The sequence below is a fragment of the Mirounga angustirostris genome, unplaced genomic scaffold (genome assembly GCF_029215605.1).
Source record: "Mirounga angustirostris isolate CCGP_5_RB_7025 unplaced genomic scaffold, mMirAng1.0.hap1 SCAF_9, whole genome shotgun sequence".
Lineage (NCBI taxonomy): Eukaryota > Metazoa > Chordata > Mammalia > Carnivora > Phocidae > Mirounga > Mirounga angustirostris.
The window spans coordinates 126892810-127036988 of record NW_026991717.1 but is presented as its reverse complement, the minus strand read 5'-3'; the positions used below and the strand labels follow the sequence as shown (position 1 = coordinate 127036988).

General features: G+C 39.5%; 1 protein-coding gene across 7 annotated transcripts; it reads right to left on the bottom strand.

The window, feature by feature from the left end:
- Positions 1 to 23675: 23675 nt before the first annotated feature.
- FLRT2 (fibronectin leucine rich transmembrane protein 2) lies at positions 23676 to 117838 on the bottom strand. 7 transcript variants are annotated; one of them, XM_064571446.1, is made up of 4 exons: positions 113843 to 114654; positions 74798 to 74958; positions 69772 to 69902; positions 23676 to 29946 (listed from the first exon to the last, which is right to left on the bottom strand). In XM_064571446.1, exon 4 carries the CDS (start codon positions 29538 to 29540, stop codon positions 27558 to 27560), a length of 1983 nt encoding a protein of 660 aa, XP_064427516.1. In that variant the 5' UTR covers positions 29541 to 29946; positions 69772 to 69902; positions 74798 to 74958; positions 113843 to 114654; the 3' UTR covers positions 23676 to 27557. The 7 variants fall into 7 exon arrangements, with proteins under 7 accessions (XP_064427516.1, XP_064427518.1, XP_045757309.1 ...); XM_064571448.1 differs by lacking the exon at positions 69772 to 69902; XM_045901353.3 differs by lacking the exons at positions 69772 to 69902; positions 74798 to 74958; positions 113843 to 114654 and adding an exon at positions 117355 to 117838.
- Positions 117839 to 144179: the final 26341 nt, after the last annotated feature.

Here is a 144179-nt window from a genome sequence, read left to right as displayed (position 1 = left end):
CCACCCAGGCGCCCTGTAACAGTGTGTTTTTTAAAGATTCTACAAATGATATATCAGCATGAATCATTAAAACATCTTCTGAGCTAATAAGGTCATTAAAAATACAATTTTAATTGACTTCAAATAAAATGTTTGTGAAAGAATCTTCAGCAACATCAAACATACTTCTAATAATACTTTATTTTGCTTCATGTTTAAGAAATATTTGATATTCTTGGTTCTTTGCTTTACTTATAAATAGTACATTTAAGGAGACTTATGCAGGTTATTTTCTTGGTATTGTTTTGAAGCCCCTATTTAATATAGAAGTCTTGGGGCGCCTGGGTGGCTCAGATGGTTGAGCGTCTGCCTTCGGCTCAGGTCATGATCTCAGGGTCCTGGGATCGAGTCCCGCATCAGGCTCCCTGCTCCGCGGGAAGCCTGCTTCTCCCTCTGCCTTTCTCTCTCGCTCTGTCTCTCATGAATTAAAAAAAAAAAAAAATAATAATAATAATAATATAGAAGTCTTTTTTCAGATGCATGCATACGTGAGCTCCCAGCCCTCGTGGGAAAGCATATATAAGTAGGCAGGTGATGAAGGACAGCAACATGTTTGAAATTCCTCTTATTATTCAGGAGAAATAAAGTATTGATTAATTTGGGCTTTAAGTCAAATAGGCATGCTGAGATTGTCAGGAAACCACTTAAAGGAAATAAAAATAGAACATGCATCTTCCAAATCAGCTGAGGGGAGAAAAAAAAACCCTCCTCATAAGAGACAGTTTAAGCATAAAGATATAGAACGTCTAAAAATAAGAGAAAAAAAAAATCCCACCACCACCAAGAAAACATTGGCCGAAATAAAGCTGGTGTAACTATACTGACAACAAAATAGTTTAAGGCAATAAAGTAAAATGTCCCTCTGAGAAATTAAGTGGGTCATATGTATTTATAAAAGGAAGAGCTTACTAAAAACACAGAACTATTCTAAAATCTACCCATTTAATAACAGAGTCAAAATATGACACAATTTCTGAAACTGACACATGCACAATCATTTAACACATCACCCAAATAATTGATTGAACAAGCAGGTAAAAATGAGGTAATCTTAGCTCAATCTAATGTAGTTACACAGAATTCTGCAAACAACAATTAGGGAAAAAAAAACTTGTTTCAAGCAATGACCAAATTTTACTAAACTATAAAACAAATCAGAACAAATACCAAGGAAAGGATATTTTCCAGGCCATATTCTTTGACTTAAAGATAGTGAGGAGTAAATAATTTTAAATATCTATCTATGAAACAAAAAAAAATTGGAGACATTCCAAATAATTTATGGATAAAAGATCAATTGAATCGGAAAAATTTAGAGCTGAATATTAAACTTATACACTAAAAATTGAGAGAGGTAGCTAAATTAGTACTTAGAAATTTATAGTCTTCTGGTTCCCTGGGTGGCTCAGTCGGTTAAGGGACCAACTCTTGGTTTAGGCTCAGGTCATGATCTCAAGGTCGTGTTTTCAGGGTCATGAGATCGAGCCCCACATTTGGCTCTGTGCTGAGGGCAGAGTCTGCTAAAATTTCTCTCTCCCTCTCCCTCTGCCTCTCCCCACCTCACACACTGTCTCTCTCTTAAATAAATAAGTAAATAAATCTTTTTTAAAAAAGAAATTTATATCTTATATTAAAGAACACAAAATGTAAAATTACTGCAGAAAATATAACAAGCTAACAATTACTAGTCATCATATATAGAGGGCTTGAACCAATGAGGAAAAAATGAACAAAATTTCCAGACTGATAAAAAAAAATAATGAAAAGAAGCTTAAATACAAGAGGAATCAGGGAAATGCAAATTCAAACCAGAATGACACTGTCTCCGTTCCTAAGATAGGCAAACATTTAAATGTTTTACGATAGGAAATAGCAAGGACATGGAGATGACAACTCTCATGTTTAACTGGTGATAATCAGAATTTGTACAAACACTTTGGAGAGCAATTTGGTAATATCTAGTAGAGCTACAAATGAAAATTGAGTCTTTAATCTAGTGATTCAAAACCTTATATATATGATCAAGGTATTCTAGTATATGATATAAGATGTTAAAAGAGTATTCAATGAAGAAGATTTTACAATCCCCAAAAATGTTAAACAACTTAAATGTTCATCAACATGCTAAAGTAAAATTTAAATTCTTATACATTTGTAAAATGATATATTTATATGATAGAATATCAAAGTGTATTGAAAATGAATGAATGAAAACAATGTAGAGACATTTCGCAAACATTACACTGAGTACAAAAAAGCAAGATGCAGAATGATTCATAGAATTTGAAACCATTTATATATAAATTTAAAACATGTAAAACAACACTATATACTGTTTATTGATTCATGTGAACATAGTAAATATTTGAGAAAAGAAAAGAGACTAGTGTGATAGGTAAGAGGTACAAAGGCTTCAACTATATTTGTAATTTTTTTTAATAAATAAAAGATCTGAAGCAAATGTACAATAATATTAAGATCAGACAAAGGTAGTCGATGGGTAAATATTCCTATTATCACTCTCTTTATTTTCCTGTGTAGTTAAATAACAATAATTTTCCAATAAAAATAAAATAATACATAAATAATGAAATAACAAAACAACAAATTGTACAATCAACTAGCACAAAAATTCTACATTCTTTCTCAGAATATGAGAAAGTATTCTATACGTGTATAGGGTGTATATTAAAAAAGGAACTCAAAGCCTTTGCCCAAAATGTGGCTTCTTCTCTGAAATTGTTGACAAAATTCAAATAAAGACAAGTGAAGAATTCAAAGATGACACAAAAATATCAATGATATAAAATTCATTGAATTTTATAGTAATTAAAAGTATAGATACTATCCAAAATTCCATTTTGAAAGAATTCATCGTAAAATCTTTTACCTAAAACTAGTATGATAGAAACAAAGTTTTGGTTTTGATCCCGAGCTTCTTGTCTGTTAGGATCAATCTGACACCATCCTTGCACATTATTCAAAAACTTAATCCAACATGTTTTGTGCCACTGATAACAAGTGTGGTTAAGCAGTTCATCTGACAAAACATTTTGTATAATTTTGAATTAAGTTCTACCTCGAGACATACATATCTATCTTGGTTCCTGATTATCCCCCTGTTTTTCAAATGATTAAAGCACATAAACCAAAAGACCAATGGATGCAAATAGGAGTTATAGCATCTGCAACAGATTTTGTTATCAGCTTCAGGCTAGTTCTTTCAATGAGCTATTAAATCATCAAAATTTGGGTCAAGTGATTTCTGCTCAAATAAATTGTTACCCAAAATAAATATGTTGGAGCCTTCTGGAGGAAACTGTAGAATAGAAAATTAATAATTAGTACATTTTCAGATTCTTAACATCATGCTTAAAATGAATGTATTTACAGTTATGATTCTGGAGCCAGACTTCAGGGCAATCTTATGTCCCATTGAGGTGCTGCGCATAATGACGGGGGCAGTACCAAAATTCCTCCAGAGATATGGAATTTCTGTCCACATTAGTTATGGAGCACTGTCTGTGGGCAAAATACTCTACATAGGTGTTATGAGCCCAAAGAACCTTGTCAGTTATAAAATAGAAATCCAAATTCTGGTGGGTAGGGGATGGATGAAATAGGTGATAAGAATTAAAGAGTACACTCATCATGATGAGCACAGGTAATGTATAGAATTGTTGAATCACCATATTATGCATCTGAAACTAATACAACACTGTATGTTAACTGTACTGGAATTAAAATAAAAAAATACTTAATAAAAAAAGAGAAAAATACAAATTCTGTACTGCTACACATGGCTTAAAATCTATGCATTCAGAAAGGTTTGTTTGTTTGTTTTATGTCCTAATGTGTGTGATGGTCTCTCTCCTTGACTCAACCTTAGAGAGTTTCCTCTGAGCCCTCCTTTCAATGAAGCCTCATCCTTGAGTCTTATCCTTGAGACTGCCTAGCCCCTTGTAGCAAGCATCCTGCTAAGTCATGTTAGTGAGAATCTTCCATACTTGATATGTGATGAACTCGGCCTGCCTACAGGAAGAATCCTAAATCTGTTTAATTAGAATCCCCCTGCCTTTGACATTTCCTCCTAGTAACTATCTTTGTACTCATATAGCAGCCAGTCTTTATACAAATAGAAATATTTGTACTGTAACTCTGTTTTTCCTTAATAATCAGGATCAATTGTGCCAGCCAATGCAGTTAACTTCTTCACCTATTGGTTAAGTGGCATGGAAAGACCAAATTACCCAGTGGTAATCTTAAAAGTTCACAGGAATCTCTGTGTGGCATCTTGGAAGGGAGGCTGGCTTCCTTTGAGTGCTAAGACCTATAAACCATCATAGCCCAAAGTCATGTGAATGGAAAGCTGATTATTGTGAGTAGTCTTTAGATGAAAGGTAAGTGTTTCCTCTCTTAGTTCCATCTCTTGGTTTCCAGACAATACTCTGTGTGAGTTACATACATCATATTATTAGACAGCATTCAATTCTGCTATGCAAAATGCAAAAACAAAACTTATAAGATGTGTTAGTAAGTTAGTAACCTATGAGCCATGTTAAACATAAAGTAAGTAAGTCTTGTGTGTGCTGAACATAGATATAAAAGGATGGGAAGACCAAGAGCCACCTAATATTCATAATATGCTAAATATACATGAGGTATCTGAGGCACCAAATATTCTTGGCACACTAAATGTACATAAAGCATATGAGGTACTCAAAATTTATGAGGCTGAGGATTAGCCACACATTGGTGAAACTCCTCCTGAACTCATGTGTCCTGTATCCCATAAATGAAAATAAAATCCATAGCTCTTAGTGCAGTAATTGGCTGGCTCCAGCTTTGGCCAGGTGTACATGGTTCTGTGCTTCTTGGATAGGGTATGTTGACCCCAGAAAACTTCTACCTATTAGAGACCTTTCCTTAAGCCTTAAGCCCACTTACACCTTATTTCAAGAATAGTCCTTCCCCTTACTTCCTATCATGTGTTTTAAATTGAATTAGCCATGTGAGATTTGGGCATCTTCATTTGGTCTGTGAGCCTCTCTGTATTCAATGACCTCTAGGATAGCTTAAGGTAATTACCACATGACAATTAAATATAAACAAAAAGTACCATGTATTGGTCAGTAATTCAGATCATATTTCTTATTCTGGAAGACAGTGCCCTATCCCCCAACAGTGTTTTCTCCCAAGTGGTGCCATAACTGAGCCTTCAATAGTACATTATACTGTTCTAAAAGGCCAGTTGCTTCAGGCAGCTTGGGGCACATGATAACACAAGTGAATCCAATTGACTTGAGTCCATTTTCTCAACCTTTGCATCATAAATGAATGCATTGTTCAAAAACAATGTTATATGGGTCACTCTGTTGCTGTCCCATTAAGTCAGTCAACAGATGCAGAGGCAGGGTCACAAAAAAGACAAATCCGTATGCAGAATAACTGTCTATTCCAATTTGGATAAATAATTGCCCTTTCCATAATGGAAGGAATCCAGTATCATTACCTGTCATCAGATAGATGACTGGCCCCCTAGTGGACGGCAAATTGTGAAAGGGTCAGCATTTGTCTCTGAGGTTGGCTGTGTAGGTACACAGCGTTGGCTGTATCAAATAATCCATGCTGTTGAATCCATGTTTCAACCTATCTTCTTGCTGTTATAAATTCTTTACTCATTAATCTATTGAGCAAGCAAGGGTAGGTGGCTATTGAAAGTAACTGCTTAATATTCATATAATGAGTCATTGTATTCAATTAATTATTGAGAGTTTCTTCAGCTAGGAACATCTTCTGAAGAGAAGTCATATGGGACATTAATATCCACAGAGAATCTAACAGTTCTGAAAGGTCCTTCCACATATCTCTTCCCTATATCTCCTTATTACCAATCCTACAAATCATATTCATGCTTCTGGCAACCTTCATTTCCACGCAAAGTGAAAAAACAGGTGTACCACTCAATGATCTGCTCACTTGGAAGATGTCTCTTCTCTATAGTTTTTCTGGGGAATAGGCATTGATGAAAGAAGTGGCAATGCAGCAACATAAAACCTATTGGTAGGGGAAACAATCGTTCAAGCAACAAATTTGAGCATTGAGCCAATCTTACATATACCATTTCTACTTTGTATAGGTCTTTTGTTACCCAAGCTTAAGTTTATGGTTAGTTCATAAAAAAATGATGATCATGGTTGCATGGCCACTTGGGGGTCCAATGGTCCAGTGTTTGGCCTCTCTTAGCAGCCATTAGCAAAATAGGATCTTTTTCTCAAAGGGATATTAATAATCAATCTCAGGCAAAAAGCCTGATTTTGTTTCAGTACTCTAAAATCTACATTATTAATCTCCTATCAGATTTGCAAGATTTTCCAAACTACAAGGCCATCTGCTTCAGACACTATAAACACCATGGAATTTGCTGAATCATTATGACCAAGTGGCAAAGAGAACAGCTGCACTATATCCTGGATATGCTGGAGAGTCTACTCTTATTCTGGAACAAACTGAAAATTCACAGATGTAGCAATTATTTGGTAAAAGTATTAAAACAGCACATCCAAAAATGGTATACGTTGCTTTCAAACATCCAGGAAGCCCACTAAGAACTGGTCTGATTCCTTTGGAAGGGATATTCAGACATGTCCCACTGAACTATCAGAAATATGAAAAAGATGGTAGGTCCTAAATTTTCATGGGCGGGGGGAGGGGGTTTCTCCTACCTTCTGCCATGTATGTAAATTACAAAGTTAGCTTAGATATCATGTATTCCCAGCTCTCCAATTTCAGTCATTTGATGTCATTAAATAGTAGACCTGTGTAATATCCTCTGGTATGGTGAGACAATCAAGGTCCCTGGAAGTAATTTATGATAGAGATGAGAAATGCTAATTAAAATGAAAGCAAACCACTCTAGTGTTTTTTGCTTATTGAGATAAAACAAGAAGATATTTTATAACCATTTCTAGATTAATAGCTGAATATAAGATGTCACAGCTGAGTTGATTTTTTCCAGTAGATACCATATCTTCTACAACAGTAGCCATTGAAGTCGCCACTTGATTAAATGTACACTGATCTGCTTTTCTCTAAAATATAGCCAACTTCTTCATGGGTGAAAGAAGCAAGTGTAATGGGGATAACATAGAAATCACTACACCTACAACTTAACTCTTGGAATTGTTAAGTGGCTTTGACACTCCATTGTGATTATTGAAGTCAGGCTGCCCTTTGTCACAGCTGGGTCATTTGTTCAGCTGTACAATTTAATATAAGTTAAGTTGGCTGGACATCTATTTTATTCATAAAGTTATGATGAGCAATTATCCACTCCTAGAGAATGGGTTAAACCATTTACCTACTACTATACTCTTGATGCCTATTACAGTCATGTCCCCCTATACCCAGTAATAAGTGTTGTCATTTGACCTCTCCCACTCCAGGATTCCATCATTCCCACTTAAACATGAAGCCCATTTCAAGGGCAGCATCTGCATCTTCATCTCTGTCCAATAGAGGACAGCTTCATAAATGTATTGTTAAAGGCCTTAGTGAAGGAAATACCCTTGGACTCTCTTAGAAGACAGAATTAGAAGTTAAAGGAAATCAGATGATAAATTGCTCCTCTGTTCATATCCCCACAGGCCTCAGATTCTACCATATACCAAGAAATCCCTTGCCTCACACCTTCATTTGGTGTGAGCCATCATCGAGTCCACGTTTCAGGCAACTAACACAGTAGGCAGTTATAATCACTCTGGGCCGCTTGGGCAAGAGCACATGATTAGATGTAGACTCTGGTGCCTGCACCCATATTGGGGAATTTCAACCAACGTGTTTATGATTTTTCCCACCTGGTGAAGCTCCTTTCAAATCTATTGCCACACATATTCCCCGGGTTCTTGCTGATAAAAATCAACAATCACTTGATATTTTTTCATATTTTAGCCTTTCTTTTGGCTCACACTTTGGCCTCTACTAACACCCTAGGACCTGATTCTAACTCTAGGTTTGAGGGCAGTAAGGTGGTAAGGACAAGCCATAAGGAGAAATGGCATTCCTTGTACATTAGTTACCTCAGGAAAGTTCGTTCCCCAAGAAAGGAAGAACCAACCTTCTACAACAGGGATAGGGCCTGCTACTGACAAGGAAGTTTCATTGGATTTGGACACTCAGTACAGTCACACTAATCTATATCCCCCTAGCATTTCCATCTGAGTTTTCTGCATTCTCCGTCTTTCCCAATCAAGGCCATAACTTTCACAGAGGAGATCTGGTGAGGCTGTGATTCAACCCACATTATAATTCAACAATAAACAAGATCGGACGTGGTGTACCCTTTTTTTGCCAACAGTTGCTTTGCAGCTACAAGATATAAAAGACTGTGGGAAGTAGTCATGGATGTTCCCTGGGCCTCTGACTTGCCTTGAGCAAAGTATTTAAAACCCTGAGCTGTTGTTTTCTTTCTCTGCATATTTCAGTCCAGTCAGAAAGAGCTAGCCTACCCCACAATTATTATATTTATATTCCTATCATAAAATTCTATTGAAGAAATCACACAGCTCACCAAAACTTTGGCTTAATGGGTATTTCATTCCAGTGACCTCGGGTAATAATTTCAGTAGCTGATTTTTTTTTTTCACTGCAAGCCAAGAATTGCCAATGTTCCATTACACACTAATAGAATTGTCTCCTCTTTTATAACAGGTTAGGTAACCTATACCAAATTTATATCCTTGAATAAATATACTTGCAGCCAGTTTGGGTACCAAATACTTCATCCAACAAGAATAAAATGCTAGAGATAGAAATGATTCCAGTTATTTTAAATGGGAGAGGATTTAATATAAATATTGGGTGTGCATAATATTTGGGCTGCTTATAGGTTATTTTATTTAATATCTTCACTTCCAGCTTTCATTGTAACAAAGCCATGATTTACCAACATTTAGAACAAACACTAACTCTTTTTAAATTACTTCTATGTCACCATTTAAAAATTCTTCCTTCCATTGCCTATTTAAAAGGTGAATTTAGGGGCACCTGGGTGGCTCAGTCAGTTAAGCGTCTGCCTTTGGCTCAGGTCATGATCCCGGAGTCCCAGGATCGAGCCTCACATCTGGCTCCCTGTTCAGTAGGGAGTATGCTTCTCCCTCTCCTTTTGCCCCTCCCCCTGATCCTTCTCTCTTTCGCTCACTCTCTCTCTCTCAAATAAATAAATAAAATCTTTTTAAAAAAGGTGATTTAACAACAACAACAAAAAATATATTTCTATAGAGGCTGACATTAGCTCCAGAAGAAGAGTAAGAAATGGCTAAGGGAAGAGAAATCTGGGACCACCCCTTAAACTGTTGTGTGCAATGCATTTTACTGTAGCCTTTATCCAGAAATCAGAGCTCTCCTGCTATTGCCTCTTGACCCCAGGGAAGTTAATGACCAGACATCGGGACACTGATTAGAGCTACCTTGGCTAGCTGCCTCTATACCTATGACCAAACATTAATAGGTAGCTAGTCCCCACTTCAAGGTTGTCTAGAAAACTTTGCACGTGTGCATATAATTGACAAAGTCATTATATATTACACACATACAGAATCCTACATGCAAAGATGTCCTATACATGTGCTAGATTTCTTCCAGGAAAAAATGAAAAAGTTTTATAGACAGAATTAGGAATGACAAATACCAATCCGTCATACCTAGGGCTTTGTCAAAAAAGTACACACTCTTACAGTGTGTACCCCAGCATTAAGTACTGCATTCCCTGCTTTTATCCTTGGAGGTTGTAATGCTTTGAAAAGCCCTATCATTAGTTTTCATTTTAGTTTTATTTAGTTTTAGCGAAAATGTGTTTTATTGGGATAGCAAGGCACTAAAATTAGTCATGGACCAAGTGCACCATGGGAGGGATTATAATATTGTTACCCACATTATGGAGAACTGGATGTAGTACGTGCTTTATATGCATTTAAACTCATTTAGTACTTACACCAAGTCTGTGAGGAAATTATGGCTACAGTTTAAGTAACTTGCCCAAGGTCACATGATGAGTAAAAAACCAGGTCAAGATTTCCACCCAGGCACTCAGCTATGCTGCAGAAAAGCGTAAGGTAGGATCTACACTTTAGGAACATTCACACTAATTCTCTCAGGCTGTTTGCCAGAGAATAGGAGGTGGCTTCTTCTTCTTCTTCTTCTTCTCCTTCTTTTTTAAGATTTTATTTATTTATTTGACAGAGAGAGACACAACGAGAGAGGGAACACAAGCAGGGGGACTGGTAGAGGGAGAGGCAGGCTTCCCGCGGAGCAGGGAGCCAGATGAGGGCTGGATCCCAGGACCCTGGGATCATGACCTGAGCCGAAGGCAGACGCTTAAGGACTGAGCCACCCAGGCGCCCCAGGAGGTGGCTTCTAATGTGTTTGCCAGGTTGCCTGAGTCCTTTGCTGTGTTCTAATCAAGGGGCTTAAAGCTCTTTGCAGAGATGCTAGACTCCAACAGAAAAGACAGAGCGAGACCAGTGAGGATCTAGGGCATGTATATAAATACAGTAATGTTCACAAGACACATTTATTAAAAAGTAGGAAATTTAGGCAGCAAATGGTAATATAACGGCAGAGGTCTTAATGAGAGAACTCAGTCATTATCTTAATTATAAAAATTATTAATGAACTCTACCTCTTCTAATTTGTTTCTATAGAGAAAGCTCTCAATGGCTTTCCCAAAGATGAAAGAAAATAACAAAATAATTCTCAAGTGTATCTAATATATTATCTATCTATCTATCTATCCATCCATCTATCTATATATGTATGTTGGTGATTAAATTTTATTTTTTACTTGACAAAGAAAACAGGGTCATGATCTGCATTAAAATCTAGTAATTCCATGATTCTAAATGTAGTCAGGAGGTTGGTCAGGCCATTAATCCACTGAGTACCTTGCTGTTCTGATAAAATATACAGTTTTGGGAATATACAGTGCTCAGACTGGTCATTTCCAGATCTCTTTGGCTTCATCTGCAGAATGGCCCACCACAGGCTCATAGCAGAGTCAGCATAGTTATGTAATTAGGTAATAACAATGACTGCAGGAAAACCTACTAGTAAAGCAGAGCAATGCAGTAAAGGGAAGCACCTGATTTGAAATCCTAAACCCTGTGTTTCAAAGCTTCAGAGCTCACTCTATCACTAATGGTCAGATCTTCGCCAATTCTTTCAGGGGGCTTCAGTTATCCCATCTCTGAGATAGATGATCCATTTAATTTAATTCAGCAGCTCTCCAACATGGTTGAGACAACTCATTCATTGCCATCATTCTTTGGGCATATTGTAAACTAAGTGGAAGAAAGTAGAATCAGAAGTCTTAGGATTTCTGGTGGAGTCCCAGAATTCTACTTGCATTATAAAAAGTAATTCAGAGCTGCTGAATTTTCCCTTTTGATTTTGGCTAGGATTAGAGTGCTTGTTAATAGAATTTATATTTATAGATTCTTTTGCTATCATTACATGGATCGAAAAATGAAGGGGGGGAAATCAGAGGGGAGTCGAACCATGAGAGACTATGGACTCTGAGAAACAAACTGAGGGTTCTCGAGGGGAGGGTGGTGTAGGGATGGGTTAGCCTGGTGATGGGTATTAAAGAGGGCATGTATTGCATGGAGCACTGGGTGTTATACACAAACAATGAATCATGGAACACTACATCAAAAACTAATGATGTAATGTATGGTGACTAACATAACATAATAAAAAATAATAAAATAATAAATAAATTTTTTTTAAAAAAGTAAATTTGGTGCCCTAAATACCTGACAGCCTTTCATTCTCATCCTCTCTTTGCCCATGTGAGGAACTGCTTTCAAGAAAAACTGCTTATTTTAAAGTCATAAACCACCCCAAAAAGAGAATTCAACTCTTACTCCTGTCAATATTTTGTCAATGTAACGAGAAGGTTGCCATCCAGTTAACTACATTTGTCAAGAAGTATTATGGCTGGAAGAAGGAAACCGGGCCACAGTGGGAGTCACCCATTTTCCCAGTGTTCAGCCAATGATTGAGAACATTTCGGGGATCTTGCAGGTATAGTTGAAATAATTGGATTATGAGAGAATGTTGTTACAGAGTAGAGGCTGCCTGCTCTAGAAATTCTTTCCTTTTTACTTTAGTTTATATCTATCCACAGAAAACACTTGTTCTAATGAAACCAGTAACCAAAGGGTCAATGGGACTAATCCCAGCTACAGACTTATTAGTGCAGCTACAACTTTTTACCCAGATCTTTCCCGTTTGTCTTTAAATTTCCCAACCTGTCCTCCTTCTGGGAGGTGGATTTGAGGCTTGCTCTCCTGTCTCTCCCTCTGGCTGCCTCTCCAATAAACCCTTTCCTCGCTATATATTCGATGGCTCCGTGATTGTCTTTGCTGTGCATCCAGCAGACAAACTTGGATTTGGTTACACTAAAGCACCAATCATTTTTATTGTCTTTTTCCTTTTTTTAAGATTTAATTAATTTATTTATTTGAGAGAGAGAGAGAGAGAGCACATGCAGGTGGATTTGCAGAGGGAGAGGGAGAAGCCGACTCCTCGTGGAGCAGGGAGCCAGATGCGGGGCTCGATCCAGGACCCTAGGATCATGACCTGAGCCGAAGGCAGATCCTTAAGTGACTGAGCCACCCAGGAGCCCCTGAGTCTTTTTCTTATACCTTTTTCCTTTCATATACAGTTGAGAAATGTTGGTTTCGCTTGATTTTAAAGAATTGAATGTTGGGACACCTGGGTAGCTCAGATGGATAAGATTCTGCCTTTGGCTCAGGTCATGATCTCTGGGTCCGGGGATGAGTCCCACATGGGGCTCCCTGCTCAGCGGGGAGTGTGCCTCTCCCTCTCTCTATACCCCACTCATGCGTATGTGTGTCTCTGTGTGTGTGTGTGCACACACACACGCGCTCTCTCTCTCTCTCTCAAATGAATAAAATCTTTAAAAAAGAATTGAATATTAACTATTTTTTGTTTTTCTGCTGCTGGTGTTTTTTTAATTTTTATTTTTAAGGTATATTTGGGTTATTTTCTCAGAAATTTGACAATCATCAGAGAAGGGTAAAAATTAAATATTGATTAACTAAACTAGGTTTGCCATAAACATGCAGCAAAATTTGGGCCTCATGTGTAGGTGTTCATGTGTCTCATTCAAATTCATAGAACTAAACAGTCAGAGGTTATGACATGAAGTTAATTTTATTTCATGTTGTTCAATAAGTAGGGAGCATCTTTGGGCTCAGTCTTACGCCTTCTTATAATTATAGTCCTACCTCTGGTGAAATTCAGCCTTGAGCAGAAGTGTGAGTCAGGCTGGGGCAGGTTGGTTTGTTAGGGAAGTGGACGTATACAGAGATTAGCATGCACTAGTAGAGAGGGCTCTTGCAATTGACAGCTGTGAAAGTGATGGGTGGGGAGGAAGGACAGGGTAGAGAGAGAAGTGAACCCATGATGAAATCTCAGGTGAAGCTAAAACTGAATCTGCAACCCATTTGTGAGCCGAGGTGCCTACCAGTCATCAGGTAAGGGTGGTGACCTGGGGAAGAAGCTAGAACCTTAGCGAATACTCTCTCTTCAGCCTCAGGCTTTCTACCAATAGGGCTAGAGCACTTCATGGAATACCAAACACACAGGCAAAGTTTGCTCTTCTTAGTGTTGTCCCCAAATTTGGGATCCCTTTCAGTGGCTGTCCATCCTTAATGGCCTGCGCTCCCAACTCTTCCATTTATCATACTCAATTGTCTTTTGTCCCATCCTCTACTGGTAGTTGCTGCATTTGGGTAAGACACTATTCCTAGCCTCCATCATAATGGCTAGTAAACACTCCACTTCTTGAAAATCTAGGTAACACATAGCCACTTGGGTGAGGATGCCTGGAATCAAAAGAATGAAAAAACTGGTGGGCATTTCAAGCAGAGTGGGGGATGACAGAGCAAGGAGTAAGAGCCACAGGGAATTTAAGTTTTTTTTAAATGACCCAGTTACACGGGTAGATATGATTAACTCTACTGTTACTACTGTGGGGAGATTACATCGTGAAAATTTTGCAGAAGTGTGTGCCCCACCAGGTCTCCCACAAACACCCACAGAAGCTCAAAAGGCAACTACTGTGCTTTAAAACTTCATTTAAATCAAACAATACATGAGCATGCCCAAAGTATGGCAGGATTGGTGGAACAATGCTCAAATCTATGTCACTCCTAGTCACATGAGATAGCATCTCTCTCTCTCTCTCTCTGACAATCTCATGAAAGAACAGACTGCGAGATGTCTGTACTCATTACAGGAGTACCAGAAAGTAATTTGTTCTGCCAGGGATTATAGAAAAGAAAAGAGAAAATGGCAGGAAGGAGTTGGATGGAGTTAACACAGCTAAGCAACCATTAGGTACTAGGTGTTGTGCTGGTAACTTTTTTTTAAGATTTTATTTATTTATTTATCTATCTATCTATCTATCTATCTATCTATCTATTTATTTATTTATTTATTTATGAGAGGGGGGGAGCATGAGTGGGGGAGGGGCAGAGGGAGAAGGAGAGAGACAAGCAGACTCCCTGCTGAGTGTGGAGACTGAGGGGTGGGGGTCCTTGATCCCAGGACCTTGAGATCATGACCTGAACTGAAATCAAGAGTCAGATGCTTCTTGGGGCACCTGGGTGGCTCAGTTGGTTAAGCGACTGCCTTCAGCTCAGGTCATGATCCTGGAGTCTAGGGATCCTAGTCCACATCAGGCTCCCTGCTCAGCAGGGTGTCTGTTTCTCCCTCTGACCCTCCCCACCTCCTGCTTTTTCTCTCTCAAATAAATAAATAAAATCTTAAAAAAAAAAAAAAAAAGTCAGCTGCTTCTTAATTGGCTGAGCCACCCAGGTGCCTCTGTGCTGGTAACTTTAAATGAATTCTCACACCAACACTATGGTAGGGGTTTTTATTATACCACTTTCAAGATAAGAAACCAAATATTAAAGAGGTTAGTTATTTGGCTAGGGACACAGCTGGTAAGTCAATGAACCAATATTTGAACTCCAAAGCCAATGCAATTTTCATCCTCTCATATGCCATGGATTCTTGAATAACTTTTAATAAAAGCAGTTCAAATTTCTAGTACTTCAATGGTTAATATTTCAAACTACTTGTTAATTCTTTTGATAACTTCTTGGTCTAGATATTTTTTATTATTATATTTTCTAAACTAAACCTGATTAACTTGTACCCATGCCATAAATGATTTGCACATTTAAGTATTTTTATTCATATCTCCACAAAACACGTTGCTTATTTTTCCCTAAAAAAGTATGTCACACCAGAATGTATTTGCCCATACTTGATCACTGTTAAGTAAAACATAATTTTAATGCATTTTTCATTTTGTTTTGGTTAGCTTTTTATTGTTGTTATTGTTGTTACTGCTCTTAAAATGTTGGTAATTTTATATAAACATTTTATGTACTTATTTATTTTTTTCCTTATGCTGGTTTGTTTGTTGTTTACTTTTCAGGTTGCACTGGCTTTTTAATACAGACTCACCTTATAGTAATTCTTTCATTAGTGAAAGCTACCTTTGTTAAAATAAATTATTTCAAAAACAAGCCTCTGAAGTTTTGAATTTCCTTCACTATGCAAAATTAGTTAAGATTAATAACAATGTGCTTTTCCCTCCAGATAACTTCATCTTTGATTTACTCAAAAGTTCCTAAACTGCCAGGTAGAATTTTAATGTTTTGGGAAAAAAAATACTATTAAATAATTTTGTAATATTTGCTTTGATAAATTCCTTTTAAAATGCTATTTTGGCCCTTTAGAGAGTAGCATAATCCTTAACTAACTTTTGAAAATAATTATTTTACTAACTAGGTTACATTTTATTCACTTCTCCTTATAGAATTTACAAACTTAAAAATTTCATAATAAGGACCTAATGAATGAATGAGATTATAAAAGAAGTGAATAGACAATGATACCTCGATTTGCATCCCAAGGATCACTTTCTAACTACACAGCTAAGAGCCATTCATTTAAAGTATCCATCACTAGACTGGAAAGTCTGAATTATACAAAAATCTTTAGTAAATTATTAAATTCAGATGTACGATGTAATTAGTTGAAGGTATTATGTACTGGTAGGGATTTTTAGGCAACCACTTTAAGGCCAAATATTAACATCCAGAGCTACCTGGTAAGCAGCGGTTTTATAAATGTATTGAATGTCCTGGAAAGAAGTATTTTCTGATTACTCTAAAAATTCATTCTTTATTTTTAAGATCGTAATTGTATACTTTTTTAAGGTTCAAAGATAAGAAGTGGCACAGTCAGTGTTAAAATCTGTTCTATTTCATCAAAAATAAAGCACATTATTAATTCAGCATTTTCCTGGGTATTCTCATAATTTCTTTTCTGTTGAATATTTAAAGTTTAATAGCTATTACATAAAAGGCTTACAAAGATAGAAGATGCACTCAATATTTTAAGAAACAATCTTGCTTTATATGAGTTTTATTGTAGGGAAATCTATCTTTAATTTTTATTGAAATAAAGTATTTTATAAATATGTCTACTTAGTAACATAGTTTGAACTTCCCTCTTTTGAGGGAAAGATAATTGAGTTAATAAGAATGAGTTTTGTTTCCACTTGCTTCTCTTTCTATTTGTTGAAAATTTTCAGCCACGATGAGTTTGAATGAATCCGTCACTGCACCAAACACTTGACATAAGTTATCTTGTTGACTCTTCACAAGTACTGTTAACCCATTTCACATATAAGGGCAGTGAGACTTAGAAACATTAAGTAATAACACACAGGTACAAAGTGGCAGTTCTTTGTGATCCGGCTCTTTTGATAATTGTGCATATTGCTTCCCAAGCATATTGAGTTTACTGTTGCTGTCACTAATGGGCGGCATGCTAGTCTTTGTAATAAAGTCAATGAAACTGAGTGTTTGCATGCTCCCTGTTTTCTATCATATACACATCTTCCTGAAATTTATAAAAATATATGACAAAAATTAGCCCAATTCACTACAGCTAAACTTCATGGAAGATTGACAAGGATGAAACAGATTTTAAGTCCAAAAGAACTTAAAAAATCAACCAAAGTCTTATGCTTTTGACTAGTAGAAACAAGCTGGAGAGATGAATGGTCTTACTCATGATCCAAGGGAGACCCAAGCCATGTAACCCAACTTTCTGGACATTAACTCCGTATATTTTCGGAAAGTACCTGGCATTGAGTATGTGTCAGGCCCTGTGCTGGATGATTGCTGCTGAGGTAAGTATTGTAATTACCCCATGGACAAAAAAGGAAACTGAAGCAGAAATATGCTCAAGGCCCAAGGTTAGTATGGACCGGAGCAAGGGTAACTCTAGCTCTGGACAGCTTTGAACTCAGACTCAGAAGGATTCCTCATGTTCAGTAATTTAGCCCCCATACAATAGTCTATATAGAAACTGCTGTTCTCTGTCAGAGGTGATTGGCTTTCATTGCAAAGCACTGGTTCCCGCTTATTCCAGATACACCAGTGGAATGCACTGTATTTCAACTAATGAGGCCAATATGTAAAATATTTAACAATAGAAAGAGCTGGGGGGCAATCTATCAAAACAACCCAAAGAGAAGAGAAGAGAAATTGGCTCTATATCACGGGAATGCCAGTATTGATTTATACCTGCCGAATAACTGCCCTGAAACCAATTAAACTCTCCACTCAAGAACTAAAAGAGAATGTATTTTCCCCCCTAGCATCTGAATATCTCATCTTCTTCACTTATTAAGTGAGGAATGGCAGGATAAAAAGGAAAATAATGCTAATATGGACCCCAGTGAGTGAGCTGCTTTGAGACTATTTTAACTATCATCGACAGAAAGTGAACAGGAGGAAAAAACATGACCTATCTGAAGAGGATGCATGCCTCGTAATTACAACTAGATTACAAAATTAAGAATGACATTGATTGCAAATCATTGATTACCTCATTGACAGCTGGTAAACAATCGCATCTGCATTGCAAAACCATTAGAATGCTCTTCCAGTTGGTGTCTACCAACCCCACTAGCTGCCAACCAAGTGCAGCTGTAGATGTTATGGTTGGTAATAGAGTAAAATGAAATAAGACTTTGCTATTTAACATTATAGATTCCTGAACAGAATGTTATTATCTTGACTTTTAATGTTTTAATTTCCCAGTGTTTTCTGAGCACTCCATCCTAGAGTGCATTTGATACTCCTGAATTAACTCTCAGCAATAATCCCATGTATATGTGTTCTGAAGATCAGAAAGGAAATGTGTTAGCTACACTACAAAGAAGTCTATTCTTTTTTCCATTCAACAGCGCTGCTCAGTGGTCCCATCCGTCATGAGATAGAAGACCTGGTAGGGTTCTGTGCTACCTGATGGCACCTCCTTTTCCCCAACTTTTCCAGAAAAAAAAAAAAAAAGAAAAGAAAGAAAAAAAGAAAAGAATAGGGAAAATGGAAAAACCCCTGTCGGACTTGTATTGAAAACGATTGTAAGCAGTTACGTGGAATTTGGGATGATAATTACTTTTGAATAGATAACTCTTACATATAATTCTGATCTTAATACTCACAAAGTTTGGTCTCTTCATATAAAGTTGGCAATACATCACCCTGTGCTCGCAAATGAGGTTTGTCTGGAAAAATACGTGGTGCTCAATGCCATGAACTCAACGCTTGCTCGAGTCTGAGACATTGCCAACTGCTCTCCATCCTCCATACGTGTCCGGCTTCACTACCTCTATTTCAGGTCAAAGAAACTGGTGACCATAAAGTATAAGTTATTAACAAGGCCAATGGGCAGAGATAGTTTTCCAAAATAAGTCAGCCTGTTTCAAGTCTGAGTTCTTATTAACTACCACCTCCCCTGCCTCCTTCTTTATGGGAATATCATTTCTAGAAGAGAACTACTTATTCTTGTAGCAAATAACTAAGATAATACGATGTGAACCTTTAAATGATGCATGCCATATTTTAGATATAAGATATGACACAGTGAATAATGGCTGTCCCGTTTGGTATTGCTGATGGAAACAAAAAAATAATAATCCACTTCTGCGTTTTACATGTGAAAAATTCATCCTGACTACTAGCAAACTGTCAAAATGTTTGACTTTGACTTTATGTCTACCCATACTTTGGGTACTTCTTGCGACGATGACATTTTGTTGTAAGACAATTCATCGAGGTATCTCTTTATATGCCTTTCTGCAAGTTGGTTCAGAGCTTTTAGGTTGTCTGTAAAATATAAAAAAGTATGTTCTTCAAATCATTTGGATAGTTCTCTCAGCCTTCCTTGTGGGTGTAGACATATCCTGATTTTGTAATAAAGCTTTCAAATCAGATAAATGTGTGGTCACCAAATAATCATGAAAATAACAATTTCTATAGAAATTGTCATGGGTAAACAAGAGGGTTTTTTTTCTTTTTTAGAAAATGTATGTTTTGTTTATTCTTATAAAGTGCATATTGTGGCATTTGAGCAAGGTTAATTCTACAAATCCAGAATTCCACAGAACATTCTGAGGCTTTTTAAAAAGGCACCTAGCCATAGAAGATTGACAAGGTAGCTATTATTCGAGCTGCTGCTGTTTGGGTAAGCCGACCCCACAGGGAGTCTGATATCACAGCAGGGTCCCATGCGTTCTATTCACAGTTTACCCAAAAGCAGGTACTAAAGACCTGCCAAAGTTGACGCTATACTCAACACTGGATGAGATACAACAATTGACAGAGTATATGTCCTCTGGCTCCAGGGCACTTGGAGCATAGGCATGAAACAGATCCATGAAAAACCACAACATACAGATGCCATAAATAAAAGTATTTTAAAGTTATACTAGCTGCACAGAGGGCTCAGATAATTGACAGATATGATTTGAGAAACTTCCCTTCTTGAGTTGAGGAAGGAACAGGTCACCAAGCAAAGGATAAAGTCAATGTCACAGAATAAAAGACCTTCAGCAAAACTACAGCAGTCTGAGGGAGTGGAGGTTCCTTGGAAATAGACTCTGTTCATATCAAATATGGATCTATTTCTAGAGCACATAATGAACAAGGAGGACATATTGGTAAGGAATGTCAGAGAGCAATGTATATATGACATATACATCATACAAAGAGTTTGAATTCTCTCTTAAAGTCATGGCAATGACACAAAGACAGTGTCACAATCAGGCATTCTTTACAGATCATTATCCTTTGTCCCACAGCGTATAGGAAAGGTGTAAGTGGACCAGAGACCACGGGAGGGTCTTAACCATGTCAGAGTTTGGAAACTGAGAGAAGAAAATACATTCATGAAATCTTACAAGTATTGGAAGTAGAAATGTTGCCAGGTTATTTAAACGTAAAAGTGTGAGCGCTTCAAGAAAGCAAAAAAGTGGGAAAAGCCCAACCCGTGTATTGAATGCCAGTAACTTCCAGGGAAAATTTTCAATGATGCAAAATTTACTGTCCTGGAAAACAATCTTATTCAGGAAAACTTACCAGACCTCAGCAAATATTTGTGGAATGAAAACAAAATGAAACTAACAAAGGCCCCTACTACCCAAATCAGGAAGTTTAGCAGACTCTTCAACCAGCGCAATTTTATATTTGCTTAAGGATAGATTGACCCGATATGGAAGTTGATTATGTCATTGAAGTGATCAGAATCTCCTTAAGGATGTAATACAATTTTCATTTAGTTTAGACTTCATACCAAGAAAATGGGCAAATGGGTTCATCAGTTGGTGTGTGTGCTAAAAAGGCATCTGTTTTAGAGTGTATTATTACAAATTCTTACCCTTAACTTTTGGTATAACTAATGAAAACAAAGCTCCTATAATATCCTCTAAAGCACACGTTTTCTATTTGTGCTATGAAAAAAAAAAAAAAAAAGGCGTAAATCCAGAAGCCAGTTTGCTAAGGCCCTAATAGATTCTGACATATGAGCATCTTCAGCTGGATCTACAAAATACTTCGAGCAACCTCTCAAGTATGAAACAAATTCATTACTAAAAATAACCTGACTCAAGTCCTTTTAATAGTTCTTTCAGCTCACCCTGTGGGTTTAAGTATATCTTGATTCCAACCAAAGCTTTCAAATCAGATAAATGTGCAGCCACCCAATACTAACAAACATAGAATTTCTATTAAAAAAAAAGGATGGGTAACCAAGGGATTTAAAAGACAGATATTTTCAGGTTTTTAGAATGATTCCTTGATTTGTCACGAACAATAATTAATATATACATCCACTGAGTGAAGTTGTGATATCTCCATCATCACAAATTTTAACCATTGACAAAGAAGTTGTCTCGAAGCCTAGTCAGTCTTAAAGCTAGTCAATTTATTAAGAGACAGGAAATCGTTAAGAGTCTAAGAGTCACGTTTAGGGTTAATTCCGACTCTTGTCATTTACAGGTTTTGTGATCATGGACCAATCACTATACTTCTCGGGAAGCTGAGTTTTACAATCTGAAAAATGATGATGAAGTACCTTACATGGTTAAAGACAAAATGTGACCACATGTATCAAAGCATTCTAAATATGTTCTTACATAGGTGCTCAATAATTGTAATGTGCCATTATTCTTGTTTTAGATTAATTTATATTCAGGTGCCCAATGGAAATTTAAGGTTGCAAGTCTAATTACCAAACACAATTCCTAAATGTTCAATCACGTAGTATATGTTAGAAAATTTAATTCAAATTCAATTCTAATTTTATCAGTGCACTACCACTTTGTGTTATCTATTAAACACCAAGATCATCTAATATATACAACAAATGCATCATCAAATTTACCAAGAAGTACATTTTTTTTTTTTTGTCGCCTTAGACACTCTGTTGAGTTTGAGAGAATGTAGTTATTACACAGTCTCTGAGACTCTGGTATGTGTTAGAAAATGAGCTTATTGCATGATCTATGAGCTCCTTAGCAGCAGAGTCATATTTTTTTCCGAATCCCCAGAAGAATCTAACATAGTACTCTGTAGAAAGTAGATGAGGAGTAAATACTTTGAATGGACAGATTTCTTTAGGAACACAGGGAAGTAGACGATATGATTGATTTGCCTAAGACTGTATTTTATCCTTCTATGAAACTTCCGAACTCAGCCAGGTACCTGGAACAAAGTAGAAGGATTTTAATAAACTTTCTTCTTTAATGAATTGTATTCCTTGACTAAGGGTCTGGTCTTCACAGAGTAACGTTTGTAATTCTTGGTAAAAGTAACTAAGAGTTGCCTGGACATTACTTGACATAAAATCTCCCAAGTGTAATATCAATCACTTGTTACCACTGTCTTTCATACTTAATTTTCCAATAGAGAGTCTACAAATAATTAACACTAGTTAACTGAAGTGTCATGATTTTATTTCCTGATTTAATCTTTGTCAAATACATTATTAGTGAAATGGCCAAGAAGAGTTAGAGAAAGGGCTATGGCAAACTGTGAGATTAATCTGAGTTGAACTGGAACATACGAATAGATACATTTTCATGAATGCTCATTGGAAGTATGGGTGGATGAGCTATAAAGAAATCTGCAGTAGAAATGTACCACGAGAATTCGTAAGGAAAATTGACATTTAAAACTGATAGCTTATGTTTTGAAATAGGGAAAAAGACGATTCTGATTGGGTAACTACATTGGTATTTATCTCTATCCCAACCAACACAGATTTCACAAATACAAAACAATATGCTTGATGTACGTGTGTATAATGAAAAGATATTCATAGAAACACAAAATCTAGTTGGGAAATAGAAAAGAACATGAAGATGTCATATAAACCCCTCACACAAAAAGGATCAAATGACCTTAAAAAACACAAGTTGTCTTCAAGGTAGGAGAAAAGGAAAAATCCTACTACTTTCTTCATCCCTGCATCATCAGGAAGCATCCCACATTTCTTTTTAACATTAACAACACAAGTATTGCCTGTAACCCAATGAACTTACTCAGATAAACGCAATGTGGTTTTCTTTTAAAATAAGCTTTTACTGAATATATCAACAAGGTACTGTATAGTGTAAAGTGAAGTTTGTAGTTAACAAAGTGTACGACATGGTAGGTCTCAGCGGATGTGTAATGCAGAATCTTCCAGGCCCTTGCAGTCCCTTGTCAGTGAGAACACACTAAACATAAACCAGAAGCAAATCAACATATGGTTCAAACAATAACAAATCATCGGGATTAACTTTCAGTGAATATATACTGGTCCTAGGAAGGACAGACAGTGGCGATACTTTCACCTTGCCTCAAAAAGATTATAAATCTTACATCCTATGGATATTTTTATAAATGCCTCGGTGTGTGTGTTTGTGTGTGTGTGTGCACGTGTGTGTGTGTTTCATGCTAGTTTAAAAATGCCTGTTGCAATGGCCTTGCTTTGTGCTCTTCTGGTGGATGTGCCACTAGAAAAAGAAAAATGAAAACTATAGCACAAGAATCTGATCCGTTGGTTATAACAACAGTATCATACATGTACAAATCTTTCTCCCCACAATCTGTGACAAGCATCCCTATTGCCAGCAATTGTCTTTTGACCCTGCTGAAGAAATCAGAGAAGGGTGTAAACTATAGCATTCTTCATTAGTATTTTGACTTAAAAAAAAAAAAAAAAGAATATCAGGCCAGTTTTGACAAAGATTAAGAACTAGGAGAGTGTTTTGTTTTGTGTTTGTATCTCTTTCCCTTTGGGGCACAATGAAACTGCTTAGCTTGCCCATGAAGCAGGAAAATCATGGGCAAAACCATTCTTCTCACGTTCTAAAGTAATGCCTCCTTGTTGTAGGTTCCCGAAAAATGCTATAAACAAAGATGTCAATGGCAATTAACCACTTCGTGGTCAAAAGTTACACTGAGCTCTCCAGCTGATGTTCCCCAAACTAACCCAGCAACTGTTCCCCGTAACTTATGTTTGGACTGGGTGTCCTGCTGGCTACATGCAGAGCTGGTTCTCCACAGAGGGGAAGTAAGCTGTGATCTTGTGAAATGACTAAGACCATCATGATCTGCACTGATAAGAAATGGAGCCTTAGAATTAGCTACTTCGTTAATAATTTTGCCAGACTAGTCACATCACAGGGTTTTTTGTTTTGTTTTGTTTTTTGTTTGTTTGTTTGTTTGTTTCTGTTTTTACCTCAGGAAATATATCTAATATATTTTCAATGAACATCCAGATAACTAGAAATTGCATTATTTCTCATGGGATAGAATGTTTTCCACTTCTCACACAGGGAAATTAGGCAGGGAAACACACTTTTGTCTCTGCCCGTGACTGTCTTTTGTGATGAGCTGTTAATGCATTTTTGAGGGAAGCCCAGAGCCTCTCTCTGTTCAAGCACATTTCCCCAAACAAATAGGTATTAATGACAACCCTAGGTATGAATAATCATCAATAACATCTGTGTGATCATGGCTATACCTTTTCCTTTTAGAATTGTTTCTGCACAGTGACAGTTCCCTAGCTCTGAAAGTGGCTGTGTATTATCTGATCACCTTGTTTGGTCAAATGGTATCAAGCTCTTTATAAGCCAGTAGCTTATGTATGGCTTTGTTCACAGACTTGGCCTGCACTTTCAACTGTGACTCTTGACTAATCTCAAAATACGAACCAATGACAGCAAGAGAGGCTAAAGTACAGAGTAGAACACATTCCTGTGACTGAAAATGCCAGTCAAAGCCTAATCCAACACTGATGATTGGTTATTCAGCAGTTTTCCTAAGACACATAAGACATTACAAATCCCGTGACGTGCTTTCTATCCTGCTGTAAGTGAGAGCCCCGGGTATGTTATGACAAATGGGAGATTGATCTTAGATTTAGCAATCTCTGCCACATTATGTGCAAGATCAAAGTGAAACCTATTAACTACATTCTATGTTTTCTGGAACATCTTCTAGCAAAGGAATCATTTCAAGTGACTAGGTCTTCATTGTACCAGTTAAGCCCCAAATAATTCTAGGAATCCCATAAGACATCATAGAAACCTCTCCAATATTGGTCTTCTTGGCCCAAAGCAAAACGTTTCAGCAGCCAAATATCACACCGGAGTTATACACGCAATAGAAATAAATGAGAATGATTATTTTGTGGATCAGAGAGAAAAAAACCCTCAGAAATCAAAGTACCATCATTTGAACACAGAGTTTTATCTACACAGCCAAGGGGAAGAGCACAGTGGAAGGGAATTATCCAGTTAAGTACACAAAATCCCATGTCATTGTCCTGAATGTTACATGGCTTACTGTTACACTGATCACCTTCACAGACTGTCTTGTCCCTTCGCTGTGTGGAATTAGCTTTAAAAAAGCAACAGCCAAAATTTGCTAGCTAATATACTAAAATGGAAACCTAAGTCACTTTAGAATTAATTCAAATTAATGCATAGCTAATTTCAGCTCAACTGCGGTTTCGATTCTTGCTTCTACAACATTATAACTTCAGTTATATTTTCTGCTTATTCTGAGAGACAAGGGAGATTAAAACATATAAGTTGGGGGTACATTATTAAAGAAAATAAAGCTCTTACTATAAAGAAAAAACTTGCATAGCATTTTATACCTAAACTCTTACAAAGAAGACACATCACAGTTCTATTTTGTTAAAAGTGAGTGAGAGAGAGAAAAGCAAAAATGATTGTGACATTAACTTCATAGGTCCCTAAAAAATGGCCAGTGGTAAAGGAAATATGCAACACGGTGAAATTTGACTTTAGAAGGAATTTTCCAAGGGTGTGTGTTTTTTAGATAATGTATGCAATCGATAGCCCTTCTACATCTAAGGGATGAAAAGGAGTAAATTATACATAGTTTGTGAAGATGGGCATTGCTTCCAAAATATCTAGAGTTAAGCACAGACATCCCTCCCTTCTCTATGCCCTCTGCTCTATGCCCCACTCTGCCAAGATTAGGGGAACAAGCCTATGTTCCCTGACTTGTTCATTTTTCATGTTATCCTGTTAATAAAAGATTGATTATCCCTCTATGATTCCCAAAGAAGAGGAACATCCAAGACTGAAAAGGAATAAATGAAATTTCAAAAATGGAACAGGATCAAAATCAGTCCAAGGTGGAAACTCAGTATTGCTTAAAAAACAAAACAAAACATTATTTCAGCCAGCTTTGATGTGTTCCCATAGAATTATTAACACTGAAAATTACTATACATTTTAAAGTGTATAAGTATATACGGATATTTTGTGCAACCAAGACTGGCATCCAAAATTTTCTTTTAAATTTTAAGCAGAGTGGGAGAAAACAAACAAACAAATGTAGCATAAACAGCTAATTACGAAAATATATGTGAGGTGATTGGAAGACAAATTTGCGAGGGGATAAAGATATTAATTCAAGCTATTTCAACATGATACTAACACAGTCATTTGATAAAGTAGAGCAGAACTGCTGATCACTTGTTTTTGTCTAAATGGTATCAATAGTTTTTAAATAACAAGTTTAGTATATTCCAAACACTAATCTCTTGTTGGTCTAAATATCATGTTGACATAGCTGCAGTGAATCTAACCCAAATAATTCTCATTATCAAAAATAATTCCATTCAATATAATTCTTCCCATTATTTTATTAGCCTCTTCTAAAAAAGTATTCTAGAATATATCTCTGTTGAATGTGATTCAACCTGACATATGATTTGAATAGTAACACTTTTAAAGGGAGTTTTCTTGCTGGAACATCCTACCTGTCCCTGAAGATGACCGAAATCAGACTCAAGTCTCTAACTCTGTTATCACATAGAATCAGGGAAGCATGAGGAGTGATTTTTAAGCTCCTGGTCAGAAAGCCAATGCCCGGGTTTGAAGTTCTTTTCCAAACATGTCACTTGCTGGATTCTGCCGGGTTGGGTTAACTTATCTTACAGGAACGGGCTTCCTCGTGATGCTTTTCTATATTTCCTGCTTTGGGTCAAACCAGGGTAACTACCTCCTTTCTGATATTTCGAGATTTTTAACTTCTCTTCCAGATCAGGAAGTGCAGAAATAGCATGAAGGTATCTGGGCCATTTCTTGTTTTACCCACATCACTTAGCCTACCCTGATGAGTTCACTCTAATCTGCCCTTTCATCTGACCACCGACTGTAAGAAAGGAATTTATTCTGACAGCTTCCACAGCAAAATGGTTAATGTGCATCATGAGGAAGAATCACTCCGTCTTTTGCCTTGGCGTTGGGTTCTCATTGTACAACCCTGTACAGTACTTCAGCGACTATTTTTTTTTTTTTTAAGATTTAAAAAGCAAGGAGTTACAAAACTGTTTGTAATTAACTTGAAATAGAAAAGATAGCACTTTTTTTTTTAAATCCATTATATAGTACACCGTATAAATTACAGAGTATTCAAATGCACAAATGCATCTGGGTAACATTTATCAAATGTAATCGCGTGTCTCTCTGTGTACACACGTGTGTGGTCGCCAGAGTCTCACTGTCCGCCTTCCTGACGCCGGGCCTCTGGCGGTCACGTGTGGCAGTGCTCCAGATCTGGAACATTGCTGTTGCAGTATCGCATGTTGTTGGGGATATGGCAGTCTGTGTAATTAATGCCCCCATTTGGGGTGTAAATGGGCTGCAGTCTGAAATCTCCTTTAAGGAGCTGATCGTTATTTAAGGAGACAATCTGAAAGCTGGTTTCGGTCATCTCCAGGATGGAATTGTCCTTCTTGGTGCCTGCCTCGCAATAGTCGTCTTTCCGCCGGCCCCGGTTGTATTTCCACTTCTGGGACGTGTAGCGCCCCTTTTTGTGCATGTGCCAGCAAAAGACACTGAGCAAGACCACGAGCACGAATATCACTGCGCCCCCGATCAGGCCCGCCAGCAGGAAAGGGGAGCCCATGCTGTGGGAAGTCGTCTGCTCATGGCTGGAAGCAGTATTGCTGCCATTGTTCAAATAGGAGGCATGGGTGGTGGCCTCAGAACAAATGGTATCTTCCACAGCTCGGTAGTTAAAAGCATCCAGGGGCACCAAACAAATCCGATAGGTGGATCGGGGCTCTAGGTTAACCAGGCTCAAGTGCTGCTTCTCACCACTGACTATGCGTTCCTGGACGATGCCCCCTACTAAACTGTGGCCCATTTTCACCCATGTGAGTTTGTACGCCATCACAGTAAAGAGAGAGAGCCAGCTGACTTGAATGGACGTGTCGTTCACAAAATGGATAGAGAGTTGGATCCGTTCAGAAATAGGCGGTGTCACTCTTTCTCTGCCGTCCCAGTCAGGAATTGTAGGCAGTCTGGCGGTGGTGGGAGTCAGGGGTGTATAGCTTCTGCTGGGGGTAGGGACAGAGAGGGTGGGGGGCTGAGTCGTTGGAGAGGCTGTACTTGGGGCCGGGGTAAAGACAGGCAGCCCAGGGGTCGTGGTGGGGCAGGACAAAAGATTCATATTCAGCTCCCTGACAGCCATCCCCCGGACTTGCTCGGGCCCTTGGCACATGAAACCTCGCACGTTGAGAGATGAAGGGATGTATTTGAGCCATTCCGTGACCCATTTAATGCTGCAGTCACAAAACCAGGGGTTATTCCGAGCAGTGAGCTGCTTCAGGTTGGAGAGATTATCAAAGACCCCTTGAGTCAACATGCGCAGTTGGTTGTTGGATATATCCAGCCGTTCTAGCTTGCGCAGACTTGAGAAGGCTGTCAAAGGGATGTGGTTGATCTGGTTGTCCTGCAGGTAGAGCCTGATCAGATGTGTACCTGGGAGATCAGGAGGGGGGTGGGAGAGTGAATTCCGAACAATTGAAAATTCCTTGAGCTTGGTGAGATGGCTGAAGGTGCCCTCGGCAATGCCCTTGTTGGTCAGGAGGTTGCCGTCCACAATCAGACGCTCCAAGCTCGTGAGGTTCTGAAAGGCCATGTCTGATATGACAGCAATTCGATTTTCATCCACTCTCAGCTCTTGCAAATCCACAGGAAGCCCCACAGGCACACTGCTCAGGTGATTCTTGGATAGAAACAACAGTTTGAGGCTAATAGCCTCCCGGAAGGCCCCGTCTTCCACCCCCACTGTGGATATCGAGTTGTCATCCAGGTGAAGCTCCTCGAGCTTCAAGAGCTGGGCCAGAGCAGCCCGTGAAATGGTCTGAATGTTGTTTTCCTGCAAATGGAGAACTTTGACGTTCTTGGGAAGGTTCATGGGGAATTCATCCAATTGGTTGCCATAAAGGTAGACCGTGTGCACGGACCGGACGTTGTGCAGTTCTGCAGGAAATCCGGCATTATTAATTTGGTTGTTGTGGAGGTAGAGTACGGTTACGCCCTCCGGGATCCCAAGAGGCACTGAGGTCAAGCTTCGCTCATTACAGTAGACAAAGTTCCTATCACAACGGCATACACTAGGGCACGCTAAGATTTTTGACACTTGTGAGTAGAGCCCCAGGGAGATGAGAAGCCAAGATTTCAGGAAAAAAGCCCCATGGCTGGGCCACTGTGTAGTCTGTAGGCCCATTTCTGAAGTACAGAAACAAAATACAAGGTGGTGGGGAAAGTAAAAAGAGGAAAAAAAAAAAATATATATATATATATATATATAACAAAACCAAAATGACTGGACAGGGTTCTGTTAAAGTCCAGAACTCCAACTAGAGGAAAAGTCTCAAAGGCCTGTGGTAAACGAATTCTCCTGTGGTCTCTGGTTTTATCAGCCTATGTTGTCTTCTTTGTTACTGTCCTCCATGTGAAAAAAAAAAAAAATCAATAGGGAGAATTTTCCACACAGGCAATGAGTGAAGCCAAGTTATCAGCGGTCATCAGGGACCCAACTGGGCAGGCAGAACTAGAACTCCCTTCTCGTGTTGTAGATCAGTTCAGCGTTGATTAGACTCTGAACTTCTTGGTTAAGCTCAATCTGCAATCTGTTGTAGGAAAGCAAAGAGAAAAAAGTCAGTTAAGGGTCCTAATGGATGAAGTGCTGATCTAACTCTTTGCCCTTCAAGAACAATGTGCCTGGGACCAAATGACCAGAGGCAGGAGTTGGCGTAAAGTGATGTTTTGAGTGACAATAATTTAGTTGAGAAGGTATTCAAGAAAGGAACATGATTCAATTATCTGATTTTCAAAGGAAAACCATACTGTTACCCTCACCCTCAGTGATCATACTATGAATTTTACATCCCAATCAGTACCTTCTCTTAAATATCCATTTGCATATCCAAATAGAAAAGTGCAAGGCACACTGTTGAATCCACTGAATCAATAATGATGATCACCTACAAATCCAACTGGTCATCTTGTTTCAAGATGACACAAGTGACTGAGTAACTAATACAATTTGAGGGCAAACACATGAAACCCTTTCTAGTTATAAATAAACAAATGCAAGATAGGGACTGATAAGGTCGTTTAAAAAGATGCGCCCTTTTGGTATGATGCTTAGAGAAATTAAGTCAGTCAGAGAAAGAGAAATACCGTATGATTTCACTCATATGCAGAATTTAAGAAACAAAATAGGTGAACACTGGGGAAGGGAAGGAAAAATAAAATAAGAGGAAAATTGAGAGGGAGGCAAAGCATAAGAGATGGTGAACTCTAGGACACAAACAAGGTTGCTGGAGGGGAGGTGGGTAGGGGGATGGGGTACTTGGGTGATGGGCATTAAGGAGGGCACTCGATGTGATGAGCACTGGGTGTTATATGCAACTGGTGAATCACTAAATTCTAGCTCTGAAACTAATTTAAAAAAATAAAATAAAAGATATGTCCTTTTCATCTGACACTGAGGGAGAGGACTAAAAGTAACACACAGAAGCATGCATGAAGGCAAAGAGATTTCTCTTTTCTTCCCCACTTTTTGCCTCTTCTTTTTTTTTTTTTTAAGATTTTTATTTATTTATTCATGAGAGACAGAGAGAGAAAGGCAGAGGGAGAAGCAGGCTTCCCACTGAGCAGGGAACCCCATGCGGGGCTCGATCCCAGGACCCCGGGATCATGACCTGAGCCGAAGGCAGACGCTTAACCATCTGAGCCACCCAGGCACCCTGCCTCTTCTTATCTTTGTCTTTCTCCAAAACAGCTTACGCATGAGTTACCAAGGAAAGCGACTGGACTCCTGTCCATGATACGTTTCTGTTTATTCCTTCTTTTGGGACCTCCGGGTACAGATGAGATACACCCTTCTGATCCCCTTAAGAGCTGCCAAGCTCATGACTGGGAATAAGTTATTTTTCAACACTACTACTTTCCTCACATCTGTGAGGGTTGGTTTTTTTTTTTTTTTTCCTACTTTTTAAGAAGGACCTTCAGCAGACTTTGACAGGATAGAAGTCCCAGTTGGGGAAGTAAAGGCAATCCACAGATAGTAATCATGCCTTCCTGCTCCACAACGTGTCCTGTCTGTTTTTAGATCAGAGAGGTAAAGCAGTTAATTGAAAGGTGCTAGATTTGATTTCCTTACAAAATAAGCTAACAAGACCGGACATGGCAAGCTATGAGTTTCTTAATTCTCACCAACAGACAGAAACTCAAAACAACTTGTATCTAGAAGCACACAGGAACTATTTGAAACTGTTCCCTTAGCTATCTTTAGAAAAGTAATTTAAAAAAGAAAAAAAAAAAACACACAACACTGTAAATGCTATCTAAGTGTCAAGGATATTGTAAATTTGTTCTACAACTTAAAAAAAAAAAAAAATTGTGAACCACCTAAAAAATGCCTCTGATGACCTGAAACAGTAAAATGCATGTTTTATTGTTCGAAAACCTTTAAAAGGAAAGGGGAGGAATAGGGAATCTTTGTCCAGGCAAAACAGACTGAGCTATGACTTTATTAAAAACCAAACATTATTTGGGGCGACTGGGTGGTTCAGTCGGTTGAGTCTGCCTTCGGCTTGGGTCATGATCCCAGGATCCTGGGACCTAGCCCGCATCAGGCTCCCTGCTCTGTGGGAAGCCTGCTTCTCCCTCTGCCACTCCGCCTGCTTGTGTTCCCTCTCTCACTGTGTCTCTCTCTGTCAAAAAAATAAATAAAATCTTTAGAAAAAATTATTTAATTTGTTAAAACTTACAAAAATACATTTCACCACTAGACAGGAGCCATCCCCCAACCCCCAGCAAAAATCTCCCTATCTGCTTAAAGAATAATTTATAATACAACTGGGATAGTTTAGGAAAAATGAGTTTAATGTCATCAGCCTGATGTCATCCTTAGCTCGGATTTCAAATTTTTAAGCCATCTCAGTGTTCCCTGATTTCTAACTACTCAAGGGTGATCCTGGTCCAGGAGTGTGATCTCAAGCTGGGAAGTTGTTGGAAAGGCGGAATCTGCATATTAGCAAGAACCTAGGGAGTTATGTTAACATTTGAGAGGCATTGCCCTAAACACAGTAACATCTTATTTAATCATTCAAATGTTTTACTTCCTTAAATATAAAACAAATGCAAGAGCATGTCAAATGACTCTTTAGGAAGAGTAAGCATAAGGCATACTGCTCACTTCTGTCCCCAGGAGATAGTCTCAGATTACATCTTATACATAAATGACAGCTTGCATGTGGAGTAGTGCAATGACTACACCATACCCTTGGCCTCCACAGACCCTTGAAAATGTACATCTGAGTGACAAGCACTAATGCCCAGTAGGAGCTTAAAAAGTTATTTGTAATCAGGGCAGCCCACTTGATAAAGCAGGATTTATTTAAGAACAAACATTTGTTTGGTGCTATTAACATTTACTCTTCATAAGAGGTAGGGAAGTGAGACCGAAAGACTAGAACCTAACACAGTTTCGAGTATTCCACAAGTGGCAGGGGGAGTACTCCTTCGAGTATTCGAGTAGCACACAATAAATAAAATTTCCAAGACAGAAAAACAGCTGCTCCAGTGTTCTAAGTTCCTAAGTAAAAAGAATAGATGTTTCTTAACTATGTTTACAAGCCAAGTTTTAAGGCCCTGGAAACAATGAGCTAATTCTTGAGGATGACAGAATTTGCTTAGAAAGTTCATCAACTAACAACCTCAAAGTAATAATCACTGGGAGATAACAAAATACTCAGATTTTGGACCTGGAAACTATCATGCTTCCAAATTATACATTTGCCATTTGCCTGCACTGTGTCTTATGGAAGGAGGGGAAAAGCCCCATCAGCCCATCCTTTGCCCCAGGCCTTGATCTCTTGCTGATGTACTCTACTTAAGAGTGCTTCTTTCGTAATTATGTAAGAAGAGGATGTGGTCCTGAAGAAATCCTCTAATAGGATTACTTCGGACAAACTGTCACTGTTTATCCACCTTAACAGAAGAAAAGTCCCATCGAGATCAGGATGTGTTGATCAGCTATGACAACTTCAATTCCGAATGAAAACAAGCTCTCAGGGTTTTCTTTGAACTTCTTGAGAATCCCAAAAAATTACAGAAAAGAGCAGATTTGTTGTGATCCTTGGATCAATGACAGCCTATATATGTCAGCCAATATACTGTATCTTTGTTCAAATTAGTGCAAGTGTAAAATTACAAACATAGGCAATAATGACTTTTTTTTTTCATTTAAGTAGGCTAAAATTTCCTCTATATTTTCAGTGCTAATTCCTACAGAATACTAAAAGCAGAAATGCTTTCAGACCTTAAGCTGGAGACTATTCATAAAGAAAGCAGTATAGTAGAATGGTCAAAAGCACAGCCCCCGAGTTCTCATCCCATCTCTGACACGGAATAGCCGCATCATCTTGACCTTTCATGCCTTCCTTTCCTCACCTGAAAAATGAGGATAATAACAGTTCCTAACTCATAGTTTTCTTGGGAGAATTAACTAGGATAGTATTTGCCAAAAGCTTTCATGATGCTGGACACAAGCAAGAACATAATAAATATAAACTGTTACTCTCCCTAATTATTATTATTTATGTTGTCCAAAGAGGTAAACTCTAATGTGTATTGCAAAATAAAATCACCTTAAACATACCAAGTTCTATGCCTTTCCATATACTCCAGAATTTCTCAACCTCAACACTATTGACATTTTGGCCTGGATAATTCTGTGTGGGGCTGCTGCCATGAGCATCCAAAAATGTTTCCAGACATGGTCTTACATATGTCTCCTGGGGTGACAAAATCACCCCCAGTTATGAACCACAGACCCACACCATCTTAGAAGTACCTTAAAGGTTAGCATTATTATTCTAATTTTATAGAAGAAATTGAGCATCGGGTTTCTAATAAATAGAACCTAAAAAAGCCTCTTGCCAAGGACACCAAGAAAACATGAAAATGTAACATGTCTGTCATTCACTTATTCAACCAGCATTTAATAGGGCACTAGAATGAGGATACAGTCTGAGGTGGAGCTAATGTGGATTTTGGCTTCACGAGTTTGACTAAAGTCAGTGAGGGGAGAGAGAAATGAATAAGCAGGGAATTATGGTACTATGTAAAGTGTTCTAATACTAGGGTATCAAAGAATTATGGTTGTGCTTAAAGAGCTCTAAACTAGTCCCCGGGGTATCAGGGAAAATGCTGCAGGACAAGGATTGTCTATGTGATGATCTGAAGGCTAAAAAGGTACAAGCAAGGGAAAAGATTCCAGAAGTGCTGCACATGGACCCAAGCTGGTTGAAATCTGGATCAAGAGGTGAAAGTCATGGGATGCCTGGGTGGCTCAGTCGGTTAAGCGTCTGCCTTCAGCTCAGGTCATGATCCCAGGGTCCTCAGATCAAGTCCCACATCGGGCTCCCCACTTGGCAGGGAGCCTGCTTCTCCCTCTGCCTGCCACTCCTCCTGCTTGTGCTCTCTCTCTCTCTCTGACAAAAAAATAAATAAAATCTTAAAAAAAAAAAAAAAAAAAAAAAGAAGTGAAACCCAGCCCAGTGGAGAGAAGAAATAAAACTTGGACAGCACAGCATGTTCTCCCAACTCTTCCTGCTTCTCACTCAGGGAGTCCTGTTTCCAGAAGATAATAAACAAACCCATGTTTCAAGGTCACTAGCCATTTCCATTTATAAGTCTCTAAATATTGGGAATAAAAGATTTTGCTTTACACTATGAGTTTCAAATATTGAGAGCAAAAGTTTTCTTCTCCCCCCCACCCCTTCCTATTTGAATACTGCACCGAATATGCTTCCTCTCCAGGAAACTAGAGATTGTGAAGAATGGTTTAATGGAAGGTGTTAAGGAAAAACAAGAATTTTCACTGAAAGTAGAAAACACAGTTTCCAAAGGCTGAGTATAAATCAACACGGAACAAATGCTCTTTGGAGACCCCAAGAACCTGGCCCTGCCAGTCTGTTAAAGCTGATTGTAATGGCACAGTTATTCTGGGCTACTTTACTCTAATTTAACTCTTTTCATAGGAACTGAGACTCAAAGCATATAAATCATGTAAAAGCTTTCAGCAAAGTGTTTCTCTCCCAGTGCTAAGAAGATTTTTTTTTTTTAATTAATTCCAGGAGCCTGTATTCCAGGAGCGCTTAATAAACTCAGACTCTAAAAATCATAGTTCAGAAAATAAGAATTGTCAACAAGCCCTGCCGATTGCATAATATAATGACACGAGGACAAACCCAATAAAATCTTAATGGTCTCAGCGTTGGCTGGATTGTCACAAGACAGTGCAGTGCATGGAATGCTATGAATGAGAAAGCTAACCTGAAGAGGGATTCTCTACAAAAGTTTCCCTGGGTACCTGGGACTTAGCACTTCTGGAGATAGATAATTTATGCTTAAAATCAGACACACAGGTGCAGAATCCATAGGCCTAACTACACTACAAATGTCTCTGTTACAATCTGGAAACACTAAAACAATTTATAGATCTTGTGCACATTTCCACATCCCTGAAGATAGGTTATAAATACTGTTCCTATAACAGTCAGGAGAGTTCTATGGTTAGCGGGCCAAGGTGTGGGGATTAGCAGAGGAATTTGGGGAAAAATAAAACAATAGCTACCCCCTAACTTAAAGCCATTTTTCCATCTCATTCACTGACCCTCAACCAAGCCCCTTGAAGTTTCTCATTAGACAGATATTTTTCTTTGCTAAAACAAAGAGAAAGAAAGAAGGGAAGAGGGAGAGAAGGAGGAAAAGAGGGAAGGAAGGAAAGGAAACACTTTATATAAACAGTTGACAATTCCCTGGCTCCAGTCAGTCTCGAATTGAAAATATTAAAATTGGACCAAAAAAAAAGAGCTATTCTCCTGGCAAGCATAAAATTCCCTAACACATTTGAAGAGTTGTTCCCCCATGGTTTCCAATGCAGTTGGTTCAAATAATAAGTTTAGAACAAGCAACCAATGTTAAAAACTCAAGTGCATAAACTTTGAGGACACATTCGTCATTGTCACTTGATGTTCTACATCCATTAGAAAGCCCCCACTCACCATTCCTCGGTTCCATTAAAAATCTGCATATCTGGATGCAAGACTGGGCCTTCATGGTGTTTAAACTCAGGGGTGAGCAGACACTAATAGAGAAGAATTTTACTGAGATAGCACCAATACAATTAAAGAAAATAAATAAGTATACAGTCCATAAAGGATGGACCCCCTAGAGCCCATATCTATATATTTGTCAATCCATTTCCAAAAAAGGTACTTAACTCAATTATCCATCCATCCATTCATTTGGTCAAACAAACATATACTGAGCACTTCATGTTTCAAGCAAGGAAAATAGCTGATTTCTTAGGCTCTTATCTCTGAGACGGACTTTTTCCCGTCATCTGATTCAGAGATTCTCCAACCCCAAGGGTCATCAAAAACACTAGGGGAAGATGATGGAAAAAGAGGGTTTCTAGGTACTACCCTGCAGATTTTTGGTTTGATAGGTCTTCAAAGAAGGCTCTGCATGTGCATTTTGTCAATATTCCCCAGATGGATCTGATGATCAACCACTTTAGGGCTCAACCACCCAGACACCCACTATAAGGACATGGAAGCAACTGGTTTTTCTCTTTTTTGGATCAAATTGACTTGTAAGAGGTGGAGCTGTAGATGTGGTGGCCTGGCAAGAGCAAAGGGTTTGGGGTAAGTTAAAGTTTGGGTTTGACCTGAGCTCAGCCACTCTTCAAAAGCATGACAACAGGCATTTGATTTAACCTCCTTCAGTCTCTTTGTTCATCTCAGGAGGGGATAATAAGCATTGCTCACAAAATTGTTGGGAAGACTAGAGGTAATGCATGTGAAGTAACTAAGAATACCAAGTAGGCACTTAATAAAGTGCGCTGGGCTCTGGCGACGGGTGACATGGATAGCTTTCTGACTTGCCAGTGGTGTTAACTTGGGCACATTGCTTCCCCTCCCTTGGCCCCAGTTAACTGATTTGTCAATTGGGGAAAATGGTAGTATTAATCTCTCACAGTTGTTGTGAGGCTGTAAATCATTTCAAGTGTTATTGAACATGTGGAAAACATCCACTCATTATGTGTTGGCCATTCCCATTTTAACTCTAAAAACCAGCAACAATAACAAAAAGCTTCCTGCACAGGGAGCTTTTGTCCTGAATTTAGTAGCGAGTTGGTTCTTTTGAATCCATCAAATTTTACTTTCCTCTTTCGTTCATTGATCATAGTTCTTTCTTTTGGAGATATACACATACATCTTCCCATCCATCAACACTGCGAATATGTGGAGACATTTACTGGGTCTCTCAGATCTTCTCCTTTCCTATGTAAATGTCCCATTTCTTTCATTTGCTTCAGAATCTTAGCAATGCTGATGCCTCTGTGTCTTGGTATGTGCTGCCCAGAATGGAAATGGTGCTGGTCACACCATGTGAGTCTTGTTTTCCATTTCCAAGACTCACATGGTGTGACCAGCACCGAGTACGGCCCAGCAAACACGTGGGGAGTGCCCACTCCCTGCCAGGCATAGACCCGGTTACTAGAACGATATCTATGGCACAGGCCCGTGTTTGAGTGTCAGTTGACGTCAGGTCAAATAACTCTTTGCATAAAGCTCTTTATAATTCTAAAAGCATTTTGATATGTTTCATCTCATGTAATCCCACAACAACCCATAGGAGATATGTCTACCAACCTCAACGAAGTCTACAGAGATGAAGTAATTTGCTTGAAGTCATATGGATGGTATGAGCAGAGGACGGTATTATAAATTTTCCCTAAGAAAATACTAGCTCCTGGTATGATTTTATAAATGGTCTTAGTTACGATGGTATTAAAACCAACATGCACTTCCCTGCAAAAACAAAAGTCTCTCCTTACTCATTAAACATACAAAACTATCAGTAGCCTGGCATCTGAAGTGAGTAAAACTCCCAAGATGGACTAGTGCATAAATAAAGGGTAATTATGCCAGGGAACCCACTGTCTCTTCTTCCCTGTGACTCCAGGGTTCAGCAGGAGTGGGAAACTAAGCTGCAGCTCAGCTGAGGGGCAGCAGCAAGGTGCCAAGGATTGGGGGAGTCTGAAGGACTTGAGGCTGTTGATAGGCTGCCAGCAAAACAGCAAAATTTCCTTGCCTACTTCATCTCAAAGAACCCCAAGTTGGCTGTCACCACATTCTACAGCTTGGGAAGGTCTTTATGTGGGGCCACTGCGGCAAAAGCTATTGAAGGAGTAAAGCTAGTCACCAATTGCCCAACACATGGCCACCTTCTGTATACTAATAGTTTGGGATGAGATGATGTAGGTATCAAGAATTCCTTGAATTCCAAGGGAAAAAAATCTGTAGAAAGTGAGATCAGTAATCTAACAAACAGTAATTTTAAGAAAGATCTTGCTAGATCATTTTTTTTTCATTCTGCAAAGGACCTTTTCTAAACAATCCCATAAGAACACCTGACTCCAGAAAGTCTGAAAGATTTCTTCTTCTATCATCTGTCCTGTGAACCAAAAATGCAGTGCTCACTCTGAATACTTGTGTCCCTTTCCATGCTGCCCCCTAGTCTGTCATGACCCCAAGCATTCACCTACAGTGGGGGAGAGGGGAATGAAAAGTCATCTTCTTTTCTTCCCTTCTTCCAACCTCCTTTTCTTTTCTTTTTCTTTTTTTCTTTTCTTTTCTTTTCTTTTTTCTTTTTTTTTTTTTTTTTTTGAGAGGCAAGCTATGTTGGGGCAGGACAAGAGATTTGAGCTTGCTATTTACACTGCCCTTAATAATTCAACAGAAGAAATAAGCAAATGACTACAATCACTTTATGCACCACTAAGCCTCTGGTACATTTCCAACTTGAGTTCAAATTCAGCTAAATATTCAAATACTGAGTGCAATACTCACAGAGCCATGAGAAATAAGTTATTATTATCCAGAATTTGCAAATCTGTGACTTACTCAAATTCAAATAGTAGCAAATCCTAGCCATAGAATCCCAGTTCAGTCTTTCTGATAAAAAAGAAAAGAGGGCACCTAGGTGGCTCAGTTGGTTAAGCGATGGCCTTCAGCTCAGGTCATGATCCCGGAGTCCAGGGATTGAATCCTGCATCAGGCTCCCTGCTCAGCGGGGAATCTGCTTCTCCTTCTGACCCTCTCCCATTTTATGATCTCTCTTACTCAAATAAATAAATGAAATCTTTAAAAGAAAAAAAAAAAGAAAACAATTTGGTGCTCTTCCCACCACATTCGCCTCCTATCTTATTGGGTGTACAATCTATTATTTCAAAAATTCTTCTGCCCATTATTCTTTCATTGCACCTTGAATCAAGCAAACAAATCCACCCAATCACAAACCCAATCTCCCCTGCGCTTTCCTGAGTTTCAGATTCTCACCAGAGAAAGTCACCTAATAGCACCCATGAGGTCTACCTTAAATAAGAAATCACTAACCTACAGTGAGGCCGCCCCCCCATCTAGCAACGCTGTTCTACTTCTCTGGAAACTTCTCCCTCATTCTCCTCAAAGATGGAGTCAATCTTCACTCTCCTTAAATTCCCTAACTTCTCCTCTCACTTTCAGTAGACAACCATGACTTTAATCTGAAGATGAGCAGAAGACATCAGACAGGATCTCTCATGTCTTTCTGTTGCCAAACATCTGAGTCCATCTGCGTCTGCATCCACTTTCTTTTCCTCAAAGGCTGAGCACTCCATCTCTCTTGTTGAGCCCTTGCCCCACAGGCCTCTCTAGAATATATCTCTCTATGTTCTCCTTCCCTGTGTATCAACCTCTCTGTCTCAAACTAGATCTATTTTTAAACATTGTCTAGGGGTGCCTGGGTGGTTCTGTCGGTTGGGTATCTGACTCTTGATTTTGGCTTAGGTCGTGATCTCAGGGTCATGGGATCAAGCCCCGAGTGCAACTCTGTGCTCAGCACAGAGTCTGCTTATCCCTCTCTCTCTGTCCCTCCCCTTCTAGCACTCTCTAAAATAAATAAATAAAAATCTTTAAAAAATAAACATTCTTTAGTATTTTCCACTTAAAAAAAATAATCACCCCCCTCCAGCTGTTGCCCCATTTCTCTTCTAAGATTTAGCCAAACTTCTAGTAAGATTGGTTCATAATCGAATCTCTGTTTTCTCACCTCCCACCCATTTCCCACCATCACTCTCCACACTGGTTCCTGTCTCTACTTTCACACTAGCATGTCTCACTGACATCAATTATCAGTCCTGGGTTGGTAAATCCAAAGGGCTCTTGCCTGTCTTCTTTTTTCTTTATCTTGCAGCATCATTTAGACCTGCTGTGCATGCCATTCCTGAACCATTCTCAATCTCCGGTAGCTATGACATCATAGTCTGTTGGTTTTCCTCCCATTCCTCCTATTTCCTATTTTGCAGTCTTCCTCTCCTCAATCTAGGCATTCAGTGTGAGTCCAATAAGCTTGGATCCAGGTGCTCTTCTTCTTCTCTTTCTATAGGACATGGCAACCAAGCCCTAAATTTAAATTGTCATCTGTATATGCAAATAAACTACAGTCTCCATCTTAGCTTCCCCTCTTAGCTCCAAACACCCACTTGACTTACTCATTTCAGTGTTTTAAAGGCATTTCCAACTTAGCATTTGCAGTTTCAGACACTTTTTTAAGAACCTTCCATACAATGACTCATAATAAAGCAATACATTTAATACTGTTACTACCCCCACAGAGAGAAGGAGCCCCAAGTTAGGTAGCTTCTCCAAAGCCGATCATGAGATAAGGGACAGGGAGGAACAGAATTTGAACTCAGGCATGAGCCGCAGAGCCTTGCTCCTAACCCCTTTCTTGCTTCCCTGTAAGCTCTACATGGGCAGAGGTTGGACTGCTTTTGCTCACTACTGTTTCCCCAGAGCCTACAAAGGCAGATGTCAGACATTCAAGAAGTGTTTATAGAATAAATAGATGAATCAAAAAGCAACCTTCAGATGATTACTTTGCTTGAAGAGGCAGTCTGTAAAAACTCTTTGACAACTTCAATCTGAGGTCTCATAAGGAAACACCAAGCTAATATTCTGGAAAAGGCTTCAAAGGCTTTAAGCAACCCTAACCTACCTGGAGAGACTGAGAGATAGGTAGAGAGATGGACGAATAGTCTTCAAATAAAAAGAAACTAGATGACCTTAGAAAAGGGCATAAAACATGCAACTAAAAATAATTGTAATTGCCATAGCACTATACTTGTTTTGCAAAATACATCAAATTCTGTGCTCTTATCGACTGAAATGGGGTCAGCCTGACCCATTATTATGAACTTGGTTTGATGAAAGGCACGTCTAATCACCCTAGATACCTAACTTTTCAGTTCTATGATGATTGTGACCCGAATTCAGATAAGTCCTTATGGTCTACTACAGAAACTCTGTGTTTCTAAAAAAAAAAAAAAAAAGAAGAAGAAGAAGAAAGAAAAAAAAGAAAAGAAAAGAACAACAACAACAAAAAAAAACCCCAAAACAACGACAACGAAAAACCCAAGTGTTCCTTCTCATATAATGCCAATAGCTTATAAATATTTACACAAATTTCAATGTGACAGTTCAACTGTGCTTTAATTGCACAACCCTTTACCATTCCGCATAGTTAGAATCCATACAAAATAGGTCGGGAACTTTAAGAGCTATAAAAAAGCTCATGAAAAAAATAAACTGAATCCAAAAATATAAACATGACCCATTTTCCCACCAAAATATTGCACCACATATGTAATATGCATAATGAAACAGAAAATCTTGTTGTCTCCTTCACAAGGAGAATATAGATTTCAGTCAGTGATATTGATCAGGCACATGAAATGAAATTGCATAGTGTGTATTTGCAGGTGAGTTACCTGGTTTTGAGTTTAAAAAATGAAAAATTCATTGCATAAGCCTATTTTAGTATCATAGGGATGGCTCTGAATGTAAATGGTATAAAATTTCCTCACTGAATAAACAGGTTTTACAGAGCGCCTCCTCGTCTTCTGAACACCTGTCACACTGAAGTGTCAGGCTATGTTCAGGGGACTATTTCTGGATTTGAGGCATGAGAGGGAAGAAGAAACAAAAGAAAGATGATGATTTCCTATCCTTGACCTTCTCCTTTTCTCAAGGGCATCTCGCCCAGCATGATCAGATATGGGATAAAATAAAATCAAGGGATTTCCCAGACTGAAAATTAAACCCCAGATGAGAGCCATTAGTATTGTCCAGTGTAAGCTTCACACTACACAAAAGGAATCATTCAAAGCAAAATATTAAAAATACACAGCAGATTTTAAAGCTATCTTTGGAAAATCGACTCTAACAGCTTTTCTCATCTGAATGAAGTGTTAAGTAAGATATGTTTCCCAAACAAAGGAGAATTTAAACATACGAACAGATCCTTTTACTGGTTTACACACAGTCAGAGCACTCCTTTCATTTATGAACATTGCGGGCTTCAAACTTTATCCCCAATGCAGAAAGTTTATATTTTCGTAATTATATGCTGTCAATCAATTTCAACCACTTAATTCTTTGTTTAAAGAAAAGATCTTCTCCCCCACCCCCGACAAACACACACACACACACACACACATCAGAACATGATGACCTTTTTTTTGTTTGTTTCTTTCTTTTTATTAAGAAAAGCAATCTACAGCCTTACTCAGTGCCACCCAGGTTCAAGTACACAAAGCCACCACCAGAGGGAGGCAACACCGCTGAAAGGTCGTCCCAGTAACGAACACACACAATCATGCAAGAAGACAGTTTAGACTGGTGTTTCATCTTTGTCTCAGCTACTTGATAAATGTCCAGAAAAGAGTTCCAATCTTCACTTCTAAATGAAATAAAAAACTCAAGTATTAGAGAGTAACATGATGTTTGGGATGATAAAGCAGATTAAAATACTGAGATCGATGAGGGCGGCATCATATGCATGACATGAGATCAGATTACTCATTGCTTCCTTAGCCACACTCTCACGCTTGACTAAAATACGGGGTCTCCATACCCTTGGGAGTATCATGATTGGTGTGACAAGGTTTATCTTCTAAAGGATTACATCTAAATGGCAGGTCTGTTCTCTGAGACAAAACATTCAAGAAATAGGTCAAGGAAAAATACACTTTGAATGGGCAGCCAATTAACATGATGTGGTTTCCTCAAAAAACCTTTCCTCACTAGGTCCCTGATTATAAAATTATAAAATTTTATAATTATAAACCAATTCCTTTGTATTAGAATGCTACTCTCTCTAGAAATCCAAACATTCTTGGCAGACATTCTAAATCAAGTGAAGAGTATCTGACCTTTGCCTAGAGCTAGTATTTCTCACTCATTAATTCATCAAATAATTATTGAGTGGCTACTTACTATGTATCTGGCACAGGATGGGATCCTTGTGATGCAAAGTTGAGAAAGATAAAGTAGTTATACTCAGGAAAGTAACATGTTTAGAAAGCAAGACAGAAAAGAAACTACACACATGAAACAAGAATGATAAAGTTGTGAGCAATGTCATGAAGGAAATAAAGAAGGGTGACAGAATATCACTGTGGGTGATAGGTGTGGGTTTAGATATGGCGGTCATGGATGACATCTTGGAGAATGGGATTCCCAAAGAATGAGGAGTTGTAATGAATGAGGGATCTGGGAGAAGAGAGGGCAGTGCATGGGAAGAAAGAGGCCAACACCATGTCTAGGCATAATAAGAGCAGATGCAAAGGTCCAAGGGAGGAAGAACCTAACCTCTTCCTGGAATGAAAAGACCAACGTGGCTGGCATTTATTTAGTGAGGAGTAGAGTGAACAGAGGGCCACTGATAGGCCTGTTTGCACAAAGTCTCATGGCTTTGGAGAGCCATTTGGATTTATTCTAAGGGTAATGGGAAGCCCAAGTTTAAATGGACTAGAACAGGGAAGGTATGGTGAGAGAAGGTAAGGATCAAAAGAGACAACTTGAATCTGTACAGCAAAGAGCTGAAAGAAATTTGGGGGGAAGGGATAAAGTAGAACAGAAAATGTTATAGAGAAGAGGAACCTGGCGGGGGGGCAAAGTAAGCTCCATACTCTGTCAGAATTTTCTTTCAATGTCCCATTTCAGGATAAATAACCCCCACATTTTTCAGCTGTCTCAAATTCTCTTTGGAAATAGATGAAGTATAAATAATAAATAAATAAAAGAAATACAGCTTTGACTAAACAAGAACTTTAAATACAAAGTGAGGTACCCATGCTGGGTAAAGACAGCCACATAATTAATTAGAATGGTCTCTCCCCTTCTATCCTGAGCACTGAAGCCAGCCACCCTGTTTAGCATAATGTCCCTTTCACTGGGAAAGGTACAGACCACCCGCTGTTCCCTAGCAAGTAAATTGCTCCCTACTATAAATTATTCTATGTGGTGAGGAAAAGCACTGACTTTATAATTTTTTTAATTTTTTATTTCTGAAGCTATGAGCACAGCCTGGAAAACAACCCTAGTTAATTTGAAAAAGCAGCTTTTAATGGCCCTACTGACAAGAAATTTGCCAGTGCTGTCCAGGGTTGGGCAGGACTGCATCATTCCAGAGAGGTTGTTCTGTCTCACTTGAGGGGGGTGGGCACTGCTGCCTGGCTCCCTGCAGTGAGGATGGGCCCCACTCAAGAGGGGCAAGAACCTGGGCACTGTCTGTTTCCTCCTGAAAGCTCATGTGCTTCTAGAAACAAGTCTTTTTAAAAAAAAAAAAAATTCAATTTGTATTTTTTTAGACCCAAGTCTTTTGCTTCATTTTTTTACAAGAGATGAGTTGGTCTTTTGAGGGACTTATGGGGTCAGAAACTGGAGACTTAGGGTCAGGACCTAATGGAGAGATTCTCAGGTGAAATAATCACCTCCATTAGCTTCCTTTGGTTGTTGCTAAGCCCTAACCCTAATGTTTCCTCAGAATGTTCTGTCCCCTGACTCTCTTGATCACTATTCAGGGAAGTCAGAGTATGGGAATAATCTCAAAATCAGTGAGAATTCCTCAAACTGTGACTGACCACAGTACCACCGTCAGACCTGTCTGTGACTTGCACCCTCACACCAGGTCAAGATGTGCAACGGGCCAAAGGCCATGACCATCCGAAGCCTATATGGCCCTTCCAGGCTATGCTCTTGAGATATGCTCTTGAAGGTTGCAGAAACCTTCTCCCAGGGCCTGGACTGGCTTCTCAGCGGCCAAAATAAATATCCATTCATTCATTCGTTCATTAGTTCACTATTGAATGTCCACACATGACAAGTAGTGGATTGTTATGGACGCAGTTGTGCCCTGCAAAACTCATGGGTTCAAGTCCTAACCTCTCGAACCTCAGAATGTGCCCATATTTGGAGACAGAGTCTTTAAAGAAGTAACTAAGTTAAAATTAGGTCATTAGTGTGGCCCTGATCCAATATTACCAGTGTCCTTCCAAGAAGAGGAGATCAGGACACAGTTACACAGAGAGGAACCATGTGAAGACACAGGAAGAAGATGGCCATCAACAAGCTGAGGAGAGAGGTCTCAGAATCCTGTGGATCTTGATTTCACCCTTCTTGCCTCCAGGATTGTGAGAAGATAAATTTCTGTGGTTTAAGCCACCCAGTCTGTGGGGCTTTACTACGGCAGCCCACGTAAACTGGTAGAGATACCTCACTTCGATAGTTCACAATGCAGTGGAAAAGAAAGATATGCCAGAGTCAATTGTAAAACGAGGTGATTGAAAAGCAGCTCACTTATGCCCCACTCCCACAGCAGGACTGCAAAGCAATTTGTTTGTACACCGCTGGAAAGTCTTCCTTCTGGACCTCCACTCTGAACCGGATTTCAGTTTCTAGGACTTCAGCATTCTCACTCTTGGAGCTGAAAATCTTCTTTTCTCAAGTACCATGGTCATATACCCCCAGCAGTTCCAAGAATCTATCCACCCCCTATTTTTCAGGCCAGCGAACAATGACTTCATACCTCTGATGACAGTCCATTAATAAAAAATGAAAACTGCTAAGAGGTTATTAAGAAAAGTATATTGTCTAACTCTAATTGCTCTCTCAGGCTCTAAAAATCATTGATGTGCTTTAACCCTTTGCCGGTTTCTCTGCATCAACAGCTCTCAAATCTAAGTGTCCATCTCAGGGTGGCGTTCATCTAGGGGGGAAGGGAGCAGGACTCCCAGGTCAACTTGCCCAGTCTCATAATGAGTCGGCCCCACTCTGACACAGTGCCCCACGGCCTTGGCTGGAGAGGAAGCGTAGTCATCTGACATACAATAAATCACTCATTCTCTACAAGGGTGATACCATCCCCAAGGTGGGTAAAAACTGGTTCTTGGGGGAAAGAGAAGAAAACCTTAGATATCATGATAGCTTGTGGCCTTTTAAGTGGCCACACGACACAAACAGACATACTATATATACACAATATTAAAATGTCACAAGGGAAAGGGAGCTTTAGGAAAAGAAAATATCTAGGCAACCTTCTTAGAGGAGCAACAACAAAAAAAAATTGAGAGATACTTGTATAGACTGGAAGTAAGAATACCAAGCATGGAAGTAAGAAGAATAGCTAACATGTGCTGAGTGCCATGTAAAACTGAAATGCACAGCATCGCATGCTTGAGCTTTGTCAACTCACTTAATTCTCGTGGCAACCCAAGAAGTAACTGTTATTATTATATTGACATTCTACTGATGTAGATATGGAGGCATTAAGTGTTTAATTTTGTGAAGGTTACACATCTTAGATCTATAGTGGCTGGGATATATGTAGCAGAAAGCTCCTTACCAATATGCCACTTAATCAATATACCTAAAAATAATATGCTCGCATACCCTCACTGACTGCACTGATTGCATATTGGATGCTGCTCGGATAGTCTTCCAGTACCTCCACACCTGCTCCTGACTTTTTTTTTTAAGATTTTTTTTATTTGGGGCGCCTGGGTGGCTCAGTTGGTTAAGCGACTGCCTTCGGCTCAGGTCATGATCCTGGAGTCCCGGGATCGAGTCCCGCATCAGGCTCCCTGCTCGACAGGGAGTCTGCTTCTCCCTCTGACCCTCCTCCCTCTCATGCTCTCTGTATCTCATTCTCTCTGTCTCAAATTAATAAATAAAATCTTAAAAAAAAAGATTTTATTTATTTATTTGAGAGAGAGAATGAGAAAGAGAGAGCATGAGGGGGGGAATCAGAAGGAGAAGCAGACTCCCCGCTGAGCAGGGAGCCCGATGCAGGACTCGATCCTGGGACTCCAGGATCATGACCTGAGCCGAAGGCAGTCGCTTAACCAACTGAGCCACCCAGGCGCCCCTGCTCCTGACTTTTGAGCTCTATGTCTACCAAGAGTTCCAAACCATGTTATGTTAGTTAGGCTTCTGTACTGTAATTATACAATTAGAATAAAGATTTTGTAAAGCAATAAAACAGAAGTACAAGAAGGGAGTTACTCACATGAAAACACGGTTGAATAGTTTAGAAAAACTAGGTATTTTTTTGTTTTGTCTTGTTTTTTTTTTTTTTTTTAATGGCAAATCAGTTAAAGTTGCCAGCACATTAGGGAAGACAAAAATGGAGAGAGCAGGATCTTAAAGATCTGTTTCAATTCTACACTCAGGTTACTCTCCTAGTGCCTAAATGTTTTAATTCCAATATAAGAAAGGAAACCGGAAATCAGAGTTGGTGCATTTGGGGAAGAAGACAGTATTAATCCAATCAGGTTCCATATGCAGATAGAACCCTGGGGCCTACATCAAAAGACTGGCAAATTAATGTCCTCTTAAATGGTTTTGTTTTATGTGTATATAAGTTATTATTTTTTTATGATTTCTTAATTAAAATGAAATAACCATCCCGATTGTGTCTGATATGGGTAACTTGTACACTATGGACATTTTCAAAAGCATATTGTCATTCTATCAGCCCTAAAACCTAGAAAAGCTGTAATTTATTATTGAGGCAAAAACTTAGGCAAAACTGATGAGCACCATCCAATGGAGGCACCTACCGTTGCCAAAATAAATAATGCTCTTTATTTCCAACTAAAGCTGTGAGTTCTTGAAAGGCAGAATGTAGCTCAAAGAAAACAAAACACTGGGCTCCCTAAATGACCTTTCTTTTTGTCCTAAATGACCTTTCTTGATGAAAAAAAAGGAAAGAGAGAAAGAGAGGGAGAAGGAGAAGGGAGGGAGAGAGGAAGGAAGTGAGGAAGGGAGGGAGGGAGGAAGGAAGGAATGAAGGAAGGAAGGAAGGAAAGGAAGATGAAAGAAAGGAAGAGAAAGAAAGAAAGAAAAGAAAGATAGAAAAGAAAGAAAAAAGAAAGAAAGACAGAAAGAAAGAGAAAGAAAGAAAGAAAGAAAGGAAGGAAGGAAGGAAGGAAGGAAGGAAGGAAGAAGAAAGAAAGAAAGAAAGAAAGAAAGAAAGAAAGAAAGAAAGAAAGAAAGAAAGAAAGAAAGAAAGGAAAAAAGACAATTGAAAGGAGGGTGTAAATTTAATTAAATCAGGTGGAAAGTCTGGGATGTTATTAAAGGAAAAAATGAAAAAGCACACTTAAAGTCTACCCTACCCAGGCACTTCTAACTACCTGAATTATTTATCAGGTGCACTGCAGTTAGGCTCCAAAAGGGCTATGAATTCTTAGCGGTGTTTTTTTGATCTGTGATGATTCTGAACCCTCCGTGTCATGTCAAAGCGCCCTGTCTTCACTAACTAGCACTGACAGCCAGACCAAGGCTGGGAGGGCCACTATGGTCTTCCCATTTTCTTTCCTAATCCCCCTGGTCCACCCCTCTGCACACACACACAGCAGGAAAGACTAATTTCTTTCCCATTTTCTAAACCCTCTTTGAAGGTATTTCTCTAGCACTGTTCTGAACTGCAGTGATTTAGAGCAATTTAGTTTATCTGCATCTTTTTATTTCATCTGCCATTAGTCCAATTTCAAAAACAGTAAGAACAAAAAGAAATCCTTCTCAGTTTTAAAAACAATCCTTAGGCTTATTCATCTTGTTTCTGATTTTTTTTTTTTCCCCTTTTGGTAGAGTTTTCCCACTCTCTCTCAATTTCTTTATCCACACCAATTTGTGCAAATAAATGCTGCCTACAGCCACCATTAATTCTTGAAGTGTGACCTACTGTGAATAACAATGTTCAAAAACTCAGGCTTGCTTGTGTAAGGTCAAAAGAAGTGAAAGATATGATCCAAGTCCTTGAAAATTTCACAACCTTGTTGGCTAAATAAATATGCACATTAGAGAAGATTACAGACAAGAGAGAAACAAGTGGAAAACACATGAAATAAGGTATAAGTAAAGGAAGACCTGGGTAAGATTTTGGAGATCCTGATTTTATTCCTGAATGTCCCATCAGGACGGGCATGTCTCTTAACTTTCCTAGGCATTGTGTCATACACAACTTTATGGAAGGAGCTGGACTCACTTCTCTTTAAGCTTCTTCCCAATGTTAAAATAAGTGACAATTTTTCAACGCATTTCATCCCCCAAAATCAACCACAAAAAAATGTTAAAAAAACAAAACAAAACAGCAAAACCCAGTGGTATTAATTTAGGTAAAGTAGCTTTTGAAGTTCTTGAGTTCATAGAAGTGATATTAATGAAAGCAATGATATGAGCTTGAAGAAAAGCAGTATGCTTGAACACAGCCAAAATGGTCCCATCAAAAACAGTGGAGGGGCTCTTTTTGTTATGCAGAAATCTGTACAATGTTATTCTCTGACCTTTTTTCCATTCTTAATCCAGATTCTCAATTACCTGCCAAGATCTGACAAAAAGACAAGAGAAGGAAAAATAAAGAGGGAATCCCTTCATCTTCTATCAGAAGTTATTTATCTGGCCATATCATGTCCTCAAGCAGAGGGCTTTACTCATCAATGAACAATAAGACAGGGTCATTCTTTATATGCTAGTTTTGAGCTTATCAGTTATTCAGTCAATGCCATTATTCTAGAAAGGATTTTTTTTTCTCCTCTTAATAATCGATGCCCAGAACCTCAACTTTCGTCTTCCCTACAGACACAAGCAAAGAGGCCTCTATCTACTGTTCTCTGGGGTTTACCTCATTGGAACAGCTGCAGCCTCTACCAAGTGAGCAAATGCTAAGTGGAAGGAATTACTAAATGCCTTCAGGGAATTCAGAAATAAATCAGTTCAAGTCCTTGCCTGCATGTTACTTAGGAGAGAAGAAGGCAAAGAAGATGGATAAATGAATAATTGAAGGCAGAAGGTCATAAATGCCATAAATAGAGGCATCAACAAAATTATATCCAGGCTGGTAAGAAAGAGGGATATTTGGGAATACCTGAAGGACTTGGAAAGAAAGTGGCATTTGAGACTAGCTTCATTTTCCAACTCCCCATCTAGTCATAAAGAAGAAAATCACCTCAAGACACCCCTCAAAATAAACCAAAGAACAGAGATGATCATTCATCTGGGGTTATGGCATATATATCTTCCAAATGGTTATTAGTTTCCTTTTCAAGAGGAATGAAGGATCTCTACACGGAATTCTCATACATCAAAGGATATGCCATCCATTTATGACACTGTAGCAACTCGTTTCCTAATAAATAAGTTGACAGATCCATTCCGCTACAGGGCAAATGAAGTCACTGATGTGAAGGTATGGTTCTTAAAGCAAAATTATGCTCACCCTTTCCATTTTACTTTTCATAATAATTGGAGCTTTTACCAAATCACAGCCTTCTGTACTGAATGTAGAGCCCCCTTAAGCTACTCTCACTTTGAAAACTCTAACTTGGCTTTGGACAAATCCTGATGAAGACGAAGAGAGCACAGAATGTAATCAATCCTGATTTCTCCAATTTGTTCTCTGAGCTCCAGGGTGCTTAAATGAAATCGGAAGTGCCATCTAGCCTTCTTCAGAGAAGAGCCGGGAGCATACCAGGAATGCTTCTGCAGCTGTAACTCCAAATCTGAGCACAGGGACTATTCCAAGGTTGTTATAGCAAGACGGTTACTTTGAGAAACTGGAATAAATGTATCATCGTTTCAAAAGACAGCTTTGTAAGCTAGAGCAAAGAAAATCAGGTAGGTATATGTATATTTTCGTGTAACAAACATGTAAAACTTTATATGCATTTACAGAGTATGTGTGTATATATATGCAAATATATTTATACCCACAAAATACACTTCTCTACCCTTTACTGATTATTTATTTAGTTATTCATTTATTTATTTATTTTTAAAGATTTATTTATTTTTAGAGAGAGAGAGAGAGAGAGAGAGCACAAGCAGGAGGGGCAGAGGGAGAGGGAGAAAGAGTCTCAAGCAGATTCCATGCTAAGCGCAGAGCCTGATGTGGGATTCAATCTCACAACCATGAGATCATGAACTGAGCTGAAATCAAGAGTCAGACACTTATCCAACTGCATCACCCAGGCACTCCTAAAAATAAGTATTTAATGATAAATTTTAGATATGGTTAAACAATTCAAATGTCTATTGTGAAAAAAGCCTTTCCTCCATATAGACCAAGAAGCACAATTTGTCACAGACACTAATGTCTTCTACTTGACTTCTAGGAACAACCTTTTGTATAGCCTCATATTCAGAACATTCTATGGTGGACTTAAGGACAAGTACATTTCTGAGATACAGGGTAATCATCCTGCTAGTACTGTCTCTTAGCTATCCACATCTCTGTGGCTTTACCAATAATAATGATACTTAAGGAAGAGATAATATTTGCATAGAATTTGCAATTTACAAAGTACTCCCCCATACATCTCATTTGATCTTCCCATCTCTAGAAGACAAGTATTCTGATTGGGTCATTTTATAAATGGCAAAACTGAGGCTCCAGCAGTTCCAGGGATTTGTTTAACCTTATTTAGGTAGTGGGTAGCAGAACTGGGATTTAAACCCAAGTGTTCTCATCCCAAGGTTATGCTCCTTCCTCTGGGGTGGAAAGATCTTTAGGGCTTTTCTCCCCAGGCCATCCATCCACTGTGGCTTGCCATTACCCAGCTGCTAAGGCAGCCTACTGTCTTCCATTATCCAGAGGCCTGCAGTCTCTCTAGGGAATTGGTGATCTTGAACATAATTTTAGTTCTGGCAGCCTGGCTGTGTTCCAGGACCTCTTTATTAGGATCATGCTGTGTCATTTAAAGTTCAAAGGGGCTTGTAAGCAATGCTGACAAAATGGCTCAACAATGGTCTATGAGTCCAGGGTGAGTTCAACCCGGCCCTGATGGGTTGAGACTGTCAGAGTGCTGCCCGCCCTGGGCCACATTCTGTCAGGTGGTCTCTTTCATGTTTTGCTTCCTTTAAATCTCATTGCGTGCTCCCTTCGGCACATCAGCCTCTCTCCCTGTCTCTTCACTGCCTTCCTGAGCTGTTGCTACCCCCTAAACTCTCCCTTCCATCAGTTTCTCTGATACCCTCTTAGTCTTCTTCTTACTTTTCTGACCACATCTGTTTTTCTCCCAACCCCCAAAATGTGGACAGTCCTTATAGATCTACCCTCATGATCCTTCTCTTTAATACATGATTAAATGTATAAAGCTGGATTCCAAATCTTCAACCCAGTTCAACATTGATACATCTGAACTGATTTCCAAACCCACAGACATTAGCATCCATACATCCATCTGGAACTTCAATCTCTCAAGCTCTTCTTCTGACTACTCCATTTCAACCAACAACATGGACATCTCCTCAGTTACGCACAGTAGTGGCACCCACTCTTTCTACTTCCTCCTAACTTACCACCCACGTGAGTCACTAGTGAGGTCAATTCTTCCTTTATAACTCCCTCTTCATATATTGGCTGATAACCCCATAAAGAGCTAAACTACACTTGCCTCATACCTCCTTGTCCCCAGTCTCTCCTTTCTAACCACTCTCTACTTACATGAATATCCTGAGAGTATCATTGTATTGCCCCACTCAAAATTTTATTTCCACTGCTTGTGAAGATACTGTCATTTAAACTTTTTCATAGCTGGATGCAGCGTATCTTTTGTGTTTGGGTCTTGGATTGAAATCCCAGATTTGCCACTTTCTGGCTGTGTGATCTTGGGGGAGTTACTTAATCTTGCCGTGACCTGATTTCCTCACGTGTAAAATACACAGGCTTTCGTTAACTCACTGATGAGAGAAAGAAAACATAGATGAATGATGGTTAAACTGAATGTCCAAGAGGCAATTTAAGAAGGAGGAATTAATTTTGCTGTGAGTAGCATTGTTAGACGTACTTGATAATTCTTCAGCATTAATTAACTTTAATTTTGTTAGGCCAACGTGGTATAGAGGGAAACATGTAAGCTTTATAGTTAGAGAAACCAGCGTTCAACTCCTGGATATTCTCATGAGTAGCTATATGACATTGTAAAAATCATTTAACTAAGCTGAGTCATGTTTTTTTCCGTAAACAGGGATAATGATATCTACCTTACAGAGTTACTTTAAAAATTAGCAATAGCAACATGGTTTATCTATGGTAGTCACCAGCTTTATGGTGGTTATTAATACTATTCTTGAGCATGGTCTAGGGATGAAACAACCAGAACATGGCCATCTCTGACACTGGAAAATATTTTTAGCCGACTGAGTCAAGAGTGTTTCATGGGGCCAAAAGCCGTTTGCATTTGCCATCTGAATTTAAAACAAACAAAAAACCACTTCCCCTATTTCACCCTGATGTATAGCTGCATGAAATATGTTGTATATGATTAAATCTATTACTCGACAATACTTTTTAAAGGAAGGCTGTCTGAATAGTAGAAAGAGGTAAAGCCATGGATTCCAGAGACTTGGGTCTTTGTCTTAGTGTTGTCACTAACTAGATGTGTGGCCTTGAGGGGAGTCATTTAATTTCTCTTCGTGAGTATTAAAACCATAATAGGAAGAAGATTGTTACAATGCCTAAGGTCTCTTTCAGCTTGAAAATCCCATGAGTCCCAGGGATGGAGTGCCACCTGTTGGGTCCAACTGAGAATTAGCTTTGAGATTTAAAGGAATTTCTCACAGCATCTGAATGTTACCATCAGAAGCCAAGCCCCACAATACATACAGCGAATCTAATGTGTTGATGAGGAAGGATGACAGAGAAGACTTGGTTTCCTGAATCTGCTTCTAGTACCTGGGTTCTGATAAGTATGACTTGTACTCTGCAATCTAAAATCACTTGAAAATCTAAGGAAGTTTAGAATTCCAGTAGAATGACTTTACTCAATTAAGAAATGTGTTTAATTCAAGGATGAATAAATAGAGTCAGACAGACTTGTATGTTCAGACACCTTCTCTGTCATTAATGAGCGGCAGGCAAACATTCAGCAAATCATTTAATTCCTCTAATCCAAAAATTCCTTACAACGTGGGTATAAAGATTAAAAGAGGGGATCTATACAAAGTGTTTACTTAGTAAATGGCCTGAATGGACTGAGTGCACAATAAATGATAATCATTACTTTCATCACTGGATGTAAGCTGTTCTACATGAAGTAACTAGAGTAAAAGAGTTTCAAAGGCAATAACTACATTTAAATAGTAACAAGGATAGAGCTACCAACCTGAGTCTAAAACAGAGGAGATCTTTCCCAACTGCAGAAATTTTATTTATGAGTGTAAATAAATCAATTTTGTTGATGTAAAAAATGCCACCAGAGCATATCCTCTCTGCAATCCCATTCAGCTGTAACATCCTATCAGTATATAATTTTAAGCCACACATCTGACTGTAAAATTCGCCAATATCTTTAGATTTCTGCAGAAGTAGAAGTGAGTGAGTGAACTGTAGAGAAGCGTGGTGCCTCTGTGAATCTGTGAACAGACGGGACTTCTCGCGAGTTGTTTAAGCCCTGAAATCTCTCAAAGACCGACTGCATTTTATTTCCAGGATTAAATTTAAACTATGAAAATAGGAGAGTTTAAGAAAAAAAAAATAACTTCACAGATTTTTGTTATTTAACTGGGAACGGCAGTCAGTAAAATCTAGTAGAACAAATGAAGAAAACAAACTCAGGAATGATACCCCCATGATGTATTTCCTCATGAGGAAAGCAAATATCTCCAAGTGGCTCATCTCATTTACTCACATAGTTCTCCCAGTTAATCAGAGAATATATACTGAGTGCTATACACATAAATGTAGTTCATGCCTAAATAGCTAATATTTCTCTTCATCTTTCTTTCACGGTCTGAATACATTTTCTCTCATTTTCCAGCTCCTTGAACTACAGTTTTCCTTATTATATTTTAATTGACTTTTCATATTAAATTTTGCTTGAAAGGATGATTTGAGTTCAAAAGTACCAAAGGAGTCATACCTTTTGAACAAAGCCTTATGTCATATTTAATTTGATCCAAACTTCGATAGCAAATTTTGGTTTTCCTCTTTATTTTTTTTCATATTAACACAATAAAATATAACAAAGGCACAGCTGAAAATAATAGAAAGGGAAGAAATAGTTTGTCATTCAAACACTCAGATTTCACCTTGACTTTCACTATCATGAAACGCTATCATTTTTAAAGGTTTGCTTGCTTTCTTAGAACCAAATTGTTAAAGCCATATGCTATCTCCCAGCTCAGCATTCTCATTACCATTTAAAGTGTGCTTAAAATCAATTGAAAGTCGACACATCACATAACAAGCAAGGCACCGCTAGCATGTTCTGATCTGTGCAGTTGCAAGGTAACTGCTTGCCTATGAAATATCCAGATTCTCCCAGGTACCATGGTGATAGGCAGAAAGAGTTTAAACAGTGAAAATGCTAAAAAAAAAAAAAAAAAAAAAAAAGTCTTTCAAAAGATAATGGGTTCATTTACTTTAAAATTTTTCAGTCTGAAATTCTATTTATTTGTGCATTGGAAAAATTCAAAAAATAAATTCACATTGAAGTCCTTTTTCTACATTACAAAAAGGAAAGAAAAGGAAGAAGAAGAGGTTACTTCAAAAAAAGCCTGTCTTGTGTTTGTGTCTAATCTCATTTGATCCCTGACTCTACAAGACAGAGGCAGGACAAATAGCAAATGTGCTAGAGCATCTCAAAAAGAAGAAAACAAAAACAAAAACAAAAACAAACTACATGAAAAAGGTGTGTACAACTGTTTTAATATTTACAGAAATGCTTGATTCATTGTAACTTTCTTGTGAAGATGAAGGCTGATCATTCCCACCTCAATCCCTGCGGACGGGTTCTGGGTCATTCTCCAGATCTGGAAGAGTAGATAGCACGTGAAAACAAACCACTTCTGGACTTCAGAGGAGCCGTTTCCTGGCCCCTGGGGAGATGCCACCTCCCTGACCTGTGCAGTATTTTAAAAGGTCCTTCCTGAACAGTCAAAAAATGAACTAAAATTTCCTGAGAGATGCAGGCCTAAAGCTTGTCTGAAGATGAATGAAAATGAGCCCAATCCGAACTGCAGAATTCTCAAAGGCCCTCAAGCCCACCCTTAGGGGATTTGTGGAAGTTGACTCTAAGCTCCAGACCAAGCAAGGAACACACTCACCTCTTGCCAGTCAACTGAAACCCTCTCAACCTTCTTCCTGGCACCAAGAGAATGTATATGTAAAAACAGGAAAATATAGCGAACCAGAAATGGCCTAGTTTTCCCGCCGGGCCTGTTACTTGATATTAAGAAGTTATCCCCCTATAGAAATAGCTATGGGTTTCATTTCCAGGCCCTTCTGTATTAGGACTTCAAAGAAAATTCTGAATATTAATCCTATTGATGCTCTTTGAACATGGTAGGCACTTATAGCTTGGATAAAAGAGGGACATTAATTCCTAAGCTCTTTTCATATAGACTTCAAAGGATTCTTTCTTCTGTATCTTTGAAATCCATGATTTCTCAGAGCTATGTGCATATACACAAACATAAAATAAATAAGCATACATATATATATTCAAAATGTGTGCCTACCAACTACTGAGCACGTTCTTAATGCCAAGCCCACCTTCTCATTTTTTTACATCCTACCACTAATCTTCACAAATCACTTGTAGGTCATTATGACTAACCCAGTTTTTAGATTTAAAAAAAAAACAAAACAAAACATTAAATTTAAGATAAGTGAAACAATGTGCTCAAATTCACACAGATTATAACCATCAGTCTTCAGCTCTTGAATCTAGGCTTATGCAACTCCCAAAACCCAGGGTTGTTCTGACATATCACACACATCTCCTACTAATTTAGTGTGGGTGTGTATGGAACTATAAAGAAAACTTTAGTTTTTTCAGAATTATATGAAATGTAAATAGGAGAGGGGCTTAGAATCAAAAGTACTAAAACATAAAAGCCTCATGTATATTCCTCAAATGGAAATGACAGAGACTGGGGCAACTATAAAGGCTGAACTTCTTTCAGAGCTCAGGGAAAAAAATCCCCAACTGTTTATTGAGCACCAACTACAGTAAGAGGGATTTAGGGTGTGTGATGAAGGGCTGAGTGGGTGCATTTTATTTATTTATTTTTTTAAGATTCATTTATTTATTTAGGAGATAGTGTACACATGAAAGCTGGGGCAGGGTTGGGTGGGAGGGGATGGTGGTGCAGAGGGAGAGGGGGAGAGAGAATCCTCAAGCCGACTCCCCGATGAGCGCGGAGCCCAACATGGGCCCCCATCCCAGGACCCTGAGATCATGACCTGAGCCAAAACCAAGAGTCAGAGTTGGACACTTAACCAACTGAGCCACCCAGGCACTCTGGAGTGTGTGCATTTTCAACAGGACATCTGAGCTGAGACTTGCAGGCAGGAGGGAACTGGGCACAGGGATACCAGGGGAAGCAGTCCAACGAAGCTCTACTTAGGCACACATCATACTCAAAAGACACACATGCACATACATTCCACATACAAGACAAGAGCCATGTAAATAATGCTAAATAACCAAAAGAAATAGTTAAAGGTGGGCAATGGTGTAAAGAGCCCTAAATCTATAAAACATTATTAATTAGTTCCCAGGTAGACTATATTCAACAATATCCCTTCAATATTTCCAATCCCCAGAAATACATGACATATTTAAAATTCTGCTGGCACCTACTGTTTTTGACTCAACATGTTTCAATCTTATCAAATCAATAGGGTTCCAATTGTATTTAAAAAATCATATGAAAGGTTTGGTAAACATTAAATTAACCTACAGGCCATGCAGCTAGGAGATGAGGTACAGAAACAGAGTTTGAATATCATGAGGAAGAGGCAGCTGTTAGCTTCATGGAATTTCAAAAGCAACACAGAGTAGAGTACACAGGCATGACAAAAACAAACAAACAAACAAAAAAACGTAGAAGTTTCAAGAAAAGTCTAAAAACTCATTAGTTAACCATTTGAAAGCTATGCTCCAATAAATGAAAACTTAATCTAGATATCTTATATAGACATCTAATCAAATCATCTTTTCCTCCTTTCTTCTGAAGTTAACGTCAACTTAACAAATCAGAGTATAAGCCAGTGGCAACTATATAGCCTAAAAGGAAAGAAAATGTTACCTGTATCCAGATGTGAATTGGCCTGTAGTACATATAGTAGATGAAGACATATTTTGTGTATTTTCCATCCACTGATTTGAAAATATTATGCGAAATATTTATGTAATTTTAAAATACTGTGGATTGACTGTGAAGAAAGCCCTGAGCTCATGGAACTGGCTAAGCAGCATATTCTCCACGTCTAGATCCCTCAGGGCATTCTGCGTGGCATCCTGCGTGAACAGGTGCAAAATTCATGTGGTTAGTTTTTGACTGAGCAAGTAAGCTAATACTTCTTTGCACATACCAGACCCCACTTATTCTGAGTTGATGCACTTTTATCATCAAAGGTGAAAGGGTGTACCAATTCTTCTTACCTGTTAAAGATGGAAAGAAGGGAGGAGGTCATTATACGCTGTGTGTCCCACAACATGCAGCCTAACTGCTACCGGATGGGGAGAGAAAGCGGGGATGTGGCCCCTGGGATGAAGTAAAAGGCAGAATAAAGGAGAAACTGCCTCCTTCCTTTTCTAGAGCTATTTCCTTATTCTATTTTCTCTTCTGTCGTCACAGAATGTATTGATTAACATTAAAAAATAAGAAAGCCATCTATCCTATCACGTGTTTTCTTTAAAAAAATCTTATAGAAGATTTTTGTTTTCTTCCTGTCCCATCTATTTTAATGACCCATTTCAGGCAGGGTGAAATTAACTACTATGTAGACAGATATTTAATTTGACACTTAAAAAATCAATTTGCAATTTACTCTGTTATTTCAATTTAGTGGAGTGAGTCATTCATTTCTTGACTGTTATATGTGTTTAAAACAACAAGATAAATGTATATTAAATTTATATAGCATTCTATGTAAGCATAATGCCCCTTTATTTCTCACATCCATAAGAGTCAGGACTTAGCTCAAGAAATATTTATTAAGCAATAAAAATGCTATATACTTAGTAGACAAAACTGAATCTCATTTATAAATTAAGTACTCATGTACACCTGCCACTCAGTAAATCAAAAGCAATAAGGAGAACCATTTAGTCGCCTACTAACCTAGGTATATAAAGGTTTGTTTTATTCTCAGCTATCTGATATGTTAATTGACAAGAACAATTTGAGGGTTATTTTGCAGGCTGAAGGTGATGGGATTTCTGATCACCTAAGTATTCACCTAAGTTACGCTTCAAGTGCTAATAAGAACCTGTTCCGTAACCTACCAAGCAACAGGCAGGGCTGTGGTCCTTCCCCTGCCTGTGCATCTTCAGATTCTCAGAGTTCAGACTCTTTTTCACAGCAAACTTTCTGTGGAGAATGAATTCCCACAGGACAATGCACTTCAAACACACTTACGCTGGAAGAGGGCAAGATATGTCCTCAGCTTCTGTCAAATGAACAGATGACACCAACATCAAGGCACCACTGATGTGTGTTTTCATTCCATTTTTTCAAAATGATATTTGTCCAAGTCCTCAGTGACTATAAAGCCTGAAAAAGTGTTTAATCCTGAGAAAACTGAAACCAAGCTGAGGATAGCTTGGGAGAGCTTTGTGTCACTACCTCCTGGCTTTCTTCAACTTTATATATCAATGGTGGACAAATGCACCATTTCATCTTGAAAATCAATTCCACTGAATAATGATTTGTCTTTCAAAAATTACATTTAGTTTTCAATAAATTGGATGCCTCAGAATTCTTTTCAAAGTGTTTTGCTGTGAACATTGCACCACTCTCCAAAATCAAAAGTAAGAGGCATTATGATAGAAGAATGGTTCTCATTTCATCAAAACAACAACAAAAAAAGAGGAAACATGGACGACTCAGTGACTTGCTCAAGGCCAGTCAGCAATTCGCAGGCAACAGTGATTCGAAGTCCACTCCATGAACACATGACTACTACATAACCCAAGCATATACTCAGCAAGGCAAGTGAGATGAGCAATTTAAAAAATGCTCACTGTATGTTTCTTCATGCATGCTGCTCTGCGTGTGCTATTGTCTTCAGGATGTGTAGACTCCTACCCCTTTTTTAACTGACTACACCCACAAAGAGAATAGGAAGGTGTTTATCACCGCACTTAGCCCATTATTGAGATGAACAAGCAGACATAGTGACCACTTACTAAGGGCAAAAACTCTAAGTTCAGAAAAAAAGAAAGGGCAGGGGAGAGAAAGAGGCAAGAAGAGCTGAGAGCTGTAGCTATGTGCTATATGAACAGAGAGAAGCAGTACAATGGAGGAGCTAAGAGGAAGGGAATTAACCTAAGACATTCCCAAGCTCCACCACGTAACCAGTGCAGTAGGTCTCAACAGGGGCCATTTTGCCCCCCTCCCTTGGAAGATATTTGGCAACGTTGGAGACATTTTCAAGTCATGACTGGGAGTACTACAGGTATTTGGTGGGTAGGGTCCGTGGATGCTGCTCAACCTCCTGCAGGAAGCAGCAGTGCACCCCACAACAAAGAGCTTTTCAGTTCAAACTGTCGATTGCACTGTTGTGAAGAAACCCTGAACTAGTCATAGAACACTAAACAAGTTAGTGACCTTCTGGAAGCCCAGGTCTCCTGATCTGCATAAAGGTAATAAATAGTAATGTAACAGAACCTATCTTGAAAGGTGGATGAAGATAATGTACGACATCATCCAAGCAAAGCACTTCATCCAATTCCTGGAAGCCTGATTGGATTGGAAGTATTTTTTTATTAATTTGTATTAATAACAGTGCTGTGTCATTCTTTTAACAATGCATGAAGACAGAAAACATAAAAGGCCACAACAGGAATCACTCATTTCAAGTTGTAACAGTACTACAAAATAAAATTCAGGACTCAAATAGTCAAATGTGGTTCATTCCAGAATATTTTAATCTAATCCCATCACCAAAAATAAAAAAAAAGGAAACTAAAATAAAAGCATGTTTAGAACGTTTCCTCATCATTCACCACACAGGCGTTCCAGAGATCTCTCTAAAAGGATGATGAAAACAATATAGCCTTATGGGTAGTGTTTAATCAGGAAAAATTTATGCTAAAAAGGGATATTAAAATTATTACATTTTAATATCATCTTTGAAATATGAGCTCTTCTTCCAAGGATGAGTTTTGATTTCAGGTCTTAAAGTGTTTTGATTTTGTTCTTTTGAACTGTCAACTGTGACCACATCTAAAGAGACAGATGGCATTTGTCTGCTGACCCTGTGGTAGGGTTTGAGTAATAGCAAAGTGTTCACTTAAAAAAAAAAAAAAAAAAGAATTCCAGTCAAGTCCTTTAATTTGTTGAAATAGTTAGGACTTGGAGAGCAAGTTCCAATTAAAATGACCTAAGAATCCGATATGTTTTTCTGCTTTAGATGGAGAAGGGGACCAGAAACCACAAGATTATACATCAAATGAGCAAACAAAACACATAAGAAAAATCTCGGACAGCAGAAGTAGCTCGTCCACAAGAATTCTTTGGAGTGGTTGGCACACTGCTGTCTGCTGTCGGAGTCAATTAGTGTGACCAAGATGAACTCTGCTTTTTTTTCTCATTCCTTAGCCATCTACAAACTGGATGACCAAGCAGTTTCAAGCTTAACATCTATTTCTGCCTATTTTCTGAAACCCTGGAAGTATGTAAATGTGTTTTTTTTTAAAGATTTTATTATTTTTATTTATTTATTTGAGACAGAGAGAATGAGAGACAGAGAGCATGAGAGGGAGGAGGGTCAGAGGGAGAAGAAGCAGACTCCCTGCCGAGCAGGGAGCCCGATGTGGGACTCGATCCCGGGACTCCGGGATCATGACCTGAGCCGAAGGCAGTCGCTTAACCGACTGAGCCACCCAGGCGCCCCTGTAAATGTGTTTTTTTAATATCATTTTGAAAACAGTATAAACTGAGCTTCCTCATTTGATGATAAAACCGGAAATTATAACACCTTACCTAAGATGTAACCAAAGGCCAAATATCAAGTGAGATTGGTTATATACAATAGTGAGATTCCCCTAGAGCCAAACTAGAGAACACTGATTTATAAAGGAAAGCCAACTCCAATAATTAAAAAAGAAAAAAAAAAATATCTGCTATTGTTAACATTTACATGCTACCTGGGAATTACTTTGATGCACCTAAATTCCATGAGAACCAGCTTACCTTCCTGTGTTGACCTTTTGGATGTGAACTTCTTCCTTCTGATTTTGAGAAATACCATGGCCCCATTGTACAAATGACAAGATCATTACTGAATTGATTCCACATCTACCATGCCCAGGGGAATTTACCTGACTCGTGTTCTAACTTCAACTGTTTAAAAAAAATTAAACAAAGACCCCATTTTATCTTTTACTTTTTACTTTGAAATAAATAGAACAAAACATCATATTTTCAATTCCTAAACTGTGGAAGAATTGGCATATAAGTAGAGATGAGTTTTATCAGGTTTATGAAACACCTATTTCAGGCATTGTTTCTTTTCTTTTCTTTTTAATTTCATTTTATTGCAATAAGAACAATGAATAAGACCTCTCTTAACAAAATTTTAAGTGTATCGTACTCTATTATTAACTATCACACAAAGTTACATAGCACAAAGTTACATAGCAGATCTCTGGAACTTATTCATCTTGCAGAATGGAAACTTTATACCCACTGACTGAGCATTATTTCTGACATCAGCATTGTCAATGAGGTCAGTGGAGTTGATAAAAGTTCAAGTTGCACAGCACCCTGTGATTGAAGCCTGGCTCACTCTTCACTGGCTGTGTGACTTGAGGGGAAGTTACTTAACCTCTCTGTGCCTCACTTACCTCGTCTATAAAAAGAATTATATATAAATCATATGTATGTGTGCATATATATAAAACATACACATGTGTATATATGTTATATAAATGTGTGTGTGTCAAGTGGGACCAATGCCAAAGAGGTAAATGATATAAAAATATTTGCTATCATTATTGTTGACAGCAGCAAGCCTGAAGCAATGGTATCCCTACAGAACATTAAGAAAGGAAAATGCATATACAATTGTATTTGTCAATTATTCCTCAAAAGTTAGAGGAAGAAAAGAAAAGAAAATACAACTGCCCATCCTTGGTTTCCCAGCTCTTCAACTAAACCTGGTCACAGCTTCCAGGACCAAATGCATTGTCAAATCTCTGATGATTTAGATATACCTAAATAGGAAGAAACTAAAATTCATCCATCCTTAATCTCAACAAACTTTATTTTGCAGAATCTGGAACTCTAAATAACACATTAAGTAATCGCATACCTAATAAAATACCCACCACATATACCCTCCTGCGTATATAATGCACACACTCACACACACACACAAAATGATTCTCTGGACTGAGATTACAACTGTTGGTTACTTTACTCTCTCACTTTGGATTTATTTATGTATCTGCAAATAAACGTGTCTTATATTCGTGGTCAGAAATAAGTTTCGTGTTTTTGAAATAAGGATAATTTTAGTATTTCTATTAGAACCGAACACTATGGAGTCCCCTTTGAGTAGGGAAGGCAGGATTAGCATACTGATAATATAAATACTGTCCTGAAAAATGACAGTCTGGGATGTACCAAATCTGAAAAAGATTAGTAAGAGAAATGAAACTTTGGAACAAGCAGTACTGCTCTTCCAACCCAGAGGGGAGATACTGACCTCACTCAGACCTGTGGAGGGAGGGCTTCGGAAGGCTCGGGGACTAGACACTTAATGAGTGTTGATGACAGATGGCTGGACAAGCATATGTTTCCCTTGCATCTTGCCTCCACCTATTTAGACCACCATCTTACAAATAAGGAAAGCAGGGTTCAAGGTCACAGGGCCAGGCAGCAGTGGCCGTAGAAGGCCCACCACCTTCCCTGGCTCCAAGTTAAATACCCTTTCACCGTGCCACAGAAATCCTCGCCTGTCTCTTGCCTTTCCTCTGTGCTCCTATATCTTTATTCATTGCTTCTCCCATGCCCACCCCTGTCCCCCGCACTTCCAGCCCACCCTGTCCATGCTTTTTTGGACAATGCCCCATCTGCAATGAAAAGTAATTTTTCATATAGCTCCCACACAGAGGGCCTGACGAAGGTCGGGCCAGTGATGCCCCAACACCCCAGTCTTCTCACAAACGTGCCCCTGCACACATGCACACCGACTCTGCAAGGCTCATAAAGCAGCTTTCAGCGCCGCTCAGAACCCTGTGTTAACGGGCATCTGTAGCCAGCTTCTGCACAGTGACTAATTCTCTGCCGAACCCAGGCAGGCAGGCAGGCAGAGCAGAGAAGCTGCCACAGGAGCCCAGAGAAGAATGTCTGTCCTCTGTGGCTCTGGAGGGCATATTGGCAAGTCCCGAAAGACAGGAAGGGAAGAAAGAGCCGCAGAAATGGCGAAGGAAGAACCGCCAAGTCCGACTGCGTCCAGTCACCCAACCTAGGCACTCAATGTCGACCGCTTTACGCAAGTACAGAATGAAGACACCATTACCTCACGTTTTTCCAGTGTTTCTTTTCCATGTCATTTCTTCTGCTAATTATTTGAACAATAACAGGCGCAATGCCCCCGGTCAACACTGTACAGCCTGGTGTGAGCACATCCCATTCATAAAAGACATTTCCTAGTCTTGTGCAAACACTAATCAACGCTTGCATTTTGTAAGGCAGGTAGCTAAGGAGCCCTAGTTCACAGGTGCTTAAACAGAGAGGTTAAGACAAGAGAGTAATTTCACTGTGGAGGCTTCCCTAGATTGGAAGCTCACAGCTTCCAGGGAACAGGGGGAGCCCTTATTCTCGGAGGAATAAATAAATAAATCCTAGTGCAGGGATAAAAACAGTCCAGTGCACCGCAGGAGCCAATCAATACCAAAAAAAAAAAAAATAGCTCCAATCACTGCCTATTCTTAAAACATCCATCTGTCCATTGTCAGATTCTGACTAGCCTAAGAAAGTCCCGCTTCCTCTTCCTTCTGTCCTTGATTTTTCAGGAGGTTTCAGCTTTTGCTCTCTCCAGAGCACTGTAGTCAAAATGCAGCGCTCATGTTATATAAAGGAAGGGATATTTTCTTCTTTGCACAATGCCTTGAAGAAATACCCCTTAAGCAGACGGGGAGTCTGATCCTGACTTCATGCAGGAGGAGTTCTGGGACGGGCTTAGAGCTTCTCCCTATGGCATCCACTGTCTTCTTCAGGGTGTATCTAGAGCTTCCAGTAACTGCTGCCAAAATGGGAGTGCTCTGCTCTCAAAATTCATTGCTTTAACCCACATTTGAATTCTGATCATGGGAAAGACTGCCCATCAGTCACTCAATGGATTAATTCCTTGATTGCTACTATTTGGGAAATCTGCCCATTCCAGCTCACCAAAAGCAAGGATTCTGAAAGAGTTAAAAGTGTTTCCTTACTTTCCCATTTAACAAAATGTGTGGACCTCCTATATATTTTTTTCTCATTACCTCTGCTTCTTTAAGTATTATAGCATAGTATAAACATTATATGAATAAAATTTAATTCATCATACACAAACAAATGTCCCTCAAGTATTTATTTTTGGAAATTATTGGGAGAGGCAGTCTTTCCTTCAGGGTCAGTCTCCCCAGCCAACGCCCCCCACCCCCCGCCCCCGGCCCCACCAAGTAATTTTCAGCATCTTGTGGAGATTATCTTTCAAGGGTTTTCTGCATACGTGCTAGAGCCCTAACCCTTCACAAGAACAATCTCACTCCTCACACGGGAATTTTCTGCAGGTTCTTTTCTTTCAGATGGCTTTCTATTTTCGATAAGTCACGAGAGGGGCTTGTGCAGGAAGCTTAGCTTTAACCTCCAAAGTTGTGCAGTGAAACAATGTGCACTTTTTGTCCTGAAAAAAATTACACAGAATATCATAGAAATATATTAAACAAGTAAAATATATCTAACATATCCAGGACCCTTTAAAACAGTGTCCTTTTCCACAGCCACTACTTAGCATCTCTCAAAATTAGGTGCTTTCATCCTGAGTTAATAATAAAAATGGCTAGACTTTCCTGAGCACTTTCTTTGCAGGACAAATCAATGCATGAAGATCTCATGTAATCCTCATAATAACTGCATATGATCGTACTATTATCCCCATCATACACATCATAGTAATGTTACAACAACAGTAGCTATGATTTATTTATTCAGTGCCTAACTATGTGCCAGACACCTCACTTCAGATGTCTTCATCTAATCTATGCAAAAGCATTATAGAGTTGGTTCTCTAGTTATTCCCATTATACCGATGAAGAAACTGAGCCCACAGTGGATAAGTCACGGACTCAAGATAAATACTAATAAATGCCAGAATTCCAACCCAGATTGGCCTGATTCTAGATTTCTTAACCACTTTGTTCTACTGTCTCAAACAAACACTAAGAACAAATGAAAATCAATGAGTGGGGCTGAAAAAGATTCCCAAGAATAATTGAGCAAATCATTTCTACTTCTCCCTTAGTTTCCCCGACTCAAGCTTTCTACCACTTTCGTAGGGGCTCCTAAGTCAAAACACACCATCACCCCCTGTTCCCTGTCCTCTCTCACTTCCACACAGTCACATACACACACATCATATAACTGTAAGGACATATCACATCAAACAAATGCTCATCTAACTATTGAATAGAATGATATCAAAACCCCATTCATTTTGCCTTACCACCAGCTTGCACATCTAAGAGCAGGACCTGGGCATACCTTAAGCCTGGTATATCACACAGGATATGGGGTGGTAGCTGTCGGAACTAAATATCTTCCATTGTTAGAGGTGCTGTTCCCTATGAATATCCTCTCATTTAAACTTCCTAAGAATATTCCAGAGGGCTTCTTTTTTTTTTAAAGATTTTATTCATTTGAAAGAGAGAGAGCATGAGCGCGGGTGAGGGGCAAAGGGAGAGGAGAAGCAGACTCTCCGCTGAGCAGGGAGCCCGATGCAGTACTCGATCCTAGGACCCTGAGATCATGACACTTAACCAACTGCACCACCCAGGTGCCTCCCAGAAGGACTTCTTATGTACAGTTTAGAGACTCAGAAAAATAATCATCAAATAAATATTTAAAATTAGTTCTTCCACCAAAGCCTGTGTTCTTTCCATGAATAGACTGCAATGATGGATGATACTTCTCCATTTGCCGACACTCCAAGTAAAACAAAACAAAACAAAACAAAACAAAACAAAACAAAACAAAACAAAACAAAAAAAACAGGGTAAATTCGAACTCCACAAAAAGAAAACCGTGTCCTTCACTGTAGGGAAACAAAAATTAATGCCAGATTATAGCCACGCTCATAGGTACAGATGTCTTCCACAGCCAAGGCTTCATCCCTTCAAAGTCTACGACCCAAGTTGAAGTGAAATGACAGAATCATTTTTGTCAGACGTCCTAATTGTGGATAGCATAATATGAAGAAATAACCCTGCAAAATGACCCCAAATACTGGATCATTTTTTTTCATTCCAATGAAATATGGCAAAGGAACTTTGGGCACCATCTTCATGATCCCCATAAATACGCACACCTTTTTCCTGAATAAATATTAATAACTGTATTATTGAAATCGATTTCTATAAATTTAAAAATAATTGATACCATAAAACAAACTTTATCATCATTGCAAAGGGAGAATTTAACCTTTTATTCCAGAAGAAAATGGAAGTCTTCATCCTGGATCAATCTCCAATGCTAACATTACTGCACTCATCACTATGAATGTCCATGAGGACGAGGACTTTGAACCAAAGGAAGGGAACAACCATCAATTTGTTCTGAGAAATGGAGACGTGGTAGAATTTTCTAAACTGTTTAAACTGGGACTCAATGGCACTGTCAAACTATTGTTTTCCTTTCTTTGACCACTAAATATAGAGGCCAGTCTTCTCTGGGGTAATGGGCATCCTGGAATGAGCCATGTGAAGCCGCGGGCTTGTCATTCAGAGCATCACTTGCTCTGTTCTAGAATCCTGGAATACTCCATGACTGCTGTTGCCCCAGACCATCTCCAAACAAATGGGAAGCTAATTTGCATAAGCCTCATTTCCATTTTATTCATCCTCTGCCAAAATCTAGATCAGGATGTTTAATATCATCTCGCTGTGGGAGGTCACAGGAATTTAAAGGGCATTCCTGGTCAAGGATTAGAAAGCATAGGTTCTAGAGTTGAGTTTCTATTTGAAATCCAAAGCTGAAAGAAGAGAAAGCCTGTTGCAAGACACAGAGTAAGAAAAACAAAAAGACCAACTAAAATATAAGCAGGGAAGAAACCAGAACCATCGCTGTGTTCTTCTCTCTCTGTGGATGAGCTAGAAAGCCACCACTGAGGGGGTAGCTATGATGTACACCAGCTACCTAACTTGCATTTCCATATTTAGTCTTTTTTGACTCCTTGATACATAAGTAAAGACCCAGAGGAAAAGAAAGTCAAAAGGCAGGTGGTTTTCTCAATGTTAAACCTCTTTTACACAGCAGAAGCAAGAGAAACACAGTAGTCTCTGGCTATAACTCCATTCCCTTAACCCAGAGGACCTCCCTTCTGCTGACCCGCTGTTTTCTGACATTGTTCTTCATACAACAGCAATGTGTCCTGATAAGTGTAAACAAAAACCTCGGGGGTTCACTCAGCATTTGAGTGTTTTCTTCTCCTTGAACATTAAACAGTCCGAGACAAACTGTTAACTTAAACTCAACTCTATTGAGGTTTACGAGCCCAATTTTTAGGTGTGTGTGTCAAGGTTATTTCCGAATCATAAATCAGCTCTATGTCACAGTAAACATATACACACAACACACACACGCACAGATGTAGACGTGAACACAAATGTCTTGAGCAAACATGATCCCATTAGAAGGAGAAAACAAAATGTCTTCTGAAAACTGCAAAAATCCTGCAACACTAACAGCACCTTCTCTGGCTCATTAATTCTGGCCTAAATTTGCTACTGTCAGGCAAATCAGGCACACTGTCCAGCAGACACCCACCTGCTATTAGGCTGAATGTGCCCGGCATCTTGACATTCTATTGATTCCAATCCAAGGCTTATGTAAAAAAAGGCAGCCTCAGAGTCCAAAAGGAATTTTAGCCACAAATACTTTGGGAGAAATCCAAACAACTAAAAACAGAAAGAAAGACAAGATGCAAATCTGAGTGACAAAATTGAGACAACCCAAACCAGACTGCTGAGAGTTCAATGACAAATCTACAAATGACCCAGGCACCCCCTTTTGAAAAATACTTATTTTAGGAAATTCCAATAGCCTGGGCATTGGATGACCACCCCCTCCTCGTCTGGACTATTGGCATATAGATTCATAAGGGTATTCATTATTATTCCAATGGTGTTGCTTTTAAGGAAGACCCTGTCAATTCCTGCCCTCTAGATCCCCATACATTTTCAGTAAAAATATGCCTCACTATAAACATGGTCCTGATAATGACAAAGGATTCAGGTACTTAAGCTGTTAAAAGAAACCAGAAACTACGTAAAGGGCTTTAAAAGACTGTGTCCCTTAGCCTTCAAAACAGCCCTCTGAGCTAAGCGTTTGATTTCCACTTTATAGATAAGGAATACTGAGGTTCTGAGAGGTAAAATAATTTTCTCCGGGTAGCTGGAAAACGAGATATTGGGGAAGAGAGAGCGTCAGGATGCATTTATAAATTTTCTGACACCTCTCAGCCCTTGTCCACCCCCCAAATAACCTACGCCTAAGTAAAAGGGGTCTACGTCCAATTTCCAAATCCTGGCACTGACAACTTTGGGGGCAGCTGCTTGTCACAGTCAACTATGCATAAACAAGACGGCTCTGGGGGTATTCTTTAAAACCAGACCAACTCTCTCTTACTTTAGCCGAGAGAAGGCATACATTTCAAAATAAAAGTAAATATATATATTAAAAGAGAGAGAGAAGGAGAAACCTGTAATCCCACCAAGCAGCATGAACTTCAGCTGGCTCCCACTCCTCCCCTCTGGCCCCCCACGCCCACCAGCCACTGTACTTCAAAGACAGCTCTGGGAGGAAGGGGAGCATGAGATCCATCGGGGCCAGCTGGAAGAAGGACCTCATGCTTAGGGGAGAGTAGAAGAGGAGTGGAGATTCACTGCAGATGTCAGTCATCTCAAAAAAAAAAAAAAAAAAAAAAAGAATTCAAAGTGTTTTCCAAAAGCTGGTTTCTACCAGGCTGCCGGAAGGATCAGAAGATACAAGGTTTCGACTGGGAGGGATGTGTTACTGCTGCGCAGAAATTTGTAACTTCCAAGGTTTGTAAGAGGGTTGCAGGTTTTTGAGTGCTAGTCTGGGTTTAAAAAGCAGGGCCAGCCATCGAGATTTCAATGAGACTTGATTTGCCCCTTTAACCATGGTAAGACAGGAGTATTTTACTCTGCAATACAGCATCTTTTGTGACTCTTGAGCATCCCTTCTGTGACTTTGTCCATGTCTATAAGTTGAAGCCAGACTCTTTTTTTTTTGCAAGAGAATGTTCCTACATTGAGCTACATAAGAGTAAACATGTGAAATAACCAAGCAGTTCCTTACAAAGGCATGTCACATTCCCCGATCCTCATCTGCCCTACTCTGCGGTGGCATCTATTCCTGCTGGTGTCAGGGCTAGAAAGGTCTGCCTGCGAGTCCGGCCAAAGCATCCTTCTTGCCGCTCTGCCTCTGATTTACAAGGTGACTTCTCAAAAACAGCCACTTAGCCATCTCGGCCTGGGTTTATCATCCATCAGTTATCATTGTTACTGCTGCCATTATTATTCAAAATGCTTATAGACTTATAAAGATGTTCTGATCTGATAATAATGTTTGCAATATGCTTTTACACTGCCTAGTTAACAGGGCACCTGTGATTTTCATGCCGGCACAAGTCACAAAAGCTGCAACTTTCTGAATGGTTACACATAGAAATGGCGGGGGGAGGGGGGAGTGTGGATGTATTAAAAAAAAAAAAAAGACTGGGTATCCTTTTGTACACGGTGACAGCATAAAAGGCAGCATTCCAGGCAATAATAAAAACTTTCTTCCTCAACTCAGAACTTGACAGACTCTCTCCAAAGGCAGTGATTGCCATTAGCAAGTCTGTCCTTGACCTTCTCGTTCAAGTCCTATTGACAGTAAAGGAAGTAGAACACATATATTGAAGGCAGGGCCTGGTCTTCAGAGGCTAACCAGCTGACTAATGAAGAGCATACTGCCTAGAAAGCAGAATATCGAAGGGGAGCATGGATGCAGGGAATTAATAAAAATCCCATGCACCTCCTTTTTAATGGCAGCAACAGTGGGCTTGTGACTAGAATTCTCCTCTTCGTGATGCACTCAACTCTCCTGAATGTCAACAGGAATTCGGTAAGAGCACTTCAGGAGAAAATGGATTCATACGTCATTTCAAATGAATCATTTCACTTCCTCTCCTCCATTTTTTACATATACAGACAAAATATAAAAATAATTTCAAAAAATCGATTCAGCTTTGGAGTTTTCTACTCCAACAGCAAACGTAGACATCAGAATTATAAGAATTGGTAGCCTTTGAAAAATTATTTAAATGGGTCACCCACAATGGAATCCCACGGGTTTCCGATTTGCCAACCCAAAATGAAAAATGCAAGGACGATGCATTACAAATCACTCCTTATTTATAATGAGATTTGAATTTCCATTTTGTTTTTAACAGTTTCCTGGCAAATGTCCTGAGCTATATTTAAAGGTATAACAACATTTAAGATCATAGGCAGAGCTGGCTTTTCACTTTTTCTGAACAGAAATACAAACCACATGCTCATTTTATGACTTTCAGGTCAAGGATTGGGATTGGCCATCAGAATGTTTGCTGCCTTCTGAGCTAGTAGATCCATGCTCTTGGGGATCTGGAATGCCTTCGAGGTATGTCTATAAGGCCCTTCCTCCACTGCAATAGAATATAACCACCATCAAGCAAGCAATTGGTTTTAATATGGAGAGCTGTAAATCTGAATGAGTTTGATAACAAAAAGACAAATGGATTGTTAACTTAGCCCCAAAAGGTACAAGCAGTTTTTACTGCCATTGCTTTAGGGATTAGATTCTCAGAAATTGGAACACACAATCTTTGGCTTTCCTTGAAAGAATGCTAGAGGCAATATGCTGATTATTTTTCAAAGGAGGAAAAGAAGGTGTTGAAAGCTCTTAACAACATGTAAAGTTCTGAGTTTGCAAGCGCCAAACACAAAACAATGATAATGTTTTAGCACTTTATAAATGTAAGTCACTCTGTCTACTCTTGGGAGACAGTAAATACTTTCAAAGTACAGCATCCTGCCTCTATGCTCAAATAGAGGAAAACAGCCAAATACTTTAAAGCATCAGAAGATAACCATGGTGATGAAAATACATAGCTCTTGTCCTGAAAGGAAAATAAGAAAACACATGTAATTAAAATAGCAGTGAATCTCAAAGAAACCCAAAAAACTACGGTTTTGGTCATGAGTTTCTGAGGCTGCCCCTGACGGCCAGAATTTCAAGTAACAGCACAAATTGTAAGGAAAGGAAGACCGTTTTAGCTTAAGACTGGTCACCAGTGAACCCAATGGTAGATCAGTAATCAGAGAAAGTGCAGAGGATAAATAAACAAGGCCGTGCATCACCTCTTAAAGAGTTAGTGCAATAAGCGCCCTTTCCAATGCTAGAATATACCCTCACTAATGGAGTTTTACAGGCAAGAGGGGATTAGGTTTACTGAACTCCTTAAAAGCTATGTGTCTCTAGACATTGCGCTGATCACTTAACATGTATGATTTGCTTTAATTTTCTGGATAGCTCAGCCAAGTAGGTAGTATTATCACCTCTTTACAGATGGACAATCTGACACGAGGAAATGAAAGTGCTGAGCAGTGGAAGTAGGGCTAGAAGGTGGCTTAGGTGAAACAAAGACGGGTCCCATTCTGTCTCCCTTGTGCACACACTCACTGGGGCTGGGCATGCAGCTATGCTTGGCACCTGCAACAGTCCTTTGCCCCACAGGGAGAAGGACAGTCTGAGGCAGGGTTTTCAATACTTGCTGTAGGCAGTGCTGGTTAGGGGTCTCGGAATCCAAACTGTTCCTCTCCCATAATCCAGTTAGCTGCCCTTTGCATGGGATCCCTACTGGGGAGGCCCACATGCCTGTTCCAAAGCAGAGAACCATCTCATTTCCCTAGTTCCAACCTAACTTGTACTTACAAAAATGGTGAGTCAATTTGGGGACACCCATCTTTTCTTTCTTGAGCTGCAGAAACCCTTAATCCATTCTTTTTTTATTTAATTTTTTTTTTTTTTTTTTTTTTTTTTTAAGATTTTATTTGCGAGAGAGAGAATGAGAGACAGAGAGCATGAGAGGGAGGAGGGTCAGAGGGAGAAGCAGACTCCCTGCTGAGCAGGGAGCCTGACGTGGGACTCGATCCCGGGACTCCGGGATCATGACCTGAGCCGAAGGCAGTCGCTTAACCAACTGAGCCACCCAGGTGCCCCAGCCCTTAATCCATTCTAAAACAATGTTTTGAGGAGGAGACGGAGGTACTAGTAGATATTGTTTGAGTTTGAAGAAATATTTATGTAAGACCTTAATCAAATTGTCATCGGCTCCAGAAAATTAGATATGCGGTTGTAAGTCACAAAGTCCCTTGCTCCACCCACCCATACTCCACTCTAAGGCACCCAGAGGTATCAGATATACACATTCAATATTTACCTACAGTATAACATTGGGACTGTTTCTCACACAAGGACCATGTGGGATGATCTGGGTCTAGGTTTTGAGATGTCAGTGAGATGGCAAAAGCCCAGGAGCAAAGGTTGGGAATCAACACCCTTCAGGGTGATGATAAGGTTGGGTCCAGCCAGCTGAACTATTTCCTTGGCAATCACAACCACCTATTACAGGCTCTGTGCTAGTATCTGCCACATTCACAAGACAAGTGTACCCACTAAGTGCATAGAAAATCACGTCTGAGAACTTTATTAAATAAAAGCCAAAGAGAAAATATTTGCTTACCCAATGACTACAGGCCTTTCTTGCTGAGTCAGTCTATAATCAGGTGAGAGGTACCCAGAGATCAATTTCAGTGGAAACGAATCTTAGTGCTGTTGGCAATGATCTGGTCTCCTCTTGAATGATGGCCAATGCCTTTGTTGACTACTGTACCCAGTTATGTCCTGGGTAAATTTTTTCCAAAGGAGAGCAAAGAGATTCAATTCAGTGACAGTGGAAAATATTCCATTTTGAAGAATAACTATTTGGGGAAGACAACAAATTGGTCAACAGGGAGGTCTTAGGTTCCTCATAAGCCTCGCATCAAAATAGAGCTCTGTAATTTAGGAGAAGGTGGTTGTACCCACATGAGAGGCCTTGGAACAAATTTCCACATGAAGTGATGGATTAATAGGAGCCATGTGGCTAAATTCCTCTGCACTCTAAAAAACCCTTCAATTTATTTAAGAAATGACAATGAATGCAACACTGGCAAAATGCAGCATAAAAGCACAAAAATGAATAAAAGATAAAAAAGGCATCTTCAAATTTCTTTCTAATATAATACTCCTCAAAAGGATCAAGATACAAGTTAACAGGCAGAACCAAAGCCTCCATACACCTCTTTCTGTATCAGGATCCTTTCTGACCTCTCAGTATTGACAGTTATGAAAGAAGCAAGACTGCCTTGAATTTCTATAGCATGAAAAGTTGCCAGGTAAAATAAAATAAGATACAAACAGAGCATAGGACATATGTTTGCAAAACCAAACAAACAAACAAACAAACAACAACAACAAAAAAACGCTGTTTATCAAGAATTCAAATTTAACTGGGCATCCTGTATTTTTATTTATGAAATCTATTAACCTTATGATCAAGCAGTCATGAGCAAATTTTGAATGAACTGCTTCTGAGCTGGTGAATGGTGTGACCAGAGGTCCTTAATCACTCGTGTGCTTTGTGGTTTCCTGAGAAGCTCTTTGAAAATGCTGATTCCTGAGACTTTCCCTTACAGATTCGTTCTCCAACTGGCCAAAGAGCATTATGTTTACCTGCTCTCAGGTGAGTCCTGATGCACACACATTTGAGAATGACTGTTTTAACCCAGACTAATAAAAAGAAATGAGGAAGACAAAATAAGCTTGATTTCTCTGATGGTTCAAATCACTCCATCAAGCCTTTAGAGGTGGGTCAGATGTCTGAAATCTTAAGACAGTGTTAACTTGAGAATGTCAAAAGGAGATCATGGACACCCAAATGTTGTTTAAAAAAATATCATCATGGACCATTTCTTCACTACCCAGATGAAGACACTGAGGGAAAATCACTCACTTTAAATTAGCAATCCAGAAGCACAACCAAGAATAGCATCTCTGACACCTGATGCCAGAATTCACCCCATGCTGTCATTTTTAAACAACTCCTCCTTCCATCCTTTCTGGAACAGCTGAATGAGTTGGCACACCCAACTGAAGGAGCTGAAATATTTTTCTATCCTTAGCTAATGTGTAAACTCCTTAGCTACAAACTACAGTCCAATCACAATATAACATAAAGAAATCCACATTTGAATCAGGAATTAACTCAACAGATGTAAGCTGTTTCTTCATTGTATCAGTAAATGTTAACATAGCATTAAAAGTGAGTAAAGAAAATCTAATTGCACTTTACTGAATATAAAACTCGATTACTTACTGCTTCCAAGGATATGAGGTGTGTGTGTATGTGCATATGTGTGTGTATGTGCGTGTGTGTGTGTATGTGCGTGTGTGTGTGTCTGTGGTAGGAGTGGTGGAGGACAAAGTGTTTCCTTCTCTTACTACTGGCAGAATTTCTTTCCTGTGATATTCTGGACATTTACTATAACTCCCCAACACCCCTCCACTTACAATTAATGAGAACTTACCTCCCATGGAGGCTATGTTTGACAATTCTAAGTGGCTAACTATGAAGTTCAAGATGTCTAAAAACATGACTCAGCCATGAAAGATGTTAACATAGAACCTATGGCAAATCAGTTAGTTGTAAGAGTGGAGAACTGGAAGCTAAAAGTGCAGGATGGCCTGCATGCAATAGATTTCCAGTAGAGTGGAAAGTGGTGATAAGAGATCTATCTTGAGAGTTACTCAGACAAGTTCCACCCTGACTGACCATGAGGCCTTGGGTGGGTTATTCAAACCTTCTGAGCCCCTTCACCATGTGTAAAATGTAAATAACAGCATCTACCAAAAAAGTTAGTTTTTTAGTTAAAGAATCCAACCATGAGGATTAATTAAATGAATAGGTGTGGAGTACCTAGCACAGTGCAGGGCACATGGCCCACTAAATGGTGAGAATGAGAAGCACGACTGTGTGTTTCTGTGGGTCCACTGGGTCACAATGTATCTGCTCATACTGAGGTAAGAACCAGCTCTGTTCCTGGCTAAGTGCAGAACCAATGAGCAATAAAAGAATATCAAGACCTACTCACTGTCCGCAGATAACTGTCTGATAATCAGTTAACCAATACAAGCTTCATAACCCCTGCCATGGACATCAGACCTGATTAATTAATGCTGATAATACAAAATTTCCAAGGCATGCTTCCCAGGCTCCCCGGGTCTCGGTTAAGGGGGTGACCTGTACCTGCATGAGAAGTGAATGAAAATGACGCCAGTTAAATCCCACCAAAGGACAACACAGAAGCACAAATGGTAGTTGATGAATAGCTGATGGATAGTGGCAGAAGTGGTATAAGTGATAAGGCCTATGAGCCCAGGGGAAAAGGGAACCACCGCAGTTGAAGCCTTCTGGGAATTCTTCATGGAAGATAAGCTACTTGAGACTGGCCTTGAAAGAGAAGTGGGATTTAGATAAGCAAAGAAGAGGAAATCCTCGGTTTCTGATAAAAGTAAAGCTGCAGAAAGGAGAGAACGCAGGGCGAAGTGATGACTTATTGCCAGACAGTACATTATTCAGGTCATTTGCAGCACTGAATGCCAGGCACAGAAGTTGGACCATGGCTATTCAGGCCCGTGGTTCTCAAGATTTTCACGTTTGTTCTCAGCACTCTACAACTATTAGATAATCACAGTGACCATTTTCAAGACTCCACCCAAAAAGGTTTGGAGGAGTTGCTTAGAAAAGCTTGACTGTGGAGTATATACAATCTTAGTGGCAGTAACACCTCCCTGCCCCAACACACACACACACACACACACACACACACACACACTTCCATTTCACTGAATATGAAAAAATGGTGTCTCTTGACAAATGGTTTATATCATGGGACACACAAACCTAGAAGAGCTTTGGCAAACCCAATCAAGAGAGACGGTGGTAACAGTATTCTTCAGATGTCAAATGCAGAGTCAGAGGAGAGTCCCACTATAGTTCTGCCCCAGTGGCCTTGCCTCAGCCCACCTTGTTATGCCACAATCTTGTTACTCACTTCCCTTTCTACCATGGTAAGAAAGTTAATGAAGTACCTGGCAAATAATGATTATCTTTGATTCCCTTTTTCTGGCATCAGTCTTTGGTATAGCCTTTGGACATGTCAATGGAAGGGACGAGCTCAGAGTTTAGACAAACTGTTTGTTCCTTCTTGCACCCACATCAACCAGCCCATCCACTGGCTTACCCTCTTCAATGGCCAATTAGGCACCATCAGATGAAAATGTCAGAGTATGTACTGTCTGGCTCCCTAATTTAATATTTTCCCTATCCCATATTTTATTTGCTTATAGTTTGTTAAAGTTTATGAAACCAATATATGAGTGTGATAATTTCCATTTTAAAAGAAATTCTATAATATAAAAATATTATAGCAAATCCAAATATAAAAACATTACAGCCAACCCTGAGCTAAAACCATGGTGACTGTTAAAATGATGTACTCTTCTAAAGAAAAAAATCATTAGCAGATAGCATGCCATACTGAAATAAGTATATCCATTTTAAACCACTCAGGCTTGAGCAAAATAGATGAAAAAAAGCTCTGGGTTCCAAATCCTTAGGATGTCACCAGTGCCCAAGATACACTACCACCACCTTATACCACCCAAACACAATACCACTGAGAAACCTGAACAGACACTTTCTTAAGAGACAGGTCTTACAAACACTTGAAGAAACAAGGCTTTAAAATCTAAACTCTTGACTCAGTATAGAGTGCAATGGAAAAAACATTTAAAAAGTAAAATGGAATATATTAAGCTACCAGAGTTGTTTTCAAAGAAATAATGAGAATATAAGGGAAAACACAAACGTAAAGAATTCATGAAAACCATACACTTCACTCTGCTCCTTCATTAAGAGTACAAATTAAAGCACATCAATGCAATGTTTTAAAAAATAATTGACCTCTAAATGTGAATTAATTTAGCTGCTTCCAATGCTGTGATCAGTTTGAGGTAAGCAAGTACAACAATGAATCCTAATACCTAAAATGAAAAAGGAGTTGAATTATTACATGTTCAATTTTCATATCTACTGAGTTATTTAAAATAACCTCACATAGATTCTAATGTAGAGTTGAAAAGTGAAACCTATGAAAACCAAGGGCTTTCACTTTTAATGGTCAATACAAAGTTGGCAAAAGAAAAAAGGACATCTTTAAAGGAGCCAAGGTATAATCTATGTGTCAAAGTGACAACTCTCCCCTCTTGAATGATGGCTGTCAATACTGGAAGCTAGAGAAGGGGAATGGTAGAGATAAAGAGTCTTATTTGGTGTGAAGGCAGCTTGTCACTTTCCATGCTTGAGTTTTTTCTTGTGTTGAAAGACGATATGCCCATTTGGAGGAAGCCTCTTTGAAGAATACTGTGGTAGATGAAATGGACATACCGACATTTTATAAAAGCCACTAAGATTCACTGTCACATTTAATTAGCATGATCCCCAAACTGTACTGACTGAAACTTTTAAGAGAAAACATCTTGGTAATGACAGCACCTGTGATCATTTTTATTGCTAATGCAAAATCCCTCCAAAAGCACAGAAAAAGAATGCTTTCATAACATCACTTCACGATTGGTATTCTGCCATTGTATGTATGCTAAATACTCATCAGTATTTAGCAAGAGAAATGTATTTTTCAGTAGCTCTGATAAAACCCAAACAAACCATGGTAACCAAAGGGTTTGGGGACAAAATAAACCTCATCTGAAATTCTTAAAACACGTTTCCCACTGTGACTGTCTGCAGACTTTTTTTTTTATTCTTATGTTAATCCCCATACATTACATCATTAGTTTTAGATGTAGTGTTCCATGATTCATTGTTTGTGCATAACACCCAGTGCTCCATGCAGAATGGGCCCTCAATACCCACCACCAGACTAACCCATCCTCCCACCCCCCCTCCCCTCTAGAACCCTGTTTGTTGCAGACTTTTATTAGAACTCTCAAGCGCACTCACAATGTCCTGGCTCCTCCTGTCTCCTTGTCACTAACATTCCTCCCTAAGGGCCAAGCTGAATGCCTCCAGTGTGGTGCTGGGTGCGGGAAATGATCTCTCACCCATGCTGTCCTGGCCCTGCCCTGGTTTCACGGTCCCAGCCCAGAGGACTCCACGCTGGGTTCTGCACTCCAGGTTGTTCCTCGTGCCATTTTCTGGTCAGCCCAGGGAACCAGGGGAGCTCACATTTCCCCTTCACTCCATCCCAGACTAGAAAAAGGAAGCCTGCATTGACACTGGGTACCCTTAACAATAGATGGTCAGCCACCAAGGATGTGTGGAAATAATGACAGAGCTGCTTTGGGCAGAGTTCTTTTCTTTCAAGAAATCCCAAAGTAGTGCTCAAAGGCAAATGGTAATCACCAGTACTGGCTAAGGTGCCCTCCTTCTGCTCTACAGAGTCTTCACTAGTTTGCTCCAGGCCCTCTAAGTCCATCATCATACAGTCCTTCTGTTTCAGAGAAGGAGTATAGTTGCCAGGAAATTATTGTTAAAATGTTAACTATTTCTCATGAAAAGGCTTACTGATCAGTGTGTATCATAGCTGGAATTTCTAAGATAAAAGATAGACTGACCTGCAAATCTCTAACAGAATTAAGAGGCAGGGAGAGGTGGCTAAAATACGCCAGGCACTTACATACCACGTCCGTTAACCTCTGAAGTCGGTAAAGTCTGCTCCATTTTACAGGCCATGAAACTGGGTTTCAAAGGTTACAGGAGAAAGGTAAGTATCCCAAGAATAAGAGGAGAGAGCAGCCAAGGTGGGGTTCCACAGGGAGGTGTCCTCATTAATGGCGAGGCAGGGGAGGCAGGATTGAGACCCTGGGTCCCAGACAAGGTTCATGGAAATGAAAAAGAAAAGACAAAAGAAACAGAGGGTAAACTGAGTGTGAAGCTCAATCACCATTTTTCTGTACCCCTCTGGTCCAGAGCTGCTCCATGCTTCCCAAACGTGAGTACATTTTTTAAGGAAAAGCTCCATTTACATTATATAAGGCAAGGAGAGTAGAGTTAATTAGGAAATACACCTAGCAATGACCAGTATCTTGGTATATTAGTGCCTCACACATGGTCATTAAGGTTTTCCAATCATCTTTTAATTTCAGTCTTCATTCATACTATAGCCCTTTTGATTGCCCAAGCAGGGCACTCCTACTCAGTGAGAAAGTGAGTGACTTGCCTAGGACAGGAGAACAAAGCCATGTGCTTTGCCCCATGGGCCCGTGTTCGTCCCCCAGCACCACCTTCTCCGGAGTCAACACGGTTCTGCTTTCACTATCTCATCTTTATTTGTCCCATTATGAAACAAGGAAGGGGCCAAATTCTCAAGGGCCCAACCACAAGAAGAACAGGGATGACTAATTTCCAAATAAGTGGTAAGACTCCCTGCTTGGCGGCTCTGTACAAGCCTTCGGTAACTCACCGGTGGTGGGGGTGGGGGGAGCGTAAACCATGCTATTCATAGGAGGTAATCACGCTAAGCGTTCACCTGGTCTCTATAGGAAAACAGTTCGCTCATCAGGTTATTTACTTTGTGCTAGGTTCCTTTCTAGGCCCTTTCCAGATGCTAAATCATTCAACCCTCACAACAATGCCATGAGGAGGTACTATAATTATCTGCATTGTACAGGGCAGGATACTGAGGCAGAGTGGTAAAAGAACTTTATCCAGTCTCCTACATAAGTAAACGGCAGAGCTGAGGTCTGAGTCCAGAAGGCTGGTTCCAGAATTCACGCTCTTAATCCATACAATACGGCCGCAGGGCAAACACACTCAGGGCATATAGAGACAGTGCCTCTTTTCCTAGAAAGCGCCATTTTAGTCTAACAGGAACGGTATGGAATGGAAGGAAGCTTAGAGGTTCTAAATCCCTTTGGAGTTTCTGTTATGGGCAGTCGCCATGCCAATAATGGGGAAACCGCAATGTTCACAGCACTGCCCAGGTGCCCAGAGTTCTGAGTGGACGTGTCAATGTGGCAGCTGAACTAGGATGGTTCTACCACTTCTGTAAAGCTCGAATCCACAATCCTGCTCCCAATTTACGGATGTATTTGCACACAACTTCCCCGGCCCAGCTGCTCTGGGAAGAAAAAAAAAAGACCCCTGAGCACAGGCCTCATCACATTTTTCACTTAAGGTTTTCATTTAAGGTTCCAATATGTTCCAATAGATGTGTCCTTCCTCCAACTTTCAAAGACACTGGTTGAATCATGAGAAGCTCTGTGTGACCTGTGGAAACTATTTTCATTACTTTTTAGTCACAACACAAATATTAATACTGTTTGAAAGTCCTGCACTGTATTACCCTTCATCTGGCAGAAACGGACTGTTTTTTTCATCATGACTAATTCACAAACGACCAAACTGAAAAGTATTTACGCTTGCTTCATTCCTGGGAAGCTGACACATGGAAGGGATATGTTCCCTTTTATTCATGCCAGAGATTTGATAGGACCCGATACTGAGATTATTTTTCAGCCACCAGATGACATTTTCTTTTGCTGCTACTAGGCCAGGAATATAAATCCTGTGTATTCTACCATACATATTTGGATCAACTACTGGATAATACCAAATACTGCATTTTCCAAAATGCTTTCACCAAAATATAAGCAGAAATTGCCATCTTTCTTACACACGCACACATTCATAGATTGGTAAGAATGTCTCCTTTAGAATTAGCCTTGAGAATTTACCAAGCGTTATCTTATGGGTTGAAAAATCAAGATGATCCCCTGGATTCCTTTACAAAGCCATTTTATTCTTGGAGAGCAAAGGCTGATTTCAATCTTGAGTGGAGTAAGAATCTGCTACATTTTTCTCTCAATGAAACTTTCCCTTGTACGTTTCTACAATCAGACCCAGTCTTCATCCACTGAATACCATCTCCCCTGACCCATGTGTGCATGGCTCATCAGGTACCTCAGTCCACAACACTGACTTACCCCCCTCTAACACATCTAGAAACTATTGTTGGCGCATGTGTTCTCTTTAATGCCTTCAACCACAGGGAATTAGGCAAGTGCCAATATGAAAGTGGATCTCTATCCAATTATATCTTCCCTTGTCCTCCAGTTTCCATTGTATGAATAATCAGGATACTTCATCAGAAATCTACTGGCACAGAAGCATTTGTAAATTTCCCTCCGTTTGTGGTTTTCCTACTCTAGTTCACGGGTCAGCATGGCCTAGATTTGGCAAAGGGCAAAGACCCATCTTTCTTATTCTAATGGTTGGGAGTGGAGGAAAAATGTTACAGAAAATTGGTGCTATTCATCCTCTATTAAAAGCACTCCACAAGCAGTGAAGTTTCTGTCTGGAGGACTAACAAAGAAAGGACTTTTTTTTCCCCCCTAAGATATGGCCTGTTGGTTGGCATTTTGTAATAAATTCCATTACAGGTTCTAAACCTTCCCAAGGACCCATGGATTCAATAGGTACGAATACATCAGTGTCATGTCAAGCACATTTTCCCTCATGACTTGAACCAGCTCTTTCAATGTAGGGATGTTTTTTATGCTATTTCCGAATGTCTTTTAAGCATGACAGCCCCAAATAGCAACTTTTTAAAAAGCTAAACACCTGTATTTTAAAACCAATAACCTGAGCACAAGAACTCTCAAGCATATACATCTTAATGCATCCCCACGTATATGGTTCCTGAAATGACTAGAAAATTTCAAAATAAAGAAATTTGGTCATTGGTCGTGCACCTACTGGAGAGCTGGTAATATTCTTATTAATAAGATTAAGAAATTACTGGCATTCCAGATGCTGCATAATACTCGGAATAGCTCCATCAAGGTCATTATTTTTACACCCAACCCATTAAAACAACTGCAGAATCCACTTGTCTCATATTCACATTGTAACTTAAAATGAATGTGACAGATTTCTTATGAGAAAAGGAACAGCACACAAGAGATATTATGACAAAAGTTATTTTTATGACTCCATACATACTGGAGGTATTAATATCACTCTTCCTATGCAAAAACAATACATGACACCCCAGGCTGCATGTCATTTGGATCAGGAAGATTTTCATTATCCTCATCCTGCCCCTACACCACCCGCCCCACAAAAAAAAAAAAAAAAAAAACAAACAAACAAACAAAAAAAACCCAGAAACAAAAAAAGAGCAGTTTTTAAAACCGGAGATTTCATTCACATTTTCCTAAGATCCCTGAAGAGAATAGAAGCAACAGAAATGGAAGCCTAGATTAAAATAAAACTCGGCGGGGGGTGGGGGGCACCTGGCTGGCTCAGTCAGTAGAGCATGTGACTCTTGATCTTGGGTCATGAGTTCAAACCCCACATTGGAGTAGAGTGTACTTAAAAAACAACAACAACAACAACAACAAAACTCTAGGGTTTCTATGGCTTTGTACCTTGACTGCTGTATACAATATCTCATCAATTCTGTTTCTATAACTGGTATAGTTCATAACTTCACTACTCTTTTCTTGCTGTCATAGGAATGGTAAGACAGAGACAAGATAAAACCAGTGGTCACATGATTAATTTCTTATCTCCTTATTATGAAATGACCAGTGTATGTTCAACAGCGTGCCATTTAATATTATATAGATTACATGCAACCCATCAGTTCAGGAGTTTGAATTCTCTTTAATATTGAGGAAGCAACATTTTAAAATCTCCAAGCCCTGACTGAATTATAAAATTAAATTGTTTACTTTTTGGTAAGGCCAGGATTGCATGTGAGAACTAACTTGTGGTTATACAGGAAATATGAGGTTGTAAATTCGTGAAACCAAAGGAAATAGATTTAAATTAGGTATTATTATACAAACTTCATATGACAAGACAGGCCACATGAAATATGGCTTAATGTATGAACTACCCCGAAGAATCAGAATAATAATCACCACTAGGACTTACACATGAATAATACCCTTCAACTTGCAAATCACTTTTAGATATAATCTCACATCTGATCACTACAAAAAATCCTTTGAAATCAGCACTATTATAATCCTTATCATATAGATGAAGAAGCTGATCTGCAGGACGATGCAGAGCTGCACAGTTTAAAAACTATTACATTAAATTACATATCATTTGTTTCAATCATGATAGGTAGTCATATTTTTCTGTAATAGTGTTACCTATGACTACAAAAGACATAGAAAATGAACCCTACTTTCAAATACTTTATTTTTATATTACCTATGAGTCCGATGGCACACTCAGAATACCAACCCTTTTTGCCAAAGACAAAAATGTCTTCACACAGATCCTCCATAAATACATTTGGGGTGGCCTTGGTTGGCCCAGTGGAGATGTAATGATTTAGTCTTCTAATTACCTAAATATGTTTCTAACTCAGGTTGTCAGTGATGGATACTGTTTGTTCAATTTTTTATTATCCTCTATTTCTCTAAGTTAATCCATTTGTATTAAATGAAGGAAAACAGTGTTAATTTTAACATTCCCAAATTGCTACTTACTGTGAGTTTTTTAAAAAATCACTAAAATTTCTAAACGTATCCATCCAACTCAAGTAATAATACACAGTCATTGACCAAATCAATTCATGAGACATGGAAAAAAAAAATGCCATTTGGCTATAATGCTCTACAGGCAGAGAAGAGTAAATGTCCAAGTGCCACTTTGGTCGTCTGCCATGTAAATACTGCAAAGAGAGCCAATGAAGAGCCCATGCCTGTCCTTTACTTCCTTTGATAAAGATCATCTTCTGGAAGAGTATCAATGCCCTGACTTCTGGCTGTCCATTAAAGTGCCACATAAAGGACTGCTTTTTTTAAGGAATTTTTTTTGTTGTTGGTAAGATTTTTACATGTGTTAACACCCTCTCCCTTTCAACTCCAGTATCTTCATTGACATTTAGAGCCAATTATCATGTTAAGTTATGTACAAATAAATACCAGACATATCCATACTCTCCACCTAGGACATTTCACACTTTTTGCAAGAGAAGTCCACTCTGTTTTTGTTTCTCTTTTCTAAGATCATGTTAAGTACTGAGGTTTGGAGATTATAGAAGATCTGAACCAAGTCAGTCACAAAAGGTGGGAATTGGGGTGGGGTGGCATTAAATGCATCTGCCATTTGTTAAATAGCATAGACTCTGGAGTCAGATACAGCCGGTCCCACTCCAATTTCATCATTTTCTGTTTGTGTGGCCCTGGTGACAGAAGTAACTGCTGTGATATTATTTGGGCATGACCATGACAATTGATACTTCATAAGCCTTCTGTAATGATCCAATTGAGTAGGGCAACAGTGTCTAGAAAACTGTAATTCTCAAAAATTGATGTGCTATAGATGCTTCTGGATTTCTACTTTTAAGTAAGAAAAAACAGATTTAAAACACATGTATTTATTATTTATCTTTATACTTAACAGTGTGAAAACAGTCTTAGAAAAGTAAACCAAAAAGCCCTGGCTCCTCTAGTCCACATGGCTTCTCTAGGTCTCTAGGATTCAAGAGCTCTGTCCCTCCATGTAGGATTCTGTTACAACCCATTGATTTTTCTTCACAGTATAAAATTTCCTTTGTTTAATTTCATTGGGCTGTTTCCCCTGGGTCATTCTGACCAATTATGTTCCTTGTTGTTTATACTGTTCAACCATCAATAGATTTCATTTTGAAGAACATGATGCGATCATGTGATGGCATTCTTTCCTGTTATTGAACCGCTGTTGCCTGAAGAATGTCCTGAAGAACAGGAAAATAATTGATGCCCGTGAGCATCATAGTCTTTAAGACAGTTATGAAATGAATTAGAGATCTTGCGTCTGAATTAAAAAAAAAAAAAAAAAAAAAGGTAGGACAGGGGGTCAAGTTGGAACCAGCAACAACTAACTGACGAAATGCCCATCTACTCTCTCCCTCTCTCCACTACTTAGTATCATCTTATCTGATCTAGAACAAGTCTATGGGTGGATATTATGAACCTCAGTCAACAGAGAAGGAGACCACCCTGCTAGAAAATCACATAACCTGCATTAGATTCTCAAAGCCAAGAAGTGGTAGAGACTGTACTCAACTCTGGTTGTCTTGATACCTGCCAGACAGCCTCCCTGGGAAACACAGGGATCATTAAAGAAGTTTAACTTTTTTTTTTTTTTTTTACATAACATTCCAGTTACTTTGGGTTTGAATTTCAGAAATGTCTATGTCTATGTGAGATGAAATATCCTTTTGAAAACCTGAGTGAGTCTGATGGATTTAAAAAGCTGACCTGGTGTCCAGGGAACTTTCACAAGGCAACGGCACCTTTCCTCCCATGAACACCCTTCCCGCTTAGTTCTTCAGTAGCTGCCAAATATTCCATTTCAGAAACTACTTGCATTTAGCCCAAGGCTTTGCTCATAGTTTTTAAAATGTGAATACTTCCAAAAAAGTAACCTTTAGCACTGGTGGCAGTTATATTCCCCAGAGGGGAATGAGTTACCAACTCATCTTGAGATTGGTTTTATTGGTAGGAGTTTGAGGACGAGAACAAAAATGATGACCGAAGTGTCCCATAGAAGTAAAATTGGAGAGTTCTGGAATTTTAAGGGCACTAAAAGCAAACAACAAAATACAACAATAACTACCACCCCCACGATTTCATGATTTTACCAAAGGCTGAGGCTGTCTAAAGAACTAATGCTTTTCAGGGCTACATTATTATACGTTTTAAAATAAGGGAAATTTACCATTCTGCTTGGAAGGATTTCTGTTATGATTCTATTTTATCTCACCCCTACATTAGCATTATAAACCAGGCAGCCATTCTGCAAGTTTAATGGTTGTCAACAATATCATCTGCTATAATAATGGAGGGAGAATTTCCACACAGGCAAGACTCATGCATCAGGATGCCTCGTTGTCTACCTGCCAGGGTTCTATGAGTGTTCGAGTCGAATCCCAGCACTCACTCTGCACAATTCACAACCTAACAGATGGCACCATCAAGCGTCACTGGTAGTCTGTCTCTTTGAAAATGAGGGCAAAGAAATGCCGACTAAAATTAAGTCGACTAGAAGAATGCATGTCCTTATTCCTTACAGTATGTTGACAATGGTTGACAAATTTCTAGCGGATATAATCTCATAGAACATGTACAGTAACGTTTTACAACAACATAAACAGATTGTAAGATACCTTGATAAATAGCTACTTTTCACCCCAGGCTGTGTGCTCCTCTCTCCTGATACAGGCACAATTTCCGTCACCATCAAACAGCCAGGGGAGAATTACAGACTGCTCCAGAGATAGCTCTGGAAGCTGTGAGGAGCTGTTACAAAGTTGCATTCAAATCATGGGGTGGTGGAACACAAATGTGTTCTACAGAATGAAACATCATTTTTGGAGGCAAAAAAAAAAAAAAAAAAAAAGACACCATGCTACCGAAAGGTAATGAGAAAAAAATTTAGTCTTCTACGCACCGACAGTGAGCTGTTAACAAGGTAAAATCACCAAATATTGGTGCAATTTGGATCTTGCATTTTCTGTTTGGGGAATTATGATAATGTGACAAGGTTATCGTTATAATTAGGAGAGTAATTAAAGTAACGGAGTAATTGCTCTTCTGCATTTTTTCTTAGTCAAAATGATCTTAATTGTAGGGGGAAAAAAAAGAGAAAAGCATATTCTTCATTTTTTTTTTTTTTAATTTCTCACAAGTGTCACAGAATCCCAAATCAAGACATTGCTACATATAGCATCTTTCAACTTTCTTCTTATGAGCAACTTATTTATTTATTTTTTTTTTTAGCTGTTACAAATTCCTTGTTACAGAGTACGGATTCTACGTGTGAAGACTGTCTTCATTAGGAGGCAGTCCCTTCTTGTGTGATATCACTTTTAATTTTTATAGGTTATGGGGTTTTTCCTCCCCCATGCTTCCTGATTCCAGACTCAGTTTCAATTAATTATATGGTCACACAGTAGCACCTGTACAAATGAGGAAAATTAAATTGTTCCTCCTGGGTGGGTGTAAATCCACAGGTAGTAGACAAGTAACTATTAAAAAAAAAGAAAGAAAGAAACCTACCCATCCCTGAAGAGTCAGAGCTAGAACAGACAAGGTCTGTCTGGCAGAAATACTTTGAAGTACGGAAATGAGGATGCAGAATTAAGACATTTTTTTAAATTCCTGGGGGGAGAAGGGAAGTGGACCTGGCAGAGCTATGAGAAAGTCAACATGTTTGCTCAAATCCTATGGGCTTCCCGAAACAGATAAAGAGCCGTGCCAATTTTGCATGAAGTGAGACCGATCGAGACAGGCCCACTGACTCATGCTAACTGGTTATCCATCACTAGTGACTAATGATTGAGGAAAGCCACTGACCGCTGATGACGTGGGGGATCCCGGGGTCCTAGATCTAACCTGGAATCCGCCATCCCCCTCACGGTGGCAAGGGCAGCGCAGACCCTGGTCCCAGCGGTGAGTCTCAGAACATCACTGGAGGGAAACTGAATCATGCATGTGACCATATGCAAGTGATATCACTTCTGTGAGCCTCCTTTTCCTGACCTGAAAAATAATGATCCGATTCATCTAACTTGCTAAACTGTTATGAGGTAAAAAAAAAATAAAGAACTTTATAAAGGACTTTATTTATTCCATATAGATGTATATATACATAGAGTCCATACTACATATAATCTTTACTACAAGCAACTGTGGTTTGGTCCCTGACTCCTCTTCTGGGCAGTGAGAACAATGCATTAAAAAAACCATCTAGGGCGCCTGGGTGGCTCAGTCGTTAAGCGTCTGCCTTTGGCTCAGGTCATGATCCCAGGGTCCTGGGATCGAGTCCCATATCGGGCTCCCTACTCCGCGGGAAGCCTGCTTCTCTCTCTCCTACTCCCCCTGCTTGTGTTCCTGCTCTCACTATGTCTCTCTCTGTCAAATAAATAAATAAAATCTTAAAAAAAAATAAAAATTAAAAAAATTAAAAAACCATCTAAACTATTTGGAAACAAAAGAGCTCATATTCATTTTGGTGTCAGTTCAGCCCTGAAGTGATTATGTACTGCTCCTGGTAGACCTCTTTCTGCTTATCTGCTTAGCTGTTCCTTCATCAAAGATCAGCTCAAAGGTCACTTCCTCCTGGAGCCTTCCCAGGGTCCCAGAGGGGAAATGAAGCTCACTTTTACTTGCTTAAGCCGCTGGATACACCCCCCTACCATTGCAGGTTATGATACTTGCTCCCTTGTCTGTCTACTTCCAAGCCATGAGCAACTTGAGACGGAGGCTGAGTCCTCTGAACCTCTGCCACCCTTGGCTGAGCACATGTTCAGAGTATATACTGACGGGGCTTGAATAACAAATTCTTCAGCAGGAGAAATTATGACCCTTATCAATGCATGAAAGTGCATGCATATGTGTAGGTAAGTACGGACCTGTGTGTATGTATGTGCTTACATGTGTATTCGCCAGCTCATATCTAGATCTAGATCTATCTTTCAAATACAGTTTCCTTGGATTAGGATACTAAACTCTTAGGAAGTCACCAGCCACCCAAAGGACCCGATCCCGAGGAGACCATGGGAATAAACAGTGCCTTTATTTCAGGAAACGTTATTTCCTGAAGGTTATTATCTGCTCTTGCAATAGCAGTATAGTAGCAATTACTCTAAAGAAACATTGTGTCCGACATGCATGATACAAAAGCATTCCAAAAACAAAATGTTGATCTCTAAAGGCATCATGTAGCGGGAACTCCGGGGTGAATAAACACCTCGAAGCTGATGCTATGGTTGCTGTTCATCAGAGCAGCCCCATCTCCCCCTCTCTTTTGTGATGTGATTTTAAACTGAAAGCATTAGGTAGCAAGAAGCACTGTAATTAAAGCTTCAAACAGAAAATGATTGAAGAAACACTGAAAGAGATGTCTCTTTTGAAAGTGCATTTCAATTCTCCCCGTGTCTCCAGAAGAAAAATGCCTCTGACAGTCTATATTTTACCACTGTTTCACTTAATAATGCATATCGACATTTATCCAGGAACATTGGCCGTTGCTTTTCTTCTTATTAAAATCAGCTAAGCACCCGCCCATGTCTCTGATTCTCCCCCTACACCCTCCCCACTTTGTCTCCTCTGTTTGTTCTCATTTACTTGTTTTGAAAATTAACTTTTGAAGCAAGGATAAATGTTGCAGGGTGGAAAAACAATTTCCCTGGAAAACTTGAGGATAACTCAGGAGGGAAACGAGAGCCCTTTGCCTCTTTTTCTGTTTGCAAAATGACAATTTCATCACCCACATGAAAACACATACATGCGCAGGACATATATATCCCAAGAGCAAAACGGGCCACACAGAGGTTTCATTATCCTTATGCTCTGTGCTTAGAACATCCTAAGAGACACTTTTTACAGATGCCCATTATCTGCTTTACTTTCTAAAAAGGGTCCCAGATTTGTACAATCACCACTTTCTTTCTAATGTGAACTAGTGTTATACAAAAAACAGTTTTGAGAAGTGTCCTTTTGTTTCCCTTTGTTTTTATCACCTCTGGGTCTGTGGAGGTACATCACCTGGTTTATCTTCTTCTGGAAAATTGAGGTATTCTACTCATAAAACCTAATACTCATAATGTAAACTTAGAGAAGAAGTAGTGCAGGCAGATTTATTCATCACATCATTCAGTACTTGGTTAGGAGCTGTGGAGGTATTATAAGACGAATATGATATGCACACTGCTCTCAAGGTATCTGCAAACTAATAATGTAGCTACCTAATTAAAAAAAAAAAAAAAAGCTTTACAAAAGAACCCTGTAAATTAGTTATGACTTTAACTTCCAATTGAGTAACAGGGTCTGTGTTTTTTTAAGTTTGTCACGTAGAAAACAAGAAGAGTTCACAAAGTCGTTTACTAGATGATTACAGATGGTGCAGAAATGGTGCTAGGGAAGCACTATCTAGAGCTAATCTAAATAGCTTATACTTAACGTGCACATACTACATGCCGGGCCCCATTCGGAGCACATCGTATGTATCAGCTCATTAAACCTCCTCAACAACTTTATAAGGTAGACATTATTACCTCCTTGTTGTAGATAAGAAAACTAGGGCACAGAGATGTCACTTGTCTAAGGCAAGGAAGAGATGGGATTTGAACCCACGGAGTCTGGCCCCAGGACAAGCTTGACCATTTTCTACAAGTCTTTCTAGGTACAGGTGCACCCCTGCACAGGAAAGCAGGTGCAACATTACTGAACATTACCGGGCTGAAAATAAGATTCTATCCAAAGAACGTGTGGTTCTCAGACCAGGCTCCGGCTACAATTCCATTTTGAAAGCTAAAACATTTTCCCAATAGAATTTTATCACCAGCTTTTTGACACCAGTAGAGTACCACTTATAGGTAAAATTTCGGGAAAGAAAGCGGGATATTTAAGATGTAGGCAAGAGCTTGTCAAAAGGTTAAGCTAAATATCTCCAATAAAGCTCCTACCAATGAAATTACTGTGCCTTGCACATACCCCTGTATGCTTAACTTTCAACAACCCAGTGGGCATTCTCACAAACTGACAAATATTGCAGATAAAAATCTATAAAACTCTCTCTAGGATATCAGACTTTGAAGACATTTTAAATATCCAAACAGCACTACCTATTATTATTGCTTTGATTTAATTTTAAGAGAATCATCTGCATATTCCAGACAGTTTTAAGTACAAAATATCTATATTCACAAGACTGAATTTATCAGCTTAATAGTAGATTTCTTAGTTATGTGCCTTCTATCCATATTGTATTAACATCTCACTGCTAGAAAAGAGAAACATGTATACCTCTTAACACTTATTTTCTTCCTCTAATCATTAAAAGTTCAAACAGCTATTTCTTCACCAGTTTTCAATAGTTGGTGTTCTTCCCCTTTTGTTCTCTCCTTACCAGATTCATTTTTTAAGATTTTCACAAAGGGAAGAAATATGTTGCCCACCTACAGCGTCTTATAGGAATCTGGGCATATTCTAACACAGTGACTAGTTCATTTCTGAAGGCACAGCAAGATTATGGGGGCTGCCAACCACCTTTGGCCCCTTACATCAGGATCTGAATCTACTGTGACATTTGATGTGAAAAGCCTTCCATGTTTTGCCACCTGTAAACTTTCCATCACTCCCTTTCAATAAAGATAGCTCTTACATGAGGAGTAAAATCAAATTTCTAACTTGCAAGTGTCTAAGGACCACAATTACATTACCAGAATGATGCCTATCTCCATTAGACAGGCATTATTAGATGATGTTTTAGGTCTTTAATTCACATCAGTGCCTTCTGCAGGGTGTGATGTATACCCAAGGGGTGAGGGCGTGTGAGGCTGGCTTATGACAGGGCCTCCTGTTACCCTGCCATACAGCAAGAAACCTTGCTTTATGGGGAAAAGAACCTCAGAATCACCTTACCAGCATCCTGTAGTGATACAGTACTGTTCTCTTAACCAGGCCAAATTAAATAATTCACAGCAGTAGCTTTCTGTTTTTACATTCAAAAAGAAATGGCTACAAACACATAACCATTCCGTGGATCAGGTTAAACACGAAACTCCTATTCACAATGCTGACTGGCCAAAGCCAATGAACTGAATTTTACAAATAATCAATCAAGTAGAAATATCACAATTTTAAGAGGGAGGGAGGGATTCTCAGCTGAGTTTATTGTCGGCTTTAATTGGAATGTCAGCTTTCAGCTAAGGACAGGTGTGGAGGATTCAAAATAGGTATTCAAGCAGCAAAGATGTAGGAACTCAGAGTCATCTGTACGCATCTGGCAAGCTTCAAAAAAAAAGAAAAAATGAAAATGTTGTACATCCTGGACTGTATTTCTTAGCTGGACTAATATATCAAGAAATGAAGCACATAAGACTTCCATTCTATAGAAAGAGCATTTGCAGCCTGTGACCACTCGCTGACAAATGTTTATCTTCTGCAGTGACTTTTTTTTTTTCTTTGCAAGATGACAGTTTATTAAATCCCTCAAGAAGACCACTAAACTGGCACTTGGAACTTTCTGACATTTGGGACTTCAATAAATAGTTGTTGATTGCTGGTTCAGTCATGCATTCTTCTTTAAATTTTTATAGAATCCTGCAGAGCATAATGAAGCCCTTTAATATGTAAGTTAAGTGCTTTGAAAAAGAATAAAATAAAATGTGTTCTCCTTTCTTCTATATGAAAATGGAAAGAGAAGAGAGGCTTGACTTTCTACTCCAGATGAGATTTTCTTTCCAATTTAAACCCTCAAAATCATGTTTGAAAAGCATATGCCCTACCCTATAAGCTGATGAATATAAAACTGAATTTATTCTGTTTGTATAGTAATTCGGATAACCCATGTCAAGCACACAGGCAGAACTGAGTTTCAGTGCGCTCCCAAAGTCATGTTATGCTACTTCTTCAATAGGACTAAAGGCTCTGTCCTTTTCCAAAATTACAGTGCAGAACCACCAGCACCAACAAAATTACTTATAATCACCTGTTGGAGGTAAGCTGAAATCCATTCTTTTCCTTCTTCCTCTTTCTTTCTTTCCCCTTCCTCCTGTGATTCCTTCTTGCCTTCCACAAATATGTATTGAATCCCTAACTTTATACCCTGTCAGTGCTGGAACTGGGGATAAAATATGAATTAGACAATTGCCATTCCAATGGGTTCAGTAAGGAGAAATGACTCTTAAATGATCCCATTGGTATCACCGGGAGAGAGCGGGAGAGAGAGAGTGCATGTGGAATATTGGGGGCAAGCATTTAAAAGCTGGCCACTACTAAATACCCTGTTTACATTCTAAGGAGATTTGATCATCACATTTTGTCCTGATTTCATGTTTCTTGGCCAATAAACTTTTACGGCCACATTATCCATTGCATCCTTTCTCTGCCTGAAGGCTGCAAAGGAGAGTGGGTGTGCATTTCATAACAAGGACTAAGGCAGACACCCATACAACCTAATTTGAATCAAAAGAAAAGAACCACCAGGTGGAATGTGGATGTTCTCTAGGTCTTCTCTGCCTTATTTGCTATATGTGTTAAGGCTGAACGTCTTTAATTTGAAAAAAAAAAAAAAAAAAAAAAAAAAACATAGTCAAAATTAAACGTGAGAGTCGTATCTTGAGCCTGGCATCAAAAAGTGCCATTACCTCTGCAGTGTTCTCAAACTAGATCTGGATGGTTAGGCTGGTAAATTTCCAGAGACTTAATGCAAGGCAGAAGCATCAGATATAAGAGAAACTGCAAGGCAGATGCATCAGATATAAGAGAAACAAGACTTGTTAGTTACAGCAGTTTAGGCCTATTGGCAGGATTTCTGGAATAGCTCGCTCACACCAAAGGTTTCACAATCAGCCTTCCAAATCCTGCCAGAAACTAAAAGGTCCCCATGTCTTACCTCTCTGCACCAGCAAACTCCCAGCTATGACAATCATCAACATTATCACTGTCAAACATTTACTGAGCTCCTAGAGGGAGCTAGAGGGACTGTATCTCTCAAGAGGCCGGTGGGATGTTCCTCTGTGATCACCTGCCCTTGGGTAGCTTTGAAGGGCATACCCTAAGCTGTTGGGTCAGTAATGCAGAGACACATTAATATCTGTTGCTTTTTGAAAACATCAGAGATACTTACCATACCTTTTTTTGAATAAGGCATGTTGGAAAGCCTGTCAATATCTATTGAGCATGTAATTTGACCAGGTACTCTGCTAAACACTTCATGTATTACCTCATTGAATCCTAAGGCAACTCTTTAAGGAGGTTTTAATTTGGCTATTTCCACTGCACTGATGAGAAAAGTGAGGCTTACATAGATTAAGTTCCTTGCCAAGGGGCCAGAGATGTCAAGTAGGGAAAGCAGCTCCAAGCCCGAGCAGACAGAATCCAGAGCCAAGCTCCTAATCACTAATGCTTAGCTCCCTATATTCTGATAATTAGTGAATTACTGGAACTGTCCAGTGTTGAACAGATGAAGAAACCGAGGTTCAAGAATGTTGAGTAATTTGACAGAAAGCAAAGGACTTTTTTTTTTTTCGAGACAGCACAAAAACTAGAACTCAGACCTTCCACCCACCTACCTAATGATCTTTTGAGTACCCCACACTGCCTGTCCCATTCATTTCATGGCATCAACTGTTGATAGGATGACTGTGTAGTATAGAGTGATGCATAACAGAAAGGGGCATGCCCTTCAGCATTTCATTTTCCTCTTGGTGACACTATGAGGAAGGAATAATGACACACGCCCTACCTGCTACAGGACACAGGGAAGTAAGACCAAATGAGTGCTTTCAGACTTAAATATGAGTTACAACAATGGCAAGGAACATGAAGCATGGTTCCCATCTCCAAGTGTCTCACTTCATACCGTACTTTCTCTCTGGTGGTGATTAAATCTAATCTTCAGGTATTCCAGTAGGGTCCATTGCAATCTTAAATAAAATGAATTTTTAGACATTTCAGGGAAGAACCTCTACACATATGCATCCAGTCCACGTGTCTCTCTATCCATAGAGTGGCAATTCATCAAACACAGAAAAGCCAACAATACACTAAGATCCTATTGTGTATAAAGCTTTTCATCTCTTATGGCATTTAATATTTACAAGAACACTAATAAAAATTAGTATCTTCATTTTACAAAAGAGGCTTAGATTAAGATGTATAATTTGACCCCAGTTTCACAGTCAGTTAATAGTACAGTTGGGATTCAACACCAGCCCACCTAATTCCACATTGAACCACAGTGGTGTACTTGAGATTCCCTCTGTGTATGGTGGTTCTTGGATGTGCCCATGACCACAACGAACCGCCCCTCCCAGCCCTTTCTATTAAACAGGACAAGCAGAGATGATACTGAAACCTCTATTGCTGTCACCTGGGATTTACAGTTAAATTTTGGAGTGACATGAAAAAAGCAAACATTTCGTGTTTTTATGAATTCCCAGTAACTATCCATTGGAGAAGGGTAAGAGCTACTATATGCAGAAAAAGAGATTCTGGAAGGTTATCTCTACCAGTGATGTGCCTGGATCTTTCTTAAGCTTCTGTCCCCTGGACCCCATTTCCTAACTTTTCCAAACAATCCTATTCCTTACATCAATTATTACCTAAGGGCCCTGTTCACCACAGTTCATTGATACCAACTACCACTCCTTCATGTGCAACGTGCTCTTAATTTTGAAAAAAGAAGGACATGGGGCTTGAAGTTCAATCCTTTCATCTTCTTGTTAGGAGTCCCAGTAAAATGGTCGAGTCAGAATCAAACCTAAACTACCATTAAATAAAATTAGAGATTTCCTCTGGATCTCATTATTTACAAGTCTCTCCATCGCTTAAAGACAAAGAATTATCTGAATAGTCATTTTTTTCAGGAAGATACTGGCTATACATTTTTATAGAAATTCTGGTAATGATTTAGAAATACAAAATCACAGAATAGGAGGGGCAATGTCAAGTCAGCTTGTTTCCATGCCTATCATGAAAAGACCAAACTTAAGCTAAACCACCAGGATAATTATTCTTGTTATTTCCATCACTAATAAAAGGAATGCTACAATTTTCCCATGAACCACTTCCAGATTTCCAGAGTATTTTGCGTAAGGAGATCAGTATCTCTACACCAAGAAAAGTATAATCGAGGGTAAGTTCCAATACCTGTGTATTAAAGGTTAAAAAGAAATCATGCTGTAGATCTTTCTTTATCTTCTAACACTGTGTTTCCAGTCTATGGATAAACCTTGAAATGGAAATCTAGGTAAAGGCTAAAACACCACTGATTTTTCACCAGGAAAGAAGTCTATAAATGTAATTTTGCATGGCTGTGGAGTTTTGATATGAAAAACACCTTCATAACTGTGGATGACACTAATATTATGCAGAAAAAGAAAAAAAAATATTCATTAGCCAGTTATAATTACATTGGTCATTCAGGCTAAATGAATTGTGTCTCTATCACATCATATTTTCCACAATGTGGTCTGCAAAGAAATTATTTACTTAATTTGCCTTTTTCTTCCCTCTTTGTCATGGCTTTCATTTTGTTGTTTACCTGTTTCCTAATAGACATTCCCTGGGGTTCTCGGAGAGTTCATGTTCATCCTTAGAAGCTGTTACTTGAGAATTTCACCTAGTGGAAACATTCACAGCACTGTCCCCAAAGAATATATTATGGATGTTGCTATTTTCATGTTTGTAGTGACAAGCTGAAATTTAGTCGAAAAATTCCTTTTTTTTTGTCTGTTGATAAGCCAGACTCCTCTGCAGGCAGTCGTTTTTAAGAGCACTTTCTTTGGATAATTCTTTTTTAATAACCCATGATACCTACTGTTTTTGAGGCAATGAGACTGCTGGAAATATTTTTTTTTCCATAAAAAGATGTGATTTTAAGAGTTTTTCATCAGTGAGTGTCTTAAGTCAGACAGAGTAATGACTATTTTTGGGGTCTTGTATCCTCTTCTGGACCCTAGAAATAAATAGCATTATGGAGAAACTGGGTAGGAGGAACTGTGTCCCTACAGAGATCCTTTGGGTAAAAAGTGACACGGTATTACAGAACTGCTTTATCTGTGCAGGAAAAAATAGCCACTTATAAGCCACAGCATTCATATTATTTCAAGTCAGAGGGCAAGGGGGAAGGGAGGTAATGCTCACTAGTACTTGACGGGAGTCAGGCATCACCTGCTCTATTTACCACAGTGATCCTATGAGATGCATAACAATTTTCTTTATTTAAAAACGGAGAAAGTGCATACAAAGACAAAAAAACAAAAACAAAATATGCTCTAGTTACCCTAGCTGGCTGAGGCAGAACCAGGATTCAAATCCATCTATCTCAATCTAAACCCCATCGCCTTCCATTACCCCCTGCCCTACGTCTTTATGCAGCTCCCTTTTAAAAAGAATACAATTATGGAGATAATAAAAAACATGTGATTGCTGTATTTTTCAAAACATCCAGATGTCGTCAAAGATTCCAGCAAGCTGAAGTCTATGGTTTTGCAATAATGCAACCATCTCTTTCAGTATAAACTAGCACACCACTAATTTGGGCTATCAAGCCTCAGTTATAAGAATCCAATTGAACATAATCAAGTTCTAATGCCTCTGATTATGTCTATTTGCTCTTGCCTAGAGGCCTGGAAAGACGACAGGTTTTACAAATATAAACAGAGGGTTCATGATGCTGCTGGAATGTTCTACCTTCCTGTTTTCAAAGCAAGAGCGCACTGCTTTGACAAAGATTTCCACCAACGCAACAAAGGGAGCTTATTCCATTAAGTAACTTTAAAACTCAAATACATAAGAGTTATCTGTGCAAACCTTGTTAATATTAATTTGTGCCATATTTAAAATCCACGGGGAAGTAGTACAGATAGAAGGAGACACAGACTTGTGCTGTAAAGGAATTTCACAGAGGTAGCTTGGGGTTAGCTACCTGAGGTCAATTTAGCACCTCCAACATTTATTGGGTATGACCTTTGCCCTAGGGGAGCTCACAGATAGTGGAGACAGAGCACTTGGTAAAATTTTACACCACAACAAGACTGCTACAAAGATAAAAGTAAGGACATACTCTAAATTTAGTTCAGAAGAGAAGATAAACTTTCTTTGGGGAGATTAGGGAGAGCTACAGAAGGAACAGCTTTAGTAGCAGGCTAAGAAGTTTAGACTTGACCTTGTACATAATGGAAAGTAATGTCATCATCCCTGGCATGAGGAAGAGTAAGGTAACTACGGTGTGCCAGTAAAGGGAGGAAAGGCATGCGTAGGCCAAAATGGAACCAAAGTGCAAGGGTTAGAAGGACAGGATTTTGAAAAGATGCATAAAACGAGAGATAGAATACTTGAAAATGAATGAATGGGAGTCATCAAATATGGCTCAAAGTAGTGGTTCTAGCTAACATAACTTGTTTAATAAAGACGTACAGATTAAGTTCTTCATTGGGACTTCGCTGCAATCAGCTCACACTGACACACACCCACGCTGAAGTCCAGCAGAAAATCCAATCAGGTCACCACTCAGAGTGCAGAGGGAAGAGTGACATGGGGCCATAGGCTGATCTGTTACAGATGCATATGGTCCAGACAGGCCAGGCAGCCATTCCTGGTAGGAGCGACACGAGTATGTCTACATTTTTTTCACATGGCCTGATCATTTCTCAGTTGCAAACTGCAGATAGCAAATGTTTGGTTTCACCTGATTCAGACAAATTCAGACCATCACAGACAGAAATGCCGAAGAATTTCCTGAAGGGCCAAACAGAGCTAGTGTTTTCATGTGGCATGGAGCTGGCTGGCCACGGGGCCATTCACCAAACTGCTCCCATGCCTGGGCGGAGCCTGCTTTCATAACTCCATCAATGAGCTCATCTAGACTGACTCTAGTATGCCACCCATCCAGAGTTGCCTCATGAGAGGTAAAGGCCATATAGGGACAGAAGGACACAGAAACACCTGTAGCCATGGTCTAGCTGTCTAAAAGGAAACGAGGGAATTAAGGAGTAGGAAATAAGGAATTAAGGCAGCATGGATAATATTCATATGGAATTAGGAAGGACTGATAATTGGGAGGTCTTTACTACAATTCCTGAACTCAAAAAACACAACTTTGCTACACACAGAGATGAGTGCATTGGTACAAGATGTGGAAAGGGAGGGATGGGGAAGGAAGGAAGGAAGGAAGGAAGGAAGGAAGGAAGGAAGGAAGGAAGGAAGGAAGGAAGGAAGGAAACGAAAAGAAAGAAAGAAAGAAAGAAAGAAAGAAAGAAAGAGAAAGAAAGAAAGAAAGAAAGAAAAGAAAGAAAGAAAGAAAGAAAGAAAGAAAGAAAGAAAGAAAGGAAGGAAGGAAGGAAGAAAGAAAGAGAAAGAAAGAAAGGGGGAGGGAAGAAAAGAGAGAGAGAGAGGGAGGGAGGGAGGGAGGAAGGAACGAAGGAACGAAGGAAAGAAAAAAAGAAAGAAAGAATAAAAGAAAGAAAAGGGAGGGATGGACAAACATCACATTCAACAAGGTGAAGACTTTCAAACACATTTGTGCTTCTTTTCAAACCACCAATGGAGAACAAACAGCCTTTTCCAGCCCATCTTGGGGTCATTCTTCTTCCCCAATAAAGTCTACAGCCTGAGCAATTACATAGGTCTAGAAAACGAGAGAATCTGACCTATTTATAACACAGTCAATTCTCCATTATTTCCAGACTCTCTCAGAGGCCACTAGCTTTACGCTATTATCTGCCCTCTGGTCATTCTATCGTCCATTATCACCTCCACAGGGAAAATGAGGTGAAAATCAATTCATTTAACTATTTATTAGTAGTGCTGGTAAAGGAAAAAGTGGAGAGTGTTCTCTGCAAAACAAATACCCCACAATCTGGCACTTATCTACAGACTTTCATTAGTACAGAAAATAGGATCACAATTGTCACTTTATTTTCAAACTAGTGATTCTTCCCTCTTCCCATTTTACAGAAACATCTGGAGAGACCCAAGAACCTTTTTCACTCAAAAATGGCAAAGAGCAAATAATGACTTCTTACATAGTTATCTACTAAAAAAATCAAATACAAAAAGTTGTGTCACAGATTACCTACTGGACCATGAACAATCTCCTTTGAATTCAGATTTTACAGATATGGAAAAATAAATGCAGAGTTAATTTTGGAAATTACTCAGTGCTCAGCTATCCTATAAAGATAATTAATAGCTACAAAATAAGGTAAGCAACCTGAGGCAATTCTCTCCACTTCAGTTTCCCTGTGTGTAAAATTGGGTTATGAGCAGTATTACTAAACAGAACCTACTTTATAGGGTTTCATAAAAATTTAAATGTGATAATATACATGAACTGCATAAGTAGCACTCTAAATAAACCTTATCTATGATCCATACCTTTATGTAGTGTTTAATACTACTGCTATTATTATTATTATTATTATTATTATTATTCCCCTAGATGAGACTATGGTCTTGCTGATATTCAGTGTGATTCAGGAATAAGGGGAGCATACTGTTTCTAAACAGTCCCATAAATTAACATTATAAGATCTTCTGGGTTGTGTTCTAAGCCTTTTATATTAATAAGCACAGTGGCTTATCAAAAATCATCTCAGGTGTCATTCCATGTATTTCCTATTGCCATTGAATGTGTTGCCAACATAACAGACAGCCCAGAGGGACCCAAAGGTTAAGGGAAAAGCATATCAAAATATGCTCCACCATCTTCTACTTATTTAGCCCCTGGAAATTTTGCATACACCCGGCCCACATGCATGCAAGTCATCTCTGTTCATCAATGGATAATTCACGATGAAAGCAGCAAAGTATTGTTAAAATTATCTTTTGGAGAAGAAGACAGACTGAATGACCACATTAAATAAAAGTAAGTTTAGAATTTATTGTACCCTTCAAATATTTTTCAGTGTGCACATCATGAAGACTAAGGTGGATCCTGCTTTGTGGAGACAGAGTGATTAAGAAGTTATGATTTCTAGTCTTCTTTTCTCCTCTCTGGAGAACCCTGGCTGCTCAGATATCTCCATCAGGAAATAATGTGCCATAAAAGCAAAGGGTAAAAAAATGAAAAAGAGTGCAAATGCACAAAATTTTCATGAGTTCTTTGCTTTGCTCTCTTAATTATGCCAAGAAAGATACACAAAGTTAATAGTGTGAGTTAAATTCTCATCCTATGGTTAACCACATCTGCATGCACAACTACTTAACTGATGGTTTCACTCGGTGCCAAGAAAGATATATCATCAAGTGGAATTATTTCTTCTTTAAAGATATCTTCCAGTGTGGCATCTGAATTGCCTCATGTGTGGTTTGGAGTGCCTGATGCTGATCAGGGTTGGGTTAACCAGCAGGCATTTACCTGACAAACCTGCTTAGAGGAAGGCAGAAAGGGGTGGTTGTATTTTTTCCCCATTGGGCAACCAATCTGTGGGGTTAGAGGAAGGAGTTCCTATCACTAGATTGTGAATCTTCTTGTCTTCCGGGATTGGCCAGCTCAATTATGCATTTATTCATTCAACTGCATTTATGTAGAATCTGGTGCTTTAGGCATTATTGTCAACCCTAGGGAGATGGAACGAATGAGCCAAGGTTCTTGGAGTCCAGTGGGAAAGACAGATTAGAACAGACACATTACAATACAACATGAGCAGAGAAATAATAAAGGTACAAACAAAATGTTGTAGAAGCCCAGAGAAAGGAATGAGTAATTTTGACTAGGAGGGAAGGTGACATTCATGTGGGTCTTAAAGGAAAAGAATTTGCCAAATGGAGAGTTAGAGGTCATATTCTACATAAAGGATAAGCAGCATGGGAAAGGCTAAGCATCAAAAGGCCATGCCTTATCATGAACATGGGTGCAGGAGATGGGTGCTTGAAAATGAGGCTTGAGGGGCGCCTGGGTGGCTCAGTCATTAAGCATCTGCCTTCCGCTTAGGTCATGATCCTAGGGTCCGGGGATCGAGCCCCGCATCGGGCTCCCTGCTCAGCAGGAAACCTGCTTCTCCCTCTCCCACTCCCCCCTTCTTGTGTTCCCTCTCTCACTGTGTTTCTCTCTGTCAAATAAATAGATACAAATCTTAAAAAAAAAAAAAAGAAAAAAGAAAAGAAAATGAGGCTTGAGTGATGGTTTGAGACCCAGAGGATCACGTCTCACATGTCCTGATAACAAGTTTGGATGGGCCTTATCCAGAGGAACAGGGAATCTGAGTGGTAGATGGCTAAAGTAATACAATTTGTTTTTTAGGAAAGTAACTGTGGGGATACCAAAACCAGTACAGTGAGTAGTGTAAGGGACACAGATGCCTGGTGGTGGCATCACACAGGAGACTGTGGCTACCGAGAGAGAAGCCAGCCCTGATGTCTGGCCCCTTAGAAGGTTCTTTACTAGAACAGTTGGGTTAAATCAAGCAATACTTCCTATGTGACAAAACACATAGAAAAAAAAATACTGTCAGAAATTCACAAATGACTATAAACCAGATGGTTATAAAACTACTGAGTCTCTGTGACAGAAAAAGTTCTAGAAATCATGGAGGTCAGTAAACTCCAATCCTGGAGGGTTTTATGCATCCACATTTCCAGGCTTCTTCGCGGGCTTAACAAATCAGAACCTCCAGGCTAGGGCCCAGGAACCTGGGTTTTTAAGCAACATCTCCAGTTGATTCAGACCGATGAGTCAAGTTTGGAAGAGGGTGTCCCTAGGTCAACCTATCAGATTTCTTGATGAGCAAGGATGAGGTCTTCTTTGAAATAATATCCCAAAAGCCAAAACAGCATGGTGCTTGGCACACGGTAAGGATTCAATTTTTGTCAAATGCCCAGTTACAAGCGCGTGACTAAAACAGATGTCTGCCGTGCATTCCTTCGGGACTCAGAGGTTATTAGACTTCAGTTTTAAATTCCACTGCTGTCAACACTACTGGACTTGTCCCTTACCTATTTGAGTAAAAGAAGTTTTTTAAACCATTTTCCAAAGAATTTTAATCTCCCTTACATGTTCTAAAGTAGCAAAACAAGGTCTTATTGTTTTACGCTGGGTGGAATGTTGGGTTGGAAGCTACTTACTGAGATGCTAACACCTTATAAAATATACCCTAGTACCTGCTTCTCTCTGCCCCAATTTGATTAATTATATGTGTATACAGTACATTATATATTATGTGATCTTACCAGGAAAAGCTTCTGTGCTTCTGGAGTTGGAGGTCAGGGACATGCCTAACATCTTGTTAAGTATAACTTTCTTATAGCAATAAATTTACAGATTCATAGTGGAAACAAAAAACCCTACATTTTAATTGTTGAGTAGAAAGCAAAAAAATTATACTATGTAGTCACCCAATTACAATGACAAATGAAAAATAACCCAGCATCGTGTATTTTGACCAGTGCCTTTTAGTTCTGTATTTGTTCAGAGTATCTTCCACAGAAGCCGTTAGAAGTCCCTTTACTTAAATTAACTGAAAACTACTTTCTGAAAGAAATATTTCCACGCTAAACTGATAATCCAATAGCATCATTCTGATTTGGACATCTGTCATTATACCAGCAAGGTACAATCATTCTCTGAGTACAAACTAAGAATTATATAATATAACAATAATTTACATGTTAATCTCCTACAATAAAATACTTGCATGACTCTGCCAAGAGTCATGTGTGAGATGAATTGCGTGAAGCAAGAATTTAAAATTCATTCTGATAAAAATCTCGGTACATTGGCAAAGACATAATAACCACAGTTCAGTGCGCCCACTGTCATAGTCTAGACACAGGACTTGTTGCAAGCTATAACGACTGGCCACCCATGGAAGGGTGCATAGAGGTGGGGGGGGGGTGCGTGGAGAAGCACTCCTCAACTGTCAAAGCCTGTGCTTTCAATGAACAATAGCAATAACAAGGACAAGAAACTACAAGTTAGACCAGGACCCGGTTGACACCACTTTCTGATTCCCCAAACTGAGATGTGTCCTCTTTTCTGTTCTCCCTCCTTTCTCCAGCCCCTATCACACCAGCAGCCTGCTGCATACCACTAGCTCTGAGCTCCTTCTGCCGCCGTGTGAAGTGCTTATTTCCCTTGCTGTCCTTTTCATGCTGTTTCACACATAAATATTGGAATTTTATTTTGCAGAAGAGGCTGTATCTTGTTAGTGGATAGGTTCAAGGGGTCCAAAGCCTTTTGGGGGATTCCAGAGAAATGGCAAAGATATTTGTTGAAGGGGAGAGTAACCTAATGGAATCATTATCATTTCGGAGAGAGAAGGATCTGTAGTCAGCATTTATTAAGCCTCTACTGTGTGCTAGATAGGCGGACATTTTACATAATTATCTCAACCCTCCAAAGAACAGCTCTATGAGTATAGAATGCTTTTTCCCATTTTAGACTAGACACAGAGATTAAAAGACATTTAAAAATCTGCCCAAGTTTATCAAATTAGCAAGTGACACAGCCAGCATGAGAACCCGAGACTATCCCTCTCCAAACATAAAGCTTTCTTCAATAATACTATGTATTCCTGGCACAGTTAGGATTGACTGTCCTCAGTCATGTACAAACCAAATGCAATTAGGTTTTGTGCCTCCCTCTCTCCTCCCCAGCCTAGGCAGCCTCAGGTGGAGGGATCCTGCATTACCACTTGCCTCTCCAATCTTACTCTGTGCCTGGCATACAGCAAGTGCTAAAAATCACTCATTGGATGAATGGAAAATCTTTCTTTATCATCTGATGTATACCCTCTGCCTCTAAAAGAATCATATCTCCTTCATGAGTACCAAGCCATTCACACAAAAATAACTTCCCTCATTGCATTCTGCGCTTTTCTTTATTTAGAGTTTCTTTAGGACCTATTTGGAAAAGAAAATGTCCAATTAAAAATAACTTGGCTATTTCATTCTTCTATTCTGTTAGGAACATATGGGCTACATTAGCACCACCAAGTTGAAGAATATAAAAAGCACCCCCTCCCCATGGTATCTAAGTTTTAGATTTGTTTGTGCCTTTTTAACTCCCCACACATATACCTCCAGACTCTTCTGGTTTTATTAGCAGAACTCTTCAGAGTAGTGGCAAACATGTTTCTTCTTCAAATATTATTATTGTATCATTCAGCACTGCCAGAACAAAAAGCAGTCAGATTAATTTTGCCAAACTACAAAAGTAATTTGTCATGTAAAAACAGAATTATATGGCCAGGTACTTTACAATGCACTGCTAAAGTTCTCATCAACTTGGGGGGGGGGGCGGGGCAAGTGTCAGAACTTTGGCAACTAGTAAGTCAGAAAGGGAAAAGAACACTATTAAATACACACTGCCATACATCCAAATAATGGATAAAAAACATTCCTTCTGATCAAGAATCACAACCTAATCATACATTTTATAAGTATACTTCACATATGCATGTGTTTTCTGCAAGCTTCATTTAAGCAACGATAAAATGATTAAAAATTTACCTTTACAAAGGCCTACATGTATACAAATCAAGAAAGTAAAATAAACATGCTCGCTCTTGGAACATTTAAAATTGAAACTGTCTCAGATTGGATAATTATAAAAATGCAACTGAACAAAGTATGGAAAAATAAGTTGTCAAAAAAACTGTCCCACAAGGGTTTTGTGATACTAACAATACCAAAATAAGGCCAAGCTTTGGAGAGTATGTCAGTATCATAATAAATCAAGTCTTTCCATTCGCTGAGAATGAGTTCAGGTTTGCCCTACCAAAGAGGCAGTCTTTTGCATCCAGCCTGCCTCACGTTGCAAAACCAAAATTTTAAACATCATCATATATTCTATTAATGGTTTGTGCTTTTGCGAAAGTAACTTGGATGACTCAAGTATAAATCCAGCCAAAAGGAGAAACAACCTTACTGCAGGAATGTGGATGGTTTCTTCCCAAAAGAGCCCCGTGGAATCCATTTGTGATAAATTCAGTTTCCAACATCAAGCCAGCATGTCAAGGATGGAAAGTTTGGCCCTTGCACAAATCTCACCCTAATTACCCTTGATCCTTGAAAAGAATACTTTCATCAAAACAGAACAAACTTACAAAAGAAGACAAGGCCCCGTTAGATGAATAGAAGAAATGACGTAGAGGGCCACCAGACACTTGACTGCTCGAGTGATGTCCCATTACTTTCACAAAAGCCAAAGCTCCTGGAGGGCAGAGCACTCTGCCTTAGTATAAGACTCAGAACTATCCTGGTACATGGCAGTCCTGTGGGGATAAATGTTACCAATTTGAATAATGCGTCTTTATAGGAATATAACACTGGTATGATTATCAAGGTATTTTCCCACACATTAATCTTATCTGACCCTGCAACAACTCTGTTGAACTCTGCAGAAAGGGAATTAAGTCTCCAGGAGATTAAGTAATTTGTCCAAGGTCATAAATGTACAAAGGAGTGTGCTGACATGAGAATGCAGGTTTTCTTTATATAAACACATATTTTCTTTCCTCCAAAACAACCTCCCTACTGCTCACTCCCTACCACAGTTAAGGTCCCAAATCACAAGGCCTACATCATAAAATTATACTCAGCCATAACAGGAAAACTTGTATCTACTCTAATGGTGGAGAGACAATGAAATACTTTTTTTTTTTTTTTTTTTTACAACTACATATTTATGTGATTGAAATAATGGTTATTATTTTAATAAGAAATCCAACTGACCGTTTCGGATAGGTTGGTAAAGGAAGAAACTTATAAACGGTATCTGGAGAATTCAAACATCTGTGTGATTAAATGTAACGTTCATCATTTTGGGCAAAGCCCAGTGGTCTCAGGGAGAACTCTGTGCATTCGTGGGTACCTTTCAAATTGTTGGGCTCCAGCCACCCAAGGAGAGGCCAGGCTCATAGGTCTTTCTCACACCAACTCACAAAGGCAGCTGTGAGCCATCAAATCCTGCATGTGACAACTGGGAAAGGTAAGAGAGGAGGGGGTAAGGGCTAGGTATGAATCCATTTCATCCCTCGGGGCACACAGAGAATTTCCCAGCACCTCTATGGCAAATGCTTATCTAGTCTCTTCCCATAGACTTCATCTCCTCTTTATCTATGAGGGATATTAGGATTCCCTGCATTGTTTCCTTCTTCAAAATATTTCAGCCCGAGTTCTGGAGCCAAGTGGGAGAGGAAACTATCACAGAGGCTATTTTGACACTGGATTTCATGAAAAGTGACGCCCATAGGCAGCTGGGGACAAGTAACACCAGCACATGGACCTATTTCGGGACTGATGTGAGTCTCATGTTTTCCATTCAGCTCATGACCTCTGCTGACTTCAAGGGACGCTATATTTGTGAACAGACTTTGGGAGCGCTGTTCTTTTACTCCCCGTTAAAGGGGGTCTCAATATTCCAAGGGCCTCATAACTACCTATGAGCTTTGAGACATAATGGTTTTTAGTGGGTTTAAATCCCAAGGACCTCAGGTTCTTAAAAGGTTCAGATGGAAGATTCCTTTATCTGTGTCTTGAAAGCTCTAACAAAAAGAACTGAAATTATCACACATGACCTGTGAACTGAGGGGGAAAGAGGACCTTTTGCCACGTTTCCTGCACATTTCCTTAAAAGCAACCTGGGAAGAAAGTGAGAAAAACTGCTCAGTTCTAATGAGCACCTAATGGGTAGGAACACCCAGGGATTTATTTTGTGAATGCTTCAAAAAATGGCTGAGGTCTTTAACCACTAAACTGCCAGAAAACGTGTGGCCTTATTAAGCATCAGCAGAATAACGGACCAGTGTTTGAGAATCATGAATGTGGCCTTTTTGAATTCCCAAAGTATACACGGATATTTTCTTTGATTTTCCCTTATTGCAGATACATAAAAACGATACTGCTTTGTTCAGGAGACTCGGGACACATGGTGCTGCATGCTTCTGCAGAAACACATCCCACATTAAATTAAGTTAGAGGTGGTATTTGAAAAATAAATAAATAATGGAGCTCCAATTCACTGCAAATGGTACAGGAGGCCCGTAAGTGGGAAGCCTACAAGAGAAGGACTTCTTTTAGAAAGATGTTTTGCAGGACTTTTTCTGCATCATTAACTCTTCTGGAATCCTGAATATAACATGATGAATTTCTCTAAAAAAAGTAGCTACTGTTTAATTTTGAATCACTTCAAAGAGCCTCAGTAGAAGGAATCAAAGAAAACCAAAAAGACCAGTAGATGTGAAATTTGCCAAGAAAAAAAAAAATGAAGGTTCTAACAGATTTTGACCATGTACTGAAAATACCACTGATTATTTTGCTAATACAGTGTTTTACTGTTCCATGTGGCTGAAATAAGTCTCTGTATTCATCGGAACACAGGATATTTTTATTACAATATTTGTGTCATAGCTCTTTAAAAGGAAACATATTTAAAACCTTGAAAAGAATCTCTGTCTTAAAATGGTTCTTGATGTGTAGGTGAGTGTGTGTGTTTTACTATAAACAGATACTTAATTGGAGTTCACATTGCTCAAAAGAGTAAAAACATACTGGTTGTCTTAGTCCTATCTTCAACATATAGTTCCAGGAAAAATACATAATTTTTAAAAAGCAAAGCAATTTGGAAGGTGGGGAAAGGAAAGAAAGTTGGCTGGGATATTCTAATGGTTGTTTGATAATAATAAAAATCATCATTATCATCATCATCATCATCATCATCATCATCATTGGTCTTTAAAAATGTCTTTTACATAAAACCTGCCCAAGGGAAAAGAAAGAAAACCTCCTAAAAATTCCACATCCCTGAACACCACTACATCAAAAACCATCTGGAAAATCTCAGATAATGGTAACCGCCCACCTAAGAAATTCAGTAAACTGTCTTCAATCACCATTTAGAATAATCAACTCAAATTGAAATTTCAATTTGAAAACCCTCAGAAGACAAAGCTGGGATTAGGAATCAGATTTTAAAAGTCTTCTTAAAAGACCATCTGTTTATAGACACCCTTCTCACATCCCACCTTGTCCCTGATCTGTACCATAAGTTCACAGCAGAAGCAAAGCTGAATTTAAAGACATATACACATGGCTACTATGAAGTCTAGTTATCACATGTAGTTCTGAGCTTGTCTCAAGTTTCCCTTGTTATGTAAGCACTTAGGGGCAATAAAACTTCACTTACATTCAGCAGCATTGTGAGTCTCAAAACATTAGTCTACCTGACTGTACAATCGTTTTACTGGCAGTGGACAGCCCTGGTATTTTATTTATATTGATCATATTGTCAATGCTATATGGAATAACCATTTAGTAGCCTATTAACCTGTAACGTTTTATTACTGTTGTTAAATATCATTACCCATGCTGAACTCCGTATTAGAAAAATCAGGTTGGAAAATCTAAATATTCAGAAAGAACTACAGAGCTGTTGGTTCCCACCCCCCATAATCTGCAGACTGATGAGAAGAAAAAAAAAAAATGAGTATCCACTTCTCACAGATAGAGGTCACTAATGGACTGAATTTGAATCACTGTAGCAGAAACCACAAAGTTACTAAAATAATCTAGTGAAAAATGAACTTGAATTGAAATTAAAGTAAAAATACCAAAAGATGATTCTTCAGAAAGGTCTGACCTGAATGGAAATAAAATTGCATCACCTTGCTCTTTTTTTCTGAATCTTCTAAACAATGAACAAAACCGAAAGCCCCCCTACCCTTTGCTGTTTTTTAACTTCAGACACTGCTGATCACAGAAGCAGCAATTCTTCCTTGTAGGGTATAAGACTGAAGAGTCAAACTAGATCAGATGTTCACACTGAGTCTCTACAGAATAAGGCTTCTGGACATACATACTTGAGGCTTTCCTGAAACCACAGCTTCAAACTGGGAAGATATAAGGTTGCTTCAGGGAGATATGTCTAAATCCTAAACCAAACTCTCCAGCAGGCCAGAATATAAATGTAACGGGCATCAGAGGAGGTTCAAATTAGATCCAGCCGGTCATAGTCAAACTCGGATAAGATCACATCATCTGAAACCTAGCATACAGGGGAAAAACCATGACTGCCTAGGGGACCTCAAGGCAGCCCAACATGGTGTCATTTGTGAATCTACTTTCTTCTGTTAAAAGCATCCCCTGGAATTTCTAAAACTGCAGTGAAACTACTGAAGTGTTAAGACATGGGCATTTTTTTTTTTTTTTAAACCAGCATTCTTTCCATGCTAGGTTTGTAATACGTTCTGCTACACGGCTAGCCCACTTCTTACAATCTCTTGTACCTACGGGCAGAGACATGGAATAATGCTTGAAATTTCATCTTCCAACCTCCTCCGCTCAGATATTTGCAACTCAACATAACAGTATGGTACTGCACCTCCACTGCTGATTATTAAAAATTCTTAAATGGTTTAACCCTATCCTGTTTGGGGCTTTTGAGGAGGAGAGGAAGAAAAGTTGTATTTGGAGGAACAATAACATCATGGGGAAATAAGCAACTTTTCATGGCATGTGTATTAACCAAAGATGTATTCTCTTCTAATATGGTGGCCTGTCAATCTTATGTACCTGGTGCATATTGCTTAGTAATTAAAAAAGAAAAAGTCCAGTTCTGTTAAACACTTTAGATACTGACCTAACATTTTACATTCGCACTGCAACAACCAAATACATCCCTGGACGAATGCCAACCTGCATTCTATTACCTCAAAATGTTTGGGGATCCTTTCACTGTAGACTTAGGAAGGTCATATCACTTAAACCCACAAACAATATGGATTCCTATATGGAAGCTAGCCTACATTTTAGCTTTTGGCTAGGAGAAGTTAGACATAATAAATTTAGCAATAAGCCTCTGAGCAAGGGGACATGCCCCAAAGCTCCCTGAAACCCTGTGTGATTTAAGAGCCTCCCAGCTGAGTGGTAAGTAATAGCTCCCATTTAGATGGGGCTTTGCACAGCAAATGCAGAATGTGAAGAAATCTAATCAGCACCTTGCACTCTGCACTAGCATTTACACGGATTTGTGCTTTGCACTTGATTAGCTTACTGCAAGCTTTACAAGAGATTCCCTCCGCTAAAATTAATCAAAAGCTCTTGGAGACTGCTTTCCATTTACAAGAGAAGTCAAGATGAGCTTCCAGGTGAATAAATAATGATCATAATAATGATGACAGAAGCAGCAAATATTGAGCTGCTTTGAGACTCAGCTGGGGGAAAGGGGGCTGTGGAGAGTTGGGGCTGAAATCTTTCTGTAGCTCTCTGAGGGAAAAGCAGGAGCTATTTTCTTAGTTAACCTAAGTAAGGCTGCTGTTCGGGAAACGTGACCATATTCTCTTTCTGCTGCCCCTGGCCCCAAGTGCACACACGGGACCACTTGCTCCCCCCACACCATGGTGTGTCAGGCCACTGAGAACAACCAGCCTCTCTGCAAGGCCACTAACCACCCCCCCAACACACACACACACACACACACACACACACACATCACTGTAAATTCATGTTGCCAATGGCTAACACGTTTCATCTCATACTGCAATAAAAATGTGACTTCTAAAGTTTTTATTTTATGACGCCAGAAGGTGAATGGAAGGAGGGAGGAAGGGAAGACTCCGGGGATGTCAAAGGGGGAAAAGGTAATTTTTTCCCTTTACTTGATTCTCTCTCTCTTTCTCTCTCTCTCTCTCTCTCTCTTTCACACACACACACACACACACACACACACAGATTTGCTTTCCTGCACCAATTAAATGAGGTGGGCGAATGGGAGTGGGCTCCTATCATTTTTAAAAGATGCTAAATAGGGCTGAGAGAGTGAGAGGGTGAAGGTGAGGAGGTGAGGGTGGGAGTGAGTGAAATCCATGCATCACTCTCCCGGATTGAAGAATACTAGAAGCCCCTGAATCCACATTCTCAATTTCCAACGAGCTACAAGATGAGGCCCCAGCTAGGGCCGAGGGTTCTCATCCATCCCCGGGGGAGGCTCACCTCCCTGCACAGCTGCCCACCTAGGGCAGAGAAGCGCCGCGGGCCCCTCTAACCTGACTGTAGATCTCCCCGCGCTAGGTGCCCATCCCCGACATCTTGAACTTCGCCGCCTTCTTACTTTCACTCAGATCTGGCGAGCGTCGGGAAAGGCACTGGGAAGGAGCAGGAGCTCAGCGGCGGGGCATGGAAGGAGAGGGTTGGGGGTGAGCGTTACCTGCGAAGGTTCTCGAGGTCTCCTTCCAGCCCCGGTGGTAATCTCGCTCAGCGCCGCGTCCTCCCCCAGATCCAAACTTTTGCTGGGTCCTCCGAGTGGCGGCGGCGGCGACGGTGGCGGCTGCCGAAACCCAGCCTGCTCGCCCGCAGCGTCGGGGCGCGGGGGTGCGGAGGCCGGAGCCTCAGAGCGGCGCGCGCCTCCCCGCAACGGGCCGGAGCCCCGGCGCCCCTCTCGCCTAGCTCGCTCTCGCCTTTCTCCTCTACGGAGCCGCGGCATCGTCTTCCCCCGTCCTCCGCCACCTCCGCCTCCAGGGCTCGGGCATGCCACCTTCTCGCGGCTCCGGGCGCCGCGGCCCCCGCCTCCTTTCCTCCTCTGCCTCCCCCTCTCCGCCTAGACCGAGCCACGAGTCCCGAAGGAAGCAGGGCGCGCGGGGAAGGCAGCGGAAAGAGGCCCCGCAGCGCCTGGGCTCCTCAGAGGCGGAGGACCTCGGGGGGCAGCCGGGGATCCGGGCGGGCGCTCCGCGGGCGCCTGGAAGCCCACCGCACGGAGCCGGGAGCAGGGCGCTGCGCGGGGCTGCGCGGGGGCGGGCGCGGGGCTCGCTCCAAGTGCTGCGCCGGCCCGGCGTGGGTCCCGAGGCTGCTCCGACCTCACTGCTGCCTCGATCGGATGCGCCGGGCTAATGTAGACGCCGCGGCCCCCGCCCCCACCCCTCCTGACACCCCCGGGAGATGTTTACAGTAATGAATGCGCGGGATCGCCTGCGTCGCCCCCGCGCTCCTCCTCTCCCTCGGTCCCTCGCGCTCTGGCGCGCTCCCCTCCTCGAGCCCTCTTTCTCTGCCCCCCTCCTTTATTCCCTCCCTTTCAGAGTCCCTCCCACATTTCTGGTTTAAAGAATGCTTGGGAGGCGCGGCTGCAACCCTTGCTTTCCAAGAGGCAAAGTCGGACTCGGTTTTTAACTCTCTCCTCCCCGAAGAGAGTTGCAGACGCCTGGACCAACACCATGGATGCCACCCTGACCGAGCAAGCCTTCTCCTCTCTCTAGCCAGCATCATCCCACCCCCAACTCTTAGGGATAATGCCACCGTCTCAGCGCTGGAAGTCGATTTCCTCCCTGCCCGCTTGGGCTGTACTTCCAAGCCACAGGATCTATTACTTAGACACTGAGAAATGATCGAAACGTGAAATTAGAGGGTAAAAATATAACAAGTCTCTCAACCAAGATGGCGTTATTTCAAATGAAGGCAACCCTGATGATTTGCGACCCCCACCCCCACGCCATCACCAGTTAACTCCCTGATCCCGGGGCTTATTAAATAACTTTAATTGGAAACATAATCCGAAGTTTAACATGATTATTTTGAACACCTATTTTCTGCCTTCACTCTGGCTGCTGGGAAAAAAAAAAAAAAAAAAAGGTTGTTCACTTTCCCCATAGATTACAACGGATAACTAAATTCAGCCTCAAAGATTCAGGAAACAGACTTGACAGCAAAAGGAGCCTGATTTGTATACGGGCAATGTTTCCACTTCGCAATCTCTTTGAAAAGGTTAAAGAGTAATGTAAGAAAACCAGGTGCACGTCTGTTTCTTGGAAAACATATTTTAAAAGGTTCTGGTTTTCTCCTCTCCTTTCATTGTCGCTCCTTCTGCCTCTAGTAAGTTGCTGTCATGTTTTAACAAGTCTGTGGAGAGGCTGAATGTGAACAGAAGAGGGAGAGCGAGCTCGAGCCGAGGCTCCAGGCTGCGCCGAGACGCCCGTCGGTGGGGCCACGCGAGAAGCAAACGGCGAGCTTGAAACTAGCTCAGGACCAACTCCCTAGGTATCCGCGGGGCTGTCTCGACCAAAGGTTGCGCAGGGGCGGTGGCCTAGACTGGCTCGGGAGGATTTCCCCGTCCTCAGTTCAAAGTGTGAGTCACTTGGCACCACTTTCCCAATTGTTTTTATTTCCTTCGCATCCTAGTTGAGTCTACCGCCTTCACTTATTTGAGTGCCTTCGTCGTGTTAAGAGGACTTGGAGAAACGCCCCATTTGCCTCCCAAGCACAAGCCACGCATGGATCCACCCAGACGCACGGCCGAGACGCACGCTGGCACACGCTCTCACACACGCTCACACACGCACACACGACCTGGGTTTGTGCCCACGGGTCGCTGCTCCTGTTGCATTATGCAAAGCGGTCAGGAAAATACTTTGATTTACATCGACATAACCTCTCTTCTCCTCAAACTCAGTGTGTGACTAACAAGTATCCAGAGGAGGAGGGGGCACGCCGGGGGGGAGGGGAGTTAATTGGACTAGGACAGACAGTGAGTGCCATCTTGCTGGGAGGTTCCAGGAGCAAAGCGCCAGCGTCGACAGCCACGGTGGCCTCCACCTCCACCAGCAGCTGTCGCTGGCCGGAGCCCCACGCGATCCCGGAGTTTCCCGGGCATCACTGAGAGTCCAGTCGGCCCCAGTCACCCCCTTCCCAGATACTTAATTTCCCTGGTTAATGACCCGACCTCAACTGGCAACCTTGATCTTGGGCCCGATTAGAAATGAGAAGTGACCGCGCCCGCGCTGAAGGCGCGGAGACGAACCCGGGACTGGTCAGCGCGGCGGAGGGATCTTTTCAGGCGACTCCGAGTCCGCGCGGGGACACGGTGGCAGCTGGCGAGGCTCTGCTCCCTCCCTCCTCGCCGCCGCCTGGCCCCGGCACTTAGATCTGGTGGGGCGCCCGGCGCTTTCCGCCCCCTCTCGGCGCCCCACGCACGCGGCTGAGACAACGCAACCCCAGTTCAGCCTGGTGTGCTGTCTGCGCCTTCGTCGCCCCCCTGGCGCGCGGGGAAGACGCGCGGGTCCGAGCTCAGTGCCGGGCCACTGAAGACCAGCAAAGCTGGAGAAAGACTTGGTTTGGGGCAAAAAGTAACCCTCTCCCCAACTCGAAGGAAAATGCACTGGCATCCTCGGCATCTTCTTAGCCACGAATCAATCCCGGATTGCGGGCAGGAGGCGGGCTGGTGGCTTTAGATGCAACCGCTTGATAACATCGGTGACATTATCCGCAGATGGAGTGGACGCGGGGGTGGGGGAGTAGGGGGTGTTACTCCTAGAAGTTATCCTATCCATTCTGGGGAAGTGAGAGGCTGGATTACAGCAAGCTTAATGGCTCTAGAACCCCAATTTGGGATCGATCCTCCCAGCAGACTGGCAAATGTGTGTTTTGACCCAAAGCTCAGTTACAAAACTCTTTCGAGGAGGCGAATTCTACCTGCAAATAGACCTCCCTAAAGTCGGGGGGAAGAGTTAAGCAGCCTATGCTCTCTCTGGAGGCAAGAAAAAGCCAAAACATCTCATCCCATTGACCACCCTACGCTGGTTCAAAAAATAATAATAAATAATAAAATAATAATAATAATAATAATAATAATAATAATAATAATAATAATAATAAATGTCTATCTCCCCACAACCGCGTAGCAGGAGCCCTGGCTGTTATGGGAAACTCCACCTGGCACCTCTGTCCCTTTACCTGGCGGCCGCCGTGTCTCCTCGCAGCGCGCTCATCCGAATCCGACCGGGTCGGGGAGGTGGAAAGGGAAGAAGCTGGCGCGGCAGCCGCGGGGATCCCGGGGCATGGTATTGTTTTAGGGGTCACCGCCAAGGTCCCTCCTGCCCATCGTTGAGAACCGCCAACCTGATCCCGGGGCTGGGTGGACACAGCGGCAGGCGCAGCTGCTAGACGCCCGGAACCGAGGGCCAAAGACGCACCCCGGGAGGAAGCAGCGCCGCGCCTTGGCACGGAGATTGCGGCCACTGATGTTATCTCGGAGCGCTCGTTCCTCTGCGGTGACAATGGAAGACGCCAAACTCGCAAGGGACAGCGACAGGTTTCGAACGTACAGCTAACTACCAGGTACCCAGCCTGAGACTGTAGGCTGTTTCCCCCCTCCCCCTTCTCTCCCTCCTACTGGGGAGGGAACTGATTTAACCCCGTGTGCGCCCTGCACTCCCTGGAGAAGCTAGAACTGACTCGGAAACCGCAAGCGGCGGCCTCTGGGGCGAGAGCTTTGTTCACGTGCGTCTCCAGGGGGTGTGTTACTGTCTGGGGGCATTCGCCTGGCAAGACGCCAGGGGCAGGCTTCCAGCGCCAGACTCCGGCATGGGAAGGAGCCCCAGCGTTTCATCCGGACCAGACCCAGCCCTCGGAATCTATTTTTTGCCTCCAGTTACCAGATTTATTGAAGCTGCAAGCAAAGTTGGGTTTTATTCCTTTATTTCTTCCTCTTTCCCGCCTCCCGTATTATTTCCTTTCCTGCCGGTGCTTTGAAGATGTGGAACTCTCCGCTCATTCTAATTCTAGCTTATAACTGTTTTGCGTGTGCGAGACGACTGGTGGAGGGTACCCATCCACCCACGCAAAATTTAAATGAAACCGCAGGGAAAGCTGTCTCCCACCCACTCACCCAGTGTAGGCAATGGCGAATGACCACATATTCAGATAAGGCCAAGACGCCAGAAGATGGGGAAGGGGCTGGTTTGAGGGAGCTGTGAATAGGGAGATGGAAGGGAGAGAGAACGTGCCTTAGAACGGAATGAACAGGGGAAGCACAGACAAGAATGATGATGCAGAAAATATATCTGAGTCCCAATACTGAAAACAGCAGGTCAGCTTCAGTGCCTAAATTTTGATCGGCAGTATTTCCCCAGCTCCTTTGGAAGCCGAATGAATGAACGAGTGAGTGAATGAATGAATGAATGAATGAATTTGGGGGGTTGTTTTGTTTTAATGAGAGAGAGAAAGTGAATAAGTGAGGCTCAGCCTTGGCCGCACAGATGCTTTGCATTTTGTAAACAGCTTTGTCTAAGTGTTCCTGACTCCCAAGAAGTAAACTGGAGTTGGAGGCGAGTCACCTCCTAGACGTGAAATGGAAGCTCAGACAAGAGAAACTGACAGCTCAAGGCCTCTGCTGTCACCGGCACAGCCCAGCGAGCCAGAACGTCGCCCACAGCGCAAACTCAGACAATCTTCTACAGATTCCTTTTTTCTCCATCTCCGTTCTGGACTAAAGAAAGAAAGAGTCTTTAAAAATCATTTAGAGGGTAGCACGTGGATCTTGCGAAAACTGAGTTATTTTTAAAAGAAAAAAAAAAAGTGTTTCTCCACAGGATAGATGTTCTAAGTTCTCTCTGCAACAAACCCAAGCCAATGGGAATCTGTAATAGCCCTTTCAAACGCCTCCGGAGCCGGGCTGTGCGCACGGAGGTAAGGGGAACACTTTCCAGCCGGCCTGGTGCAGAATTTCCTTGTAAATCCTTCTAGTTTGCCAAGGTGGCAGCAAAGCATAGGGAGAGCTCTTCAGCCAGCCGAATCAACACGGAAGACCACATTTTAGGACAAATACTAATCTACCTCCTTTTAAATACTCATCTTCTTGTGTTTAAGTGTACATAAGTATCCACATGAGGTTCTTTGAAACCTTGATCTGAGGTAACAGTATAATTATTTCATCTTTAAGAATACGTTTCTGTTTAAAAGAAAATGGAACTCCGTGCAGGTTTTACTTTCTGATTTATGCTGCCAGAAAATGAGTAAGATTAAAAAAGTGAGACGAGGTGGCTGCAGATGTACAAAATTTGTATTTTAGATGATAGCTTTTTATAAATTATAAACAAACACTATCATCTGTCTGTGCTCCCTACTAAAGGCTATTGATGGGATGACTGTAATCAGGACAAGGAAAATTAAGTACAGAAAGACATCACATCAAATGTATGAACAGAATAACTGTAACAAGTTTCTTAACCACATGATCCATAAGTCAGCTTTAGACAAGTGTGATGGTGGAGCCACAGGAAGTGAAAGAGTAGTAAATGTGGTTCAGGGGCTCCAGAGGGTAATAATTTTGCAGACTCACAAAACTGGGATAATTAGGTTACTTTATTTTTATTAAGAAACCATCGCTAATACAAAAGGGTAGAAGAGTAGAGAAACAAAAAGCAAATCTGTGAGCCTCAAAAAATGGAAAGTCATGGGGAACCTGGGTGGTTCAGTCAGTTAAGTGTCTGACTTTAATTTTGGCTCAGGTCATGATCTCAGAGTCCTGAGAACTAGCCCCTTGTGGGGCTCCATGCTCAGCAGGGAGTCTGCTTGAAGATTTTCTGTCCCTATCCCTCTGCCCCTTCCCCCACCTGTGCACTCTCTCTGGGGTGCACTCTCCCTTAAATAAATAAATAAATAAATAAACAAACAAACAAACAAAACCTTAAAAAATTAACAACAGAAAGTTAGCTCATTCGTTATTCTTTGGACTTCATTCCTCGATGGAGTTTCCACATCAGCTGAAACTTAACTGCCATCTCAAACCTTTCGTGCCCCTCTCCATGTTTTTTGCACACTCCCCCAACTATACAATCCACATGTACATTTTCCTGTGTTTCTACCTTGTAGAAGGGTGTCTGGGTGGCTCAGTTGGTTAAGCGTCTGTCTTTGGCTCAGGTTGTGATCCCCAGGGTCCTGGGATCAAGTCCCCACATTGGACTTGACTCCTTGCAGGGAGCCTTCTCCCTCTCCCTCTGTCTCTCATGAATAAATAAATAAAATCTTAAAACATAATAATAACACTTTGCAGAAGTAAAGATAACACAGGATTTGGATTTGTAAGATCATGGTTTAAGCCCAAGCCCCTGAAAATTTTGATCTTGGGTAAGATTGGCTCTGAGCCACTGTTTACTCATTAATAAAATGGGCATAAAAATACCTGTTCTACCAGCCTCATAATATTGTCACATCGCGAGTCAGTGCATAGGAAAGTGCTTTAGAAGTTTCAGTTGTTATTCAGTTATTGCTAACAATATTATCATTACATCACAGAGTCCCAGCCTTCAAAACATTGGAAAGTTACATCAACCTGAACAGCTTCCCCTAATGTTATCATCTTACATTACCTTGGAACATTTATCAAAACAAAGAAACCAACACTGCTCTGTTGCTATTAACTAAACTCCAGGCTTTGCTGGTATATCATCAGTTTTTCCGCTAACATCCTGTTTCTGTTTCAGGATCCCATCAATTCTACCACATTGCCTTTAGTCATCATATCTTCTGTGGTTTGTGACAATTCCTCAGTCTTTCCTTGTTTTTAATGAATCTGGGAGTTCTGAAGAATAGTGGTCATGTATTTTGTCTTTCTATTCGGGTTTGTCTGATCTGACTCTAGTTCTGGGTTTGGGAGGAAAAAAAATACCAGGGAGGTGGAGTGCTGTTCTCATCTCATCATAGCAGGTGGAGCATGATATCAGCATGATGTCATTGATGATAACATCATCACTCTCTGAGGTATTGTGTGCAAGTTTTCTCCACTACAAAGGTATCCATCCTTTTCCATACTCTGTTCTTTGGAAGTGAGCCACTAAGTCCTGCTGACCCTCATGGATTTAAAATTTGTAAATGCACAAACTAAGCATTTAGTGCAACTGATAAACACCCCAAATATTGAATCCACCTAGGAATAATCTCCCAGGCACCTCTGTCCCTGTATTCTATATCCTTAGGAAAGTGTTCAACTATCTCCTCTTGGCTATATATTTTGAACCCATCTTCACTACTCCATGCTTTACAATCCCCAAACCCAGTCTCCAAATCCTGTTGGTTCTTTTCTGAAATGTATCTTACCTTCCTAGTTCTCATTGTCACATCTGGTTGGTTTAGAATTCCAACTTTCCTACAAAAAGATGGCATCCATGACCTCTTATCCCTTTCTCCCTTTCATGGTTTTCTGAGAGTTTGGTGTTCATTTCATTCTCCCTCCAAGGGACAATAGCAATCAACTAGCTTGTCTCTGGACAGTCTAAGGGTCTCAAAGAATTTAGTTGGTCTTACCTTTCTTTTATTCTGGTAAATGCTTGAAGCGTGCGTCTTAAGTTCATGAATAAGCTTCTGTAGCAATTAGAGAAAAAGCCAACCTTTCTTCTAAGATGAGAGCCACTGTAAGAAAATCCATGATTAACACACTGTGGGTAGGTGGCTTTTCATTTCTCACATGAGTATAAAACACTCTTTATGCACTTTTTGTGAGTGTGGTATGATTCCTGTGAATCTGTGACGTTGAAACGCATACTCTGCTGGTTTTGAAACACCATGATACAGTCTGTGGTTCGTCCATTTATCCAACAAACATTTGTAGAAAACACAAAACATGTAGCAGAACTTTGATAAATAGACTTAATCCCTGTTCTATAAAATCTCTCAGTGTAGTAGCGATACACTTTAAATAATTACATACTCATTAGGTAAGTAAAACAATTTGGTATATGCAAAGCATGTTAGTGCCCTGAAACAGATTCTCTGAGGAGGGAAGTCCTCATCCAAGTGATGAGGAGGCTTTCTTGATAATGTACTGATTTTATAGGGGACTTATGACATTATTTTTACATCCAGCCTTTTGCATACAGCAACCCCAGGAACCAACCAGAGTCCCCTGTCTCAGGGAAATCTCTTTGGGCCAAAAATTGGAAAATCAGTGTAGGAGTAATTGCTTGACTATCCATTTCCCCTAAGCCTTGGTTGCTTTTTCTCTCCATGCAGGTTACAAGATGATTATGCGTGAACAAAAACAGAAGGTCCACATGACAGGAAACAAAAGCATGTTAAACCATGGAGATATCCTCATACATAAACCTGCCATTTGTCAAGCACTTGCTCTCTGTTCCAAAGGGAAGCTGGCAAAAACTTGAAGCAAACATTCTCCAACAGCACTGGGGAAGAGTAAATGAGGGAAATGCCCTTTTTCAAAAGAGTATATGGTTGATATAAAGATGGAAGTCATTTTAAGAAGAGATGAAAGATCTACCCAGAGACTGATTTGAACATAGGTGCTACAATTGTAGCAAATGTTACCGAGCCTTCTGTATCTGACTACAGTTCCAATGAAGAGGGAAGTGCCATTTTAATCTGAGAAAACATATTTCGTTGAGCAAGTAAAAAAGATTCTGAATTAGAATATATATAAAACATATAACAAATATATATAACTTCCCACTAGACTACATATCTATCATCTACAAACACACGCACACATACTTCCCACTGTCTATTGATATATTAGAAAAAATAAAATTGCATTCTTTAAAAGGTCAGAGATAATTTTCAAGCCTGCCCGACTCTTATTATAAGGATAAATACTATATCGATTAAGCTATATGTAGTTGCCAGAGGTCTGAAATTGGACTTGGATGGTGGGACTTCAAGTCTCTACTACTTTATCAGGGAAATCAATAACAGCCCAAGGCCTCAGTTTCTCTTTTATCCAAAAGGGAAAAACCAAACGATCTGCCAGGGTAAATATATAAGCAGTGAGTGAAGTGGGTTATTTCGAAGCTCAAATTAAGAGTAAACTATTATTATTTACGTAATGACTGTGTTTTTTATGGAACATAATTTAATGTGAGATCTCTTTTACTCTGTATAATCTTAAGACATTCCTGGCTTTTCTGATAACCTGTTTTACACAAAGTTTCAGAGCTTCAAAGATACAGAGTTGCTAAACTCCTGCAAAATTGCTCCAAACAATACTTTCGGGTGCCAGTCAACCAAGTTTTGAACTACCTAAACAATGAACTTGTCCAACATACGGAATTCTTAGCTATCATTTCACTGTATTGCTGAAAAATTCATATAATTGCTGTTGGCCAATTTTCTTTCGTAGTTCCTCCACTTAGCTAATAGAAGTAACTAAACTTTTCCAAGTGATTCTTTAATTTTTTTTTTATTTTATAGCTAGATTATTTTCATGCTTGAATCTTCTGAATTTAGTCATCTCATTTGCTTACTCAGTTGAAACAACTTAGATTTCATGTTTCCCTTTTCTCCACTTGAAACATTTTTGGAAAAGTAAATTGTCACTAAAACTTGATAGTAAAAAGTTTAGAGAGGTAGCTCCTCACAGATAGTGTCTCTTCCTCTGTCTCTCTGTGTCACCTTTGGAAGTTTCCATTAGTACTATATTTATTTGACACCCTAGAAAGCCATATGATATGAATGAAGTGGGCTTATTCGCATTTGATTTCTACTCCTTATTGATAGTACAAGGGTATGAATTAAATTCTTCTTCCTAACACCGAAGGGCCGTTGTTGATCACAGTCTGGTATATAGGTTGGCAAAGACCATGGTGTTCCTTTCTCCAAAGAAGGTATTAAAAGCTTGATTTCCAAAGGCTTTCCCATTTTCCTTGGTGTTTTGAAGAGATATCTAATGAATCTCAAACAATATGAAAACATGAAAATATCTGAATCATTCTGTCTTTGGATTATGTATTTAATTTTATTTCTAGGGATTGTGCTGCAGTTTTGAGTTTCAATAGCACAGTTTCCTCTTCTTTTACTTTAATGCTTTATAAATGGAATCATGTCAGATTATTAAGTGTGCAGATATAAGAATATGGATTACCAATCAGAGCTAGTAGAAAGACAAGAAGTTAACCTTTAAAATACCTCCATTTGGGGTGCTTGGGTGGCTCAGTCATTAAGCGTCTGCCTTCGGCTCAGGTCATGGTCCCGGGGTCCTGGGATCAAGCCCCTCATCGGGCTCCCTGCTCTGCGGGAAGCCTGCTTCTTCCTCTCCCACTCCCCCTGCTTGCGTTCCCTCTCTCGCTGTGTCTTTCTCTGCCAAATAAATAAATAAAATTTAAAAAAAAGTTAAACATAAATTTACCATACAACCCAGAAATTCCACCCTTAGGTGGATTATCTGGCATATCTATCTACCTAAGAAAATGGAAACATACGTCCACACAAACACTTCTCCATGAATGCTCTTAGCAGCATGTTTCATAGTAGCCCCAAACTGGAAACAGCCTACATGTCTATCAGCTGCTGAACACATAGACAAAATGTAGTGTATCCATGCAATGGACTGCTATTTGAACAAAGTAAGGATACATGGTAAAGCATGGGTGAACTTCAAAATAATTTTTTTTAAAGATTTTATTTATTTATTTGACAGAGAGAGACATAGCGAGAGAAGGAACACAAGCAGGGGGAGTGGGAGAGGGAGAAGCAGGCTTCCCGCTGAGCAGGGAGCCTGATGCAGGGCTTGATCCCAGGAACCTGAGATCATGACCTGAGCCGAAGGCAGACGCTTAAAGACTGAGCCACCCAGGCGCCCCTGAACTTCAAAATAATTTTGCTCTATAAAAGAAGTTATAGTCGGGTGCCTGGGTGGCTCAGATGGTTGAGCGTCTGCCTTCGGCCCAGGTCATGGTCCCGGAGACCTGGGATCGAGTCCCGCATCAGGCTCCCCGCTCTGCGGGAAGTCTGCTTCTCCCTATGCCTCTCTCTCTCTCTCTCTCATGAATAAATAAATAAAAATCTTTAATAAAAAAAAGAAGTTATACTCGAGAGACCAAGTATTGTGTGACTTAATTTATAAAAATTACAGAGAAACAAAGTTTTTGAAAACAGCAAATCAGTAGCTGCCAGAGGAAGAAGGAACAGATTTACCGTAAATGTGCATAAGAGATCATAATGCAGTGATTAAAATGTTTTAAAATTGATTCATGGTGATGTATGTATAACTTGGCAAATTTACTCAAAATAAGAATTGAATTGTACACTCAAAAGGAGTGAATTATATGATATGCAAAATATTTGTCTAAATAAAATTATTTTTAAAAAGCTAAGAGGGTTGATGTCAACATCTATGAATATTTAATCTTGGTAATATTCTTGCTAGATCCTCTTACATCACCAATAAATAGGGCTTGAATTATCTTAAGACTAATAAATAAAGAATATGGAGAATAGTAGAAATAATAAACTAATATGTGTGTCTAAACATTCTACCTATTAATCTACTTTTTCAAAAGAGCAGATCATTTACAATCTGATTAAATCCACCCATGTGATCTGTAAAAATTCAGAAGTAAAATAAACAGAATACAGGGTGACATAGTCTTTCCACTCTATTCTCTGTAAAAAGAAAGTAACATCTAAAAAATATCTGTGAGTCAATAAGGGAAAACAAATTATCTGCTTTTGTATTAAGTTCTCTGCTCACCAGACTCCTCTGCCAAAAAGAGTCTTCTATTTTTACAACACATAGTACATTTGTTTACTATGGCTCAAGGAAACATGATATTTTACTAATAAAAATCCATTTTTGATAATAGAATGATCAATTATTTTAACATACCCTTTGAACAGCTTAATTCCTTTATATAGTCATCAATCAGGAATCTTCTTTCTTTCTGTCCAGTTAGGGCAATATAAATACCATTTTGTGAGGATGTCACATTTTTCTTTTTTTCTGGCAAAACAAGAAAGCATAAGACAGATGGGTTAAGAAGAAAGTCAGACAGAGTATCAGTTGCCAAAGGGAAAAAAAAATAAATAAATAAAGACAACATCTTGTCCATCAAGGAGCTCAGATCAAGAGTCTTTCTTTTCTCAAATAATGACAGCTCCCAAACTGTGAGCAACCAGCAAATAAATAAAGCAAAACCACCAAAGGTGTTTCTCCACGGTTTCCACTTTAATGTCTAGGAGAGATAAACATGTCATTTTACTAGGAGGATTACCTGAAAAAATTTAGCTAAAGCAGACAAGAAAGAAGAAGGAAATAGAATAAGGGCATGTCGTGTCTATTACCGAGGGATGAACTGCTTCATGTTTTTCTGGGTACTGCTGATGAGATGTCTAGGAAGAATAATCTACATCTACCTTCAACAGTATAAAAGGATCCAAAGTACAGATTTATAATCCTCACATGAGGAGCTTCAGGACAACTGACATAGTTGTTCTCAGTTGAAAATGGGCCCTAGTTGGTATTCTACATTAATTTTTCTCCAACAGGAGCTTGCCCACTAGATGTGGTGAAATCAAGTTTATGTGCTCTTTAATGACTTTTCTCCAGCCAGGAAGACCTTGTTTTTCAGGCCTCCGGAAATTGTTGCTAGAATAGAAGAGGTTGGAAGTGGGGCTGTGAGCCATCCATCACGCATTCACAGCAGCGTCCCAGATGGAAGAGAGATGAGGGGGAGCACATTTAATGAGGTGTGAGCTTGGAATGGGCAAAAAAACACAAATTTGAAGGTTTTGAGATCAATGTCTTGAATCGACACAATGAAAAATCTTTTATCATAGATGGAAAAATCACATTTTTTTTTTCACTTTTAACATTACTCTCAGGCTTTAGGAAAAGAGTAGAGACTAGGTTTGAAGATATTAAGAAAATTCGCTAATTGGCCAAGTTCTTTGTCAATGCCTTATAGGATGTGTTTAAGTATAAGAGCACGTTTCAATCTATTTGGAAGAGAAGCAGGCTGAGTTCTGGTATCAAATATGTTCCCAGCTAGCTGAAGATTTAGGAAAGCCACACAATTTTCTGAGGCCCCAGATGTCTCTTCTCAGAGGTGATAATAATTCCTGGCAAACTTGCTTTGCATCGTTTTGTAAGCGTAGAATAAAATGGTAAATGTAGATATATCTATGAGAAAAGCATTTCCCTAAGCAAAAGTGTCATTCTTATTAAAAAAAATGTGAATGTCTCCTCTTTAACCCCTTAGCTTACTTGAGGATGAAAACCAGGGTAACTCCTCTAGGAAATGATCAGGTTCTGGTTTACATTTCTTCTGTGATGAGGGTGATAAAGGGCTGATCTTTAGATATGACAAGTACAAAGTTCCATGCTTGGGCTAGAGTTTAGAGAGCCTCATTAATCACGTTCCATTGTGTTAGAGGTTCTATAAACATTGCAAAAGCATAAAGTACAGCCCTTCTATTAGTGACATCTTTCCAACCTAACTCCAGGAAGCCTTTGAGATTTTCTTAACTGACAGGATTTCATTTCAGTCATTAGTTAATCCTGCTTAGTGGGTGACTCTGAATCCCACCAGGCAGGAGTAAGGGGATATGTATTCAAACAGTACAAACATGGCTTGTCCCAGTCACATAACCATTAAGAACTGTGGGGGGGATTTCCTTTCTCAGGATAAGTCAAATCATTTATGTGAATCCCATAATATTCCTTTTTTTTTTTTCCGCCTTTGGAAACTAATGCTATAAAGTTATAGATAGAAAAAGAATGCTGACAATCCTTCCTGTGGATACTTTGGGTGAGATGAAGAGGCAAGTATTATTGCTTAGGGATTTGTATGTCCTGTTGTCAAAGTCTTTTTATGTATGAATGGGCCACTTGAGACAACTAAGAAGCCAGGCCACCTTTGGGATATGGATCGGGGTACATTTGGTATTCACTAGGACTAATCTGCTCAAGGTTCTTCTTGAAATTTTGGTTACATTTAGCTTCCAAAGTCTGTAAAATCCTCTTCTCATTTGTAAATATTTTATTATTTATTTATTAATATTTTCCTTCATGGAAATGTTTTCAAACATATCCATCAGTTGGAATGTAGTTCTTATTAGCTATAATAGCAAATATCCCCAAAGAATTAATGCAAACAAGACCATTTTAAATAGCTGCTGGCTGAAATTTGTACAGGAACATATCAATGTATATTTTAATATTATTAATTTTACAATTTAGTTGAAGAAGATAATATTAATTCCTAGTTTCAAAGATTTTTGGGAAGTTCTAGATACGGTAAATTGAATTAATTTCTTGGCTGCTTTTTTTTTTTTTTTTTTTTTGCCGTTTGACTCCCTCCATTTGTTTACACCTTAGGAAAAGCCATGGCTCTGATGGTTAGATGTTGGTCTAACAAGGCAGATTTTGGAGCTTATATAAAAGCAAGCTATCTTCCTTCTGTATAGATAGAATGGAAAACTTGATGAGTCTCACAGCAGGATGACATTTACACACAGAGAAAGAGCATATGGCTGGATCAGAGACAATCCATAACCATCTATATATAAACAAGTTATAGAACATACTGATGATGGGTGACAATTAATACAATGTTTATGGATAATGAAGCATGTATTTCCTATACCTACAACAGTAATTTTCTTCAGATTCATCATTGATCCTACCGTCTCTCTTTTTATTTTCTAAAAGTTTGCTCCTAACATGCTAGTATTTTACACATATTTCAAAATAAGTGAGATTCAAACTAAGCAATTGCTAAGCATAATAACAATTAATCAAAATGTATCTCTAAATAATTTCAGAAGGTAAGTTAGAATCATTAATAATAAGGCAATATGGAAGTGATAATGTCAACACACTTCTAATAATGGACTAAGCAGTGTGAAGTGCAGCTATGGGACTGTTTCCTGGTGCTTGCATATCACATTCCACTAAATATGTCTGGTTATTGCCTCATGCTTTCTCATAGTTAGACCATATTACCTACTCAAATTTAGCTAATTTCCCAACAAATCCATATTCTTTCTACCTACTCTTGGGCCTTGTCTAGCTCTCTCTAAATTTGGTTGTTCTCTTTGTACTTTTGTAAACTTCACATGGTAGTTGTTTTTCCCCTTAGTATGTACATGGCATCCATATTTTGTTGTTTACATAATTAAATATTTCTGAAACTCTATGATATACTATATATGCCAGACACTGTAATTTATACTGGTAAATGGGTCAGCAGGAAGTAGATTATTGCAGAGTATTCAGACAAGTAAGTGAAACAGCAACTCGATTGTAGCAAGTGCTAGATTAAGAGAAATAGAACATTTTATTAGGAAACATAGAAGAGGCACCTAACGCAGTCTTTTGGAATCAAGAGTCCTTTCTGGTAGGGTATGGAATATAACAAAAACTTAAAGTTGTTCCTTTTGCTTGGAATATCTATTGTCGAGGAGGGGGGGGAAGAGAAGAGACATAGGTAGTAATAGGGCTTGATAGTTGCATTTTGAAAGTTGAGCTTTATCCTCAAAGAAAGGAATCCTTGAAGGTTTTTTAAAATGGGGAGTGATAAGAACCAATTTGTGCTTTTGCTACTTAACTCCGCCATAGACAATATATAAACAAATGAGTGTAGGTGTGTTCCAATAAAACTCTATTCAGAAAATAAGGATGCTGGCAGGAATTGACCCCCAGGCCACAGTTTTCAAAACTACAAAGCTGATGATGAGGTAAAATTGCAAGGATTTGGTCACTGGCTGGAGGGAAAGGAGAGGGAAATGTCAAGTTTCTAACTCTGACTATGTGAGAGGTAACTACAATGGATGACCCTAAGTTTGGTTAAAGGTATATGTATTTATGTATCATGGGGAAGATTGTAGAAGAAGGTAATAACACAGTAAGAGGAGTGATTATAACCTGGAGGATATCTTTCAATGGGTGTACAAACACAAGTTAGATTAAGCACTGTAGAATCAATGGGAGCTAGTCATTCTCTCTCTCTCTCTTCTACAAATTATGACATAGCTTTATACCTATAAAATGAATAATCACTTTTTAAAACATAGTAATTAGGAAGACAGTATTTGTTTGAACACCACTGAGTTCTAAGAAAAGAAGGTGCTAGATACAGGCAATGTATTACGACGCAGTAACATGTAATATTTTGAAATGCTTAACAAAGAGTCACACATAAGCTGCAGAGAAAGAGGGTAAATATGGAAGCATTTAAAGAGAGGATGTGGCTCACAGGAAGAGAGCCAATCTGAAAATTCAGAGAAACAGGGAGGAGACCAAGGAGAAATCCAGAGTGAAATGCAATAACTGGGGAGCAGATGGTGCAATATCTCATTCTTAAGAGATAAGACGAGTGAAGAATCTGCCTTTTCTCCTCAAAAAATCACATTGGTTATATTTTGTATTGTATTTCTTTCCTTTTGGGAGTGGTTTCATCCATAATTTACATTTATTCAAGATGGGAATTTTACTATTTTCCCATGTAATGTCACTGCTGTCATGTTAAAGATCTAGGATTCTCATGCCATTTTCTTCTTACCTTTTCCATGTCCATATTTGCTCCCATCCTTCCTATTCTGCAGATGGACATGAAGTCATAACATACATGAAGCACCATAACATGATGTTAAAATATTTTGGCAACTCCTAAGTATTGGTTTCTGCAAGACATTTGGGAGATATTATATGCTATGAATAAAGGAAATCCCTTCACCCCTCCTTTCTGGCATACTTCTCTTGGGCTATCACAGTTAGGCCATTGATGAGAGAAGATGTAGCTTTTAAATTCTTGGCAAATATAACTTGGGACTTCAACCTTTCATTGGTTTTAGCATCTAAAATCCCGCTATGCTGCCCATGCCCCTCCCTCTTGCCACTTCGCCAATCCCCATTCTCTGAAAACATGGTGTCAGTGTCTTCAGCGTCTGGAAAATTTTGGCATGGAAACCACCACCAAACAATGAAACATTTCCTTTTCATGTACACTGAGTCACGTCAATGTGCTTTAGATCTTGAGAACCCCTCCCAGAACTGTCTAAAATGTCCCATTTTAAAGGGGGGCATTGATAACAAATGTCAAAAACCAATGACAGCCAGGTTGATGCCATCCCAAGTTCTTAATCCCAACATGACAAGCCCTGAGTATGTCCAGATGTATGTGGATAAGGTTTCATTTAACTTACTTAGAAAAAAGAACTTGGAAGAATACAATTGAGGACTGTTTATTTAGAGTATATATACATACATATATGTATAGGTTTAAGTTTCCAGAGGAAAAAAAAAATCCATTGTCCAGAAAGTAAAGTAAAATGCATGGATTCTTTATGTCCCAAAAAGCAGATCTTAAGGTTTACTATTTTTAAAACTTCTATCAACTTCAAAAGATCCTCCTGGTTATACTCTCTGTCATGTGGAAAGAAGAACACAGGTCTACCAACAAATCCTTGAGCATTTCTATTTAAAGAAATGGTTCCTTTTAATGAAAAAGTGCATAGGTTAAAAATAAAAATGAAAGAAAATAAAATAAAAATGAAAGAAAAGTATATTGTTAGCATGAGGCAGAGTCTATCCAGGAGTAACTCCAAGTTCCCCTAAAGGTGGTTCACTGTATTCAAAGTGTAAGGAAAATTTCCATTCTCCCACATCTAAACCATAGCTAAAAAGAATCTCATATGTTTCTTTTGAAAAATTCTGAAGATTCATATATAACAATGTTTTATTGTCTTAAGTTATGTTAATATATCCATTACTCTAAGTAATGAGGGTTAATATGGCTTAATCCTAATTTAATTTTCTCACAGCTAAGTGCCTGCAGAGAGCAGGCAAATTACCATATCTCTTTATTAGGTTCATTAAAACCACTGAAAGGTGATATTTACAATTAGTTGTAAAAACTTATTACTTTGGCTGAAACAAATCCAAAGAAGGTGATCAAGATTGTAACTCGTCAACATTTCATAGCCACAGTGCATGGAATACATTTTAGGTAATTCAAAACACAAAGCTTAAAAAAAAAAAAAAAAAAAGAAAAGAAAAGAAAACTTTAAAGTCCTATCTCAGGAAGTAACTACCCAAGTCTTTGGGAAATGTTTAGAGATTCACTGCTTAAAATCTGCTTATTAATATGTTTCTAACCTATACGTTGCAATTTTTAACGTAGCAGAATTACCCCATCCATGTCAACTTCGCTAAGTATACCAGTGTATTGATTGAAACACATTTCTAGCAACCGGTAGCCCCATTGGTGAAAAAACTAGCAGAAAGCAGAGTCCGCACGTACCCCAGACTTTGCATCTACTTGAACAAACATCTTATGCCCTCAGAGATATTTACAAGGCCTCCAAAATGAAGACTAGAGTTCTTCAGCCTCCTTTTGTTCAAGTCTCTCCCAAGTAATATGCCTGTTGCTATTGCACGTGATCTAGACATATACTCAGAAACAAGACCTTTAGCTCAGCAAATAATAACTGGGAACTTAGCCCAAATGCGCCACACATCTACGTTAGGTACTGAGGATACAAAGCTGAATGGGAAGCTCTCCTAGCTGTGGTCATCAGAGTTTATTTGATTGAAACTGGAAGAGAGGACACTAAGTTGCTTTACTTGACAAGAATGGTATGTATGTATCAGATAAAATCCATTAATTAATGTCCAACTATGGAGTATTGGTTTGCTTTTGTTCCAGATCTAATATTTTTTAAAGAGGTATCTGGTAATTTCATTGGCTATCTGAAGCTTGTCAGAGTGACAAATTATTCTTGCAATACTTCTCTGTTGATCCCAAGACGAAATACCGTTTTAAAATATGTTTCCTTGCTCTGCACTTTGCTGTGAGTTTACAGGACAAAACCATTAAGTTAACAACTGGCGCTGCAAAGAAATCATTCTCCGGTGATTAAATAAATCTCAAAACCTCTAAAGTTCAGCAAGGGTGATTGCGAGGGAGAGGAGATGGTAGACTCTGCCTGTCACAGAGACATCTTTCTCTTAGGTTTTCCCCACTTTCCATTAGTGTTGCTAGTGTACTTCCAATGTCCATTGGGTCCCTCCACTGTAAACTCTAACTTCTCCCTGAATGTTTACCATGTGAACTGAAAAGCCCTCCTTTGATAGTCTACTGGTAAAACGGAATTAATTGGGAAGTTCTCAAATCTTTACTGAATATTAATAGAGAACCAATGGGAACTCAATTAGAAAATAAAAGAAAACAGGAAGCATTTTCCCTGAGAAGGTAAAAGTGTTTTAGCACAGCCAGCTTCCCTTAGGATCTGCTAGCCTTACCTTGATCAACGAGTTAATTAGCTCTAGAAGCTATCATGGCTAGTTATGTCCATGAGGAGGAAGTCCCAGAGGGAGAGAAGTGGAGTTTCTAGACCTTACATAGATAGTGTTGCTTTTATCTGTTCTGTTCCTTTACGTTTCTAGAAGAGGTTCCCTTTGAAGAAAATTTTCATGAACTAAGAATATTTAAAATCAATACATAATCCGTGTTAAACTAGCTACTTTATGGTCCATGTGTGACCAACATATGACATGAGTACTGCATATTATGTTCCTCGCTTCTATGGAAGGCATCACTCTACTCATACAATCCCTCATTGACTACTGATAAAGCTTGATAATCCTTCTCAATTCAGCACTTCAGGCAGCCACAATAATTGTTCAGTAATCGGCATGTTAGTTTAAACCAAATGCATCATCATCTCTCCTCTAGCCATTTCTTAGAATTTCTTACTTCCAGCTCCAGGCCTATCATGATATGTGTGCAAGAATGTTTTCTTGCCTAATAGTCTTCCTTAGGATATCACTGTCTGCCCAATGTCTTAAACTGGAAGTCTGAAAGTAAGTTCCACTAGCTCAATAGCTTTTATATTAACCCAGTCTCAACATTTTTTTTCTGAATATTAACTTACATTTCTTTTGAAGTGTCCTTTGGAACATGATTCCTATTGTACATGCCATGAAAAAATATTCCTGAGGCAAATACACTTGGAAAATGCTGCATACTATAGCTCCTTGTGAAGAATAACAATGTGTAAAAGCTAAGGAAAGAGTCCAAGAAGTGCTGTATTAGAGAAACTTGTCTGACTTAGTTTAACCAAGCATTTCCCAAACGTATTTAACCATAGAAAACTTTTTTTTTAAAGATTTTATTTATTTATTTGAGAGAGAGAATGAGATAGAGAGAGAGCATGAGAGGGGGGAGGGTCAGAGGGAGAAGCAGACTCCCTGCTGAGCAGGGAGCCCGGTGTGGGACTCGATCCCGGGACTCCAGGATCATGACCTGAGCCGAAGGCAGTCGCTTAACCAACTGAGCCACCCAGGCGCCCTAACCATAGAAAACTTTTATTTAATGACACTTTTTAGCAAGTCCAGGAACACATTTTGGAAAGTGCTTCAATAACTTGACCAATTCCTTTATTCAAACTTCTCCCTTCAATCCATCTTACTTCTGCCACGAGAATTATTTTTCTATAATTATATGTCTGATCATATCATCCCTGTGTTCAAAAGCCTTTAATGGCTTCACAGTAGTGATCGAATAGATTCAAACTCTTGACTATGGTATCCAAAACTTGAGGTTTCTTCTGCAATTCATCTTTACCAGTTGTAACGACAAGTTAGAGAATAATTCCTTGCACGTTGTCGGTGCTTTATGAAAGAATTTGCCTCTCCTCAGCCCCAGGTCTTCCTGATTGCAAGTCAGCAGGCATCAACATTTTCACTCACTTTTATGTCTTTCTGCTTTGGATCAGTCCATCCCCTCATCTGGAATATCCTTTTTCTTTACTTCTGTCAACCAAAATTCTTCAATGTGCATCTTAACGAACACTATAGGGTGACAATTTCCTTTGCCTACTCCATATCCCTAAAGAAACTAATCACAATGTTAGGTATGTTCTCATTATACTCTGAATATCTTTCTCCACCTATTTAGCTCCATGTACATAGATGGAAACATCTTTAAAGGACGGGTCCAGGGCCTCTCAGTCTTGGCACTCTTGTTATTTTGCACCGAATGACTCTTTGTTGAATAGAACCGTTCCATGCATGGCACTTGAACAGTATATTTAGGACCATCCCTGGCCTCTACCCACCAGACGCTACTAGCACTCCTCCCTCCAGACCCCTCCCTCCAGATATTGCCAAATGTCTCCTGGGGGGAGGGTGCAAAATTGCCACAATCAAGAACCAATATTCTAGACTAAACTTTTGCATCTCCCTAGCCTTAGTCCTGTGCCCACCAAATAGCCACTGAATTCAACATAATTGAATGTTTTTATTTGCCCCTTGAGGGCTTAATTGTAGTTGACAAGGAGAAAAGAAAAAAGACAAGGAAATAAGATATTCCAGAAATGCTGTCATTTGGGAATCTTGTGGGCATCATTATTTTCTTTTTTTTTTTTAAAGATTTTTATTTATTTATTTGAGAGAGAGAGAGAATAAGAGAGAGAGAGAGAGCACATGAGAGGGGGGAGGGTCAGAGGGAGAAGCTGACTCCCTGCCGAGCAGGGAGCCCAATGCAGGACTCGATCCAGGGACTCCAGGATCATGACCTGAGCCGAAGGCAGTCGCTTAACCAACTGAGCCACCCAGGTGCCAGCATCATTATTTTCTAATTTTGGATTTCTCAAAATTGAAACTGAGAGGACGCGGGACCCATCCTCCCCATTCAAAGAGTACCTGTACTTTCGAAGTCTGCTTCTCATTTCGAGGATTTTGTTATTCAAAATTCATCTTTTGTTTTGTGCTCTCTCAAGTGTTCAGTTTTGGTGAAGTAAATGCACAATTCAGCCATTAAGATTCGTTAACTGCATTGATTTGTCTTTTTCTTTGTTTCTCTCTCATTAATGATACACAGCAATTTGTCTCCAGAGACTTTTTTTTTTATCCTTTCGGAAAAAAATTTCATATTTTATTTCTTACAAAGAGTTGTCTTGAGGCATGAAGACCCATCAAAGTCATTATTACATTGCACTTGTCTGCAGTGAACTGTCGTTTGTAAGAATTTGAGCCTGGCACACATCTTTCTGCATTTGTACCACATCTTTCCAAGTTATTTACCAATCTGAGGTGACTTGTTAGTGAGTATAAGATACTTTTGGCACTCTCTGCCTTTAATTTTTCCTGGCTAAATAACAAGGTTGTTTATAATCTTCTAGCTGTCCCCAGGCCAAAATAATAATGATGTTCTTTGTAATTTTATTTATAAAAATTGCTAAAAGATACTGTTTGTCATTAACCTTGATGTTTGTCTACATACTCCGTCTGCACTGGCAATTTCTATGCTTTAGTCATAAATACCCATCTCCCACTTTAGGTGGAGAGGATGAGTTTTAAAGGCTCCACTGCATCCATATGTTAGGATCTTTATCTGAACCTTATCTGAATGATCTGGGCTTTCTGAAATCCTGAAATTCTGAGCTGGAAATTAGAGAGCAACCTCTCTCACTAGGCTTCCCACTTTAAAGAAAACTGGCTAATTCAGAGGGACTTGGTACATGCATAGAAATTCTGTATATCAGCCTCTGGTATTTGATTAAAATTACAACTGACACTTTATCACGTGGCTTTGTTTAGCATGACATATTATTTGGACCCAGAAAGAATCTTCATTGAGGATCCATTTGAGGGTCTTCAATCTGCAAATGAGGAAACCCTGGTCAAGAGGTATTAAATAGTTCGCACTTTTAAAAGAAATGTAAAAATCAAGTTTAAAAGCGAAAAAAAAAAACTTTAAAAATATTTTCTACTCTTCTAACTTGACTCTTCAATTCACAGTGAAATTTGATTGTCCGCAGCAGACACTTTTCATTTTAACTGATTTTGCCTTTGCAGATGTACAGATGTAATTTTAACCGAAACACAAAATAATGGCAAGAGAATAGGCGGAGAGTCAGTTTCTCCCCTCCCTTGTCTTGTTTCTGCTTTTACTTCAATTTTGTATTGTCCATTAATTCCATCTATAAAGACAATTAAATATATTTTCCTAGGCATCCCCAGTCATCTTGGCTCTTACATTCGCTGGAAGAAGAAAACATTACTTGTAATCACTCCATGGTTGTCACCGTATATTTTTCCCCATCTTAGAGTTAAAATGCAATATTTGCCTCAAGATTTTCATTGGCTTTTTCCAGTTTAATTGTGTTTCTTCCAAGAATGCTAAAAATTCTGAAAATGTTCACCTTTCTAGAGCAGTGTTTCTTGAAGGATGGTTGTATAGACCATCTGGGCCAGAACTATCTAAAATGCCTGCCAAAACTATAAATTTCTGAGAAGGCTCATCCCAGATATACTGAATGAAAATCTCTGAGCATAGGTACCAGGTCTCTGCATTTTAACTGAGCCCCTCCTGGGAGTGCTGCGCTTAACCGTTTGAGGTGACTTCTAGATGCTAACTGTTGCACTAGATGACTTGTGCACCCTCTTCTAGGTGCCTTTCTTTCGGACTCCACATCCAGATCTGTTAGTATATTCAAAACAGATCCAGTCTGAGTCTTTTGCTTTTTCCACTCTACAAGTCAGGCCAAGCCACCATCATCTCCTGCTGCAAGAGATGCAAGCCTCCAAGCTGCTCTCTGGCTTCCATTCTTACTCTACTTCCGTCTGTGTCAAAACAGCAGAGAGAATGTTTTCTTTTAGAATAAGTTAAGTCATATCCCTCACTGCTCATAGCCCTTCAGGGGCTTCCTGTCTCTCAGAGTGGAGGTCAAAGTCATTACAATGGCCCACAAGACCCTTGTGTCCTGGACTCTGTGAACTCCCACCTCCCACCCCCTGTTGTTTGCCCTTTGCCCATTGCTCTCCCATTCCACTGCTTCCTTGCTCTTCCTGGACATGTCAGACTAGCTTCCACCTCCTGGTCCCTTCTCACCCTGGACCGCCCAGCTTGCTCCCTTACTTTCTCCAGATCTTTGCTTAAACTCTTAATAAGGCTTGTCCCGGCAATCCTATCTACAATGGAATTGCTCTACTTCTGGACACTTCTTACCCACCTACTTTGTTCTGGGGCTCACCCAAAGATACCACCATCTGCTATTCTGGACATCCCTCCCCCAACTATAATCCATAACGGCTAGAAATTTTTTAAATTAGTCCAGCCCTTAGAACAGTGGACTATGCCACAGACTCAATAAATACCTGTTGAATGAAGTGAAGAAACCATCTCATCTTAATGGCTCCGGACCACAGGATCTCTTCTCATTGTTGACAAACAAGAAAAGCAAGGCTTATAAAAGAGAAATCAATGACTCATCCAAAGTCACACAACCTGTGCATAGCTGGGTAGAGACTTTACACTATGCCAAAGCGTGCATTCTTTCCATCAATCCTCAGTGCTTCTTAAGGATCCTTTTGTTCAATTTCTTTGTTCTTCAAATAAAAGAATGCTTTCAGCCCAAATACCACATTTTCAGAACGAAGGAGAGACCCAGACAGCACATGGTTCTAAGTGTCGAGGATAGACAAAGTGCTTCCCTGCTTCCCGACCTTTCTCAGACCCTTGCACACCCACCCACAGTCCCTCTTGGAAGTTCCTTGTTGTATCAGTCTATACAAATCTAGCTGAATCTAAAACACGTTTTATGTTATTTTATATTTTATTTTATTTATTATTATATTTTTGGCTCTTGTTTTTCAGGGGCTGAAATCTGAGTTAATTAAACTTAGCCATTTATGCCAAATTATCATTGTGAATTCAAGCAAGTGTTTGTCTTACTTCACTTACCTGTAGTTTTCCCCCTTCATCCCTGACCTCTGACCCCATTCCTTTCATCCTGTAGACATTTACTACAGTGTTTGATATATGTCCTTAAATACATATGTATCCTTGTAAGAAAAATTAATATGGTGCTGTTGTTTTGTACGTGTTAAATTTACATAAAGGGTATTGTGCTATAAATATTATTTCTCACTTGTTTTAACTAAGTATTGTGTTTTTGAGATATGTCTGTTTATTGCTTCCAATATATAGTATCCCATAGCATACATCTTTGACATTTTGTTATTCGTTTCCCCAGTTCTATCTTTCAACGCCATGAAGAATATTTATATACCTGGACCCTTACAGACCTCTATGAACAAGGTGCCTGCAGATCATAGGGTATGTGCTCAATTTATTTCACTAAGTATTAACAGACTGCTTTCCATATGGAGTGTTCTGGTTTACACATTCATTTATTTATTTATTTATTTTTAAGATTTTATTTATTTATTAGAGAGAGAGCATGAGAGGGAGGAGGGTCAGAGGGAGAAGCAGACTCCCTGCCGAGCAGGGAGCCCGATGCGGGACTCGATCCAGGGACTCCAGGATCATGACCTGAGCTGAAGGCAGTCGCTTAACCAGCTGAGCCACCCAGGCGCCCTGGTTTACACATTCATGAGTATATCTCTACACATCCTCTCCAGTACTAAGTTTTGTGATTTAAATGAATATAGAATAGCATCATTGAACTATTAATTTATCTGATTACTTACTAATGAGTTGATAACCCTCATCATGGAATTACTATTTGAACTTTCTCTTTTGTGAATTACTTATTTTAATATTTTTTCCCACTTAAAAATTTTAGATTTATGTCCTTCTAAAATGTGGAGTTCTTTGTCTATTACAGATAGTCATAGTATGTTTATTTTAAGACATTTCAAATATCTTTCTCCAGTCTCTTATCTGTCTGTTAACTTCATGTATATTGTCCTCGATTAGATAGAAATTCTTCTTGTTTAAGTTTTTCTCATTTTTGCTAAGTCAAGAGATATTTACAAAGATATCCTTAAATATTTTACTTTATTAGCTTAATGGTATTGCCTTAATTATTTTTTATAATCTTTGTGGGGTATGCTTTTGCATTTTATGGAAGGTAGAGGACTGGTGTAACTATTCTCTGTAGAAGGAGCCTTTTTTCCCAACACCGTAACTGTTGCACTAGATGACTTGCGCACCCTCTTCTGGGTGCCTTTCTTTCGGACTCCACATCCAGATCTGTCAGTATATTCAAAACAGATCCAGTCTGAGTCTTTTGCTTTTTTGTCTTCTTCTTTGTATAGTTAGTAGCTAAAAGTTTTGGTGTGATTACGAGAGAATTTATCTTCCAGTTGGTTACTACTGGGAATAGCTAGTTATCGTAGGTTGGGCAGGACTTGGAATGTTGGAGATAGGCAAAGAACATTCCAGTCAGATGACAGGCTTTAGTGAAAATCCACAGCCTGCAGACTGGAATATATATTAGGGAAGGAAAAGAGTGTCATTTCTTTGGAGGCACAGATATCTGGAGAAAGCTTTCGAAAACTAAAAATAAAGCAAGCGGTTGAAGGGTATACATGACACAATGGGAGTTAGGTTTCAGAGGTAGTATAGCCTGGTGGTTGGAAATGCAGATTCTCGAGTCAAACTGCCCATATCTTGGCTCGGCTTCTGATTAGCTGAGTGACCTGGGGTCTTTCTGTCCTTCAATTTCATCATCAGTAAAAGAGGAGGATGATATTATTAGCATGTAGTAAAGATTAAGACGTGTAGCACCTGGCCACCTGACTTGGAATAAGTTAAAATGTTAACTTTTATTGTTGTTATTGCTATTATTACTATAAAACAGTAAACCATTAAAATTGTTTATTGATTTGCCCGAGTTCAGAAAACAGGTCAGAAATGTAGCTTTAAATAGAGACTTAGGTCTCCAGATTCCTGCTTTTAAGATTTGAGACAAGTAAAACACAGAGATAAAACTGCTTTTAAAGTTTGTGGAAACAAACAACATTTTTTTTTTTGAAAAAATGGCTATTTTGTGCAATTTTTTAAAGGGCCCACTAATACCAAAACTATAAACAGTATAGTGTTCTCAATAAATGAAATGGCATAATACACCCAAAAACTGTCTACATACATTTTTATTTATTTTTAGAGATTTATTTAGTTATTTTAGAGAGAGAGAGAGTGCGCAGGAGCATGGCAGGGAGAGGCAGAGGGAGAGGGAGAAAGAGAATCTTAAGCAGACTTCCTGCTGAGCATGGAGCCTGACACAGGGCTCCATCTCAGGACCCCAAGATCATATCCTGAGCTGAAATCAAGAGTCGGACTCTTAACCAGCTGAGCCACCCAGGTGCCCCATGTCTACATTCTACATACATCTTTTTTATTTTATTTTATTATTTTATTTTATTTTATTTTATTTTATTTTATTTTATTTTGTTATGTTATGTTAGTCACCATACAGTACATCATTAGTTTTTTTTTACTTAATCTTTGTTTATTTGTGAATGTCCTATTTTCTTTTTTTTCTATTTTTATTTTTTTTATTCTTATGTTAATCCCCATACATTACATCATTAGTTTTTGATGCAATGTTCCATGATTCATTGTTTTCGTATAACACCCAGTGCTCCATGCAGTACGTGCCCTCCTTAATACCCATCACCAGGCTAACCCATTCCCCCACTCCCCTCTCCGCTAAAACCCTGTTTGTTTCTCGGAGTCCATAGTCTCTTATGGTTCCTCTCTACATACATTTTAAAACACAAATGATATTTATGTATTCAATAATTGAATATACATAAAATATCATAAAATAATTTATGTTCTGACAAGTGAAGACGACGCAGGTATACTTTTAAACATTTTTTTTTTCTTCTTTCCAAAGACTTTTCATTCATTCACTTGAGACAGAGAGAATGAGAGAGAGAGCACATGAGAGGGGGGAGGGTCAGAGGCAGAAGCAGGCTCCCCGCCGAGCAGGGAGCCCAATGCGGGACTCGATCCAGGGACTCCAGGATCATGACCTGAGCCGAAGGCAGTCTCCCAACCAACTGAGCCACCCAGGCACCCCGACGCAGGTATACTTTTAAAAATCTATTCAAATATGCCACCGTGTATTATATCATGAAGAAAAGAAATTCTTAATCAAATATCTATTTTAACTAGTAAAGATTTCAGTGGTATCTTTAGGAGTTGAGGGCCTCTTGGAAACTGAGAACAGAGTAGTAAAGAAGGATTCAACATGCAGTTTCTTCACCCTGAACAAAATGAGCATGTCATTGAAAATTAAACTCAAATCGGAGACCTTTATAGAAGATGGCATATCAAGGAAAGCTGACTAGCACTGACTAACTATAGAACAGGCTTTAGTTTCTTTTCCAAATTAAAAAAAATATAAATTATTTTAGCTTTTCTAATGAGTACTGTAAACATGAACAAGATGAGCTTATATATCTTTATCATAACACCCCATATCCACTTACATAGGAATTATTTCAGAATTGAGGAATTGATAGTAAGGAAACTTCCTTAGCTTTTTTAAGTCAGCATTACAGTTTGCTCCTCCCTGCCATACGCACACACACACACGCGTGCACACTTTATTATTTCTTATGTGTTACATCTGTGTCCCTTATAGCCTGTAGATGACAGGCCTCTTTGAGGACAGGAAACATGCCTTATAGACCTTGGAATTTCCAGAAGGCACTGCACAGGAAAGTTACATGGTAAATCCTCAATCAAAAAGTAGTGGCTTATGCCAGAGAGGGCCAAGATGATTTGTGCTCAGTTGACTGACTAACGTTTTTGATTGAAGAGGCTTTAATTTAGTTCAAGATCCAGAGAGCTCAGGGACCCGTGGAATATTACTTCCTATTGGAGGTCACAGAAAATGTGTGGGTCCTTATAGAGAGTGGTTAGTGACAATTGATATGCAGATTTACCAGACAAGGTTTGGAGTTGTATAAGCTAGATGATAACAACATTTCACTTGGTCTAACATTCTAACACAACCCTGCAACATCAAAACTGTAGTTATCAATTCATCAATGACCTCTCTTTTGAACTGAGTAGTGACCCTCCCTCCCCAAAAATCATATTCTGAAGCCCTAACCCACCAATGTATCTTTCTGCTTTGTCTTCAGACCACTAAAATCCCAACTACCCTACCCCCAGTCTCCGTCAGGCACACACAATCTTAATCCTTTTTTTTTTTCCCTTTCTTTTTTGGTTGTTCTCCCTAAAACACTGATAAAATAAAGTGTTGAAAGCCTGAATGGCTTGCTTTGAACAGAACAGCACAAATTCATACACAAAAGCTGTTTCCCCTGAATTCCCTCTGGGCCTGATTCTAGGACCTCTATTCTTTGGGTAATAACTCTAATTTGGTTAATAACTAGGATAGAAATAGAAAGAAAGAAAGAAAGAAAGAAAAAAACAGTTCAGATAAAGCAACTACCTCCTTACAACCTATCTTTTAATGGATTTCAAATCTAAAGTCCAAGGACAACTTTTTTTATCCCATTCTTTTTTATATTTTACTTCTTTTGTTACTCTCAACAGGAAATGTAAACCATGTGTACACAAAAATATGTATCAATTTGGCTTTTATAGAAAACTCTTTCTCTTGGTCTAATACTCATTTAAATTTTAACTCAAGGTAATAACAAAGGTGCCAAATTTTCCAAACAGTACACCATACTCTTTCAAAGATATATAGAATAAATACTACTGATCACATTTAAACATTTTTCAACTAGCAAATTTATGCCCCAAGCTCTAGAGATTTTAATTACAAGGGTTTTAAAAATGATTCATGTCAAAACTCAAACTGACAAAAAAATACAAAAAGCAATTTTGAAGAAATGAGTATCGTCCATTGATAAGTGCTTTTGTTGCAAATGGAGAAAATAGACCTTTCGTCTGCCTTGGCTGTAGTATTTAACAGTTGGCATCTAATTAATGAGTTATCAGGGGTAGAATCACACAGCGTAGCAATTCCCTTTTCTCCTGATTATGGATTGCATTTTGATGGTAAAATTGTTGGTTGTGTCCCTCTTTAGTGACAGATTTTGTGTGATTAATGTCTCTAGTGTCTATTTTTCTTTGTTCCCTTCACACAAAAGATGCCAGAAAAATCAGCATCACCAAAGAAAATGTAGTTTCTATCCCCTTAAAAAAAAATCACCATCCACCTTCTCTTGCTACGGTTGATCTTTAGCTTAGTGTATTTGAACATGAAGAGCAAAATGAAAGACCACGAAGTTGCTATACCTATTACTGCCA

What these genes read in the sequence shown, in the direction of transcription:
- FLRT2 (XM_045901353.3), bottom strand. Translation starts at nt 29,540, where the DNA reads ATGGGCCTACAGACTACACAGTGGCCCAGCCATGGGGCTTTTTTCCTG.